Source organism: Rattus rattus, chromosome 1, assembly GCF_011064425.1.
Source record: "Rattus rattus isolate New Zealand chromosome 1, Rrattus_CSIRO_v1, whole genome shotgun sequence".
In the NCBI taxonomy this organism is placed as follows: Eukaryota; Metazoa; Chordata; class Mammalia; order Rodentia; family Muridae; genus Rattus; species Rattus rattus.
This window is the reverse complement of record NC_046154.1, coordinates 45,458,153-45,602,331: the sequence shown is the minus strand read 5'-3', so window position 1 is coordinate 45,602,331 and position 144,179 is coordinate 45,458,153. Positions and strand designations below refer to the sequence as shown.

General features: G+C 40.2%; 2 protein-coding genes and 1 pseudogene across 2 annotated transcripts in view; all 3 read left to right on the top strand.

Annotated features, from left to right (window-relative positions):
* LOC116899035 (calreticulin-like) overlaps nucleotides 1-5,313 on the top strand; it is a 15,325-nt gene extending 10,012 nt beyond the window's left edge. Inside the window, exons 6-7 of the mRNA XM_032900498.1 lie at nucleotides 1,904-1,996; nucleotides 4,717-5,313. Coding sequence (XP_032756389.1) covers nucleotides 1,904-1,996; nucleotides 4,717-4,968 — 345 coding nt within the window. The 3' untranslated portion in view covers nucleotides 4,969-5,313. The remainder of the gene's footprint in view (nucleotides 1-1,903; nucleotides 1,997-4,716) is intronic.
* A 24,224-nt stretch (nucleotides 5,314-29,537) lies between these two features.
* Eps15 (epidermal growth factor receptor pathway substrate 15) lies at nucleotides 29,538-129,374 on the top strand. The gene is made up of 25 exons (XM_032900408.1): nucleotides 29,538-29,722; nucleotides 47,218-47,259; nucleotides 53,758-53,847; nucleotides 54,714-54,761; nucleotides 58,298-58,393; nucleotides 61,219-61,284; nucleotides 61,788-61,913; nucleotides 64,794-64,853; nucleotides 69,552-69,641; nucleotides 70,498-70,643; nucleotides 72,382-72,538; nucleotides 78,166-78,251; nucleotides 92,308-92,380; nucleotides 102,946-103,107; nucleotides 103,440-103,637; nucleotides 105,550-105,750; nucleotides 108,348-108,464; nucleotides 108,645-108,735; nucleotides 112,041-112,076; nucleotides 112,546-112,682; nucleotides 115,008-115,074; nucleotides 119,685-119,761; nucleotides 121,088-121,250; nucleotides 124,088-124,272; nucleotides 126,870-129,374. Exons 1-25 carry the CDS (start codon nucleotides 29,690-29,692, stop codon nucleotides 127,014-127,016), a joined length of 2,694 nt encoding a protein of 897 aa, XP_032756299.1. The 5' UTR covers nucleotides 29,538-29,689; the 3' UTR covers nucleotides 127,017-129,374.
* Nucleotides 109,033-110,494, top strand: LOC116898969 (annotated as a pseudogene).
* Nucleotides 129,375-144,179: the final 14,805 nt, after the last annotated feature.

The following is a 144,179-nucleotide window of genomic DNA, read 5'->3' as shown; positions in this document are numbered from 1 at the left end:
AACTCAAAAGAAAAAAAATCCAAAAGATCAGAAAACATCTCACAGTTGGAAAGCGAATTTATAAACCAACTTAAAAATACATGACTTAGAGCAAGCTAGCATCCTGCTCTCCCTGTCCATTTGTCATTTGTTTTTCTGCTGGAGGCAGTGTTAATGGAATGTGAGCCAAATTTTTTTTTAAAAAGCCTTTCTTATTAAAAACAAAAATGCAAAATTTATCTAAGCTTTTTTGGTCACAAAAGCGTTAAGATGGAGCTTTATAAAGTATAGAGGAGAGACACACAAGCCCTCATACTGCAGAACTTTTTCTTGGTTCACACAGTTGTTTGAGTAAAATCAACAATGATTTATTTTTGATTTTTTGAAACAGTGTTTCACTATGTAGCTCTGGATGTCCTGGACTCAAACCCACAGAGATTAACCTGCCCCTACCACCCAAATTCTGGGATTAAAAACATACACCATCATGCCTAGCTGAACAACGATTTAGTCAACATATTGGTAAAATTAAAAAAAAAAAAATCAGATTGGCTACCTTTTGGTTCTTTGAAACACATTCCGATATGGAAAGCTTATAATCATCGTCTATTGAATGAATCTACTAGACACCATGCTTTAGATACAGTAGTTGTAATCTTCATGACACTATAGAGAGTTATTATTTTCCATGAGTCACATTATTAGCTATTAATTATTATTATTATTTATTACTATTTTGAGTGTCATCCTAGCTGGCCTGGAACTTACTATGTAGACCAAGCTGGCCTTGACCTCGCAGAGTTCAACTTGCCCCCTGCCTCTGCCTCCCTACTGTTGGTATCAAAGGAGTGTGTACCATACCCCTCATCTTCATCATCATTGTTGACAGGGTCTTAGGTAGCCTGGCTCATCTCAAGCACTCTGTGTAGTTGAGGAGGACCCTGAACTCCTTCTCATTCTGATTTAATCCACACTCCCCCAATCCTGGGATTACAGGTATGAACCACCATACCTGGCTTCCTTGATTTACTTATGAGAGTAACTCAAAGGGTTGAGTAACTTGCCTACCATCATAAAACTAGAATGTAGCTGAGGTGGTCTGTTCAAGTTTGTGTCTTGTGCTCCTTTCTTTCTATTGCATTTCTTTGTCATGAAATAAACACAAACTATTATAAAGCATAGATTTAGCCCTTTAGACCCAAATTCTAAATGCTTGTTTTGTTTTTGAGACAACATTTAATTACTATTACATAAAGAGTTTGAAGTTAGCCTCTGGTACATGCTATCCCCCATATGCTGGGATTATAAGCATACACCACTATACATGGCTTCTTATCATACTTAAAGAGAAAATAGAGAAAGGGGATGAAGAGGTGACTCAGCACTTGTCAACACTCACTGCTCTTGGTCCTGTTAATTATACCTATGTTGGTTCACGTTATTTTGTAATTCTAGTTCCAGGGGATTCAATACCCTCTCCCACCTCTAAGGACTCCCTCGCACATGTGGTGAACATAAACTGACACAGGCACCCAAATATCCAAATAAATAAGGCAAAGCCTTTTGATGAGTGTGTGTGTGTGTGTGTGTGTGTGTGTGTGATTTATGGGTGTATGTGCACATATACACTCATACCCATGGCCAGAGGAGAACAGAGGTGCCCTGTTCTATTACTTTCTGTCTCATTCTCTTGTGACAGGGCATCTCATTGAACCTGGAGCCAGGCTGGCAGCCAGGAAGCCCCAGAGATCCTCTTGTCTTTGCCGCAGACAACATTCAGGTTTATAAGCCATATACATTTTCTATCAGTGCTAGGAATCCCAAGTCAGGTCTTCATGCTTATGCAGTAATTACTCTCACTGGGCCATCTCTCTGGCCCCCTAGGAACGGAGCCATAAAAATCTCCCACTTTTCATTTCAACAGGTGAAATCAGGCAGCATCTTTGACAATTTCCTTCTAACGAATGATGAAGAATTTGCTGAAGAGGTTGGAAATATGACCTGGGGATTAAGAAAGGTGAGATGTTCTTCCACCCTGAATTCTAGATGTCTGATTCTGCCATTTGCAAAATCAAGACTCACAATGATTATCCAAATCCTGGTCACTTGGCCCCGAGAGACAGAGAACTCACATTCACTGGACATCTTCAACTCTGTATTTGTTACCTGAGCACTTTGCAAAATACGTCTCACTTGGTCCTTAACACAACCTTGCAATAGAGATACTATTCCATTTCTTGATGGAAACTGAGATTTAGAAGCTAAACTGCCCAAGGTCAAACATAGCCTTTGACTTGTAGAGTTGGAGACTGAACCCAGAACCCATGCTTCTCTTGTGTGTTACACTGCCTTCTCAGTGTGCCATTAGAGGGAGCCACTCAGCCCACCTCAGCCAATTTGGACATCAGAAGAAGCAGCAGTGTGTGTGATATTTGGGACAATGACTTCATGGGGAAGACATCCTGCATCCAGATGTCCTATCCCTGCAGGAAGGTCAATTCAAGTAGGTTTATAGCCAGTGTTTAATAGTTCAGCAGGAAACTTAGGTACCAGCAAAGAATAGACACAGAGAGTAAAAACAATATGTACAACCTTGTCCTTGCCTGCCCTGAGCTGCAGAAATGGCTCCATTGCTAAATCATTTGCTGTACAGGCTTGAGGATCAGAGTTCGAATTATCAGGGCCCACATAGAAGCCATATGTGTTTCTAGGGACAAGTATGCTAGGCAAGTCCTTCTACCATTGAACTGTATCCTAGAAATCTTTTTAACTTTTTATTTTAAGACAGTCTCACAAAGTTACCCAGACTGACCTTCAACTCACTCTGTAGCCAAGGCTGGCCTTGAACATGTGTTCTTTGTCTTCAGCCTACTAAGTAGTTGAGCTTGCAGGTCTGTGGCACCAGGCCTGATTCCCAGCAGATCTAACTGAAGCTATTCGGCTTGTAGCATTTGCCTTTGTCCTCTGGGCTATTTTGCTGACCCTGTGTCCAGCTTTGAAAATACGTTTTGGCTCGTTTTACTTTTCGTGTTATCCTTTTTGTGACACTAGAGAACTAATGTAGAGCTTATGTTTATCTTAGAGACTCACTCCATTACTGAGCCACTCCCCTGCCCTCTAATACTGTTATGTCATTGTTATTTATTAGTTAGAACATGAATGTTTTTATGTCAATGGCTTAGGTTCAAATCCGGGCTCCATTCTTGACTAGCTATATGCACTTGGTCTATTTATTTAACCTTTCAATTGGGAATAATCTTTCAATAGTAGCACTATCTTTTGAGTTTCTAACATCTTGCATGTGTTCAATACATGATAGCTATTAGACGATATATTTACTTGAGAGATACTTGTTAAGAACCCGTTTGCCATGACAGTTGTTGGAGATATAACAAGTTAAAATCAAAACACTTCTATCTTAATATGACTTGTGTTCAGTTCAGGGAAAGCAAAATGTAGGAAATCCATCTGAGTCGGGTGTGATGACACATCTACTACTGCAGTCCCAACAGGGAGGAGGAGGAAGAGGCAGAAGGATTAAGAAAGAGTTTAAGATTTGGGCACAGTGATGTGCATCTCAGATCCAAGCACTCCAAAGGCAGAGACAGATAGATCTCTGTGAGTTTGAGCTCAGCCTGGTCTACATAGTGAGTTCCAAAATAGCTGGGGCTCCATAAAGAGACCTTGCCTCAAAAAAAATTAAAAGAAAAAAAAAGAAAGCATTCAAAGCCATTCTGGACTATATAGCAAGACCAGTCTCAAGAACAAAATAAACAAATGAGTAAATTAGAATTCCAGACATCAGGCTGGAGAGATGGCTCAGCGGTTAAGAGCACAGACTGCTCTTCCAGAGGTCCTGAGTTCAAATCCCAGCAACCACATGGTGGCTCACAACCATCTGTAATGGGATCTGATGCCCTCTTCTGGTGTGTCTGAAGACAGCTACAGTGTACTCACATACATGAAAAATAAATAAATAAATATTTAAAAAAAAAAAAAAAAGAATTCCAGACATCAGCTACCTCATACAGAAGGTGGGATGTGTGAACTTATACATCATTGTGAAGAATGCACATAGCACACAAATGTTGTTTAGCCTATAGCGGGCAATGACATGGGTATCTAATAATAGATGGTGAATTAATTTATTTTAGTATTTTATTTAATTTTAAAATAAATTGATTCTTAACATCTTTATTACATTTATGATATTATAATTGATATGATATAATGTAACATTATAATAATGTTATATATTATTATGTTTGAGTGCATGCACATGCCACAATATTGGAGGTCAGAGGACAACTTGTACAGTTGGTTCTCTCTTCTGCTGTATGCGTCCCAGGGATCAAATCAGGTCTTGCCAGTCCACTTTATATTTTTAAAATTATTTCACTTTAGTTTTTATTTCATTTTGAGACAAGGTCTTAGGTAGCCCTTCAATTCTTTGTCTAGCAGGGGATAACCTTGAACTCCTGATGCTGCCTCCACCTCCCAGGTGGCTAGGATTACGGGTATACAACAGCATGCCTAGCTTTGAATCTATTTTATTTACAAATGAAATACATCAACACTCAGATACAGATTTCCCTCCACCCCAGAGATATTGAAATATATATGTAAATAAACACCATCCTAGAAATCTTGAAGCCAATGGGAAGACAACAGATGTTTCTAAAATGGGCTATCTGTTTATATCATCTGTGAAACTTTGAAATTCCACATTTTAAACAGGATGTGGAGCAGCAGTGGAGAGAGCTGTATGAGGAAATGGAGAAACAGAAGGAGGCGGAAGAGGCCAAGAAAAAAAGGGAAAAGCAGCGAGCCAAGCAAGAAGACATCTGGGGACTAGATGAGGAGGATGAGGAGGAAAATGAAGAGGACGCTGAGGAGGAAGCAGAGGAAAGGCCCAAGCAGGAAGGCAGCGCCGAGAGGGCATCACTGGATCAAAAGGAAGCCCATTTTGAGCAGAAGGATGAACTGTAACTGCAGAGACAATGGGTATGGGAGAAGCAAGAGACGGTGCTTAGAAAGGGAAATGGTCACAAGCTTAGCAAATTATGGGGAGTAAAACAACTCAGTCTTTATAGATAAACTTTGGATTTATATTTCTACTCCCCTTCCCTGCTCTATTTTGCTTATTGGTAGAAAGGGAATGATAATTTTATCTCAGGAGGTGGCTGTAGGGACTGAATGAGGTAATGTGTGTAAAGTGCCCAAAGTAAATACATTATAAAAATGTAGTAGTTAAAACTACTGCCATTATCATGGTGTTCAATAAATTATTTGTCGGTAATAAGCTTCTATATAAACTTGGTTCTTTCATTTGAACCCTATGCTCCTAGGGTTTTTCTTTTGTTTAAATATACACATTTTTTTAGTATTTACTAGGTAGCGGGAACAGTTGTACCCAATGTTTCTTCTTTTGAATGTATTGAGCACCTAAAGCCAAAATCACAACATCCTTTGAATGTTTGGAAAAACCCTTCGTGAAAGTCACTTTGTTTGCCTGTTGCTCTTGCCCTAATGTTTAAACAACTGTTACTTGTTTGCAAGTTTGCTTGTCTCACTTCTATCTCTTTTGTTTCACCGGCTCAGGGCATCATTATCTCTTGCGTCCTTGTAGTTCTTTACAGATTAGAAAGCATTTTTTCCCACAAATTTGCAGTGTGCCTACAATGCATCTATTCAGTCTTACAGAGGTCACTGTAGAGACCATTGCTATCTTCCTGTTACAGACACAGAAACTTGTTCAGGGCCAGTCAGTAAGGGGCTGCTTCATCTGGTTGAAAAGCTTAACCTTCTACTGCACCAGGCTATTTGAATGAGTATCTATTAGAATGGAATACAGATAGTAGGTAACCTGTTACATGGAAGAAATGTCCTTATGTCCTTTTGGTTTTGTTTTTTTGTTTTGTTTCAAATCCAACATTTAAGGAACCAGAAAACTATAAGGTTACAAACACAAATCAAGGTGCTTACTAAATATCCTCTGAAAGAGTGAACTCCTATCCTCAACTACATAGTGACCTTAAGGCCAACCTGGAATAAGACCCTGTCCAAAAAACAACCAAACAACAAAACAAAACAACCAACTCACTCTGCCTATGCCTGCCGGTTTCAGAGACAACTTCAAAAGAGAGTAACTTTTGAGCCAGGTACTGAGGAATGCAGGAATGTAGAACAGATTTGCTGTTAAAGAACCAGGAGCCTGGATAACAGGAAGTGGAATCACAAGATCAGTGAAAGTGGCAGGAAGTTCTCCCTTCCTCCCTGGAGGCTGGGCTGTAGTCAGCATGGTTTTTTTGTTTTGTTTTGTTTGTTTTTGTTTTTTGTTTTTAGAAAAATTAAATGTTTAAATTTAAGAGACTATCTTTCAATACATACATGGCACCTTAATCCCCATGTGAGGCAGGTTCCCAGACTCTCACCCTGACTGGCAGAGAATTTACTATGAAACATAAGCTGGCTTTGAACTGCCTCATACATGCAAAAACTGCTCTGCTCCTAATGGTGGGTTTTGGATTTTTAGAATGTTCTAGGTTAGGAGACAGTAAGATGGGTTAAGGAGCTGACCATCAAAATGTGGGTTTCATCTCTGAGTTTCAGGTGGTAGAAAGAACCAACTCTTGTAAATTGTCTTCTGATTTCCACACACGTGCAGGGTGTATACATATGAATTAATAAATATTTTAAAAAATAATTTTGAGTGGCAGTTGGGTGTGGAAAGAAACTTGGAAAGATTAGCACACGGCCAGCCCACAGGCTGTAGAGAATTTTCATAGCCGGGGGTGGGGTGGAGGGGGTGGCCAAGGCACACCAACCCACAAGAGGCAGTTTCAAAATAATATCAAGTTTTAAAATATCATACATGAGCTGTTCTAAATCTCTCTGGCACCGCCTGATACCAAGCACATCGAGGCGTCACTTTCGAGACAGCAGCCCAGAACCAGACAAGGGTGATGAGATGAGTTTTATGCAGCTGATTCTGTGGCACAAATTGTTTTTCTGCCAAAGAAAGAGTCAGGAGAGCACACCATGGTTCCCTTGGCATTAAAGAGCACTCGATACTTTCTTTGAGCAGTGAGAAAGGGGAGAGACAAGAAACAAACTTGCTCTCAGGGCTGTGGATGAGTGACAGAGTGTGTACCTAAGGTACACGGGACCCCAGTACTCGGAGAACTAAGGGGTGGGTCATAGGTCTCATTATCTTTATTTGGTTACTTCTAATGAATACAGTAAAAAGTAAGGTTGTCCAAAGATACCTAAAGCTAGGAACCTTAACAGTGCAGTTTTGTTCAGGGCTAACTCTTCCTAGAATTCCCTTTTCTGTTCGACCTGGTCTCATACAGAGTAGCGAGGTTTCCCAAGATGGAGTTCCTGCCTGGGCTCTCTTTGGTTGTCAGTAAAGCAGGCCTATACCCGTCTGCCTCCTCTGTGGAGAAGAGAGTATGCGATAGGCTGAAAAGACATCTTCTAAAAAGAAGGAAGAAATTAGATTGCTGCTTTAAGCTGCAAAATAAAATAAAACAGTGACGACAACAAAGTCATTACAAAATGTGTATGCCACAGAATGCTCTTTAAATGAGATGAGAACGTTTTATGTATATAGGTGTTTTACCTGCACAGATGTTTGTCCACCCCTTGTGTGCCTGGTGCAGGTAAAGCCCAGCAGAGGATATCAGATCCCTTGGAACTGGAGGTACAGATTGTTGTGAGCTGCTATGTGAGTGCTGGGAGTTGGACTGGGGTCCTCAGTGCTCATAGCTGCTGAACCATTTCTCTAGCCCCGTACCATGCTTTTAAAAGGCATTTTGTATCATGTTTGCATTCTCTAAATGTTCCCTCAAAGTACTCAGCCTCTAGCCCAGCTGGCTTCTCTGGGAAGAAGCAGAAGCAAGCGGGTGAGAAAGCCACAGAGGAAGTGGCAAGGGAGGAGTGGCAGGCAGGCAATAGCAGCTCTGTATCCCCTCCATGCCTAGTGGAGGCTGGCCCAGCATCCTTTGTGTATGCAAGTGTCCCCTTCTGTGCACTTCAGCTTACCTTCCAAGTCACCGACTGTCTCTTCAGTTTATTTAACAACCTCTCAGCAAACTCAGCAGATATCTGCTTCTCTTGGAGTCTATCAGCAAGAATCTTGATCTCTTACTCATCTTTACCTTCAAAGCCCTCTGGTTCCAGCCAGGCAGTGTGATCTGCTTATCTATTTCTCTGCAGAGGACTTACCTGCTTAGCTGGTTCCTCTGTGAGTCTACCTCAGTCATCACCTTAGAGGCTTCCTCTTCACACTTCCTATCTGCCATTTGTTTGTTTGTTTGTTTGTTTGTTTGTTTATTAACAGTTTCTCTTTACAGCCCTGGCTGGCCTGGAATTCAAACTGTAGACCAAGCTTGCCTGGAACTCACAGAGGTCCACCTGCAGCTGCTGGGGACTAACAGTGCGTGTCGCCACACCCCCATCCTTGCTCCTACGTCTAGCTCCTTTGAGTCAGATTTGTCTCTCAGTTCTCAATAACCTTTGGACTTCCCTCACTGTCATCAGCACATTCTTTGCTTCCTCAGACTGGATCCACCTCAGCCTCAGCCCATTTCACAGCAGGCTATACTTCTCTGTCTACTTCCCTCTTGGAGGCACTCCTCCCTCCCTCCCTCCCTCCCTCCCTCCCTCCCTCCCTCCATCATCTGCTGAGCTTGGATCTTGCATTTTGCCTTGGTGATCTGAGTGGAGCACCCTCCCCTCCCCACCCCCACCCCAGCTTCTTCACTCAGATTCTTTCATGAGCTTGGTGTCACAGCTGTTTCCGATAGGGCTTTTTCTTCTTCTGAACACCAACATCGCTCTCTCTCTCTCTCTCTCTCTCTCTCTCTCTCTCTCTCTCTCTCTCTCTCTCTCTCTCTCTGTGTGTGTGTGTGTGTGTGTGTGTGTGTGCGCGCAATAATTTTTTTTTTTTTTTTTTTGGTTCTTTTTTTCCCGGAGTTGGGGACCGAACCCAGGGCCTTGCGCTTCCCAGGCAAGCGCTCTACCACTGAGCTAAATCCCCAACCCCAAAATAATTATTTTTAAAAACTTTGTGGAGTTATGTATGAGTTAAGGAAGGAAGCCCGATGCTCTCATTTCCCCGAATCTAGAAAAGGATGTATTTGTTGTATTGCCTCTAGGTTTTGGGCTCATTTGTTGATTGATTGGTTTGACTTTGTACACGATACTTTATCATCTTTGGTCTCTGACAATGACACTGAAATTTAGTCTTTGACTTTTTCCTCCTTTCCTACATAGAGAACTATTTTCTGTTTAATATGTTTTTGTTTGTATATATTCTTTAAAAATGTGATTTTTGTTTTATATGAACATATTTTTATTTATGTGACATTTATTTATTATGTGAAATTTATTTATAAATTTCATTTTGTAATTTTAGATGTTTTCTCTGAACACTTTTGTTTTTAAATTTTCAATTTATTATTATTATTTATTATTATTATTATTATTATTATTATTATTATTATTATTATTATTATGTGTGTGCATGATGTGTTTGGGGGGCATATCACAGCAATGTATGTGGTCCCCAGCTCCCATAGCAGCACACAACTGTCTGTCATTCCAGTTCTAGGGGATCCAATGCCTTCTTCTGACTTCTAAAGGCACTGCACTTATACAAATACATTTTTACAAAGTCTTTACAGGTGTGGTGGCCCATGACTTTAATCTTAGCACTCTGGAGGCAGAGGTAGGTAGATTTCTGTGAGTTAGAGGTCAGCCTGGTCTACACAGTGAGTTCCAGGCAGCCAGAGCTATGAAGAGAGACCCTGTATCAAAAAGACAAAACCAAACCAAAACACCCAAATAAATAAATAAATAAATAATACATAGACAAATAAATCTTTTTTTTTTTTTTTTTTTTTGTTTTTTTTTTTTAAAGTGGGGGACGAAACCGGGGGCTTGCGCTTTTTAAGTAAATGGTTTTCACTTCAAATAAAATCCCCAACCCCAGACAAATAAATCTTTTTTTTTTTTTTTTAAATTTATTTATTTAATGTATATGAGTACACTGTCGCTGTCTTCAGACATACCAGAGGAGGGCATCGGATCTCATTACAGATGGTTGTGAGCCACCATGTGGTTGCTGGGAATTGAACTCAGGACCTCTGGAAGAGCAGTCGGTGCTCTTAACCACTGAGCCACCTCTCCAGCCCCAGACAAATAAATCTTATAAAGAACATTTAGCTCTACTGCTGTAAGAGTGGCAGACATCCCTGTAACAAAACATAGATTCAAAAGAGAAAAAAAAAACATTATTTTTTAATTGAAGATTTATATTATTTTAAAGATTGAGGCAGAGGGATTAGGAATTCAAAGCCAGTCTGGATTCTATCCCAAACACTAATAAAGCAACAGGCAGACAGACAGATGGATTGTTTCAGGCTCTGAAATGGAGAGGAAACCCCTTTTGCTCTTTAGCTTGGTGAACAGCAGGCAATCACGTAGCACTGTTGACTGAATGTAGTAGGGTCATAGATCAGGAGGGACAGTTCGACCTGCCAGTCTGTTCAGTCTCCTTGGCCTCTCAGGTCTGAGTGGGAGGTGCCTAATGTTTCATTATTAGACAAATTATCCTGTATAGAAAGGGAGGGGAAAGTTAGGCTAATATTTCTAATTTCCGACGTTGGGAAATTGGAATTCTTGTTTCAGTGACAAGGGACAAAGAGAGAGGAAGGTAGGAGAAGGTCAAAGAAAAATTTGCTTTTGGGGTTCTTACCATGTCCTTCAGTTCAAATTACTTGGCACAACAAAACTCTGTACTTGGTGGTACTGCCTTCCAAGCCCCCACACCCACTTACTATATAGCTCCTCAGCCTCCTTTTTAGTATTTGTTTGTTTTTTGAGGCAGGGCCTTCCTCTGTAGCCGGCTTCTATCCAGATTTTTTAAAGTCAGAGTGCGGGTAACTTGTTAGTAACTTTCCCAAGTTGCTTGGAACTGGAAGTTTGATACAGTTTGATACAGTTTGATGCAGTCTACAACTGAGCTTTAATTACTTCCCTACCATCAGTTAGATAGCCAGGAAGTTAATTTTTCTGGGTTATAGTGCCTTTGCCTAAAAAATGGAGATTATAGGAACTCCATTTTAGCCTTTCCTTTTTTAATTAAAAATTTACCATAAAATTTTATAAATAAAATAATTATAAAATATTCTTATATTTATTAGCACTTTGCCTGCATATATGCTTTTATACCACGTGCGTACCTAGTACCTTTAGAGAGCAGAAGAGGGCCATGTTTCTCCTGGAACTGGAGTTATAGACAGCTGTGAGCCACCCTGTTGGTGCTGGGAATCAAACGTAGGTTCTCTAGGAGAGCAGCCCATGACATAAACCTCTGAGCATCTCTCCAGCCCCAGTTCAGATTGCTTTATTGAACATATGCTAGTTAGCTGTGGTGGCACATACCTGTAATTCTAGTACTGGGAGGCAGAGGGTTGGAAGTTCAGGGCCAGCCTTGAGTGTATGAAGCCCTATCTGAAAATACCAACACTGGACAGTAAAACAGTAATATGTACAACTTTCCTTTTTGCTATCTTATAACTAAGATGAATGTTCTTAGTCAACCTTAAAGTACATTAAGTTTCGTTGGAGAATAACAATTGTCAGCCTTAATGCCCTGTGTCTTCAGAGTTTGGACCAGAAACATTTGCCAGCAGGGTCTCACAAGAGGGATCATGTTTCTTCTTGGCAACTAGAGTTGGTCATTGTGCTGCTTCTCACATAGGAAGGTTTAAATTCAGACTAAACTGAAGACAGTGTACCCCTGCTGGGCTTCCTGGACAGGGATAAGACCTAAATAAGCTTCTAAGGATCCCAGGGATTTTGTAGAGATAACCTCATTTTACAGCTAGGGAAGTGGAGAGTAAGGGAGGAATTGACTTGATTTAGATAACAAAGCTCACCAAGAGAGTGCAGATGGATCAGGAGCAGGGTTCTGGCCTGGTAAAACCCTCAGCAGTGAGGAGAGAGAAGGGAAGCTGTCTAATGGAAGAATGTAAAAATGAACTTTGGGGTAAGATGGACATGAGTTAGGATCCCAGCATGGCCGTTTACAAGACCTTGAACTTTGTCCTCATGACTTAATTTTAAAATTTCAATGTCCACTATGTGCTGAGTGGGTGATTATAATGTAATCTGCTGCACACAGATGCTGTGAGGTAGAGTTCAGAGAGCATGTGAAACTGCGTAAATGGCACATGATCTACATTCCAGGGATGGTCAGCTACTTAAGACCTATTTGCTAAGAGTCCAGATGCCATCTTTAGTGCTGCCTCCAGGAAGCTTCCATCACCCCTGAGTTCCTCTAAAGCAGCTCACTGCACATCCAACTGCTTATTCTTATAATCCCTTTGGGACAACTCAGAATGATAGTTCAGGAAGAGAAGGAAGCAGCAAGATGTTATATGGGAGCCGGCTGAGAGACTTGTATATGTGTGTTTGTTTCTCTCTCTCTCTCTCTCTCTCTCTCTCTCTCTCTCTCTCTCTCTCTGTGTGTGTGTGTGAGAGAGAGAGAGAGAGAGAGAGAGAGAGAGAGAGAGAGAGAGAGAGAGAGAGACAGAGACAGAGACAGAGACAGACAGAGAGAGACAGATACAGAGAGACAGACTCGGAGGGAGACAGAGAAAGAGAGACAGAGATAGGTAGGTAGTAAGGGGGAAGGGAGGACGGGAGGGGGAGAGAGAGAGAGAGAGAGAGAGAGAGAGAGAGAGAGAGAGAGAGAGAGAGAGACCTTGAGCTCAGTCTCAGTACTGGGATTACAGGGGTGTACTATTATTCTTTTATTCTGGTTAATGTTCTCACATCTTTTTAATGGAAGTAATGCTCTTACCCCCCCCAGGCTGTTGGGGGTGGGGATAGATGCAGGTGTTAGTATCCATCCTGTACTTTAGAGATAAATGTGCAGGCTGTACTTTGTGTTTACTATTCTTCCAGGGACTGAAATGGACTCAGAGACGGACTGAGTTCGGCTTCAGAGTTCAGCTCTTGGAGAACATGGGTCTTAGGTGCAGCCTGGTTACTAAGTTGCTGCTGCTGTATCCAATGGTCAAATATCAGTCCCTGTGCCTACAAACTCCTCATTCCTGTGAAAAGCAGGGCTCTGCAGATGATCCCAGAACATAGCTGCTTGGACTGGAGTTCGATCTGCAGGCAAGCACCCCCATGGGTTTGCCAACGACCTACAAATGCATCCTGGCTTCTTGAAAATGAGTTGGACAAATCAATATTTCTCTCTCAGTAATCTGAATCGGAAACATGAAATGACCGAGGCCATTAGCAGCAATAAAAACCTTGGCTAATAGTATGGAGAGGGACTGAGAGGTTGAGTAAGGATATGCATGGGAGGAGACAGAATCTAGGCTACGACAGACTAAAGTGGCCCGAGTTCAGAAACTGTGAGTAAACAGAAGCTACAGAGTAGAAAAGACAGTGTGCGTTTATCCAACAAATGCCAGAGTTCCTTCTGTAGCAGCAAATGGTGTTGGCCTCTGAGTACACAAGAGTGACTCAGACACGGCGTTTGTCTCCTGGCACTTAATTTTGGTGGGGGAAGAGAAACAAAACAAATATACAAACAAATAATTGTAAATTGCTAAGGGCTAAGAAGAAAATAAACACAGGACGACAACCGACTTGGAGGGAACTAATTGAGAAACAGCAAGGGAAGATCGTAAGGTACGGTGCTTGCCACCCAGCTGCACCACCAGAACCTGCAAGGTGGAAGGAGAGAACCAATTCCTGGAAGTTGTCCTCTACCTCCAGGCTCACAACTGTGGCACTTCAGTGCCCTCTGCCAAATAAATAAATAAATAAATAAATAAATAAATAAATAAATAAATATTAAAAACATTTTTAAAAAATTAGCAAAGGAGGGAAGGCCTCTCTGAATAGAAACTGAAGAGAGGTCTGCAGGACAAGATGGAACCAGCGGCATGATGAGCAGGGAGAGAGGTCTGCAGGACAAGATGGAACCAGCGGCATGATGAGAGAGAGAGAGAGAGAGAGAGAAAACATGTAGCAGCAGCTGATGGCATAAAAGCAGCTGAGAGGGACAGACAGACAGACTATAGCAGGGTCCACTCTGCATCATGTACACATGTATAAATAATAATAAATATAATAATAATAATAATGATAATAATAATTTTTCAAGTATTCAAAGGCCACAAACTGAGTCTGGATAAAAACCCAAGTTCTAAGTTCCACCGTTTACCAAATGCATGACCTTGAATAAATTTCTTAATCTTTCTGGGCTCGACAATTGAGGTACATTTGAATTTTACTACATGGAGTTGTGGGAAATTTTAAAAAAGAAAAAAAAGGGTTCTCTCTCTCTCTCTCTCTCTCTCTCTCTCTCTCTCTCTCTCCCACACACACACCTCACCCTGTGTGTGTGTGTGTGTGTGTGTGTGTGTGTGTGTGTGTGTGTGTGTGTGTAGTGGCTGAAACAGTTTTTGGCACATATCAGATATCTAATGACTATAAGCTTCTTTCTTTCCTTTTTTCTTTCTTCCTTTCTTTCTTTCTCTCTTTCTCTCTCTTTCTTTCTTTCTTTCTTTCTTTCTTTCTTTCTTTGTTTTTTTCTTTCTCTCCCAAGACAGAATCTCTCTGTGTAGCCCTGGCTGTCCTGGAACTGCTCTGTAGACCAGGTTGGCCTCAAGCTCAGAGGTTCACCTGCATTATTATTGTTACAGAGTCTTGTTTTCTGACTAAGGCCGGCCTCACACTCAATCCTGCCTCAGCCTCCTGAGTGCTAGGAATACAGGCCTATGCCTCTGAGCTGGTTAAGTGCGTTTGAAAGGGAGAGGAGGAGGAGTTCCTGAGGGGAGGCCAGGTATACAGAGAAGAGTATTCTGAATTTATGTGGAGTGAAGTGGGAATGGTCAGAAATGTGTGATTCAGCATGATTTGGTGATGTTTGCAGGTAACCTGGGTATTGTAGTTGAGGAAAATGGAGGGATAAAGAACAGCTTACAGGGTTCTGGCTAAGCAAGGAGGTGAATGACTGGCATTTACTTCAAGGAGGGATCCTGAGCAGGTCTGGCAGAGAAATAGACATGTGAACTTGAGAGTCCATGAGAAGTACATGTGAGTGACAGCACTCATGGGTTCTAAGTTTTGAAACCAGCGAAGTCTGGGATAAAGGAATTTTGAAGTCACTAGCAAATCAGCATTAAAAACAGAAGTATGGTAGACCATCTAGGAAGAGAGGACCCAGAGGGAAGTGAAGGAAGCCTGAGGAGGCCAGAGGAATTGCAAATTTTAGAGTAGGTGAATAGAAAAGGGACTAAGAAGAAGCTGTGAAAGCAGGGAAACTGAGAGGCCGCTGTTACCAGAGACAAGGGTGGAGATAGTCAGCTGATGCACAAGGCTTATTCAGGCCAGCTAGGGCTACATAGTGAGACCTTATCAAAAAAGAATGCATGTTTTGAAACTGAATACCAACAGAAACGAATGAACTTAACTACATTTAAATATGTGAGTCAACAGCTTTGAAAGGAAGGAAAGCCAACCCATATATATCGTTTTAATGAAGTATTTTCAGTATATCCACATTCTAAAAACAAAGCAGAACTGCAAACAAATCCCGAGCCCTATTTAGTGGGCTGTTTTGGTAATGGAATCAATGCAGCAATTCTGAAACTTTGTGTGCTACAATGCTGAGTAGATGAAGAAAGACAGTGATGCTGGGAGCCAGAGTTGTTACTGTGGGGATGGAGAAAGGCAAATAAAGAAGGAACCCTAAGGGCCTTAGAAGTAGAAGTGCCAGTAATGAATCCGTGATTAAACACGGTTAACTAAATTAAATCGCTATTTCAACCCCCTTAGCTTTGTTTATTAACAGGGCCTAGAAGCAATTATACCCCAATAGCAGTGAGCCTATCTGGTACCCAGATCTTGGTTTCTAAACATCCTTTCCCTACCATACAGGAAGTTCTTGGGAGAAATGGCTTAGGCCAACTTCCAGAAATAGGCAGCGAAAGTACAAGATGAACCTGGGAGAACTTATATAAGAAAGCAAGGAGGGAGAGAAAAAGAGATCAAAAGGATACAGAAGGCAGCTTAAAGAATTTCTCACTGCTCAACATTGGGACAAGAAATGAAAAAAAATGCAGTAAGATTATAACCTACTAAATAAAAAGAAGGACCCACATATTTATATGATGACAACATGGAGGTGATAGAGAAGCATGGTGCCACACATCTGTAACCCCAGCAGAGGCGGAGGGCCAAGAGTTGAAGGTCATCCTTGGCTATGTAGTATATTTGAAGTCATCATGGGCTACATGAAACCTAAGGGTGACGAAGAGTATCTTACTTATAGTAAAATGCCATCTAACAATGGTAAATGAAATGACAAAGCTTCATTTTGTCAAATGACAAACAGAAATAAGATTTCTTTACCTAGTTGTGGTTGTGTAATTGTAGCACTTCAAAAACAACCACACTCAGGTAGTTTGACTGCTCCCCTCTCAAAACAAAATATCATCTAATCACGCAAAATCATGAGACAAACAGCAATGGGGTGTTCTGATAGTGGGCAAGTATTGGGGTATCGTGGTACTACTGCCTATAATCATGAACTTGGGAGAGAGAGGCAGGAGAATTAAAAGCTCAAGGTAACATTGTTTCAAAGATACAAGAGTTAATAAAATGTGAAGATGTGGATATCATGAATAATAATGAAAGACTGAAGACCTATTCTAACTTAAAGAAGACTGAGTAGGGGTCATATTATTTAAAGGCAAAGCACTAAATCAGACTCTAGATGAGGACTTAGTAAGCTTTCTAGTTTGTTTCTCTGTTACTGTAACAAAATACCACTCACAAACAACTTGGGTGAGAAAAAGGCTTACTTCCGCTCAAGGGTCACAGTCCATTACTGAGGGAAATCAGACCAGAAGTACAAGGCACAAACCTGAAGCAGAGAACATGAAGGAAATGTGTTTTTTGGCTCACTTTTCTCTTGTTTACTTAGCAAACTTTCAATAAAGTAAAAAGTTCAATGTTTTCTTATTCAAGAGAGAGAACCCAGGGCACAATCAGATCAAAACAAACCCCAAATCCAACAGTTAGTGTCTAACATCTGGGACTCAACTGGAGATTTTCGGCTTCAAAGGTCTTGGGCAGCATCACTTCTTCAGCTAATGCCCGCAGCACACACAGCTGGTAGTGTAAGAGTTGATATACTCCATGCCTGTTGCTATCCTTTGGGGTCATCCCACCCACTTTGACAACTGCCTTCCCTGGGTCTCTTCAGGGACTCTGACACTTCAACATGGTGTCAAGCTCCACCTTCTCTCCATGACCCCTCCAATCCAGGCGTTTCTACTGCAGCTGAGGATGCACCTTTACCAGTGGCCTTTCCTGGCTTCTTTCATTGAGATTTGGATCCTGTCACACAGTACCAAGCCTCAGCTGCTCTCCTTCACCGCCTCAAGCTTTCAAAGTGAGTTCCACGTGGGAAACCCGTACACATTATTTGAGTTCTACTTCAAGCTTAGTTCCTGCCTAGACTAGAGCTACTGTGTTACCCCGAGGAACTACTTTCTAGATTTTACATCAGCGATGCTTATCTCTTGTTAGCCACAGATTTTCCAGCCCCAGCTAACTAGCATCTATTGTCTCATTAAGGCAAAGGTTTCATTTCCACCTTTCTTCTTCTGAGACACAGTGTAAGTCTATATAGCCCTAGCTAGCCTAGAACTCACGGACCCATCTGCCTGTGCCTGCAGAGTGCTGGGAGTCTAGGCTTGCACCACCATGCCCAGCTGTTTTCACAGATTCTCAACTGAAATGCATCACGTGAACATCTCCATCAAAGATAAAGTCTTTGAAGGAGACTCAAACTTCCCTCTGAAATTTCACAAAGCAGGTCCTCATCATGTGCTTTTCTCTCAACATTCTTATCTTTCAAGCTCCCATAGAACATTCAACTAAGTTCTGAGCACGTAATGGATTTTCCGGCCCCAAACTGAAAAAAAAAATCCATCCACAATCTTCCTCCAAAACATCATGGTTGGGTCTGGCACAGCTACGTCCTAGTCTCTAAAACCAATTTTTGTCTTTATTTGGTTTATGCTACTGTGATAAACACTATGATGACCAAAAAGCAGCTTGAGGAGGAAAGGGTTTACTTCAGATCATGGTCTAGGACTGAAGAAGATCAGGGCAGGAATGCAAGGCGGAACCGGAAGCATAAACAAGCAGAGACCACCAAGGCGCTTACAGGCATGCTGTGTAGTAGGCATCCCAACATTCTGGAGATGGAGGCAGGAGGGTCAGCAGTTTAAAGCTTTCCTCACGGCTGGAGAGATGGCTCAGCAGTTAAGAGCACTGACTGCTCTTCCAGAGGTCCTGAGTTCAATTCCCAGCAACCACATGGTGGCTCACAACCATCTGTAATGGGATCTGATGCCCTCTTCTGGTGTGTCTGAAGACAGAAATAGTGTACTACATACATGAAACAAATAAATAAGTATTTAAAAATAGTAAAGCCATCCTCAGCTACATAGCAAGTTCAAGGTCAGTCTGGACTACAGTAGACCCTACCTGGAATAACAAAAACAACAAAAAGGAAAATACACATTGAGGGCTGGAGTACAACTCATAGTAGACAATTGCTTGTCTTTATGTAGACACCATTAACTCTTTTGAAGGTATATTTTATGTTTATGAGACCAGAAGACATTTGGGCCACCACCACTTGAGGGCAGTAAGAAATGATGCTACACCTTTCTGGTGGTTCTATTGTTTCATTTGCTGGAACAGAACAATCGAGACAATCCGAGGGCAGGGATGAGCTTCCCTAGGGTGTTTCCATTGGTAGGGTGCTTGTTTGAGTGGATGCTAATTCTCTGTGTAACTTATTTCAGGAACTGAAAGACTGCTCTCTAAAATGTACTATTTTACATCTTTACCAGCACCGTGTGAGGGTTCTAGTCTCTTTTTAAAACTGTTTTGGGGATTGGGGATTTAGCTCAGTGGTAGAGCGCTTACCTAGGAAGCGCAAGGCCCTGGGTTGGGTCCCCACCTCCGGAAAAAAAAAAAAAAAAAAAAAAAAAAAAAAACTGTTTTATTCAGGTATTACCGGTGTGTATATGGATGTGTGTGTGGTGGCGAGAGGGCAAGGAAGGTGTGTGTGTTTGGGTCTGTGTTTGTGTCTGTATCTGTAGAGTCAGAAGATAGCTTCCAGGGGTTGATTCTTTTCTTCCACAGTGAGTGGCTTCAGAGGATTTAAGTCAGCTCTTTATAGCGAACGCTCCTCAATGAGTCAGGTCAGGTCAGTCTTACTGCCCTGAGGGTTCTAGTTTTTTCATGACTCTGCTAAAATTGAATTAATAAAGTAATGTTGACCGTTCTTTTTATAGGAAGATAATGAGTTGCTGTCCATATATATATATATATATATATATATATATATATATACATATGTGTGTGTGTGTGTGTGTGTGTGTGTGTGTGTGTGTGTATGTGTGTGTATGGCTAGTTTAATGGGTATGAAGCAATATCTCATTGTAGTTTTGATTTGTACATCCCTAATGACTAATGACTGATTTGAACGTCTGGTTTTTATTCTTTTGCCATTTGGATATCTATTTAAATTTTTAAATCATTTTCTTTTAGTTTAGTTCTGTTTTGCTTTTTAAAGAGGCAGGCTCTCCTTAGGCTCCTCAGTCTGACCTGAGTTCTAGGGCTCTACAGGTGTGTGCACTCATCATTTCTGTTTCATTGAAAAGTTACTTTCAAATGAAATCTTGTTTGAGTTAGACCGGTCTGAAACTCCTGGGCTCAGATGATCTAGGTTTCCCAAATGATGAGACTACCAATGTGTGACATCATGCCAGCTACTTTTTTTTCTTGTTTCTTTCTCTCTCTCTCTTTCTTTCTTTCTTTCTTTCTTTCTTTCTTTCTTTCTTTCTTTCTTTCTTTCTTTCTTTCCTTCCTTCCTTCCTTCCTTCTCTCTCTCTCTCTCTCTCTCTCTCTCTCTCTCTCTCTCTCTCTCTTTCTTTCTTTCTTTTGACACAGGATTCTATGTATCCACTGCTGGCCTCCAACGGAGGATGACCTTAAAGTTCTGATTCTCCTGCCTCCATCTTCTGAGTGCTGGAATTAGCACACAGTCTCTGTAGTACTGGGGATTGAATCCAGCCAGGGCTCTGTGTATGATGGGCAAGCTCTCTACCAACTGAGCTACACTCTAGCCCTGTTAGTTAAAAGATATTATATTTCAAAACGTGTGTGTGAAGGGGTTCAGGGGACAAACTATGAAAGTAGGTTCGTTCCTTCCAACATGTGGGGTCCAGGGATTTACCTCAGATTGTCAGACTTGGTAACAGGCACCTTACCAGATGAACCATTTTACTAGCTCAAGCCATGGACTTTTGTATGCTAATTTTTCATCCTGCTACTTTGCCAAAGTGTCTATTAAATCTAATTGCAAAAGTGACCCCTCTGGGTCTTTTAGGTATAAGACCGTGTAGTCTATACATAGGATATTTTGACTTTTGCCTCCCTCGCTTGCGTCCCATTTCTTTCTTTAACTAACACAGGGTGCTATGTGGAGTAAGAGTGAAGAGTGTGAGTGCCTCTGTCTCATTCTTGGTTTCAGATGGCATGCTTTCAGTCCCTCCCACCCTCATTTTGTAAAATCTTGTCTGCTACAGCTATATTATGCTGGACTTCTATTCTGATTTTCTTCAGGGATTTTTATTGAACATTGTCAAAGATCACTTTTGCATCTACTGTGAACATGTGACTTTTATTATCAATGTCAATTTATATGCTTAATTATATTTATTTCCTCATTTATTTTATTTGAGGCAGAGCCCTGTGTGGCTCATGCTTGCCTCTTATAACTGCATAGCTAAAGACAACCTTGAACTCCTCTCTTGCTTCTAACTCCCATTACTAGAATTACAGGTGTGTGTGTGTGTGTGTGTGTGTGTGTGTGTGTGTGTGAGAGAGAGAGAGAGAGAGAGAGAGAGAGAGAGAGAGAGAGACGCCATGCCAGGTTTTATTTTGATTTTTTTGCGGGGGTGGTGGTGGGGGACAGGGTCTCACGTGATCTCACCTGGCCTAAAACTCACTCTATAGCTGAGGATGGCCTTGAATTCCTTGGCTTCCTACCTCTTCCTCCCAGGTGTTGAGAGTACATGTGTGCCACTATGTTCAGTTGAACTGGCTTATTCTAATAGTGTGCGTGTATGTGGGGTGGTGTGAGCATGTGCACGTGCACGCACCAGCCCCTGCATGTGGACTAGAGGGTGACTTCAGGTGTCTTCCTCCATTGTGCTCTACTTATTTTCTTAAGCTAGAATGATCGTGTCTGTCCATCCTACCCTAGAGAGTATGAGCCCCAGGCTGAGGAGAGACCTTGCCGCAAAGGGCGAGGTGGGACACGATCGAGGAGGACACCCTTCTAACGTAGGTACACAGCACATACATGTGTGCATACACTCTCAGAGACAGACAGATAAATCAATCTTTTTAAAAGACACTAGATTTGACAAAGCAGTAGGTATCCTTTGTGTTTCCAGTGGTGATTTTGCTTATCTGAGACTCTCTAGAGACTCAATTTCTCTAAGCCTGTCTCAGCTTATTCCCGATCTGTCTGTGCTATGTTCCAGGTCCTCTTTTATCCTCCGCTAGTTCCCCTCTCTCTCCCAGATATGCTATGCTTCATTCTATCAAAAATCTCAGCAGCCGGGCAGTAGTGGCATACACCTTTAATACTAGCACTCGGGAGGCAGAAGCAGGTGAATCCCCGTGAGTTTGAAGCCAGCTATGTCTACACAGTGAGTTCCAGGACAGCCAGGGTTACACAGAAAAACCCCATCTCGGGAAAAAAAAAAAATCTCAGCATAGCCAGAACACACTTGATCTTCTGTACTTTGTAGACATGTCTCTTACCTCCAAAGACCTGGCCCCCCACTGGAAAGTCATGGATTAGGAAGTTGATGTCCCTGGTTTTTGTTTTTTTAAACTATTAAAAAGTGGTAATTGTTTTTTTGTGAATGGGTCTTTTTTGCCTGCATGTATGTCTGTGCATCATGTACATGTAGTGTCCTTGGAAGTCAGAAGAGGGTGTCAGATCTTTTGGAAATGGAGTTACAGGTGATTAGGAGCTACCTGGTGTGGGTGCTAGGAACAAAACCAGGTTGTCTGGAAGAGCAGAAACTGTTCTTAACGGCTGAGCCAACTCTCAAGTCTCTTCCCTCTACCCTGTAGGTTTTGAATGGGGAAAGTATAAGATCACACTTATGTTTTTAGCATATTACAGTGTAGAGAAAGATGAGCACAGAAGTAGGGGTGGGATCATTAGTTAAGGAGCTTTAGCTGTGGTCCAGGAGACAAAAGGTAGCTGAGAGAGAGGGAGGAGTTACCAGATACAGATGGACGGTGAAAATAAAGTTAGAACTTTGGATACATATTGGAGAGTTAGCCAACAGAATGGCTGATAGACTGGGTTTAGGCTGTGAGAGAAAGCATAGAATTCTAGGGAGAAATGAATCTGGCTCCTGGACAAAGCACCCTCTATCTGTGTTATAGTGTGAGGTACTCAATATCCAGTCTTGGTCTTAAGCTAAGACACACTGTGATTATGGCTCTAAAAAAGCTTGGGCTGAAAGCGCCGTCTATTTTCATTATGTGTATTTAAGAAGGATGCCTTCATTTGTCCCAACCTCATGAACCGGCATTATCATCATTTGCAAAGCACCTGACACTGAGCTCACAGAAATCCAATCACTGAGTTTTCCCTTCAAACCCGGAGAAGGGTATCCCCATTTGTGATTTGATTATAGATTACAGTAAGGGACTGAGCTGACTGAATCAGAATGCCTCAACCTCTCAAACCTTTTCCCTCCCTCCCTCCCCCTCCCTCCCTCCCTCCCTCCCTCCCTCCCTATTTCCTTCCTTCCTTCCCTTCTCTCTCTCTCTCTCTCTCTCTCTCTCTCTCTCTCTCTCTCTCTCTCTCTCTCTTTCTAAGACAGGGCCACATGTATCCTAGGCTGACTTTGAACTCTATCTCAGTGAGGATGAGCACTTGAACTTCTGATCCTCCTAGCTCCACCTCCCCATTGTTCGATTATAGGTATATACCCTACGCCCAGTTTCACGGAGGTCTTGTGACCCGACCCAGAGCTTCATGCAAGCTAAGCGAACTCTCTACCAACTGAGCTCCAGCTCCAGGCCTCTTCAGACTTTTGGCCTCAACACTTTACGCTTGTGTTGATTCTCGTGTGTCCTACTTTAGAGCACAAAGATGGAAGACCAGACAGCTTTGTTCTGCTCGTAGCCTGTCCTCTGACTTGCCTTGTGATTGAAGCCAAGCTTCTTCATTTGATGGTGTCTCAGCATTCACACATGTTAAGCAGGGATAGTAATTACTTATGGAGGAAAAGCTTTGAAATCTGCAGATGAAAGGATCTGCAGCCATGAGTACAAATATTTTCTTTCCCAGGGTATTCTTTTTGATTTCTTGTGGTTTCTAGGACCTTACATAAGAGAGGGAAATGAAAGGCAGGAAATAGGGCAAGCATAAAACTGCAGTTGCTTTCTCACTAAGAGCCAATGTCACTTTGGGAACAACAACTGAATAATTCCCCTTACTCTAGAGTATTCAATAAACATTACAAATGGATGAAAAATTTATGAAAAAAGTCATTAAGTAGGCCTTGGAGAACCACTGGAACCCTTAAAAATAATTTTGTTTTTTAGTTCAGGTTACCCAAACCTTGGATATTCCCCAATAGACAAGGAAACTAACAAATACAGAGTCTGCTGCATGCCAGCTAGGCACTAGGCTTTTACATATAATCTAATCATCATAGTAGCATAATTGAGTAGGTATATGACCAGTTTGCAGAGGAGGCAACCATGGCCTGTTATCACTCACTGACTTGTCCAAAGTTATGAAAATAAGAAGTTATAGAGCCAGTAATGGACCTAGTTGGGTTTTCCAGGGCCTTGCATTCAGCTGTTCCCAGGACATCCTATTTGTGATACAGTGATGATAACAGATTTAAGTGGATTTATGGCACCCTGGAGGTCTATGCCATTTAACAGTCTTTTACTGTTTGTCTTTTTCATGGCTTAGTCCCTGGTACAGGGACAGTTGTTTGAGTAACACAATTGTTATTGTTGTATAGTCTCACACATTCTTTTTGCCCTGGGTAAGTCTGAACAATGATGATCTATACTTATGAAGCCAGCAGTTTGGAAGCATGAGCTCTACATTACCATTACGATTGTAGGACACCTTTGTTTTAAAGCATAGCACCATTTGTGTGGAAGGCTGTTCACAAAGAACCGTGCACATGAACTGGCTCTTTGTATATTCAGAGAGCTCCTCACAGCCTCCCCTCATAGTTTCAATCATTCTGTATTTCTCAGCTTTATAGATGCTGACATCACATGAACAATTGCAATGTTCATAAAAAGCCTCTATGACAACTGCTTTCAAAACTTGGGGACCAAAGAAACAGAAGTAGTAAAGACTTCCTTTAAGGCTAGGTTCAGGAATAGGAAAGTTAGAATAGCATAGAACGATGACCGATAACAACGTCGTCAGTGATTTATGATCTCCTCTTCAGGCTCACCCCAAGTTTAGGTTTGTCACAAATCCACACCTCGCTTCCAACTTTCCATGCTCAGAGTTTCAGTTCATGGAATCATCCTGGGGGCTGTTTCTCCAGGGTGCTAACATCACACTGTATTTAAAAGACTGGGTTTGCATCAGAAGACCTTTGAATTATGAAATTGAAGAAATCACTCTTCTGTAAAGTAAGGTTAAAAACAGTCCTTATCAGGATGTTGTAAAAACAAGTTTGGCTCTTAGTACTCAGATTATAGTCATCAGATATAACTTTATATCTTAGGCAACACCTACCTTTTAATGACAGGGATACATGTGTCAGGTGTTCAAAACCGCCCCTCCCCCTTCTTGTAACTAATATAACTACAAACTCACTTAGTAATTAGAAGGTTGACTGAAAAGCAGGGAGCTAAGTGGTGTCCTTCCACAATGGTATTGCATAAATATGAATTACTGAACATACACTGAGTCCAGGCCAGTCTCTTTCAAAGGCCATTTATGCATGATATCTAATTTTTATATCACCTGTATCAAGTGGTTATTATTATATCAGAAGTATATGCCAGGGACTTGAAGATTAGGGCTTAAGAGACATTAAGCTGCCCTAAAAAATAAGTAGTCTTATTTTCTGTCTCTGTCTGACCTACGTAGTTCATTCCTTTTACAATGGATTAGATCATAATATCTCTTCCATTAGCTATATTTTATCTTCCTAAAATAGATTTGGGATGTGACCCAGTGCTTTGATGAGATCTGGGACGAACATTTGCAAATTGTTTTTGGTATGTCATTTAAAAAAAACAAACAAAAAACAAAAACCCAGTCTCAGAAGTTGTAGATCAGGGTTGGGGATTTAGCTCAGAGGTAGAGCGCTTGCCTAGGAAGCGCAAGGCCCTGGGTTAGGTCCCCAGCTCCGAAAAAAAGAACCAAAAAAAAAAAAAGAAGTTGTAGATCTTGGGAGTTTGGCCCATCAGTGCTATGCCTACAGATCTGCTCTCATCTCCAGCTACATGCTATTAACTGAAACCAGAACTCACGAGTGGAGAAGCCACTATAAATTATGGTGCTCCTGAAGGGACCAGGAACAATTCCTGCATAGTGAATTTAAAGCTCTTCTTTTTTCTTAGGTGCTTCTTCTTTCCTATTTCTTTCCCCTAACCTCCACTCCTTCCTTTGTTCCTTTTTTTCTTTTGGATTGAAGCATACTAGGCTAGTACGATAGTTTAGCTATCTCTTCAGACCTTTTTTTTTTTCCTTTTCTTAAATGAAGACCCAAACCGCTTATGAGTGAGTATGCTTGTGCTTTAGGGGACAGAGGTCAATGTCCTTTAATTGCTCTATTTCATGTTTCTCACTGAGTTGGAATGCACAAATTTCTCTGGACTGGATGGCCATCAACCGAGCCCTAGGGATCTTTCTGTACCTGCTTCTCCAGTGATAGGATTATAGGTCATGTCTCTTCTCTCGGCTTCCTCCCAATTCCCCCAAAGGGTGATGAGGAGCATGCTCTCCTGCTTGCAGTTTACCAACTGAGCCATCTCCCTAGCCAACCTTAACCACTGAGCCATCTCTCTAGCCCTTCCCTAGCCTCTTAGTGTTCTTATCTGTGAAGTGGGGATAAACTGAAGATACAGATTAAGTATAGCTGAGATTTTATCTTTAGTTTTATAAGGTACCTGTTAGATATTAGGAGTTAGTTGTATTAGATTTTGCAAGCAAAAACATAAACTTCTAAAAGAGTCGTATATAAATACGAGGTTTCTTTCTTTCTTTCTTTTTTTTTTTTCTCGGAGCTGGGGACCGAACCCAGGGCCTTGCGCTTCCTAGGCAAGGGCTCTACCACTGAGCTAAATCCCCAATCCCTCTTTTTTTTTTTTACTTAAAGCAAACCCATAATAGTTCCTTCTATTTTCTTAACATGCTATGGTATGTTTGTGAGGGTCAGAGGAGAACTTCCAAGAGTCCTTTCCTTCCAGCTATTTTCAAACACAAAGTGTCCGACTTTCAGATTTCCTAACTTCTACATTTCTATCTACAACTTCAAACACTTTTCATACATTCCTTCACAGCTACCCTAAAGTCCTATAATTAGTGATTCCTTGGTTATACTCTGATGATTCTGGTCCCTAAGTTTTGTTCATTTCAATATAGCAGCTGCTTTGACTATTAGCCATGTAACCTTGGGCAGATTATTTGACCTCCATGGTGCTGAGTACCTCCCTTGGGAAGTGAGTGTGATAATTGTTTCCTTTTAGAGTGTTTTTGTGAAAACTTCAGTGTGAAGTAAAAGATGCCAATAGAAACATCAGTTGGGTTATAGTTGATGTTTCAAACTGGGATCGTTTTTTCTTCTTCTACCTTGAGTCAAAAGGAATAATGGCAAAAAGAGGTCAAAGGAGACACTCCTGACTAAGTGGTTACTCATCAGACCTGTATAACTTGCTTTTTGAGGCTGGACCAAGTCAGAGAAGTCTAGGTAGAGTTGGAAGCTTTTGAGGCCTCTCTGGTTTTTGTCTGTGATGGAAAAAGTCTAAAAGCAGAAGTGGAGCTAACTAGATCTAGGGTCTTTCCAGCTGCCTGAGTGTACTGAGGAATCCTATTATAATGATAACAGCTGTGTCCATGGTAGACATGTGGTTCCCACTGTTGGGTTTGTCGTGGAAACCACCATGAGTGAGAAAGGAAGAACAATCAGGGCAAATACATATTGAGGCTGGGTACTTCTGTGTCTGAGGGAACTGCAGGAGTGAAACAGTCTTCTTTAAGGATTTTACAGGCCAGTAAGATGTACAGGCCCTCAACTAACTCTTAAAACAAGGCAGAGGATGCAGCCTTTGAAGCAGCTGAGTAGATAAGAGTAATGCTGCAGAGACTGCCAACCTGAGTGCCATCCCCAAGACCCCATGGTTAAAGGAGAGACTCTACCTCCTCCTCAAGTACTTACACACACACACACACACACACACACACACACACACTTAAAATTCAATTAAAAAGGTAGAGTATAAAAGTCACACTAAAGTAACTAAAAGCTGGTGTGCAAACTTCCTAGACTTCCTGAAGTAGGCCACATACAAACTGAGTGTGCTGGCTAGTTACATCAACCTGACAAAAGTTAGATTTATTAGAGATGAGGAAACCTCAGTTGAGAAAATGCTTCCATAAGACCTCACTGTAGGGCATTTTCTTTTTTTCTTTTTTTCTTTTTTCTTTTTTTCGGAGCTGGGGACCGAACCCAGGGCTTTGTGCTTGCTAGGCAAGCGCTCTACCACTGAGCTAAATCCCCAATCCTGTGTAGGGCATTTTCTTAACTACTGGTTGGTAGGAGAAGGCCCAAGCCTGGGCTGGTGGTCTTGGGTTCTATAAGGAAGCAAACGGAACAAGTCAGTAAGCAATACCCCACCATGGCCTCTGCATCAGACCTGACTCCAGGTTCCTGCCCTGTTTGAGTTCCTTTCCTCACTGCTTTTGTTGATGAACTGTTATAGGGACTGTGAGGGGAATAAACCCTTTACTCCCCAGGTTGTCTTTGGTCATGGTGTTTCATCACAGCAATAGTAACCCTAAATAAGACACTGAGCCTTTGTAGGTGAAAATTTCAGGTAAGTGGTTAGTTATTCCAACTAAGTGTGTCAACATGAGAAAGAGTAAAGTGTATTATGTTGAATATACATAGGCAGGACAAAGAAAGGCCTTTATTAAGCTTATACTATAATGTTATGATGTTAAAATATATATAAATATAAAAAAATTCCCCTGTCATTGGGGAATTTCTCTTAGGGGGGAGGGTTAGACTTATGTAAACAAGTCATTAGGAGGTTGTTGACTTCTAGTAAAGAAAGCCAACAAAGAAGTATGTACACTGGATTGGAGAGACAATACGTTGACAAGAGGTGGCATTTATGAGGAGAAAGAATGTGAGACAGGACCCGGGGCTTTATGCACACACTGTACCAGTGAACTGAACCACTACACTATGGCCCTAGACCTACTGTTGTAATTGCACAATCTAGGCGGGCCGAGGAGCAGGCAAGGAAAGCACTTTGTTCTTGCTCCCGAGATTTTTACTTTACAAGGACTTGCATGCCTTCCTAACCAATGTGATAGCAGGCAGAAAGAGCTGTACTCCAGCTTTCTATTCAGCTTTTAAACTTCAGGTAAGAGAGTTGGGGTTTTTGTTTGTTTTTTGTTTTTGTTTTTCCTTTTCTTTTAGTGGGAGGTCCTTTTCTTTTTATTTCAGACAGGGCCTTACTATGTGTCCTTGAACTCACTATGCAGAGCAAGCTGGCCTGGAACTCACAGAGATGAAAGGTATGTGCCTGGCTGGGTTTCACCTTCCTCATTTGTATAACTTTTCTGTTTTAAATCCCCCATTCATGCAATTTTTTCTTTTAAAGTATTTAGGCCTGGAGTGGTGGTACATCCTCTTAATCTAGCACTCTGGAGGCAGAGAGGCAGGTGGATCTCTGAGTTTGAGGCCAGCCTGGTCTATATAGCTCCAGGACAGTCAAGGCTACACAGAGAGAGACCCTGTCTTAAAAACAAACAAATAAACAAGCAAACAAACAAACAAACAAAAGGGATTTAGTACAGAGCGAATCACATACAATCAGCATTATTTAATATTATTACTACTAAACCTTTACTATCATTACTTAGTACCATTACTTTTAGTTCCCACAACTCACCTGGCCATAGGTATATCCCCCCGCACTTTGAAAACAGCAGCCCAGAAAGGTCAGTGGGTGTCCTGCCTAAACTTCTCAGGTCTCTGTGGCACCGCCTCCGCCGCCCGTCCGCCCCAGAGCTCTATCCGCACCGGGTTTTCCAGGGAGGCCGGGGTCAGGGCCTGGTTCCGCGGCTCAGACTCCTGCGCCGGGCTTTGCGCGCCGCCAAGGCCTGTGGGGCCAGCGGGGCGGGGCGGGGCGGCGTGAGGAGGGAAGTTGTCGAAGTTCGGGGAGACGCCCGGCCGCCGGCCTCGCCTACGGCCTGTCCCTCCGCCTCCTTCCCGCCCCGGGCCCCCGTCAGTCCGTCCTTCCTTCCCCTCCCGTGCATGATGGAAACACCATGGCTGCGGCAGCCCAGCTCTCCCTGACACAGGTAACGCCGCCCGCCGGTCGGCCCGGCTCGACCTGCTGGGGTTCCCCGGCCCTCCCCCCACCGCTCTGGGGCGCTGGCGCGGCGGCCGCCCTCGGGCCGCAGGGTGGGAGAGTGTATGAGGAGTGAGGGCGCCATCCCGAGTCGGAGCCGCGGCCGCCGCGCCCCCGCCCCGGGTCGCCGGGCTCTCGGCTCCGCCCCGCGCGGCTCCCACCCGGCCGCCGCCCCGCCGCGGGTCCCGCGCCGCTCTCCTCCGGGTCCCGTCAGTGCTCACCCTCTCGGCAAGTTTCTCTTACGGGCCTGACGGCCCCCAGGTCAACTCCGGTGAGGCTCTTGCGAGGTAGCGCCCGCGGGTCGTGCGAGGCTCGATTTCGGCGGGGCAGGGTTCCCTCAGACTTGCTCAGCTCTGGCCCACGGGAGCGACGACTGCAGAGTTCCCCTCAGCTCCCTCAAGTCAGCCTCGCTTCCAGAAGTCGCATCCTGCTCAGGCACTTGCCCTACTCGCGCCTTTGCCTCTTGGTCAGGTTAACTTCTGCTCAGATCCCCTTGCAGACTTTCCCATCCGCGACGGGGCTGTCTCTGATCACCGTCCTAGGGGTCACAGCGCCGGCCTTCTGCAGGTGGGGCGCCTCTTTCTGCCTCCGTGCCGGGAACCACCAGGGAGATAACTTTGTCCTGGGACGATCTCTACCAAAAACTGCTCATGAGATCTCTCCTCTCGCTCTTTTTAATTTATTACACCTTCTCTTCCTTCAGAGCCTCTCTCTCTCTCTCTCTCTCTCTCTCTCTCTCTCTCTCTCTCTCTCTCTCTCTTTCTCTCTCTCTCTCTCTCATTAAATTTTCTCTTCTCACAGAGCCCCGTCCTCCAGTTTCATAGGAAACATTTAAACATCACACATTTAGGAGAGTCTGAGTTCTCCATTTCTGTAAAACCAAGCGTAGTCATCTCAAGACATCCAGGAGGGATGAGGTACCAACCACCTGCCAGTCCCTTCCATCTTAGCTGTCCAGAAATTTGCCCTCTCCAGAGCTGGTGGCTGTGTACTTACTCCCTGGCCTGAGCCCACCTCAGCCTACCAGCCTGCCCTGTGGTAGCTTCCTGCCATCTTGTCTCCTTGGCCTAGATTTGCCTGTACTTATAAGGTGGGGCATGTGTTTGGGTAGTAGATTATTTCTGTGTTATGATAAAGAGGTCTTGAGGTGTTTCTTTCCTAGAACTTTAAGATATAAAATTATTTTCTCCAGGAACCAGGATGGGGATTTTATTTATTTTGAGACAGGGTCTCAAGTAGACCAGGCTGTCCTTGAACTCACTATGTAGTCAAGAATATCAAGAATGACCTTGATTTTGGATCTTTGTGCCTATATCTCCCAAGTGGACTGTACGACTAAGCTTAAGTTTGTTTACTGCCGGGGATCAAACTCAGGGCTTCATGCTGGCTAGGGAGACCCTGTACCAACTGAGCCATATCCCCAGCAAAAGTGATTTTATGTATACTATATGTGTGTCTTACACTGTGTACACACACACACACACACCCTCAGGTAAAAGAGCCACAGCTTTCAGGCATAACCTCATAAACTTCACTTTACATTTCCATATTTATTTCCTGTGGGTCATTGTGTTTTGACTGGCATTGAACAGGGAAGAACTTTTAAGATGGTCCAGTCTTGGTCATGAATCTGTTTGGAAGGGTCCTTCTGAAACTCGAATTTGAGGACTGGAAACATTGACTTTTGGGTGTTGGCTTTCTGAGTGTAGATAGTGACCTGCCTTAAACATGATCTCTGTTGGCAGGCACTTGTATTCTGACTCTGTTGGCTAATTCTGGCAGTTTTCCCCTCTTAAAGGTTTTGCTCCCTTGAAGACTTCTGTAGAATTGCTTCTTGGTTGTGTGCCTACTTTCTTTTCTCCCTGGATCGCACTGTGTTTTTAGTTTCTGTTCACTATCATTTATCTCTGGAAATTTGCTTCAGGCTCTCAGTTTTATAGTCATTTTCATAATTTGCGTATGTTCTTGTGGTTGTATATTTAGGTGTTAAAATGCATCCAGAGTGAATACTGAATCGTTAAGAGGGATTATTCTTTAGGATCTCATGTTTGAACTTAAATTGATAATTCAAATAAGTCAATTTGGAATATTTTGATATTAAAATACTAAGATGCAGTGAAATTATATTGTAAAGACACGGAGGTGGGGACCTCAGGTTTTTTTTAGTATTTACTAATGTATCTTTTTCCTTCAAACTTAGTAAATTTGTAGTTCTTAGGGGTTGGGGATTTAGCTCAGCGGTAGAGCGCTTGCCTAGCAAACGCAAGGCCCTGGGTTCGGTCCCCAGCTCCAAAAAAAAAGTAAATTTGTAGTTCTTAGATAAAATTAATTAATTAATTATGTATGAATGTTTGCTTGCATGTGTATATGTATACCACATGCATGTCTGGTGCCCACATAAGTCAGAAGAGAGTGTCAAATCCCCTGAAACTAGAGTTATAGATGGTTATAAACTACCATATGGCTACTGGGAACCGAACCTGGGTCCTCTGCAAGAGTCACAGGTGCGATTTACTTGAGCTGAACCATCTCTCCAGTCCTTGGTTTTATTAACGTGTGTGTGTGTGTGTGTGTGCGTGTGTGGTGTGCAGTGCATGCACATGATTGTGCAGGTTCCTGTGCCTGTTGGTGTGCAGGAAGAGACTAGGGGAGGATGTCAGGTGTCTTCCTGCATCGCTTTCTGCCTTGCAGCCTTGAGACTGGCCTCTCAGTGAATGAGAGCTTGTTGTTTCTGTTAGGCTGGCCAGCTTGTTCCTGTTCTTCAATGCTGGGGTTAGAGGCACGCTCTGCTGTGCTGGGTTTTTATGTGGGTACTGGGGATTTGAATTCCACTCCTCATGTTACATAGTGTTTTTACCTACTGAGCCATCTCCTCAGTTCCTCACACTTTTTGTTTAAAAATTTTTTTAGCTGCTTGAACTAAGTCAGATAATGGTGTAGGCTGGTTTCACATTCATTATTGATCTATTTATGTTACCTTGTGTTTCTTTTTTCTACTCTTCTAACAGTTAGAGATGGTATACTCAATTGGGAGATTCTTCAGGGCAGAGACATGAGGAGAGCTCGAAGTGTATGGCTATGTTGCCTTTCTGGTCCAGGTTCTTAGACTTAAGTGATCCTTCTGCCCCAGTGTCCCAAGAAGCTGGGATTATGGATGTGTGCCACTGGGCCCACAGAGGACATGTTAGACTTCATCTCTTTCCCTCTGTTTATTTGGGAATGAGTGATTGATAACTCTGTGTCTATGCCAGAACTGTTAAAGAGCTCTTTGATGCTAGCTTCTGGCTCTAGTAATGAATGATGTTTGGAACAGGTTAGTTCATTCAATTGTTCGTTCGTCCGTTCATTCATTCAGCCAGCGTGTCTCTGCGTATGAGTTTTGTTTGTTTTTGAGACAGAGTCTCTAGCTCTGCTTGTCCTGGACTCCTCTATGTAGACCATGCTTGTCAGGACTCAACAGCCTCCCAGGTGCAGGGATTAAACACATGCGTTGCTATGCCTGGCTTTTGTAAATATTTTTTAAAGTAGTAGATGTAACACATTGCATTAGGGTTGGAGTTTTAGGTTTTTGGCCTTTATCATTTTAACTAAAACAACAAATTAGAGAAAAATGTGAAAAATGTTGTAGTTTATGTTTCTCTTGCCTTTTGAATGCCTGCCAAATAGTCCTCTCTTAACTGAAGATTGAGATTACGTTTTGTCTTTTAGAGATGATAGAATGTTAGATTATGAGTGCCATTTCCAGCATTGCCAATAAAATATGGTATGAGTAATAGCTCATAATATATCATAATATAGATATGAGATAGATCCACAGCGGTTCAATTCCCAGCACCTGTGTGGTGCTAACAGCCATCTGTAACCCCAGTTCCAGGGGACCCAGCCTCATCCAAGCCTCTGGAGGCACAGCACTTAGGAGGTGCAGATACACTTGCAGGCAAAACACCCATATTCATAAAATGAAAATAAGTGAATTTAAAAATATTCTCCAACACATATTGTTAGCATTTACTATTTGCCAAGAATTAGTGTAGCTACTTAGAATATGCTAGCAAACAAAATAATAATTTTCGAAGCTTCAAGACAAAAAACATGGAGCTTAAATTTTAATAGAGGACTTTGAACGTTATTAAATTCTCTAACGTTCTGTTTTGTAAACCATACCTAATGAAGTGTTGGTTTTCTCACCGTATTTAGTGCTCTCCAACTTTTTTTTTCTCATTTCAGTTGTTTTCACTTTTCTTTTTCTTTTTTTTTTTTTTTGTTTTCACTTTTCTTGTTGATAAGTAAAATTCAAATCCTATGTGATAGCTCAGGCTATCCCAGCAAGTGGGACTCTGAGACAGGATTACTGTGAATGTGAGGCCAGAAGGGCAACAAAGTTAAGTTTCGGCTATAGAGAGCTTCTGTATGAAGAAACAGAAAACAGTCCCGGCTCCTAGATGAAGAGCTGTGGGCAGCTACTGAATGCAAAGAGAGGGGGAATCAGGCTTTCCCAGGGATGAACCCCTAACTGGTTATCTAATACCAGGTCATCAGCCCAAAAAAACATGTACGAGCCATACCAAATGAACCGAGCAGTTGTATTTACATATTCACTGGTGTGTGTGAGTGTGTGTGTGTGTGTGTGTGTGTGTGTGTGTGTGTGTGTGTGTGCGCGCGCACGCGCGCATGTGAATAATAATAAAAGAGGCCATGAATGGAGGGGAGAAACTGGATATGGGAAGGGTTGGAGGGAAGAAAAAGAAAAATAAAGGGAAAATTTTGAATAAGAAAGATTCAATTTTTGCTTTTTTTTTTTTGTAGATTATAGAAAGGACAAGTAAAGGTTTCTTTCTTTTTGTTTTTGAGTACTTTCTTTGCTTTTCTTTTTGTTTCTGAGCACTTTGTATAAAACCCAGAGCCTTCCGAATGCTAGGCAACCACTCTACCACTGGCTGTTTCCTCATTAACTCTAACTGTGCAGCCTGGGCTGGCCTGGTCTCAATAGAGATCAGTCTGCTCAGGGCTCCGGAAGGCTGGGAGTAGAGGTGTGCACCATGCCTGGCCTAGGACTTTCTTTCTTAGTTAGGGATGACTGTTGCTGTGAGGAAACAACACGACCTAAAGCAAGTTGGGGAGGAAGATGTTTATTTGGCTGACCCTTCCACATCAATGAAGGAAATGTCCATCAATGAAGGAAATCAGGACAGGAACTCAAACAGGGCAGGAACCTGGAGGCCAGAGATACAGAGATCATGGAGGGGGTGCTGCTTACTCTCTTGCTCAGCCTACTTTCTGATAGAACCAGGACCACCAGCTTAAGGGTGACCCCGCCCACAATGGACTAGCCCTCTCCTCCATTAATCACTAAGAAAATACCGTACAGGCTTGCCTGCCGCCAGGTTTTGTGGAGGGATTTTCTCTATTGAGGTTCCTGCCTCTCAGATGACTATAGCTTGTGTCAAGTTGACATTAAACTAGCCATCACAACTTCTTTTTAAACTCTTGCCTGCCTTTAATTCCAGTACCCAGAGGTGCTCTTGAGTTTTGAGCTGAAACACCTGTGAAGCACTCGCAGAGATCTTGGGTGTTGAGAGTAAAGATGCTCAGCCTGGTCGTAAGTCTCTCGGGGAGAGAAGCTTTGGTCCCAAAGAAACACCCCAGACATCCTTCTCTGACCTCTGCATGTGCATGCACAAGGGTACATGTACATGAATATCACACACGAGCGTGCACACATACTCATGCGCACGCACATACACCCCCCCACGCCCGTGGGCAAATTTAAAAAGCTCCAAAAGAAACTTAGCTTTTTGAAACATAGAAATTACCAATTTTATTAACAAATTTTGCTAAGACATTAATTCATTTGTTGGTACCTTGATAAGTTGTGGGTATATTAATACACTTCATTATGAGCTTTTTATTTTTCAAAATACAGTGTTATGAATATCTTAAATACTTATTAGGCAGTTCAGCTGAATTAAAGTTTTTCTTTTATCTTAGTACATAAAGATTTTTTTTTTGAGGGTGTGCAGGGCTCTGTGTGTGCATGTTGGGTCTAGTGTTCTACCACTGATCTAAACCCATGGTCTAGTGTTTTTGTTTGTGTTTCTTTGACAAACACACCTGTTTGACAGGGTCTCACTGTGAAGCTCTGATCGCTGTGATCAGCTTACTGGCTGTGTAGAACAGGACGGCTTCCAGCTGAGATAACTGCCTCTTGTCTGTCTTCTGGGTACAGGGATTAATAAAGGTATGTGTCTCCATGCTTAGCCATGATTTATCTTTTATAATAACTTTTTAAAAACTTTTCTTATTTTCTATGTGTTCAAGCTTAATGCCTGTGTATCTCAGTTTTGGGGAATTGGTTCTCTCTTACTATGTGGTTCTAGGGATCAAATTCAGGTCCTTACACTGACAACAAGCACTTAACCTAGAAGTACTTGTAAATTGTGACTTTAGAAACAGACAAAACAAACCAAAAACTTTCTGTATGACCCAAAAACAATAAGTACTTTAGCAGGCTAGGGCTGGAGAATCGTATATTTGAGGCTGCCCGTGGCCTAGTGAGTTCTAGGCCAGGCTTTGAAGCATAGTAAGATCCTATCTTTAAAAACAAAAAAAAAACCAAAAACCAAACTGAAGACAGAGTGTTAGTGTACATCTGTAATTCTAAGTGCCGAGTACAATGGCCGGAGGACGATCAGGATTGCTTACAGAGCAAGTTCAGAGTTAGTCTGGGCTGTATGAAGAACCCTGTCTTAAACCAAAACTCAAACAACGAACAACAGCAAAAGACCCAAATCAGACTCAGAGGCCCCAAGCAGTAAATGGTGGAGCAGTGCTTTGTTTATTTGAGACAGTGTTTCCTCGTGTTGTGACCTGGAGTCCCAGTCTTCTTCTTCAGCTTCTAAGATCCTGGTGTATGTAGTTTTGATGTTGATGCTTTTTAATTTTAAAAATGATATAATTTTGTTACAGAAATTTTGAAAGCTGGAGAGGAAAGTATCCCACAACTTCAGTTTCTGGTGTTTATTTATTCATTTGTTTTGAGAGTTGGTCTCTCTTTTCATTGTAATATGGTCAGTCTCCTATGAGCTGGTATTACAGGTGCGTATCATTTTGATGTTTATTTTTTATTTCATTTAAAAAACAAGCCAGAACGTGGGGTTGGCTGGGTGGGATCTGAATCATTACATGTACTAGTTAGTAAACATACCAATTTATTGCTTCAATGTAACAATTATGACAATAAACAGAGGTTAGTGTTTGAAAATTACAACCTCACAGTCAGAAAGTGAATATTTTAGTCAATGTGACAGATTTGAGTTTCTATTATGATGTTTTCCTTTTTGTCTTTTGTACTATTTATATTTTGTCTCTTGTACTTTTTATATTGAGTATACCCGGCATGCTAAGGAGATTTCTGCTTACTTAATGGAAGCTAGTTTTTTTTTTTTTTTTTTTTTTTTTTTTGCATTTTATTTTTCATTTTATATATTTTTTCTTCCCTCCATCTTTATTAACGGGTATTTCTTATTTACATTTCAATTGTTATTACCTTTCCCAGTTTCCAGGCCATCATCCCCCTAACCCCTCCCCATCCCCTTCGATATGGGTGTTCCCCTCCCCATCCTCCCTCCATTACCTCTCCCCCCAACAATCACGTTCACTGGGGTTCAGTCTTAGCAGGACCAAGGGCTTCCCCTTCCACTGGTGCTCTTACTAGGATATTCATTGCACCTATGAGGTCAGAGCCCAGGGTCAGTCCATGTATAGTCTTTAGGTAGTGGCTTAGTCCCTAGAAGCTCTGGTTGCTTGGCATTGTTGTTCATATGGGGTCTTGAGCCCCTTCAAGCTCTTCCAATCCTTTCTCTGATTCCTTCAACGGGGGTCCCGTTCTCAGTTCAGTGGTTTGCTGCTGACATTCGCCTCTGTATTTGCTGTATTCTTGCTCTGTCTCTCAGGAGAGATCTACATCTGGTTCCTGTCAGCCTGCACTTCTTTGCTTCATCCATCTTATTTACAGCTAGTCATTCTTAAAATGGTTTGGGATGTTCAGCACTTGGGAAGGATTGCTTTAGTTAAAATTAATTAGGACCAGTGGGTTTGTTCAGCAGTCTCCTGATTGAGTGCATTTCTTTATTTTCATTTGTTTACAAGCTAGTGTTGGTAACAGGCCTGTATACTGTCTCCAGTTGCCTCCCCTTAAATGCTCATTAGGGCATTTCACTTGCGTTCCAAAGAAATAGAAAAACTTCTTTGTGAGTTTTTCATTTAATAAAATTGTGACTCTGGAAACAAAAGCAGGAAAATAGCCTCACAGAGATTCTTTTTTTTGAGATTGAATTCAGAAAAATGATCTCAGTTAAACATATATAGGAAGAAGTCTGGAAGAAAAAATACTTAAGATTTTATAATATCATTAATTATAGCTTTTAATTAACTCACTTTTAATAGTACATATTCCTTCTGTTAGCAACTGATTGAGCACTTTTATATGACACTTTTGCAAATTTACTTAAGCTGACATCGATGACAAAATAAAACTATATATATATATTTTTTTTTTGGTTCTTTTTTTTCGGAGCTGGGGACCGAACCCAGGGCCTTGTGCTTCCTAGGCAAGCGCTATAAAACTATATTTTAAGGTTACACCACACTTAGATTTTTTTTTCTCTCTGTCTTCCTGCAGAGTCTTATTTATTCCATGTTGGCCTAGAACTTGTTATATAGCTGAGGATAACCTTGAACTTCTGATCCTACTGCCTCCCTTTCTCAGTTCTGGGATCTTGTGCTACTGCAGCTGTTTTTATACCATATTGGATCCTCCAACTGAGTCACATCCCAGTACCCTTAGTATAGAATTAAACTTCTCTTAAATGCTGGTGATTAAACCCAGGGCCTATGCATGTTAGACAAGTGCTCTAACACTGAACCACACCCCCTTCCCTTTAGATTTCTTTAAATTTTTTTTAAGTTAAATTAATTTAGTTTACTCCGTTGAGTTTGTGTGCTAAGAACCTAGTATGTGCTTTACACATACTAGGCATACATTGTTACATCTGGTAGATTTAATTTTAAATAGTCTAATCTTTGTGTTTAGAGAAATTGATCTGAGAAATGATGATAATTTTTATTATTATAATTGGCTTAGAGAATTCAGCTTGAAAAGTAATTTATAATTTTGTTTTCTGCTTTATAATTTAAAAAGTATTTTATGCTCTTTCATTTGACCTTTATAATAACCAAATAACTAGGCTATTATTATCATTACTTCAAACTAGAGGATATTGAGGGTCATATTATCATCAGAAATTAAAGGGAACATGAATGCGATATGAAAAAAGTACAATTAACACTAGTTTACTACCTGCTTCAGGCCTTTAGTCCATTTCCATTTCCCAGAAGGAGATATTCTTGTTAGTTTTGTGTGTGTGTGTGTGTGTGTGTGTGTGTGTGCGTGTATTTTCTATAATGATCTTTCTCTTTCTCTCAATGTATCTTTTAAAAGTTATTTTGATGAGCTGCTGCTTTACAACTTTATTAATTTTAGTTTATTTTATATAGGAGGTTCTGTATTAGTGCAAATAGATACCCTCATTATTTTAAACATTTTCAGGGTAGTCTTGTGTGTGAATAACCTTAGTTTAAATAACTTAGTCAACTTAATGATGAACATTTCTGTTGTTTACAGTCTCTCATTGTTACTAGCACTGTAGTAAATATTTTACATGTTCTTGTGCCTGGTAGCTACATGGCTTAGTTTTTGGTGGATGTAATTATTAGTTCAAATGGTTTAAAAGGTTTTTTTTAGATTTATGAGTGTTTTGCTTGCTTGTGTGATATTCAGATGTGTACCATGTGCATGCCTAGTGCCTGTGGAGGTCATAAGAAGGCATCAGATCCCCTGAAACTGGAGTTTTGAACAGTTGTGAGCTGCCATGGGAGTGCTGGGAATTGAACTTAGGTCTAATGCAATAAGTGTTCTTAACACTGAACCATCTCTCCAGCCCCTCAAATGGTATATTTATGCTATGTAGTGCTGCCACTGTTTGATAATGCCATTTTTTCTTAGCCTTTTTTGATTTATTTGATATAGTATATTTATTATGACATATTATTATGTCAGTTTGATATAATAATTAGATTTCACCATTTCAGTTTGTCATTTCTTTAATTATGGGTAAGGTTAAAATGATTATTTTCTTTTATTTTTGTAAACTGCTTATTTTTTTTTATGTTTAAAATTTATAGCCTTTCTCTTAGAGCTTTTGCCAGATTTAGATCTTTTTCTCCTTCATTGCTGGATATTGATGCCAAGGTCTTACTTATGTGGCTAGGCAAGTGCAGTGCCATTGAACTTTATCTCCAGCCCCAAATTCCTATTTTGTTAAATTGTTTTATGTGTCTGAGAGTTTTTGCTGCCTACACGCACGCTGTGTGTGTGTGCCCTGTGTTTATGGAGGTTAGATGAGGGTGTCGGCTCTCCTAGAACTGAAGTTACCGATGGCTGTGACCCATCGTGTGAGTGTTGGGAACTGTTCTCTGTAAGAGCCTTCTGAGGGCTGAGCGTACAGGCCTATCATGCTTGGTCTGATTAGAAGGATTTAAGCTAAGCAGATTGATTTGGTTACAAAGGCCACTTATAGTTGATTAAACTTTATTTATTGTAAATTGGCACTAAACGTGAGTGAGTAAGATTGAAATGTTTTAGTTTGCATCTATAGTCCATGTTGCTTTTGTCCTAAGTCTGTTCTCTACATTCTGTTCTTTCCCTCCTTCCTTGGCATACTTCTATGCATGGCCTTGTGGGTGGATTCTGGACCATCTGGTACTTCAGAACAATTTAAAACTGATTCTGTTGACTCTGCTCTGAGCCACACTTGGTGTAAATGTCCTGATTTGTGTTTGTGCTTGATAAGTCTTCTCTCGTATATTTCCACTGCTTTTCATGACTGATTTTCCTTAGCACATGAATTTTGGCAGTGTCAGTATGCATGGATTAAGGTGTCAAAACTTCTTTTCTTGTAAACCCCCACCCCCGTCCTATTATAAAAATTTAATAAACTTTGTGATTATGAGATGATCTTTAAAAAAGGGGGGGGATTGTTTGAAATTGGGAATAAAAATATCAAAATCGTGATCTTCCTGCCTCAGCATCCCTAGTGTGGACATAGTCACTTTATTTTTATTTTTTTACAGATAAGGCCTCACATAGCTTAGGCCAATCTTGAACTTGCTTTATAACTGAGGGTAACCTTCATCTCCTGATCTTCTATCCTCCTGCCTTTAGCTGCTAAGGTCTAGCTAGCATTACAGATGTGCACCACCATTCCTTTTCTGCTTATACTTTTGAAGTCTAAGAATCCTCTGCCAGATCCAAGATTATAAAGATTTGTCTTCAACACACACTTTTTTCTAAAAACAGGTTTTACTGTGTACTGTGTGGCTGGCCTGGAATTTAAGATTTCTCTGGTTCTGACTACTGAGTATTGGGATTAAAGGGTTGAGTCAAAACACCAGGCCAAGAAAGTGTTTTGTTTTTTTTTTTGTTTTTTGTTTTTTTTTTAAGTTTTAGGCTTTATATTGTTCCTTGATTGATACATTTTTAGCTAATTAAAAAAAGATTTTTAAACACTTATTTGTGTGTATGTATATGTGTGTGTGTACGTGTATGTATGTGTGTGTGTGTGTATGTATGTATGTATGTATGTATGTATGTATGTATGTATGTATGTATTAGGTCAAAAGACAGCTTGTGGGAGTTAGCTGTCACTCTCTACCATAAGGATTCTTGCTGTTGAACTCAGGTTGCTAGGCTTAGAGACATGCACACTTACCCACTCACTGCTCTATCTCTGGTCGTTTGAGTTAATTTTTGTATAGGATGGGACGGATCCAATTCATATTTTTGCTTGTTGGTATGTTTTAGTTGTGGTGCAGCATCCCATAAATGATGAATTTATTCTGAATTCATAATTCTGTTCTATTCATCTGTTTGTCTAAACATGTACAGTGCAGTGTTCTTTTTCTTCCGAGACAGGGTTTCTCTATGTAGTCCTGGCTGTCCTGAAACTTGATCTGTAGACCAGGCTGATCTCAAACTCACAGAGATCCTCCGCCTCTACCTCCAGAGTGCCGGGATTTAAGGCAGGCACCACCATTGCTCAGCTTTATTATATATTTTAAAACTTTTACTCAACAATGCCTTAATAGTTTTTCGGAAACTCTTTTACAGTTTTTAGATGTGCTCCTAAATATGCTGTTCTTTTTTATGCTGCTGTCAATGGAATTTAAGTTTATCTTCAAACTTACTGTGAGTGCATAAAATACAATCACTTTTATATATTGATTTTTATTTCTTATAACCTTGGTAACTTTGTTCATTTTAATGGATTCTTTATAAAGGATCTTATTCTCTGTTAATAGGGATCTACCTCTTCTAGTCTGGATGCTACTTATTTCTTGTTTTTGTCTATATTTCCCCTCCAACTAGCCCCTCCATTATAATAATGAAAAGATGTGGCAAGCATAGACATGACGTGCCAGTCTTTGGGAAAAACCATGTTTGTATATAGCATAGCCTCATCACTCATACACCTACAGAAAGAAACTGAAAAAATATATTTATAAATGCATATATACAGACTGTGTAGTAGTATGTAGCAATTTTTTTTTTTTTTTTTTTTTTTTTTTTGGAGACAGGGTTTTTCTATGTAGTTCCGACTATTTTGGAACACTCTTGGTAGACAAAACTGGCCTTGAACTCACAGAGCTCTGTCTACCTCTATGCCTGGCTTGCAACTTACTTTTTAAAAGAAATTTCTCTTATATTTATGGATATATGTCAAAATTGATAAAGAATAATGCTTTTAATTTATAACAGAACTTAAATTTTTTATGTAGACAACTGTGATTTAAAAGTTTCCCTTTAGAAATTTCACTTCATTGCTAAAAAGGCTCATGTGCAATTTTTGTACAATTATTTTTAGGTTTTTATTTTTTCCAAATCAAAACTTCATCTCACTATATAACTATTCTTGTTATAAAGGATCTTCGGAGAATGCATAGTGCTTACTGAGAATGTAAAACCGTATATAATCCTATTTCCCAGAGACAACCTCTGTGAACACTTTAGTCATTCCTTTTGGATATTTGTGTTCATCATGTGTGCTTTTTTAACATCTAAAAAGTGATCATGTTTCTAGTTAAGCAACAGTGACAAGAGCTGGTTTTACTGAGGCACATAAAAACATTCTGAGTTCATCTTGCTTGATATGAGTGACTTGGCAATTTGGATGACTTTTTCTGCTCTTACCTGTAATTACATTCGTGTAGTAATAGACTTTGCTCACCTTAATAAACTCCTGCCTTCTTACATGTTTTCGCAGTAGCTAGTGAATCTATATAGTACTGATGGATAAAGTACAGTTTGGAGCTCACAGGTTTCTTTTGGGGCGGGGGCGGAGGTTGGTGGTTGGAGACAGAGTTTCTCTGTGCAGCCCTGGCTATCCTTGAACTCAGAGATCTCTACCTGTCTCTGCCTCCCAAGTGCTGGGGTCAAAGGTGTTGCCACCACTGCCTGTCTTTTTTTTTTTCTTTTCTTTTTTTTTTTTTTTCTTTTTTTTTTTTTTTTTTTTCGAGTTGGAGACTGAACCCAGGGCCTTGCGCTTGCTAGGCAAGCTTTTTACCACTGGAGCTCAGAATTTATTATTTATGATTTTAAAATTTTCCTTTGTATGCCAATTTAGTAAAATCAACTCTTTATTATCTTTGATTTTTTTTTTTTCAAAACAAACATTTTCCTTTAGGTCGGTAATCATATACTTTTTTATTTTAACTCAAACTGGGACATTTTTAAGAATGAAAAGAGATGTTACAAATATTTAACATTCTACACATTTGGAGGATAGTTCCATTTAGTTCTCTTTTCTCTTTTGAGCTAGGCTTTTACCTCTGTAGCTTAGGCTGGTCTTGACATTATGTAGCCCAGGCAGCCTTGAAGGCGTGTACCACCATTGCCTCAATTTCCATTACTGGGATTATAAGCGGGAGATTATAAGTGCTCTGTTTATGTGTATTTCACATGTTCTATTGAGTTTAGATCCCGAATTTTGTACACCTTTTATATTTTATCCCTTTCTAATATAGAATAGAAATTTATCCAGTTAAAAATGAAAGACTCTTGATACAGTTAACTTCCAGAGCAAAATACAGAATTCCAAAATGAAGTCTTCTGTTCTGTTTTACTTCTTATCATTTTGTTCATGTCTCCTGTGCTTTTGAAATCTGCAATTACTGTCATAGCAAAAGTTGTTAATAAAATTGGTAATTGCTGTGCCTCAAAAGCTAAGTTTCTTTTGGAGCTTTTTCCATTTGTGTGTGTTGTGTGTGTGTGATATGTTCATGTGCATGGGCCTCTGTCATGCAGAGGACAAAGATGGATGTCTGATGTCTTTCTGTTGTTGTCCACCTTGCTCCCTTCATATGGGGTCTCGGAACCAGAAGCGCTCCATTTCTACTAGGCTGGTTGGCCAGCAAGCTCCTGGGATCCACCTGTTGATTTCCTTAGTGCTGGGCTTGTGGGTACACATGTCCTGCCTGGTTTTTATGTGGGTTTTGGGGATTTGAACCGAGGTCCTCATGTGCGCACATGAAACTTCCTCACTGAGCCATTTCCCCAGCCCACATTTTTTTTTAAAGACAGAATTTCATGTTGTTTTCATTGAATTTTAATCCTTGATTAAACCAGTTGATTTCCAACTAGTTTTGTACAGTATGTCACCAAGTTTTGGAGGACTTAGTTTTAAAAATATTTACCACTAAGGCACTTAGGCAAGATTTATAAGGCAACTTGTGACATTTATAAAGACTCCAGCTGTTAAAGTCTGATGAACCTGTTACGTTGCCATGTTGAAGTACTTGTTTGCATTCCACGCTGGCTTCATCCATAACATCTAACTATTTATATATGAAAGCATCCGTGAATGTCGACATTCAGCATTAACCGTGACCCTGAAACTTCCATAATCAGTAGCCTTGAAGGTTTCCTGCAAGTTCTTTTCTGCCCACCCATTTTCTGGAAAAATGAAAATAAAGTGCTTAGTTTTGTGTTAAACAGCTTTTTTTTTTTTTTTTTTTTAGCTCATTGCTCCTAAAAGGGCTCATATTAGATAATAAAACAGTGATTACCGAACAGCAGAACAAGTAATTATAAGACTACTATACAAAGAATAGGAAAATAACTGCTAAATTGTCAGGCTATTGATTCCTTGTAGAGTGTTGATTTGTTCCTAACCTGTCTCCTCACTGCAATAGCTAGCTGGGAGCCAGGTGACCTTCTGTGTCACTGCACGTGCCACTTTTCTAGCCACACTACCAACAGCACCACTAGCAAATACTTTTATTTTACAAGACATTAAAGAAGAAGTTATTCATATTTCTTGTGTCTGGGGATATATTTTTCAATGGGTCTGCTTGGTTTCTTTAAAAAATTAAAAAATAAGTTAATTTATATATTGACGGTGGTGTGTGCTGGCTCATGTGTGGAGGTTGGAGGACAACTGTGGAAGTCAGTTCTCTTCCTCTGCCATGTGAATCCTGGGATGAGCTCAGGGGTCAGGCTGCTCAGCAAGCCGCTTTGCCAAATTTATGTCTCTGCTCATTTTCTTTGAAAGAAAGATGTTCTGATGACTCTGGAACTATCAGTTGTCTTTCAAATGCTGTCAGTTGTTTAATTTGTTACAATACTTAGCCCCTATTAACATATACTGTGGTTAGGAGTTCGTATACAGTGAAAGTATACTAAGTCCGACCAGGTTTACATTAATTATTTCAGTGTAATGAATAATAATAGTTCATTTTTAAAGTGAGAAATCCGAGACAACTAGTGACGACCTGAATGAGCTGACAGGACAACAAACTGAATCAAGGCTGTCCTAGGCGATCCATGGGCATCTTAGGAAGCATAGTGGAGTGGGAAAACCGGAATTTATATTCTGATTTTTCTCTCTCTCTCTGAAAAGTGAACTCTGAAACTGGTGGTGCACACCTTTAATCCCAGCACTTGGGAGGCAGAAGCAGGTGGATATCTGTGAGTTCCAAGACTGCCAGAGCTACACAGAGACTCTGTCCCCAAAAACTAAAAATCAAAGAATTTTTTTTTCAGGAAAAGCAGAAAGTAAGAGATATATGTATATGTCTGGTATATACATAATATATCTGGAATATATATTGATTTATACACAGTATATATTCCACTATGCATGTGTATTTCTACCTATGCTCTTCTTCTCCCTCCCGTCAGGTCTTTCTCAAATAATACCCCTTTTTTGGACATTCAGATTGTTAACTGACATTTAAAATTATATCTTAAGTTACTTCCTATGTTCTTCCTATCTTTACACGTGCCTCCCCCCACCACACAGTCACTCTTGACTTTGTTTTCCTTTGTGTATCCTCATTTCTTTAACTTCTACTCATGAAATAATGGTGCTCTTTATAAATTGTCTTCTACAAAATCTTATACTGTTCTCTCCTGTTCATAAGTTCTTTTTTCTTTGTATATGTGTGTGTGTTTGAGACATGGTCTTGCTGTATAGGTCGGACTGGCTTCCATTCTACCAGCCACCATGTCCATGCACTACCTGTTTTGTACAGATGCAGCTGAGCTTTGTTAAATGCATGCATACATGCATGTTATTTCTAAGTAGATAGATCCACCCTCTTTTCTTCCTTCCACAATTTTAAGTTTCTGCTTTCCTGTCACCTTGGAACCTTCTTAGATGACCTTCTTTGCCCTGAGCATTCTTCCGTCTTCCTGCACAGACAAACCTGAGCTTTTGAGCATTGGTACTTCAGGCTGCCTTGCAGATGAGCTATTGTGTTCATCTGCTGAACAAGGAACCCTTTGAACGGGGGTGGGAAACGAGTGGCACTGCCTGCAAATGAGCAATTCAAGTCTGGTGACATCAGATCATCATCAGTACAACAGTTTGTGTACCACAAATTGTTTGTTGTTGCTGTGGTCACAGTTTTACGCCAATTTATATGCTAGGCTAATGCTTTCCTTCTGTACTGCATCTCTTGACTTCTATTGATTACTTTATTGAAGTAGACTTTGAATTGGTTTTTAAGTACTATGGATACTTGGGTAGAGGATGGACATTTTGTAGAGAACTTTAAACTGACTTCTGTTATATATTGGGTTTCTGGGTAGAATTACGATTGAATAAAACTCTTAGATTTTGTTTTCCTGGTTCTTTGTAACCTGTGACTGTTCACTCATTTTCCTCTTTGTCCCCAAAGAAGAACAGATCCCTTCCCCCCCAAAAAACCAATCTTTCTGAAATGATCTTAACTTTTTGTCTTTGTTTCTCAAATATATTTTGAATGAATGCAAACTATATCACAAGAAGTTATTGGATAAAATATAATTGCTATTTATTTCTATTTTAGTTGTCAAGTGGGAATCCTGTATATGAAAAATACTATAGACAGGTAAGATTTTACTAATTGTATTCTGAATTGAACATAAAATATGCTATCAATTGTAGATTATATGCACGCAGATAAGCAGTCACTAAATATGTTTGATATGTTATACTTTCAACTTTTTGGGCTTTAGCCTCTAGTTTTGAGTACTTGATACTGTGATACTGTTTTTGTTTTGAGAGGGTCCTGCTAGGTGGTCTCTGCTGGCCTTTTAGTATATAATCCTGAAGCGGGAACCTAAGGGCTCTTTGGAAAGTCAGTTGTGTTAGATGGTGTTTTGCTGGGACAAACACAAGAAGGAGTGATTTCCTGAAGTGAACACAGGTGAAAGACTAAGACAGACTCGTGAAGGAATGTTTCACTGAACAGACACAGGAGAGAGGATGTTCTGCTAAAGCAAGCATGTGAAAGGACACGTGATGAAAGATTTCTTTGCTATTGGCACGCATGTATCGGTCCACCTTACATTGTGTAGCTGGGCTGCATTTGTTGGGACTTCTCAGACTTGGGCTGATTGGATGTCTGTGCTGAGGCAAGACACGTGGAGGACACCTGATGTTTGGAGGACTCCATGGAGTGACTGAGAGAGAGAGAGAGAGAGAGCTTGGCTTGCTGGTATAGATAGCTCAAAACTTGTGGGTTTCAAGCTGATCCCTCCTGTTGTCTTGAGCCAAGACTGGGGCCTGGCTGTCTCTGCTAGGTCAAGTCACCACTGTTGCTAACCCAAATCTATAGAACTGAACTATAGAACTGATGTATCCTTGAAGTGTTTGTGAGTGGATCAAGCTGCTGCTGTCTGTTAGCCTGTGAACTGAAATGCTGATATCCAGACAACAGAGATGGGAGTAGCTCCAAAGAACCTTTCTAAACAGGTCCACTTCCTTTTTCTTTCCCATTACGTCTGGTGAGTGGTGGGCAATAAAAGAGGTTAAAACATTTAATAACTGTCACTAAAAATAGGATTTGAAAAAAATTAAACTTACATAATTCTATTTCAATCTCTTGAGTGCTGAGATTACAAGCATACACCAAACACTGGCAATTAGCTCTCAGAAAAATGAAAGATAATTTAGTTTCCTTAAATATTAGTGTTTAAAAAAATCTATAGAACATTAGATACATTTATTCAGATAAAAATATCCAAATTAATGTGTAAGCCAAATAGGAATAACTATTACATGTTTGTTTGTTTGATGGTTTGGTGGTGGGTTCTTGCTCCATAACCTGGATGGCTTGGCACATAGTCTGATTTGTCATAACCCTCCTGCATCAGCCTCTAGTGCTGAGATTATAGGTGTGTGCCATTATACCTGTTTTATTTAAGTAAGTTTTACAGACTGGAAGCATGGCTGTCACACACAGTAATTGAGCATGGGCTGAGGTGTAGCTCTTTGGTAGATTAAATGTTCAGCATACATAAAACCCTAGGTAGGTTTAATTCCCACCAACCAACCAACCAAAACTTGTATCAAGGCTTTGGTTAATTAATTACTCAAGGAAATGTTCAGATATAAAATTAAGAATGTGATAATATTTGTTAATCCTAGCACTTAATGGAGGAAACAAAAGGATCAAGAGTTCAAGATAATTCTAGGTTATATAATGAGTTTGAGGCCAGTGTAAGCTATGTGATATTCAACCTTGAAAAGCACTAAAAGTGAAAATGAGAATATGTGTTGTAGTGATTCATACTCAACCAGAAAATTCATTTGCATCTGAATGGACAAGAGTCATTTGCATTTTAAGAGTTCTATTATTTCTCATTTCACAGTTTAAAGCATTATTAAAAAGCTAACCAGGAGCACATACATATTTTAGATCAGATAATATCCTGATGTTCTAGATCTCTCCCCACCGCCTCAATATTTTTGAGATAGTTTTATGTACCCTAGGCTGGCCTTGAAGTAGCAGAGTATGATTTGAACTTTCTGTCTCTGCCTTCCATTTGCTGTGATTACAAGTGTATGCCCCTGTGCCCAGTTTCATTTGCTCATTTCTATGTACTCATTTCACAGAAAACTTGTGCAATTATAGAAAAGACTGGTCTCATTTGGCTTGACTGTCTTCCTCACTTTAGAAGATACTAATTAGCCAGCTTAGAGAACCCTTCAGTTTTGACTTCTAAGTCTACTTGTAAGTAGTACTTGTGTACTACTTAGCAGCCTCTAAGTCTAATTCTTAAAAATATGTAGAGTCTGATGTATTGATAATTTTAAGCACATACACACATACTTCTTAAGAGTGGGATTCTTGTTGCTCAAGAGGGTCTTGGACATGAAGGCTCAAGTCATTCTGTCTCATCCTCATGAGTAGCTGAGATTACAGGTATTATTATGCTCAATTTGACTTTATGCTTTTTTTTTTTTTTTTAAATCTTTTGAGGTGAGATTTAGCCTGGACTCAAACCCATGATGGGTTGAGGATAACTTTGTACTTCTGATACTTCTGCCTTTACTTTCAAGTGCTGAGGTTACTGTTTTGCCCACCACACGCCAGTGTTGGTTATAATTTTTACAGTGTCTTGCTGTGTAGCCAGACTCTCTTAAACCTTAGAGCCACCGTCATGGCCTTCCCAGTGCTGGGATTGGGTTGGCGTATTGTAGCTCAAGCTGACCTCAAACTTGCTGTTATAGCAGAGGCTGTCCTAAATGGCTGATCCTCCTACCTTTGCCTCTGAAATGCTAGCGTTATAGGTGTTTGCCACCATTTCTGGCTTCATTACTGGTTTTTTATTGAACTTTAAACTTTGCTTATTTGTTCTTCAGGCTTTTGGTTAGGATCGAAACCTTAGAAATTCTTTTTACCATATTTCCACTTGTACTTATAAATAAGAATTGAGTTTTCCCCAGATATGCTCAAGTTCTTAGTTAAAACCCTTACTACTTGTGATGGTGAAACTTTATAAAACTGATATTTCTCATTCTGTGTGTGTGTGTGTGTGTGTGTGTGTGTGTGTGTACGCGCACATGTATACTCCCTCATGTATATGAAGGCTAAAGAAGTGTCTTTACTCAGGTGCCCTTCACCTTTTGTTTGAAACAAGATCTCTCTTGTTGTGTCTTTGGTCAAATATGCTAAGCCAGCTGACCATTGAGCTGGGATCCTGGGATCCACCTGTTTCTGGATCTCATTTTCTCATTGCAGGAATTGTAGGTCACCACCATCCCCAGCCTTTTACTTGAGCTCTGTCATCCAAACTCATGATTTACAGCTTTCTAAGCATGAGTTCTAAGGCTGACAGAGCTGTCTCTTTCCCCCGACCCATGCCCAATCTTTCTAGGAGAGACTTCTAGATAGTGACTCCACATCAAGTCACTTTCTTTACAGATAGCTTGTCTGTCAGAGTAAAAGAGAATTGTTCTTAAATAGGCCTTATATTGTATACTTGATTCATTTAATTATGTCCTTTTAAAAAGAAATTTAATTTAGAAATTGTTGAGTCTTTGTGATAATAATATCACAAAAAGTTGTTCAGTAACAACTATTGATTTGATACTCTGATGCATCAAAGAAATCAGGTCCTATCAGGTCCAGGAAAGTGTTTCTATTCAGTTTACTAAAATGGATCCTACTAATTATGTAATGAGATAGCGGAAGAAGAAAAAAAGTACTTTTTTCACACATTTTGATATGAGGGTGTACTTCACTGATAGACTGCTTGTTTACTATGCATAAAGTCGTGGGTTCTGTCCCAAGCACTGGAGGTGAGGTGGGGTTAGGGTTGGGGTGGGGAATGACATCCTTAAGGCTTCCTAGGCAGGTATAGTGTAGATAGTACACAGTGATCCCAGAACTTGGGAAGTGGAGAGGGGGTGGGAGGGCGCCAGCAGTTTAAGCTCAGCCTGGGCTACATGAGGCCTTGGCTTTTGAAGCAAAAAATGAAAAGCAAAACTAAGATGAATAAAGAATAGGGGAAAGGACTTGTGGTGACTGCCCAGGGAAAGGCACTTGCTGTATGAGTCTGATAGCCTGAGCTTGATCCCCAGGACCATGGTGGAAGAAAAGAACAGACTCTCAAAAGTTGTCCTCTGACCTTGACACATATACCATGACCCTACCCACATCACATACACAGAGAAATAATTTTTAAAAATTATTTTAAAAGATTCCCTTGAAACTCTCTAAACAATAGAAAAAGAAGAGAAGAGAAAAAGGGAGACGATGTGAGGCAGGAGGATCACTTGAGCTGGCTAGTTCAGAGTTAGCTCAGAGAACATAGCGGAAATTTTTAAAAAATAAAATCAAGTAATCCTAATAGAGGGCTGTGTGTGTGCATCATGGGAGAGTGTCTACATATGGGAGACAGTAAACACCATTAAATTGTAAACAATTTGTTCAGTCCTGTATGATTATTTTTTGGCTTGTGTCAGGAGTTTGCTTTGGTGTAGTAGATCAACTTCCAGGCTAAAAAGAGGCAAAAGGCCTAATTCAGTTTGCTAGTATAGTCTAAAAGTTATTCAGGTGTCTTTTTTCTCCTTTTTGAGATAAGTTTTTTTTTTAATTTTTAAAAAATTTATTTTTTCTTTTATGTTATAAATACACTGTTGCTATCTTCAGACACACCAGAAGGGGGCATCAGATCCCATTACAGATGGTTGTGAGCCACCATGTGGTTGCTGGGAATTGAACTCAGGACCTCTGGAAGAGCAGTCAGTGCTCTTAACCACTGAGCCATTTCTCCAGGCACCCCCTCCCCCTTTTTAAGACAGGATTTTTCTGTGTAACCCTGGCTGGATGTCCTTGAAATCAATCTGTAGACCAGGCTGGCCTCAAATTCAGAGATCTGTCTGCCTCTGCTCTGCCTCTGTAGTACAGGGATTAAAGGGATGCACAGTCACCACACGGCTATTGAGATGATTTTATGCAGCCCAGACTGGCCTTGAAATTAACTGTGTAATGGAGTTGTGTCTTGAATTTCCAATTCTCTTGCCTCTTCCCGAGTGTTGGGGTTAACGGCATGCGCTGGGGTTGGAGAGATAGCTCAGGAGGTAGGTACGCTGGCTACCCTTTCCCAGAGGATCTGGGATCAATTCTAGCACCACATGTTAGCTCAGAAGCATCTGTATCTCCAGCTCCAGGGAGTCCAGTACTCTCTTCGGCCTCTGTGGGTATTGAGCATGTACGTGGTATGCAGACGTATATGCAGGCAAAACACAGCACACAGAAAACAATTTTTAAAAAGACATGTGCCTTCGTGTCTGCTTTTTATTATTATTCTTCCTTTACTATACTGAGATCAAACATAATTCTTTATACATGCTAGGTCAGTGCTCTACCACTAAGCTGTATTCTGAGCTCAGAAGTCACTTCTTTTTAAGTGTTGAAATTTAAATCCTTGGTGAGACTGTGAAACTTTGCTGAGGACATGGATTCTAGCTTGTAGTTTATAGCAGAGAACCTTTTGCAGGAACCAGGACTGTAGAAACAGCCTGTAGGTGAATGTAAATGGGTATGGCTGCAAGAATGGAAGATTGTAAGATTACATATTAGGATACAGTATATAAATACTTAATGGATTCCATCTATGTTTTCTCTGAGTGTACTGATAAGCTGGGTGTGAATTTTCCTTTTAGACCATGGTAGACTGTGGTCAGGAAGTGGTCAAAGAAAAGTAGTTCTGGAGAGTTCTAGAGGCACGTTTCCTGATACTTTCTGTACTCCCCCCCCCCAAATTGAAGGATTAGATTGTTTGTTTGTTTGTTTGTTTGTTTTTCTTGAGTGCCTGATCTGGCCTGTTCTTTCCTTTGGAAGTTTTTTTTTTTCTTTTGCTTCTTTGTTGGTGCTTTGTAGAATACTTTGTGTGTTTACAGAGAATTTAGTCTTTAAACTAGAAACACAACTAGTTCATGAATATCCTAGTATAATATTTCCTTTCCCATGAATTTTTAAGATTTACTTTTCATAGTTACAAATAGAAATTTAGAAAAATCTTTACAAAAATGGGTTTTGGGGTTTTTGTTGTTGTTTTCTTGTTTGTTGTGACTGCATTCTGTCTTAAAGTCCCCATCAATGGAAATGATGTTTTTCTTTGTGTAGTAGATAAACTAAAATGACTTACTGCTTGGTTTAGAGCTTTGATTTTTTTTTTTAATATTACAGTTTCTAAGAGTAGATATAAAAGCAGTTGATCTAAAATTATTTGAAGAGGCAGATAATATAAATAACTATTTCAGTTAGTCAGAAGACCTCAGGAATTCCTTTTTTTCTTTTATTGGCACTTAAATGACAACCATAAAAATGGGGAGCTAGAAGATGTAGTTGATGTTCTGACTACTCACTTGTTTTTCCTAAGCTTGTTCTTTCACTTGGATAACAGACACGACACATATTTTGCAAATTGATTCCTGTCTAGATGGTACCATTCTTTTAGGCTCTGCAGAGTCCTTGCCCTTGTTAGCAGAAGGATTCTGGTTCCAGTTCTTAAGTTAGGGAGAGGAGATAGAGAAGTAGTGGTAATTTTGATCTTGTGTTTTATTGTCTGCTTCCTGTTTTCTGTCTTTTCAGGTTGAAGCAGGCAATACTGGAAGGGTGTTGGCTTTAGATGCTGCTGCATTCCTGAAAAAGTCAGGGCTTCCAGACCTGGTTCTTGGAAAGGTAGTGTGTATTTATTATAACTAGATTATGCATGAGTGTGTAGAAGCATAGTGAAACTGCCAGCAAACTCAGAAGGATACAGTCAGGAGACACAGGTTAGAGCTGAGTCATGGAAGCAGTGAAAGGAACAGGATGGGGTGTTAGGATGTAATGATTATCCTTCTGAGAATTAAAGTGGTGCTGAACACTTTAGAAACATCACTTTGAAGAGGATGAAATGAGAAAGTAATGGTGCCTTTGAGTATTGGTAAGAAGCGGGGCAGAGTAGGAATCTTGCTATCCACTCAAACAACTGGCCCTATCCTTGCCTCTTTTGTAAAACTGCCCATGTTTAATGTACAAAGTAGAGTGAGGGAATGAAAAGAACAGAGGTAGAAGGCCCCTCTATGCCAAATTGTTATGTATGATATTGATATATAATAAGTAAAATCTTGAAAAATATTCAATATTAATAATTTCATGATTCACAGATAACCATTAACTCTCCATAAGGGAAAAAATTTATCTTATTAAGAATTAAAATCAGGGTAGTGTGTTTCAGTAGACAGCATTTGATTCAAAGTTAAGCCCTGGGCTGGTGAAAGGGCATTTGACTAAAAGTTGGAACTTGGGTTTAATTTTTCCCTTATTCCTTTAATGTTCTTAAGACAGATCATCTAACCTAGGCCTTCATGTCTTTGAAAGAGTTGCACTGAATAATTTTTAATGATTCTTGGATCTGTTTATATAGGCCATAAAGTTATAAATGACAGGAACTTGATTTATCTTTTAAATGATTTTTGTTAATATATATATATATATATATATATATACATACACACACATACATATATAAAGATTGATTCTGTTTTTCTCTTAAATTTCAGATTTGGGATTTAGCTGACACAGATGGCAAAGGTGTCCTGAACAAACAAGTAAGATTGAAAGATTCATGTGAAATTTTTTTTTTTTTTTTTTTTTTTTTGGCTAATTTGAAAGAAAAAGTAGCCGTTTTTTTTTCTTTTAAGCCCAAAATTTGCTTTTCAAGATCATGTGTCCCATCATTGAAAGTATATCTAATGACTGATTTCTAAAACTTGGTGACATTGTTTTTTTTTTTTTTTTTTTTTTTTCGGAGCTGAGGCCCGAACAGAGCCTTGTGCTTGCTAGGCAAGCGCTCTACCACTGAGCTAAATCCCCAACCCCGACATTGGTTTTTGAAGCATATATCTATGTATATTATATATGTTACATATTATATAAAATGTTATATATTTGTATATCAATATATAGATATCTATTAATAGGTATATGTTATATATCATATATAAATATGTATATATTAATATGTATCATCTATCCTACAGGGAGACTTTGTTTTTTGTATTTTATTAATTAAATTTCTTGAATATATGAGATCATAAGTAAACATTGGTTTTATAAGTAGGTGTTCAGCCCAGACCTTTGAAAGGAGTCTTTGGAGGTAATCAAACCTGAATTCTTGTTTTACTTTTTATGTGTAAACCAAAAGGTAGTTTACAAGATGGAACTACCCTCTAGTCTATGAATATATGAAAGGTTATAGCCACAGATACTGAATACCATGTAGATGTACTTTATGTTCGGCTTGTTGAAAATTTACTATGTCCTGATACTCTTGCTTAGCACCAACTGTGTAAAGCTCATTTTCCCTATGAAAATAGCTAAAGCAGGGTCAAACCAGAAAAAGAATGAGAATAATAATTAGATGATAGAGTCAAAATACCCAGCCTCATTTATAGGAAAAGTATACTATGTGTATGGTTGTTTTACTTGCACATATGTGCATGTCCTTGTATCACATGTGTGCCTGGTGCCTGCAGGGGATAGGGCATTGGATTCCGTGGAACTGGAATTATAGACAATTGCAAACTGCCATGTGGGTGCCAGGAATTGAGCCCATGTCCTCTCTCTAGCCTCAAGAACACCCAGGATTTCAGGACTATATTATAGTTGTGCTTATTGAAGGTTCTGGGAAGAAGGGCCAGTTTAAGGCACTGAGGACAGTGCCACTCAGGTATCACCAACTCAGACAGCAAGTATTTGTTAAGAGCCACGCTTTATAAATGCAGAGGTGACAGTGACAGATATAGCTCCTTTTAGGAGTTTGTAATATAAAAACTGCTTGTAGTCCTGGACATTGGACGAGTTTGAGTGTCTTTGTGATATCCAGGTTGCTAGATGTATGAGTCTGCCCTTGAAGTTTGAGTTTACATTGAAGGCATAGTGTTTTATTTTGGCATTTTGAAGAACTATTTGTGTTGAGCCACAGTTAATTAAAGTTCCAGTCCACAATTATTTGGCTGCATTGTTTTTGCGTTTGTGACAAAGCAAAACATCAAAGCAGAAAGGCATGGTGAATAAAAGCTTGCTCACCCCATTGCTGGTGACCTACATAGGTCCTCCCTCTAAAAGTTTTTTCACCTGTTGGTAACACCACCCAAGAGCATGCCTTTAGCATATGAGCTTGGCATATCAGGAGACATTTAAGATCCAAACTATAGCAAAGGTATAAGTTTTTAAAAAGGTGTGTATTTAGTGTGTATATGTGTGTGTATATATATATATGTGTGTGTGTGTGTGTCTGAGTACAGATCTACTTACGCCCTGGTGCACATGGAGATCAGAGGACAACCTCTCTGGTGTTAGTCTTCACTCTCAACTTTGATTGAGGAGGATTTCTTTGTAGTTTTCAGCTGCACATGCCAGGCTAGCTAGCCCGTAAGGTTCTGCAGATTCCCTTCTCCACCTCCGATCTAGCCATAGCATGCTGGGATTACAAATGTGTACTGATACATGCAGCTTTATGTGTGGTCTAGAGATCTGAACTTCAGTCCTCACTCTTGCATGGCAAGCACTTTATCCACTGAGCCATATCCCCAGCCCAAAGGTAATACTGTTTGAATTATCCTATGAAAGAAAGAAAAGAAACCAACATTGAGAATTTGTATAACAAAATGACACTTAGTGCTTTCCTCCTACAGAACTGTTTTTATTTCATTGCTCCTAATACATTGCAAAGTGATATCATTAGATAGTCCTCCTTTCAGATTTGAGTTTTATTTAATTTGCTCAAGGCATTGCAGCTATAAATAGCAGAGCTAGAATTTAATGGAGAATTACTTCACTTCAGGGCTCATGCATACTGTAGAAATGGATCTGATTCTTTAAGCATAGCTGAAGAATCCCAGCATTGGAAGCTTAGTGGTACAAACAAAACGTCAGCAGAAGAGACATGGGAGTCAAAGGAGAGAGAAGTGGGGGTGCTTCATGATGCTTCATAGATGAGACGAGCTTTGAAGCATCATTTTTGCCTGAGTTACTAAGACTATAAGGAGGATGAAGGAGCTAGGAGGTTATTTGTGACTTAGGCAGTAGTTTTCAGCTGTGAGAATTGAAGTCTGATTACACAGAAACTTTTTAGGTAAAAGAGAAAAAAAAGGAGAGAGAATAAGAGAGAAAGTAAGAAAGGAAGAGAGCAAGACAGACAGACAGACAGACAGACAGAGACACACACACACACACAGAGTGAGTTCTACTGGAGATAAAACCGAGGGTCTGTCATGTATGTGAGACAAATAGTCTACCATCGAGTTACATTCCCAGTCCCAAGGAGAATCTCTTGAAAAATTTCAAGAGGCAAGTATTGAGTAGAAGAGAGAGCTTGCAAGGTCAAGGTCAGGAGAAGGTAGGAAGGGAATAGGTGAGAATGGGATGTGGCTACCAATAGTGAAATATTGGATCAGCAACAGGCCTAGGATGTTGAAAAACTGGAAAAAAATCTTACTGGAATAGAACACTCAGAATGACTGCAAACAGACTCAGCTTCTCTACATTTCTCTACTTACTTCACATGCTTGAGTGGAGACTTAAAGTAGCAGGATATGGGCAAAGATTTGGGCGAAGATTTGTGAATATTTTTAAGTCAAGCAGTTAAAATTATTTTAGATACTGTCCAGTTGTTTTCATGTAGTTCTTTTGAACTACCAGTGATTGCCTCCTGGACTCCTGATCCAATTTCAAAATTATAGCTCCCACTCCAGAGGTGACAGTTAGTTTATTATTTCACTTTAGGCTCCCCCACCCAAATGTCTCTCAGTTAATAGACAGCACTTTTTAGTGAGATTGCATATTCTTTAAAGCATGAATATTCTGTGCAGTTTCCACTTCTCATGTACCGTAGTATATTTAAATATTTTTATGTTACTTTTTTAAACTAATGATAATAGATGATAGAAAAATCATTGTACATGTCTTTTTTCCTCAATTTTAAAGCAAATGTTTTTGAAACAAATATACTGTTTTATTTGTTGCTATATAATACTGTGGAATAATTGTGACTTGTTTGTATTTCATATTTTCAAACAATAAAGTGGCTTATAACAAGGTAGATTGGGAAAAAGCTTCTAACATTTATGCTTTTCTTTGTCAGGAATTCTTTGTTGCTTTACGGCTTGTGGCATGCGCCCAGAATGGACTGGAAGTGTCACTGAGTAGTCTAAATCTGGCTGTTCCTCCACCAAGATTTGTAAGAAATGATTTTATATATAAAATTTATTAATTAAAAGATCAGGGCTGGGGAGATGGTTCACTGCATAGAGTGCTTGCGTCTGTAAGCATGGGCTGCTGTCAGATCGATAGAATCCACATAAAAAGCTGGCTTTGTGACCTGCCTGTAATCCCAGAAGTCAAATGAGATGGGATTCCCCAAAGCATTCTGGTTAGTAAATAGTGGGATCAGTGAGCTGAGTCACACGAGAGACCCTGCCCAAGAAACAAAGTGCAGAGTTAATCAAGACAACACCTAAAGTCAGTCTCCGGCCTTTGTAGAAACATACATGATCACACTACATTCAGAAAACAATTATACCACATGATTTGAAATAAAAAGTAAAATTCTAATTTTTTCTACTTTAATCCCTATCACTTAGCTACCTGGTTTTATTTCTTAGTAATTACCACTGTTACTAGTTTTCTGTATGTCTTTCAGAGTTATATGTGCATACAAAAACATAAATACCCATTTCTCAACTTTTTAGTGGTAGCATTTTATGTATTTGATTCCATACCCTTTAAAACAAACATTTTTAAGAGACACTTACATGTTAACATAAACTTTACTTAGTATTTGAATAACATTTTTTGTTTATATTTACTATGATTTATATAAACTCCAGCTAATAGGCATAAAGATAGATTTTTAAGGAGAGTGCTGCAATGAATAGTAATTTTGTTTATATCATTTTCATATGCAGAAATGTAAAAATGAACTCTCAAGAGTGATTGTCTTAGGTTTTTGCATGTAACTCCTGGCAGTGGCCGAGAGACCCTGTTTGTGGGTGCTCTTCTCTCAGGCAGGCAGAGCAGTGGCAGTCCTTTGCTCATCCTAGCCTGATGCCTGGCTTGGTGGTCAAAGCTGTTTCATGCCTGGGGCACATAAGAAACAGACGTTCTGCATGTAGGACCTCACTTTTACCAGCAATGGTCGGCATGTCAGCTCCCTGGTGCTTTTGCTTGCACACTGTTAGCAAACTTAGAGATCCTCGCCAGCTTGCTGGCAAATGGGATGTAAAGTATAAAAAGATTTGTCTTTTTTGCTTATGGGTGAGAGTGATTAATTTTTCTTTTTTTCTGAGACAGGGTTTCTCTGTGCCTTGGTGGTCTTGGAACTCTCAGTAGACCAGGCTGGCCTTGAACTCAGAGATCCACCTGTCTGCCTTCCCAGTGCTGGGATTAAAGGCAGCACCACTACGACTGATTAGTTTTTCTTAAAATACTGAATGGTTTATATTCCACTTATGGGAATGTCTAATTTTAGACTATGACTTTTTCTGAAGTGATTTTTTTCTTCTTGAATTCTAGAGGTTTTTTAACTCTCCATCCATATAATTTGCAAATATACTCTTCAATTTGCCATTTGTATTTTATTGGGTTATGTTATTTGCCCCCACAACAAAATTATGTTATGTAAACAAATTGTCAAGCTAAAACTGATTCTTTTTCTATATTTGTTACTCCTAATGGAGGTATGAGTGGATTCGAATTCATTCTTTTATGATGACTACTGAATATAACTACTGAATAGAATTAATACAATGTATTGAATAATCAATCTTTTTCATACCAGTTTCAAATGCCACATCAGCAATGACCTAAATTTCCATATGCATATTGATGTTTCCTGTTCTTAATTATTGATCTGTTTATCTGTGTGCTGATTTTTGCAATGTTTTGATTATCATTGTTTCAGAAATTATATATGATACAGCTATTATCGGCATTCTAAAGTTTTTCAGAAATTTAATGGCTGTTGTTTTAATTTTAAATTTAATTTTGGTGCTGCTAGAGTTAAACCCAGGGCCTTACACCTACTGGGCAAGTGTTTTATCAACCCCTCTGTTTTTAAACTTGGTATTTTAGAGAGATGGGCTTAACAGTTAAGAGCACTAGCTTCTCTTCCAGAGGACTCAGGTTTGATTCTTAGTACCCACATGGTGGCTTACAACTGTCTGTAACTTCAGTTACTGGGGATTCAACATACTTTTCTGGTCTACATGGGCACCGGCCATACATGTGGTACACAAACATACATGCAGACAAAATAACCGTATACATAAAATAAACTAATAAGGTAGAAATCTAACCAGTTTTGAGAATGTATATTTCTCTGTTTAGACATGACTTACAAGGGTTGTCATAGGTATTTGTTGCCTAGGTATAATTATAGGGATTTTTCAAATGTATTCACCTTTCTTCGGCCATGTAAAGGTATAACTTGAGTGTGCTGCCAATAGGTATCATGACAAGGAACTTACAAATGCTAAACGAGCTTGTTTTTTTTTAGTCTGCTCTTCTTTTTTTTTTTTTTTTTTTTTAAGATTTATTTATTATATACGAGTACCCTGTAGCTGTCTTCAGACACACCAGAAGAGGGCATCAGATCTCATTACAGATGGTTGTGAGCCACCATGTGGTTGCTGGGATTTGAACTGAGGGCCTCTGGAAGAATAGTCAGCACTCTTAACCATTGAGCCATCTCTCCAGCCCCTTAGTCTGCTATTCTTAAACAATACTGGGGAAATGGTTTTTAGTATTTGGTTTAGTTGTTTTTAGTACAACTCTTAGTTGTAGAAGAAATTCTACAGTTATATATGTGTTTTAGGTGTTGTTCCACTGTGAAGTAATTTGGCAAAATGAAAACATTTTTATTTCAGTGGACAATAGATGAAGGCCTAATTAAAATAGTGTTGATATCCAGCATTTTACACAAATATATTTAGACACAAAACCCACATTTTCTTCATTGGTTATGGCATGAGGACTTCACCAGTTCCTTTTCTCTTTATTTCTTAGCATGACTCCAGTAGTCCTCTGCTAACCAGTGGGACCTCAGTTGCTGAGCTCCCATGGGCTGTAAAGGTAAGGACGTTCCTTGCATCTCCTTTGCTTCCTACTTAGAAATACCTTTCTCCCTACCCTCAAAATACACTGTTCTGCGTTGAACTTTCATGTGCATGTTCAGATAGTGTAGGGAAGATACTGGAATTGAAAATCTTGAGGAGTGCTTTAGCTGTTAGATATTTTGTGACATGTAAAAAAACCTTTTCTTTCAGGAACTGAAAGTGTCACTGCTGATGTGTTACTTTGTTGCTGTAGGTCTGTTTGAGGGGACTAGGTGCTCTTCCCAGCATTCCATCTCTGAGATGCTCTGATTCTAATTGGACAGTAGAAAATGGAAACATAGTGGTTCAACTAGTCTTTAGTAGAGACACTTTGAAATTATTTAATATATTTTGATGAGAATGTTTTAAAAAAAATGTTACCTTAAATCTTATCTGCTGTTTGAGGATTTGATTCTTATATGTGTAGTTAAATTCTTTTCATGATTTTTTACCTTGTCATCTGTTTTTTTTATATTGTAGTCTGAAGATAAAGCCAAATATGATGCAATTTTTGACAGTTTAAGCCCAGTGGATGGATTTTTGTCTGGTGATAAAGTGAAACCAGTGTTGCTCAACTCTAAGTTACCTGTGGAAATCCTTGGAAGAGTAAGATAGCAAACTTCAAATGTAGTTTGTTTGTTTGGGAAAATTCATAATGTATAACTCAGGCTGGCTTAGAACTCATGAACCTCTTACATGAGCCTCATGAGTGCTAGGATTACAGTATGTACTAGATGCAATTATATATTCTAATTTTATACTTACCAGGATCACTAATAATATATACAGATCTTATTAAAGTACCAGTATGGAAGTTTTTGTATTTTAACATGTAATTTATTGTCATGGTATTTCTAGTTTTAATTGTTCCCTATAAAATATGAGTGGTTGTATTTAGTTATATATGTAAATCCATTAAGTATTATTTGTATCTTTCTATGTATATGTGAATGATCTTGTTATTTTGACAAGTTCTAAGGACCATTTATATTTTTTAAAAGATTTATTTTTATTTTTAATTGTGTGTGTGTGTGTGTGTGTGTGTGTGTGTGTGTGTGTGTGTGTGTGTGTGTGAATACAGATGCCCATAGAATATAGACCAGGTATGGGATCCCTGGATTTGAAGTTACAGAAAGCTGTGAACCAACATGTGGGTGCAGAGAATTAATTCAAGTCCTCTGGAAGAGCAGGAATGCTCTTAATTGCCATCTCTCCAGCCCAGACCATATGTATTTTGTGTTTTCTATCTTATGCTGTGTAGTATAGGATCTTGTGTTAAGGAATACAACATCACAAGTGTTGTTCTCTGACTAAGCTTTGCGGTTTTTTCCCTAGATGTATGTGAACCTTTAATTCTTTGATCTCACTAATACCTTTACATCTTGGGCTCCTTTATTTCTCCTCATCCTTTTTAAAATTGCATTTTAATTAATTTTGTGTGTGTGTGTGTGTGTGTGTGTGTGTATGTATGTATGTGTGAGTGTGTGTGTATGTATGTGTGTGTATATCTGTGTGTGTGAGCGTGTGTGTATTGAGTATGTGCTGCAGTATGCCATACCCATTAGGGGGCAGTTTGAGGGACTCGGTTCATTCCTTCTACCATATGAGTCCTGGGGATAGGCTCAATTTGTTCGGTTTGACACCAAGTTCCTTTATCTGCTAAACTGTCAAGTTTCTGTCTTTTTGGGGGTTGTTTTGGTTTTTCTTCTCTGTGTGTATTTTGGATGGAAGCCTCGCTTATGTTTTTAAAATTTTCTTACCTTATCTTTGTCTTGTTTAGTTTTTGAGACATGTTCTTTACTTATCCTGGAGCTCTGCCACTCTGGTACTAGGGTTACAGGCCTGCACTACCAACACCTAAGACACCTACATTTTTTTTTAATGATTTATTTTGTGTATATGAATGTATGTTTTGCCTGAATCGATGTATGTATGTATGTATGTATGTATGTATGTATGTATGTATGTACACTTTGTGCATGTCTGGTGCTCATAAAGGTCAGAAGAGGCCATTGGACCCTTGAAAATGTCATTATGGATGGTTGTAAGTCACCATGTGGGTGCTGGGAATAGAACCTGGGTGCTTTGCAAGAGCAGCAAGCACATTGATCTGCTGAGCCATCTCCTGACACCTGCCTTTTTATGTGTGTCTGGGAACTGAACTCAGGCCTTCATGCTTGCATGGCAACCTCTCCTCCCACCCCCGCCCGTGTGTCAGGTGTTCAGTCAGCTGTGTTAGGCACAATGACATGTTGCTGTACAGCCGCCATCACAATCATGACTTTTTTCAGCTTATAAGATTAAAGCTCTATTTTGGTGTCTTCAGAAACTCTTTTTTCTTTATTCAACTTGTGTGTGTTCGTCTATAATTCCATACCTTTATTCTTAGCTGTTTCCCACATTGTTCTTCAGTTTCTTTCTGATGAAATCATAAACTTTAACTTGAATGTCCTACTTTCCTATCTAGATCTTTTTCCTAAATACTTTTAAGACTTTAATTCTTTTACTTGGTTAAGAAAATTTTGATTTTTACCAAAAACTTAAGTTTGCATATGGTAATTATTTGTCTTCTCTTTTGTTGTATTCAGACTTTTGAGAAATGCTAAAATAAATCCCTGATCACTAATTTTATCTGGGTTTCTTTCTCCCTACTGCTTGTCACTTTTGTTCTGTTTCTAATATAATTTCTCTCCTTTCTTCCTTCATGTTTTAAACCATAACCAATTTCTTTACATCCCCAGCTCTTATGTAATACCTTGCTTAAACTATGTAATACCTTGCTTAAACGGCCACAGAGGGTCAAATGCCAGCTGCAGTCCACGTAGTTACTTGACTTTGGGAAAGTCCTTAGAAGAATTGTGTTGGTTTTCAAGTCTTTGACATGGGTGCACATTTCAGTTGATAGGGTTCCAATGACTGAATGTGATAATGTGTGGAATATACTTAATACAGGGCTTGTTACAAACTCAGAATGTTAGATGCTATGGTAGGACGGTGCCTTCACATTGCCAGAGAAGCTTGTGGTACTGTAACTCCTGGGCCATAGGTGCTTCATAAATACAGACTGTGGCCTGTTGTTTTGAGACTGTTTCTCTCTGTAGCCCAGGCTGCCCTTGAACATTTTTTGTAGACCAGACTGGCCTTGAACTCAGATCTGCCTTCGTCTGCCTACGGAATACTGGGATTAAAGGAATGCAGCACCACGTCTGTCAAAACTGATTTTTAAAAGCTCTTTTCTAGTATTGTTTCCAACCTTTTCTATACTGTGTGGTCAGTGTGAGATTCCTAAACTTCGAATATTCCAATTTTCTTTCTTTAAAGTAACCTTCTAGCAACTTCCCATTGCACTTGAGACAAAAAGTGCAGATTCCTTTTAAGATACTTCACCTCAGACACTCTTACTCTGTTAATATACTTTCTCTTCCTGTCCCTAAATAGCACGGAAAGTAGAAAAGCATTAATCTTCTCCACTTTGCTTTTTTTAAGGTTTGGGAGTTGAGTGATATTGACCACGATGGAAAGCTGGACAGAGATGAGTTTGCAGTTGTAAGTAACTAGATGTTCTTAAAATGTAAACTAGTATCGTCTGACAACTTCCCACACCCATACCTCCTGACAGCCTTTTAAAACAGGGCTTGACTTTACGAGCTTCCTACGTGCTTAAATTACAGTGTATATCATCTGTCTTGGGACATTTTCCCATCTTAATTTATGATTAGAATATGCCCGTCAGATTGTAGTTACTAATGTCTTTAGAATGTATAGCTGAATGCATATATTTAATGAGTAAGAGAATGTGTATGTTTTGCCATCATTTTTTTTCTCTCTTTAGGTACATAGGAAAGATACTGTTAATGTGCAATAAAAATGATAAAAGCCCTTGTGTTGATCTGATGTCCACTGAAAGTTAATATTTCTTAAACACAAAGAGAAAAAACACTTGAAGTCAGTGGTTGGTAATAATCCCGAACTCAGTCCTTTCCTTTTCTGGCACCCCGTGGAAGTTTAACTTGGTTTGTGATGACTGACTGACTGACTGACTGACTTGACTTTCTTTCTTTCTTCTCTCTCTCTCTTTCTTTCTTCTTTTCTTCCTTCCTTCCTTCCTTCCTTCTTTCCTTCCTTCCTTTTTTTACCTTTTTTTTTTTTTTTGAGAGAGAGAGAGAGAGAAAGTTTCTCTGTGTATCTCTAGCTGTCCTGTATCTTGTTCTGTACACCAGGCTGGCCTTGAACTCATAGCGATTTACTTAACCTCTGCCTCCCAAGTGCTGGGATTAAAATCTGCCACCATCACTGCCCATCCTAATTTTATTTTTAGATAAAGATATCCTAAAGCTTTGTAGTTTATTGTCTTTATGTGTTTCCATACTCACAGAGTATATACCAGCTTGAAAACTATTGTTTCTGTCCACACACGGCCCACATGGGGCACGTGGGGTTAGGGGGCATCATGTAATCTGGTTGCTGTTTTGTTTTAGTTGCGGTCTTTTTATAGAATAGAGTACAGTATAGTAAGAGAAGACTATATTCTTCAGTACTAAAATTAATTTGTTCATCTTTAATATTTTGGTGAACAAAATTTTGGCTTTAGTTTTGTCAGGGAAACTATTTTCAAGAAACATGAAAGTAGTAACTTTTTTAACTTTCAGAAAAAAAAAACATGTTGTCTGTTGGCAGCGGACGGCAAGCGTTGCTTCTTTGTTTTGTTTATTGTCCACTTCCAGGCAGTGACTTCCATCTGCAGCAGGAATGCTGACCTTGATATGCATGCTAGTCACTCTGTTAGCAGAGTGAAGTCCAGTACTACATACATTGTCAAATTGGCTGGAAAGGGTGTGCCCAACAGATTGTTTCTTTCTGGAGCTTCAAGTGTTTGGAGACATAGAGTTCATGTGTTTCCAAACTGACATTGAATTCTTAATTGTTTGGCCAGTTTGTGGTGAAGACTTGGTTTGGCTATCCCTGGATACACAGCCCCAGAGAACTTGTTAGAAATGCAGGTTCTTTAGCCCAGTGTCAGCTTTATTGATTCTAAAATTCCAGGAAATTCTGATGTGCACTAAAATCTGGGTCCACAGGTCAGATGTAGCTTTTCCAGTTATAAAGGAAAATGTAGTAGTCAAAATTATTATACAGGTGCTGTTGTTAATGCTGTAACTAGGGAGATCTTGGTTTATTCCATATATGTTTATATATAATATTATTATATGTTATATATAATATATTAACATTTTAATGTATATCTGTGTGTGTGTGTGTGTGTGTGTATTAAATTTTTTTATTTTTGAGAAAGACTATAACCTAGGCTGGCCTTAAACTCAGTCCTCTGCTGCCCTGTCCTGAGTACTGGGGTTATAGGCATGTGACACCAATGGTTTAGTGTATACACTATCTTGTGGCATCTTTAAAATATTGTATTAGGCAAGTTAGCATCCCTGAGCTGCAGTTTCTTCATTTATAAAATATTAGCCATAACATAAATTGTAGGTCACAGTTGTATTCAAGTCAGTACTGATTTGAAACTCTATAAAACTCAAACTTAGGAGTTAAGATAGGAGCTCAAGCTGGCCTTTGGTGGTGCATGCCTTTGATCCCAGCACTTGGGAAGCAGAGGCAGATAGATCTCTGTGAGTTAAAGCCTAGGCCTCACAGTGAAACCCTAGCTTGAAAAACAACAACAACATTAACAACAACAGCAGTAGCAAAAAGATAGGAGCCCAAAGCAAACTTCCTTTTGAGAGAATCAAGAAATAATACCCACTCTCAGTTGCAATGGAAATCCTTCTAGAGGTTCCATATAACTTTGAGTGATTTCACGTGATTAAAGATATTGTCTGTTTTTCTTTTATTATATAGTTTTCGTAAGCCATAAAAACCTCATACTTTTCTGAGAGTTGAAAGGTATCTCAGGTTTTACACTGAGATATTCCATAGATAGTATGCTTTTTTAATATATATGCTTTAGATATTTAAAATATTTTAAGATAGGTAATACATTCTAATTATTCAAAATTAGCACAAGAAAATAATGGGGAAGATCCATCTCAGTCCTCAACTGATGGAGTCTTCTCTGACCAGCTACTTTTCTTAGTTTCTGGTTTATCCTTGAATTTTACTGGTCCAAATATACAAAAATTGTGAATAATTATTTGCTCTTTACAACAGAAGATAACAACACACACATACTCTGGAATCTCTCTCTCTCTCTCTCTCTCTCTCTCTCACACACACACACACACACACACACACACACACACACACACACACACACACACACACACACACACACACACACACACACACACTGGAGGTACGTGTTCAGCACTGTATTTTTATGCCATCATTGTGCTTTAGATTCTTGGACTTATTTTCTCATCGAATACTTCGTGATTTTATTTTCTGGTGTATTTTGGAGACTGCATACAATGGATTGCTTCCAATTTAAGTATGTAATTTGGTAAATTTTAAAAATTATATATTCGTGAGGACAATATCACAATGCTTTTCCATGATTTATTTTTTGTTTTGTTTTTTTTTGAGACAGGGTTTCTCTGTGTAGCCCTGGCTGTCTTGAAATTCAGGCTGGCCTGAATTCAGCCATCTACCTGCCTCTGCCTCCTGAGTGCTGGGATTAAAAGGCGTACACTTATAGCTTTATTAACTTTTTAAAATTATTGTTTCATAGTTTTTTATTATATAGGTATGCCATAGTTTTTAAATTAGTCTTTTATTGATGGACAGGAGCTGTGCAGCCAGTTGCTGTGGTTAATATTTCTTTTCAGGCAGCATTTCATATGTAGGAAAATAAATGTAAGTATTGATTTCCAGATGTGAGATGGTTGAGCCAAAGGGAAGAATATATTTGCAATTTGGTGGTCAGTTTGCCCTTCAAAAGGATATACTGATTTGAGTTCTGTGAGGAGGAAAACAAGTTTTCCCTCTAGTCTTTCCAAATTCTTGGCTGGGATTCGTGTAACAAAAGACATGTTCTCAAAAGAAAATTAAGTTTATTCATATGTATAATTCATGTTTACTTGGGAGACAATTTAAGGAAAGACTCTCCAAGAAGTGGCATAAAACTTAGGCTATTACAGTGTCTTCACCATATGCAGAGGTTTAAGTAAATGAGAAGCAAAGGAAAAGGCCTCAGTCACTAGATTGGGAAAAGGTGCCAATGGTAGATAGCAGTGACAGTAGATAGACAGTGTCGGTAACAGTACAGCAGGTAGCAGCTGGAGTAACACCTCGCAGGAAGGTGCCTTGATACACCATGTCCATGCTGTGCAAAGTTAGGTGGGGCTGTGGCTTGTGCGTGCAGCCCCAGCACTTGAGAACTGAGGCCAGAGGGAGGTTTGTTCCCCCACCCCCACCCCCACCCCCACCCCCAGAGGGAGGTTTAAGGCAAAGTTTTCTTATGTCTTGCCCAGTATGCCCTCTGCTCCAAATAATCCTGCTAAAATGGCATTTATTACCCTTCAGTGCCCACTAGCAATGTCTGACAATGCCTCTTTCCCTACAGTTAGTTTACCTCCCAAGTACATTATGAAACTTGGGATTCTTTCCACGGCAGAATGTTAACACACTATAATTTTAATCTGTAGTTTTTAATCTGTAATTTAAAGGTAAAATTAAGCATGGCTTTTATATGTTAAAGGGTGGGCTATTTGTCCCTTGGGGGTGGGGTAGGGTGTATGTTAGTTGTTCATATTTTTTGTCCATCTTTCTATTGGACTTAAGTTTATGGTTATTAATTTCTAGGAGCATTTTATATACTAGGAGATTTCTTTACAGACAGCATCTTCTACTGAAATTCTCATATACTTTGCTATTACAAGAACTTCAACTGGAGTGAGCCTCTAAATTTTTGCTATTGCGTTTTTCTTCCTAAGAATTATTTAGTTTTATTTATTTTTCTTCCTCTTTCCTTTTGTTTCTTCCTCTTTTTCTTCTATTTTCTCTCAACTTTTCTTCATCTCAAAACAGATTTGAGATGAGGCCATGGTGGCTCACAACTTTAATCTCCACACTGGCAGAAGCAGGCAGATCTCTGAGTTTGAGGCCAGCCTGGTCTACAGAGCAAGTTCCAGGACAGCTGGGGCTACACAAAGAAACCCGTCTCTTAAAAACAAACAAACAAGATGTGTGTGTGTTGAAAATGATTTGTGGTTGAGCAGGGCTTAATCCAGTGAATGAATTTTGTACCAATTTAAAAATAATATTTGACACCGTTTTGCTATCTTTAAGGCCATGTTTTTGGTATACTGTGCACTGGAGAAAGAACCTGTGCCAATGTCCTTGCCTCCAGCCTTGGTGCCACCTTCTAAGAGAAAAACGGTCAGTATATCAGGCTCCATGTGGGCGATCCCCTCTTCAGCAGCCAAGGAATCTTACCACTCCTTACCACCTGTAGGCATTTCACCTACCAAAGCACCGTTAAGACAGGTAGAAATCTATCGGTGTTCAAGGATTTTGCTCTAACAAAAGTGCATGGGTGTGATTGATAACGATAGAAGGTGCAGTCAAAGATGTTGCACTCCCCTAGTTAAGCCTGTATATCATGATGCCCCGGAGGAGGCAGGTGCTCCTGAGGTCCTGTGGATGTTTAACTGGCTTTGCCTTCATCCATCAGAGATTAAAGATGGAGATGGAAGATACTCTGCTAACATGCATGCTTGCCCTGTCCTCATAATTGTTTTTAATCTGTAGTTAACTCTTGATTCTTCAAATCAGGTTATTAATTCTGATTGATTCTTACTTCCTCTGACCTGTCTCTCGTCAGGTTGTGTAAAGACAGCCAATGACAGCATGTGCACGATCAGCTCTGGGCAGGAATGCTGCATGAACTGTAGAAAATGGAACTTGGGGATTATCTGGATGTTGTTTATACAGGTTTCCCAGTCACTGGTGTTAGTATGCAAATTCAAAGGTCAGGCTTAATTGTGCTTGACTTCATTGGTTACTTAAAGAAAAGTGTTAACCTGGCATCTGTAAATGCCTATCTGACTTTTAATTTGTTGGCTTCCCTTTCTACTGTTTGGTTATGATGTGTGTGAGGCAGTGTCCTGCCATCAAGGCTATTTGGGTGGATTTGTTCAGGTGGTAGATACTGCTATGTGTGAAAAGAGTAGCAAATGTGTACTCTTTTCAAAGTTGGATTCATTTTGACAGAATCTTTCTCTCCCCACTCTAGTGGGTTGTGTCCCCTGCAGAAAAAGCTAAATATGATGAAATCTTTCTGAAAACTGATAAGGATATGGATGGATATGTGTCTGGACTGGAGGTCCGTGAAACCTTCCTGAAAACAGGTTTACCTTCTACCTTGCTAGCCCACATTTGGTAAGGCTTTATTTTAATAATTTTTTTAAAAAAATGTATATGTGTGGTTGTGTGTCAACTCTAGTTTTATACATTTGTATTTTTTACTACTTTTGTGAATAGTTATTATTTGTTACATTTTTAATAGAGGAAATTCAAATTTAAGAATGATGCTTAATAAACTAAAATTTTAAAGTGGAATTAAAAAACAAACACAAACAACTCTCCAAAACTCAAGAATCTTCTTTGCCTAAAACCTTAGGTGTCTGAAGTGTCAGTTCCTTGTTAGGTCGTTAGAGTGGAGCCTCAGTTCACACTAGCTCCAGCTCTACGAGGTCTTCAGAGAAGCTGATGGCTGTAATTTTAACACTCTAATAAGTGGTATCTTCAGGGCACACCTGCAATCCCAGGACCCAAGGAACTGGAAGATCTGAAGGTCAAGTCCTATCTGGCTATACAGTGACTTTCAGACCAACCTGGAATAAATGAGTCTGTCTGTCTGTCCTCCCCTCCCTCCCTCCTTCTACACACACACACACACACACACCACACACCACACACACACACACACACACAGAGAGACAGAGAGAGAGAGAGACAGAGAGAGATTGATTTAATTTTTCTTTAAAGTTGAATAGAATTTATATATACAGATTTTTGCCATCCTTTTATCCGTTGATGGAGGTCTGTTGGTTCATTTCATTCTATGGAGAATAGAGCAGCAATAAACAAGGGTGCAAATATTTTTGTAGGAAAATAGATGTACAATATTGATGTTATTTAATCTCAGAAAAATTCTTTGTGGGTCATTGCCTGTACCGTATACATGTACATGTGTAAATAGATACACATGTCAGAATTGTAAGTATCCCATGTAGCAAGGAGCAGGAAAGGGTGATGAGGAAAGACAGTGCAAGTAAAGAACACTAAGTGATGAAAGAGGGTATAAAACTTGTGTTTCTAGTTTTAACTCTGTCATAGGTTTTTAATTTTTGTATTGGATAAGTGTAGGAGCGTGTAAGCAAAAATTGCATAGCTTCAGAATGACTGTATGTGTTCATAGAATTGAATAATGTGATACTTACTAACATCTGTTTTCTGGTGCTCTTTAAATTTTTTAAAATTTCATTATTTGACAATTTTATACATGTAGATATTTTGATCATTCACACACACTCTCTCCATTACCTCTCTCATCACCTTTCCATTCTCTGGAGCTTTATCTTACAAGCTATCTTCTTTTAATTTTAATGTTTTTGTTTGTTTTCTTTTTTCCTGAGCTTAATTAGAGTTACTTACATGTACATGGGTATAGGATTACTTACTGGATCATGTGCAATTTACCAGAGACTACTTCACTGAAGAAGTGTGACTTCCTTCCCACTGCAGCCATTAACTGCCTCAGTTAAGGGTGGAGCCTGGTGTGCCCCTCTCTTGTTACTGTAGCAGTGTTAATGGGCTTGGTCTTGTACAGGAAACCACAACAGCCGTTCACATCCAGAAGACAACATTTCACAGCAGCCGTCTCCAGCTTCCTGTTCATATATTTTTCCCTACTCTCTCTTCCTTGATGTTTCCTGAGCCTTGGTGATCTTTTCATTGTCTTAATTGGTCCACCTCTATAATATTTGTGTAAATTTTGAATAAGCCTTTTGCAATTCTTCTGATTGCTTTTTAAAAAGTTACAATCATATTTTTCCTCTGGAGTTTTGGGGTTGATAACTGTAGCAGCATTGTACTGTTTTGTTTATTTGTATAGGGCACTATGTGACACAAAGAATTGTGGGAAGCTTTCAAAAGACCAGTTTGCCTTGGCTTTTCACTTAATCAATCAGAAGTTAATAAAAGGCATTGACCCTCCTCATAGTCTCACTCCTGAGATGATTCCACCATCAGACAGGTCCAGTTTACAAAAGGTAAGAGAACTTCAAAGAAGACCTGCATGCCCTAGAGAAGGACAGGTACTGTGTCGAGTCACACAGTTGGAGGAACAGAGCACTCAGAGCTGGGAGTGTGCGTGCGTGTTTGTGAACATGCTCATAACCTTCTGTTACATCCTTGAGCTGGAGCTCGTCAGCCTCACTCTTCATTAGTCATATGACAGCTGTACTGGACGATAGTAAATTGAAGATATTTTTAAAAACATTTTTGAAACAGGGTCTTATGTAGCCCAGGCTTGCATTGAACACTATGTAGCTGAAAATTACCTTGAACTTGTAATTCTTCCTGCTTTATAGGCATGCACCTTTGCCTAATCAAATTTTATGAATAGAGTTGAAATGCTAGCTGTAGGAATTAAATTGTTACTTGTACTCAATGATTTATTCTTACAGAAAACAATACAAATATGGAAACAAAATCTAAGAGTAGTATTTGGATAGTATCAATTTTACATCAAAATAGCCTTCAAGAAAAACTGTACATTGAGGATACATCTGTATGTGGCTTTTGCCATAGAATGACTCTTCATTTCTTTAGTACACAGCTGAATTTCATATCTAAACAGCCAGAAGCTAGTTGGGTTTGTGATTAGCAGTGGGAATTTTCAGAACATCTTCATTTTATTCACAATTCCCTTTGAATTTTTCTTTCTTATCTAGAACTCTTTTAATATAGCACATTTACAATATCCTGGTCTATAATAGACCTTCCAAAGGACTTACATATGATGTATTAAATAACCAAATGTAGTTTGAACCTATAGTCTCAGCTCCTGGGAAGGCTGACATTAAAGAATTCTTGAATCCAGAAGTTCAAAGCTATCCTGGGCAGCACAAGGAAACCTCATTTCAAAAAAACCCAAGCAAAATAAAATACCCCACTCAAAACTTTGTATCTTTAATCCTCTTTTCACCTGTAATATAAGTATTTCTATAATGATTTTTTCAGGGTTGTATATAAGTATTCTCTTTCAAATATTAATAAAATGTTTTGATTTTTCATTAATTTTATAAGTTAAAATTTTCATTTTAATCTAGCAAAAGTCAAAATGGAATTTACTCCCAAGTAAATTAAATAGAATTCACCACTTCCAGGTCCAGAGAATTGGTTATATGAAAAAAAATTGCACTTTGTGAGTTTTGGGATGGGGCACTTTGTGAATTTTTGCAGACTCTTTGATGTCTGACATGGGTTCTCTGGGTTCTGGAGAGGCTGAAAGTGATGCTGCACAGAAAGATGAAGGGTTCTGGTTTTTACCTATGCTCTCTGCTCTGTTCCTGATACTCAGCTGTGCAATATTGTAGACTTCACTTATGTAGAGTTTGTCTTCTGCATTCCTAATTTATAATGACTGAAATGCTCATCACGTCTACTCTCCAAGAGAACAGGATTGAGTCACTGATTTTGTCTGCTCATTGAAATCTGTTTGCTAGTAGACACTTGAGATTGTATCTGTTACCCAGTTTATAATTTACTAACTTCTCAGAGATCTATTCATTAGAGCATACCTTGTCTCTTGGTTCCAGATTCATGGGAATACTTTATAACTGTTAGTCTTGGTATTATCTAACTGTTGTCTTATCTATTAACCAAAAAATAAAATAAAATAAAACTTGTACTTACTTTCAAATAATCTCTTTTCTCCTTACAATCTGATTTATTAAAAAGAAGAGGTACTGCACTTCTGCACTTCAGCTAACCCTTCTTGAATGTCGCTTCCTTCTCCTATGTTTCTCCATTCTGCAGCACTCTGCTTCCGCCTTTCTTGTGCTGTCAGTGTCTTAACTCTCCTCTCTCTCAAGGTTAGAGCTTTATCTTATGCTGTCTTTGTTGTTTTAGCATTACAGTTTTTATTTACATGATGCATTTTGAAATTAGAGTGTTTTTTTTAATGCAGCAAAGTTGACAATGAAAACAGTTGATCAGCATGCTTTTATCACATGTCACTTGATCCTTGCATGCACTGTGGCTTGCTTTCCCTAGACTCCTTAAATTCACTCAAAATCACTAAAGTGATACTTACGAAATGCACAAAATATGAGAGAAAGTATTTGTTAGGAAGGGTGCATGTGGGACCATAGAGATGGCTCAGCAGTTAAGAGCAAGGACTGCTCTTCCTAAGAATCCAGGGTTTGGTTCTCAGCCTCACATGGTGGCTTTACATTTGATGTCTGTAACATCAAATCCAGGGGCCAGACTCCCTCTTCTGGCCTTCACAGCACTACATGCACACTTATATACATACAGCCAGAACACTCTTGCACTTAAACACTAAACAGAAAGGGGTGTGTGGACAGATGCCTGCCTTAGCAGTTAGAGCACTGGCTGCTCTACCAGAAGGTCTGGATTGGATTCCTAGCTCATATGCATGGCAGCTCACAACCGCCTGTAAATGCAGTTCTGGGGATCCAGCGCTCTCTTCTGGTCCCCACAGGCACCAAGTACACACTTGGTGCACAGACTTGTAGGCAAGCAAGCACTCATACACATAAAAAATAATTCAAATAAAATAAATGAACAAAATAATTTTTAAAGAAGGGCAAGCTACATTTTCCTATGTGTGCCCTTCATAAGCTATATGATTTTAGCTGTTTAGGATGTTTCCATATTTGCTTGCATGCCATTTAGTCATGTAAAGCTACCACCTTCTAATTTGTTTAACTTTATGTTTTTATCTGTTGGTATTTTAATAGGAAAGACTCAAATCTGAGCCACTTTTTAAAGTTGGAGTGACAGAAGAGGTGTGGAAGCCATGTGTTTTCTGGTATACTTGCACCTCTGATAGAACACTTCTTGGTAGCAATTTAAGTGATAGAAGTTACTCCTGATGATGAAAGTGAGATCAAGTGCTATTTTTTTTTTCATTTTTTTCACTTGCCTGGCTAGCTGACTCATCCTAATCCACAGGTCAAGTTTTAAATAAAGCTAAAACTTAGTGAATAACTGTCTCATGCAGAAATATGCCTTAAAGATTTTAATTTAATATAGTATCAGTAATAGTCTGTATTTCAGTGGGGTTTAGTAAAACAGTTAAGTTTTTTGAGAATCATTATAACAGTGTATACTAATAACCTCAGCATTCCAAAGGCTAAGGCAGGCTTACAGTAAGTTTAAGCCTAGGCTATATAGTGAACTCAAGAATAGCCTGGGCTACAACCACTCCTTCAAAAGACATATATCTGATGTAAAGTTGTAATCCATATACAATTAGAATTTTAATTAATTGAGACCATACAGATGAGTTTTAATGCTGATAGTCAAAACAATTTAATATTAACAGGTAGTGTGATATTTAAAAACATAGAAGAAATTATTCGTCAAATTTAATCGACCCATTTACCAATTACTTTTGGCACAGTGTTTTCTAAATTATTTTTTGCATACAAATGCCAAAGGTCATGTTAGAAATGACCCTTTTGATATAATCAGAAGACTTTTGATACAATTAATAGCCAGGTTCAACTTTGAGCAGTCACTTTGTCTGTTTCCTCAACTCTAAATTGAGTTAATACTGACCTCCCTAATAATCTACTTTTCAGATTACTTTTGAGAAATAATTGATGGGCTTAGTAAACTTTAAACTATTTTATAAGGGCAAGGAAATGGAATATTGTGGGATATTATGGAACCTTCAGATTTCTTCTTCTGCCGTATAAGTTGGTGACATACATTAAGTTCACGTTAGTACTAATACTCAGTTTTATATTCTGTTAATGAGGTCACTAATATTTCCTAGGTTCCACACAGTTAGATTTCAGTTTAGTTTCCAGAAGTTGAGGACTCTGATATTTGTCAATCAGATTGTAATAGTGTGTATAAATCAGGTATTTAGAGGAGCAGTTACCCTTTTGTTTTGACTTTAAAAAGCTAAACAGGATGTCAGTGGGAGTTCAAAGTAGAAAACTGTTTATCTGACCTAAGTAGGCAGGACAGAGATTAAATTCTCCATTTTTCTGGTGAAGAACATATAGTTAACAAAGCGACAGAATCTAGATTAAGCCTAAATTTTGTGTCTATAAGTAACATTTGGTAACCAATTCTGATAGTTAATAATACTTATTAAATGAAAACTAAGTGTTGGGTACACTAGCACCCCATGTAATCCCAGCACTTGTGGATAGAGGCAGGAGGATAAGGAATTCAAGGTCATCATTGTCTTCACAGCAAGTTTAAGGCCAGGCTGGGTAAATGAGACCCTGCCTCAAAAAACCAAAAGGGATGGAGAGATGGCTTAACAGTTAAGTGTGTTTGTACTGCTGGAGAGGCTCTGGAGTTTGACTCCCAGCACCTGTGTCACACTGTTCACAAACACCTGGAACTCTCTGTGGTGTGCACACGTACACACACACACACACACACACACACACTGGGGAGGGGGTGTGGGGGTGGAGAATATTAAAAGTTTCTTGGACTGAAGAAATGGCTCAGTGATTAAGATCACTGACTGCTCTTGCAGAGATCCTGAGTTTGATTTCCAGCAACCACATGGTGGCTCACAACCATCTGTAATGAGATCTGATGCCCTCTTCTGGTGTCTGAAAACAGCTACAGTGTACTTATATAAATAAAATAAACAAATCTAAAAAAAAATAAATAAAGGTTTCTTAAAACAAAACAGCATTAATATGAAAGAAAGATAGCGTATATAGTTATGTATGTTGTGATAGTAGTATTACAGAACATGTTTGAGCAGTTGGTTAGTAGGTTTTAGGTTAAACAGAGTAGATACTAAAAGCATTTAACAAAAGATAGTATCTGTTGAATTAAAAATTAAACTAAATCATCCACTATTATAATTCTGAGATTCAATAAAATTTGTATACTTATTCTGTGATATAAATGGAAGTCATTATTCCTCTTGCTGATAAATAACACATCTCAGTAGAAGAATTCATTTCTAATCCAGCATGTGTTTTACCTACCATAGAATTCTAGCTAGACTAGGATCACATTACAAAGGCAATGGGGTCTGAGGTGTTGGTTCTTCTGGAGGTTATAAGGGAACTGTCTTAATTTACAAGTACATATATAATATATATATATATATATACATATATATATATATACACACACACACACATATATATATAGTGTTGTGCTAAGTATCTTATTAAATGAGTTAAAAGTGCTAATAAGGGGTCCCCATTGGAGGAGTTAGAGAAAGGATTGAAGGAGCTGAAGAGGTTGCAACCCCATAAGAACAACAAATTAACCAACCAGAGCTCCAACCACCATCTAAAGAGTACACATGGACAGACCCATGCCTCAGGGGCATATGTAGCAGAGGATGGCCCAATGGGAAGAGAAGCCCTTGGTCCTGCCAAGACTCAATCCCCCAGTGAAGGGGAATGTCAGGGTAGGGAGGTGGGAAGGGGTGGGGGGACACTCTCATAGAAGAAGGGACAGGGGGGATGGGATAGGGGGTTTATGGACAGGAAACCGGGAAAGGGATAACATTTGAAATGTAAAAAAAAAAAAAATCCAATGAAAGTGCTAATAATGTAGTAAAATGAAATTCCTTGTTTCCTTATATAGCTTTTAGCATTTTCAGTGCTTAGCATTTACAGTAATAATGTATAACTGTGAAATTTTTGTTTTTTAGAACACCATAGGATCAAGTCCTGTTGCAGATTTCTCTGCTATTAAGGAACTAGATACCCTTAACAATGAAATAATTGACCTGCAGAGGTATGTAAAGTAAAATTATAGCTGATTTTTTAAGTACACATACTGATATATATATATATATCCTCATTTCTAATGCTTATTTTGAGAAATACAACTTTATTTAATTACTGTATTTCTGCATAAATGAAATTAGAATGCTTTCTTAAAAATTAAATATTAGGGAAGTAATTGAGGAAGATGCCCACTGTTGACCTCTTGCTTTCACACCCATGCATATGTGCATGTACATACACACACACCCCCACCCCAACCCCCCTCTCTCTATACACACACACATAGATGCATGCACACACTAACAAACACACACTTTTATTACTTTGGTTCAGAACAAGTAAACATTGGGTCACCGTGTCTATAATAATGTTTGGATTTGATTTTCACAAGGCTCATAAGTGTTCCATGTAACACTCTTGCTTGTTTGTGTGTCTGTTGAAATTTAAACAGCAAGGTAGGAAAATACTTGTCTCTTTGTCTTGAGCTGTAGAAAGACACATTCTCCATTGTTCTACAACTTGCTTTCTTGATTTACACAGTTGTTTAATGTGTAAAATGCCTTTGTGGTTATTTTAATAGGAATTAGGACACCATAAATAAAATATTCCTTGCTTTTGTCATTTCTAGTATGTTCTGTTTGGGCAGGTAAGCTAGTAACTATGGCATTGTGGCTGCCCTAGTAAAATGATGGGTAGCTAACAGTAACTAATAATAATGCTCCCTGAGGAGCACACCTAACATTTTGTAGCTATCTTATGAAAAGTAAGGAGTTAACAAAACCTTGTTTTAGATTGTAGTCACATTTTTCAATGTATGATTCATTTGTGTATAAAATGACATTTGTCAAAATATTTTCTGTTTTAAGTGAGACCTATAACACAGGCAGACTTTCATTATGTCACCTTACCATGTCATGGTAAGACTCATCTATGTATGCTAAAGCTACATTAATTAAGGTTAAAATATTAAAGTTTGTGTTAGATCACTAAATCATTAAGATATTTTGTTATATACCTAGTCTCTCATTATTGTGAATATATGCTTTGTTCTGTACAAACGTTTTACTCTTGAGAATCTGTCCCTTTGAATTTTTATAATACATTAGAATGAATGTATATGACTGTGAAACAAAGAATTTAAACAGTATATGTGACTTTATTAAATTACTCTTTGATGGAAGATTTATTCTCCTTGGGTTTTTTTTTTGTTTTTGTTTTTTTGTTTTTTTTTTTTTTTTTTTTCTTTTCTTCTTTTTTTTCGAGCTGGGGACCTAACCCAGGGCCTTATGCTTTTACTAGCAAGCGCTCTACCACTGAGCTAAATCCCCAACCCCTGGTTTTTTTTTTTTTTACCATTTATTTTATTTATGTATTTATGTGTGCACATGTATGAGAATGTGCTGTAGTGCATATGTAAAGGCCATAGCACAACTTTCTGGAGTCAGTTCTCCACCCACCAGGTGGGTCCTGAAGATCAAACTTAGATTGTCAGACTTAGTGGCAAATACCTTACCCATTGTGCCATCTCATTGGCCCTTTCATTGGTTTAGTGATGAAGATCTTTAATTCCCAGGACTTGTAGTTGATGTAGGATGTGCTGCTCAGACCCCCTAGTAACTCCCTGGCCTTTTTTTTTTTTTTTTTTGGATCCCATTTTCTTCCTTGTTTGAAGTATGGAGGGTTCTTCCTTCCTGGTGTTCCCCCTGCAGAACACAGAGGTATACACCTTTAATCTGAGCACTCGGGATGCAGAGGCAGGTAGATCTCTGAATTTAAAGCCTGCTGGTCTAGAGAGAAAGTTCCGGGATAGCCAGGGCTACACAAAGAGACCCTGTCTCAAAAACAGCAGCAACAACAACAACAACAAAAATCACAGTTTCCCCTGCCATCCTGGCCATTCCTCTTAGACACTTCCCACACTGTACTGTCTCCTGTGACACTATAAACTGTCCTGAGTAAACACTGTGTTTGCTCTCTGTACCTCCATCACTAGGCAGAGTGCTGTAACTCTCATGCTGCCTTGTTGTTATAATAGTCACTTTCTTCTCCCTGTGAGCACACATGTGACAGAAGTAACTGAAGGGAGGAAGGATTTGCATGGCTCACCGTTTCAGAGGGTTCAGTCTATCATGGCAAAACAAGCTGCATGATGGGAGTGGCTCCCTCCACTGAAGCAGGAATATATTGTAGAGCTTATCATACAGACCCAGACCAGAAAGCAGAGGCTACACGGGCAGTGGGGCTGGGCTATAGCCTTCAAAAGCTCACTCCTGGTGACTACTCCAGCCACACCATACTTCCCACAGCCGCACAGATAACAATAGCATCCAGAGACCATGTATTCAATCAGAAGAGCCTGTGAGGACATTCAGATTCAAACCATATCAGTTCCTTTCTTCTAACCTCAGTATACAGGTGGTCTTATCACCTCTCATCTCACCTCAGCCTGCCACCTCTTTTATTATTAATTGTCTCTGATTTCACTGTTTTCATTTGCCTGGACATACCTCTTGCACTCTAAGCATTCGTGCTTTATGGCCCAAGTTTAATAGCTCTTACTAAGTTATTTTTGAAATCTTTAAGTTGTTAGTTGTTCTTTTTTCACCTTCAGAAATTTTATCTGTTTATTTATTTTTATTATTTTATCTCACCATGTAGCCCTAATTAGCCTAGAGCTTGCTATGTAGACCAGCCTGGCTTTAAACTCACAGATATTCACCTGCCTCTGCTTCCTGAGTGCTGGGACTAAAAGTATGTATTACTATGTCCAGCCAATTTTTAAAAGCTATTGATGGATTCCATACGAATCTTTACTCTGAAAGTAAATGCCTCAGAGAAGTTCTGGGGGCTTTGTTTTGCTTTAGATTTATTTTTAATTATGTGTGTGTGGGGGGGTGGTATGTACATGTGAATCAGGTGCCTATGTTAGCCAATAGCATAGGATCCTGGGGAGGCTGGAGTTATAGGCAATTGTGGGGACTGTGAAGGGAACTCGGGTCCTCAGCAAGAGCGGCTTGTGCTCTTCGCCATCTTTGTAACCTCCTAAGAGAAGTTCTTGAAGTTGGAAAGGTGCAAGAAACAGCCTATTTTGGTCACTTGTATAGTGTAGTCATGCTAATTTATGCTGAGGCAGGAGGTAATATTTTGATGTCTGCTAGATTCTACTTCCTTCTTGTCTGTCCTTTTAGCAGAAACATAGGAAGCAAAAGTCACATCCTGCCATGCCTATTTATTTTCCTGGTTTTAGGCCAATAAAACAAGATAGGTAATTATAATAGTTACTGGGTGTTGTTCTACATCCACTTTATATAAATTCTTTTGTTGAATTCTTGCAACATCCCTGAAGAGGAAGAGGTTTTATCTTGATTTAATAATTTTTAAATTATTTTTCCATGGAGGCATGAAGGTGTGTGTACATGTGTACAAGCATGCATGCCAAACAGTATAGGTGGAGTCAGAAGGCAGCTTGAAGGCTAGAACTCTGGTTGTGAGGCTTGACAGCAAGTACCTTGACCCACTGGGCCACCTTTCCAGCTCCTGTCTCTTATTCCAGACAAGAACATGAAGCACAGGATTTCCGTGGTAGAACTTTCAACCAGATTTTCAGATTATCTGGCGTCATTTTGTCAATTTTATTTTATTTTTTTCATACTTATTTAGTGTGTGGGGTGGTGTGTACACATGGAGGTCATAGGACAGCTTGTGGGAGGAGTGTTTCTCTTCTTTCACCATGTTTGTCCTGGAGATCAGACTCATGTCACGGAGGCTGCAAGTCCTTCACCCACTCAGCCATCTCACTAGCTGATTTGGTCTGATTTATTTAACTATCAGTATCTTAGTTTCCTTGTCTGTAAAATAGAGATGCAAACACTATTACATAGATGCTGAGAATACGGTAAGTCAGTACAGGCAATTAGTTACCATCTTCAAGACTCAGCTCATACCTCAGAGCCCAAGAGTTTCTGAATAGTTGCTCAATAAATACTATTTACAATAGCTGAATGACTTATTTTCCCTAGATGAAGACAAACAGGATCATTGTAGCCAGATGGTCAGTGCCATGTCTGTACAGTCTCAGAGATTGACTTGCTTGGGACTGTGAGGAAGTGAAGAACAGACACACACATAGAGGGACCTTCAGAGACTAAAAAACTGAGATTGGGTGGGCTGGGCTCTTGGATGGGGAAGCCACAGTACCCAGTGAGCTCAGTGTATGTGTCATGAACAGTTAAACAGAAGGTAGGGTCATTACATTCAACCAAATAAGGGGATAGGTCCGTTATGTACAGTTTAACAAAGAGGCAGGTTATTTTATACAGATGAACAAGAAGTCAGGTTTAGCTAATCTTGGTAGGAGCAGTCTGATGGTGGTAAATAAATGATCCAATCTGATCTGTTTCTAGCACTTCCATGATACCAACACTAGGAGGTATCATCAATGACTGCCTCACAGTGAGAGCACTGGACTAGGCTGGTCCAGGTTAAGATGTACTGTTAGGGTTGGGGATTTAGCTCAGTGGTAGAGCGCTTTCCTAGCAAGCGCAAGGCCCTGGGTTCGGTCCCCAGCTCCGGAAAAAAAAAAAAAAAAAGATGTACTGTTAGTATAAAATGTATTGGTTTCAAAGTATCAGAAAGGAATGGAAAACATCGCAGTAACATTTTTTAGATTTATCACATGCTGAAATATTTGAATATAGTAAATAAATTATATTAAAATTTACTTTAAATATATACTTTTAGATAATCTTTAATTACATATATTTTGTGGTTGTAGCTTACTAGGAGACAGTTATATCTTACAACTAATCAGTAAGCTTTAAGATGTATTATAGTCTGAGTTTGGAAAACAAAACATCCTTCAAAAATGTTTAAGCTCTCGGTCAGACTTGGAGGCTTTACTGTTAGCACTTGGGAAGCAGAGGCAGGTAGAGCTTGAAGCCAGCCTGGTTTCAGGACAGCAAGAGCTATGTAGAGAGACCTTGTTTCAAGAACAAACAAACAAAAAACAACAAAACTAAAAAACAAACAAAAAGAAATTTGAGGATCTGGGGATTCCCAATCTCTCCCAACAGAAGGGCCAAGTGTCATCAGTTTGTATGTTTCCTTGCCACTTTTGGAAACTTAGCAAATAACTCAGCATGATGGCATACACCCAGTACTAGGAAAGTTGAAGTAGGTCAGTTTCCATGAATTCAAAGCCAGCTTGGTCCATATATTGAGTTCCAGGACCCTGTTTCAAGAACGGGGGAAAAGGCAGTAAATGTGATTTCGTATTAATAAACAAAAGAATGATCCTAAATAATAGCTTCTGAAGTCTATTTAGTATGCCAGGCATCAAGCTGGATTGTTTTGTAGGAGTACTGTAAATTAATCTGGTTAACAACTTTACTATCCCTATAAAATAGTTAGGAACACCAAATTTGGGGTTTATGTTTCCTTCCGTACTTTTTTCTTTCTGGATGAAAATAACAAATTTGGTACTTTTTATTTGAAAAGTAGCATTCCTTTTTCTTCAAAAAAAAAAAAATGGATCTAATTTGGATCCTGCTACTAAATGTACTTTGGTTTTATAGAAGCCAAGCTCCCAACTTTGTTTTTTCAGATCGCAGTTAAGTTCTTTTTTCAATAATTTATGCCCATGGATATATTCTCTTATTTTTCAAGGGAAAAAAATACCATTAAAATGCCAGCCTCCATTTGGAGTGATGACACAGTAGCTGAGAACACTTGGTCTTGCAGAGAGCCTGCTGAGGTCACAGCAGCTCAGGTGGTTCCCCACTGACTTTTAGCCCAGTTGCAGGATATTGGGAGCCCTCTTCTACCTCTGCACACATGTGGTGCGCATGTACAATCACCACCCCAAACACCACGTAAAAGGAAAAATAAATAACTTAAAAACAGAAAAACAACCAGCTTCCCAGAACTAAGAGAATTAGTTCTTTATATATATATATATCGTACATTTAAAATGTTTACAGCATTTATCTTACTATTTTATAATTAATATTTATTTTTCTAACAAGTTATAAATAGGGGCCCAACTTTAATTTTAGAGAAATTAAAAATCTAAGTAAAACTCAGTGTCTGTCCTAAACTTTCAAGTTTTTAGTCGACTCAGAGTAGAAAGCTACCTTCTTTTAGAGTTGTTTGGATGAAAAGCTAAAACTTATCTCAGCTTTGTACTGTTATTAGTTAATCTAGCTCTAAACTTCTAACAGTTCCCAAATATGCAGGTGGGGTTGCGTATTGCCTTTCCAGCAATTGTCATCAGCTGTTGAGTAATATCCCTCTCTTCCCCACAAGCCGAAGAGGCAAGCAGAGTCATGTTGTTAAATACTGTCACTCACAGCTCAGTCTAGTGCAGAAACCTCTGGCTCAGCATTTCCTGTGTGCTGCAGCTCTGTGTGCTGACTGTTCCGTTTCAGCTTTCCTCGCCACATGGGCCTTCCATCCCGGATATGCTTAGTCTGTCTAGAAATTCTCACCTCTGCTTTCTTTTTCTTTTATGTTATTTTTTAATTATTAATGTATATAATGTAAAGTTTATGATTTTAGCCATTTTACGTGTTGTCTTTTGTTTTAGTACTGGAGATTGTTCCTGAGTCTTTTCTGAGTGCTCATCCACCGAGTTATATATCTCCAAATTTTTGTAGTTTGCTGAATTTCTTTAAGGGATTTATTCATTTCCTCTTTAAACGCCCTGCCATCTTTATTAGATCATATTTAGTGCTTCAGCTGTGTGAGGATGTCCAGGGCTTGCTGTGGTTGGACAGTTGGGTTCTGGTGGTGCCATACTGCCCCAACTCTTGTGGATTGTGATTTTGCTCCGGCCATCAGCCATCTACTTGTCCCTGGTGCTGGCTGGATGCTCCTGATGCTGGCAGGACTCCTTGGAGAGAGACAGGCAGAGTCATGGGCCTGACAGTGGAGCTCAGGAACAGCATGTTGATCATCTCTGCTGGCTCTACCCCAGGGGACCTGAGTGTTCCTGGGGTGTCCCGAGCCTCCTTGGGAAGGCAAGCAGAGCCGTGGACCTGAGAGTGGAGCTAAGGGACAGAGCCATATCTCCAGCTTTTTAAAAACATTTTTTCCTGAATCAGAATATTGCTAAGTTGCCCAGGCTGATCTAAAACTCCCTATGTATGTAGTCCATGAAAGCCTTGAACTTAGAATCTTCCTGCCCTGGCCTTCTAAGTAGCTGGTACTAGAACTTAAATGTACATTTTAAGTGGCATTAAGTACATTTCTTAACTGCTGTCATTAGTAATCTCCATAATTTTTAATCTTCCCAAACTGGGCAGTTTAATGTATATGTGTATATTTTTGTGTTAAGGGAAAGAGTAGAAAGAACACATCCCCTGTAGAGTAGGCCCTGTTCAGGGTAAGCTTCTTGTTCTTATGGCTGAGAAAGACTTGGGAGAAATAAGTGTTGTTTGTTTAAAAAAAAAAAAAAAGCAGGGGTAGTTGCTTTGTGTGCTGTGATGGACAGGAGATGTGTTACCTAGAACTCTGGGGTAGAGAAAGGATCAGAACTTCCAAACCTCTGCCTTTTCCTCCTGAGTGCTGGGATTACAGGTGTGAGTGCCAGGGTGTCCAGTTGTATGTTGTACTGGGCTAACCAAAGACAGGGCTTCATGCGTACTGTAAAGCCTACTAACTTAATTACAACCCTAACTCCTAATCTGAGCTTAGCTGAAATTCATGTATAATCCATTTTAGTCAAATGTAAGAACTCTGGTCCTTTTAGTTTATTGTTGCTACAAATGATAGTTTTATGAATTGTGTTTCTACCAACAGAGAACTTTTTAATGCATTTGTCATTTAAATATTACAGAAAGTATAAGATGAACTTGTGAATCAAAACTATAGTGTCATTTCTAGTATTTGCTCATATATTTACTTTTTTTTTCAGTTTCTTCTTTTTCCTCTTTTATTGGATATTTTTTATTTACATTTCTAATGTTATTCCCTTTCTCAGTTTCCCGGACATAAGCCCCGTATCCCATCCCCCCTTCTTCTATAAGGGTGTTCCCCTCCCCACCCACCCTCCCTTCCCACGCCTCTCTACATTCCCCTACACTGGGTGGTGGGGGGTTCAACCTTGGCAGGACCAAGGGCTTCTCCTTCCATTGGTGTCCAACAAAGCCATCCTCTGTTACATATGCAGCTGGAGCCACGGGTCAGTCCATGTATAGTCTTTAGGTAGTGTTTTAGTCCCTGGGATCTCTGGGTGGTTGGCATTGTTGTTCTTATGGGGTTGCAAGCCCCTTCAGCTCTTTCAGTCCTTTCTCTAATTCCTCCAATGGGAATCCTGTTCTCAGTTCAAAGGTTTGCTGCAAGCATTCACCTCTGTATTTGACATGCTCTGGCTGTGCCTCTCAGGAGACATCTATATCTGGCTCCTGTCAGCATGCACTTCTTAGCTTCATCAATCTATCAATCTTACCTAGTTTTGGTTTGTGTGTGTGTGTGTGTGTGTGTGTGTGTGTGTGTGTGTGTGTGTGCGCGTGCATGCATGCCACATGTGGGACAGCTTAAGTCCAAGTAGATCAAGGACATTCAAACTAGTAGAATAAGTGGGGAAGAGTCTCAATCACAGTGGGAAAATTTCCTGAACAAAACACCAATGGTGGGGTTGGGGATTTGGCTCAGTGGTAGAGCGCTTGCCCTAGGTTCGGTCCTCAGCTCCGGAAAAAAACAAACAAACAAACAAAAAAACCCAATGGCTTATGCTCTAAGATCAAGAATCGACAAATGGGACCTCATAAAACTGCAAAGCTTCTGTAAGGCAAAGGACACTGTCATTAGGACAAAACGGCAAACAACAGATTGGGAAAAGATCTTTACCAATCCTACATCTGATAGAGGCCTAATATCCAATATATACAAAGAACTCAAGAAGTTAGACTCCAGAGAGCCAAATAACCCTATTAAAAGATGGGGTACAGCGCTAAACAAAACATTCTCAGCTGAGGATTATCAAATGGCCCAAGAGCACCTAAAGAAATGTCCAACATCCTTAGTCATAAGGGAAATGCAAATCAAAACATCCCTGAGATTCCACCTCACACCAGTCAGAATGGCTAAGATAAAAAACTCAGGTGACAACAGATGCTGGCGAGGATGTGGTGAAAGAGGAACACTCCTCCATTGTTGGTGGGATTGCAAACTGGTACAACCACTCTGGAAATCAGTCTGGAGGTTCCTCAGAAAATTGGACATTGCACTACCTGAGGACCCAGCTATACTTCTCCTGAGCACATACCCAAAAGATGCTCCAACATACAACAAACACACATGCTCCACTATGTTCATAGCAGCCTTATTTATAATAGCCAGAAGCTGGAAACAACCTAGATGCCCTTCAATAGAGGAATGGATACAGAAAATGTGGCACATCTACACAATGAAGTACTACTCAGCTATCAAAAACAATGACTTCATGAAATTCATAGGCAAATGGATGGAACTGGAAAATATCCTGAGTGAGGTAACCCAGTCACAGAAAAACACACATGGTATGCACTCACTGAAAAGCGGACATTAGCCCAAAAGCTCGAATTACCCAAGATACAATCCACAGACCACATGAAGTTCAAGAAGAAGGACGACCAAAGTGTGGATGCTTCACTCCTTCTTAAAAGGGGGAACAAAAATATCCATAGGAGGGGATATGGAGGCAAAGTTTGGAGCAGAGACTGAAGGATTGGCCATTCAGAGCCTGCTCCACATGTGGCCCATAAATTTACTTTTACTAGAAACCTTTATCATATGCCTTTGAGCTTGCTGTCTATCATGCTTTCATTTGAAGGACTCTTGGTAGCATTTCTTTTTTTTTTCCCTGGAGCTGGGGACCGAACCCAGGGCCTTGTACTTGTTAGGCAAGCGCTCTACCACTGAGCTAAATCCCCAGCTCCGTTGGTAGCATTTCTTATAGGACAGCCCTACTAGTTTTTGTTTACGGGGGGGATAGTTTAAGGCCAGTTTTGTCAGGCACAGGATTTTTTGTGGTTGTTGTTTGTTTTAAAGACAGATCTAACTTAGCTCTTGCTGGGCTGGAACTTTCTTGGAACACACAGAACTCTGCCTGCTTCTGCCTCTGGAGTGCTGTGTTTACAAGTATGTGTCTGCCATGCCTGGCAGGTTCAGAATTCTTCCTTGACATTTTGTCTTTTTAGTAGTTTAAATGTGTCTTCCTTCTTGCCTCCTTCACTGGGGACTGCATTTGCCTCATGCATGTGTCCTAAGCTCTGTATTAGTGAGCTCCAGTGCCAGCCCAGATGGCTTTGTAACTTGCTTTGTAACTCGGTGTCCTTTTTTCAGGTTCAAAAAGTATTCCAGATCATCATTAAGGATGACTGGTACTTAGACTCAAAGCCTGTATCTTCCATCATGTATATTTTGCTATCCTAACTCAAGATAGTAAGGTTACATTAGCATTCACATATGAAGAATAAGATATGGCCTCTGTCAAAAAGACACTTTTGTAGCAAGCTGGATTAGAGTCTTGTTCTTTTCTGAAAACCCAGGCATCTCACTGAAGATTATTTTATGAGAATAGAATGTTTCCCTTTATTTGTAATAGAAATTAGTAGTTAAGTTTCTTACTACTAACATTTTAAGTTTAGATTGCACCTAAAGGAGGTTTACAAGAAGTACCAAGACTAAAAAAATACAACTTTATGAGTTTTTACAGGCTTTCTTGTTTCTAGTGGTTTTAGTTTTAGAAAGTGACAGATACTACATTGGTAAAAATGACAACTATGTATCAGGAGGGATATGGAAAGTGATTTAATCCTGTCTGTGATGCTGTTGGCTTTGTATCAAAGTCAGGACAGATGGTTCCCTCTATTCTCCCAATAAACCTTGTCTGAAAAAATAGAAGTAAATTGTGGACTCAGTTTTTCCTGACCTGACTGCCCTTGCATTTGATATCTCATGTTTCGTTTCTGCAGTTGTCCACCACATGCCTCTGAAGGCCTAGCCTGAAGCTTGCTTTCCTTGATGGATCATTGGACCCATAAGGCACACAGAATCAAAACAGTCAGCCTTTCAAATGCCAGGGCATTCTGTCCCTTCCTCCCTCTGTAGCATTGGTATTGTGGATTTCTCAGGATGTGTGAGCATGTGCATGTGAATAGGGCAGAGAGGTAATCTAAATAAGATGAAGACAATTTCTTTCCCTTTTTCAGAAATTCTTTATTATCCATATAATATATTGGAGGCTGCTTGAGAAACGGAATATATCACTTTTAATTGTGGTACAGAGCCTTGAGTAGTTTTTAAAGTATGTTAAACAGAATGTTTTGGGGACTGAGAAGATGGCTGATCAGGTAATACGCTTGTCAGGTGTGAATATGGGTGAAGCCTTGATAGACAGCACCATTGTAAAGTCTGAGGAAGTATGGTGGTCTACCTGTAATCTCAGTAGGGATGCAGAGACAGAGTGTCTCCTAAGCAAATTGCTAAGTAGACTGCAAATCTGCAAGCTCCAGGTGCAAGTAAGAGACCCAGCCTCAATATATATATATATATATATATATATATATATAATTTATGATGGAGAGTGATCAAGGAAGACCCCAGGCATCTTCCTTGGGCCCTCACACACAAAATGCACACATGTCCTCCTGCTCATATACATAGGAACACATATGTACATACACATAAAAATTTATGTAGAAATATATATATACATTTTTAATGTTTTATATTGATTATTTATACATTACCTTTAGAAAAATATTTTTCAAAGAAAGGAAGAATGCAAGAAATATAGGCAATTATTTTTCATGTATCCAAATATATGTTTAAATGTCTTTAATTACCTGAAAACAATTTCCTTAGGTTAACAAAACATAAATTAGAAGTTAAGTTTTATTGATTTCTGAGCTGAGAAATGATTTCCAAAGGTTCTAATATTTTATTTAGTGGAGAATGGTCTTCCACATATGTTTAGAGATATGTCCATTGTTTTTCCTCCAATTATAAACATAAATTATAAACAGTAGCTTCTACTCCTCAAGCATCCTCTTATTTTACTCAAGCAGAGACGCTTGCTACTGAGAGCCCTGAATCTCAGCGATCTCTCTCTTCCACCAAGTGAGCTTCCTTTGCTCTGCCATTCTCCTGTCTGCATTACTTTAAGTCAGTTCACTGCCTTCTTACAGCTCTGTTCTCCTGTATGCACATTCTGTCTTCTGAACAGCACTGTGAGTAACAAGAGCTAACAGCAGAGCACAGAGGCTTGCAGAGACTGAGGAATAAGAGTTAAAAGAGCAACAGAATTTAAACGATGCACATTCATGTCTGCAGCGATGCTTTCTGATACATTATAATGTTTTCTCCTTTTGTTATCTCCTGTCTAAAATGGAGTTGAAGTGGTATTGACCTTGTCTGGAATGTCTCTGAGGATTTGGAGGCATGTAGCTGGGGAGGGGATTTGGAGGGCGCTAGATTTTCATGTGACTTATCTCTGACATACTGCAGCAGAACTGAAAACACTCATCTGCTCACATAAGGATGAAAAAATAAAAAACATTTTCAAGATTGAGCTAACAGAATTTGTGTTGTAATTTCAGATGTGTTTTCCCCTTGTGATTTTGTTTTTCCACTTGTGATTTTGTTTTTTTGTTTTTACGTAATTTGGTAAGGGTTGGGGGTTGGGAGTGAAAGGAGGGCTGGATTTGAATGGTAAAGAGACTGTTTAAAATCTCCACCGTCATCGTGACCCACATTGCAACCCATCTAACAAACGACTAGTGAGTTCCTTGGCCATTTCAGGTATTTAAAAGTAACAGTGTACAAATAGCTTATTCCTTTGCCTTTTTCCTCTATACAAATCTTCAGATCATTGTACCTGCAGACCCATAACAGTTGATTTGGTGCTGCACTTCAAAGTCTCACTTTAACAAGATGAGATATACAAATAAGGCATACAGTTTCTTCCTTACATATTTAATATAATTTTCTCACGTTATAATAGAGCTAAATGGAATCAGAGCTTACATTTAGGTTCTGTTAGATACTGAGTTATGTTAGTTATTTGAAATATAGTAAGGACCCTGTAAAAGGAAACTGTCATCCTAGACTAGAAGGCTTCTAAAATGCTTTCTTTCCCTCTCCATATTGCCTTCTTCATCCCACTTCTATATATTGCTGAAGAATTCTGTGGATTTTTTTTTACCTCTCATTTTGTAGAAAATAAAAGAGCAGTACATGTTAGTGGTTTTAGTAAACATGGGAAGTTAAATTTGTTCTAGGAAAAGAAATAGCTTTATTTTGTAACTTAAATCTTAAAGGTTTTTTTTTTTAGATTCATTCGTATTGCTCCAGCTTTGTTAAAGAACATAGGAAATTGGGATGCTATTTTAAAGGAAAACCTTGTGTGTTTGACTTGAGGGAAAGACATAACAATTCCGGACTGTCCTTAAACTAATGTACACAATTTTGTATACTGACCTATTGGGTTTCATAGGTAGCAGTCCCAAAGGACCCTTTTGGAGTAAATGTGGTTTTCACAGAGTGTGCTACCTGTATATTAACAATCTTGTACATTGTTCTATGTTGTTGCACGCTAAAATTGATGTGCACTGATATTTAAGGAAAACTAACACACAAATGGCTCTGTTTCTTAATATTGTTCACTGTTTCTATCAGCCATTCTTATTTAATAGGACAGTGATAGTTAAGGGTTAAATTTACAGAGCTGATGCAACTCCTCCTTTTCTTCACCCGCAGTTTTCATTGGATGGCATCACCATAGCAACAGTGAGATCAGTGAAACCTGAGTGTTCCATTGATTAGTTTTTGCTTCTTCCTTTTTTAATCTATCCCCCTTTCACCACATTTTAGTGAGGAAGCAATTTTTTCTTTACAAACAGAGCTTATATTGATTTCTATTCCATAAATAATTTAAAGAGGGTAGAAAATTCTGCCCTTCATTTAAAAATTGGATGTTTCATCATGTATTTAAAAAGCGATTCAGGATTAGGAGGATGGATAGCCATACCAGCTGTAGCTGATGTTCTCAGATACTCTTGCATTGTTTGCTGGTCTTCTAGGGAAAAGAACAATGTGGAACAGGACCTTAAAGAGAAGGAGGACACAGTGAAGCAGAGGACCATCGAGGCTCAGGTGAGTGCGCTGTAAAATGCTCTGCTCTGGTTCTCCTGTAGGGATCTTCCCAGTAACTGTGCTTGCTATCTGATGGGCACAGTAGGAGGTCTAAGGATGCCTAATATTTGTTTAACATAAATCTTTTTTTAAAATTGATGGTTGTTGCTCTGAACTCTGGCCTTTAAATGTAATACTGCAATGAGAAAGCAGTGTTTTTAAGCATATATTTCTAAATTTGAAAATATTTTAGTGATATTTATCTGCATATTATTTATTAAAGATAACTTTGAATGACTTGATTTAAATAGTATTACACCAATAAAATTAAATTGGATCATCAAAAACCAAATTGCTTTTTCAAGCATGTAAAATTTTTTGTCAGCTGGGAGACCTACTGTTTTCAAAGACTGTTTCTCCTGTCCCTGAGGGTGGGAATGCTAGAGATTTAAAATATCGTCTTATAAAATGCTTTGTAGCCAAAATACTGGAAACTTTGTCATAAAGAGATTTCATTCATTTTTGCTGTGTTGCATTAGTATTCTTTATTTTATAGAGATTTTTAAAAACCTGTTTTTATTTGGTAAACGTGGCAGTGTTTTAAACCTGGAAAACAGTATTCAGCAGTGTTTCATGTGGCCATGTTACTGGGTTGTGTTTCCTGAGTGCTGTATGGGGCTTGGATGTGCTGGTAGCAGGTGCCAGCAAGAGCTCATGTGATGGGCATTTCCTAATATGTCACGTACGTGTTAGGTCTTTCTGCTTGTACTAATGGAGTTAAATGGGTAGAGACTGGGATTTCTTAGACCCAGAGAACCATGCTAGGCTGGGGAAGATGATTCACTGAAGGATTGAGGAAGCCAGAGACTTGTGGTTGGGAGTTGAATCTGATTGGATGACTGCATTTATTATATTTATTGGAATTTTCCTAAAAGTGGTGTGAAAGTCAAGAGATTTGTTACCAGGCATTTCTCTTCCTGCTAATGAGACTGGGTATAGGCCTACCTGCTAATGAGACTGGGTGTAGGCCTACCTGCTAATGAGACTGGGTGTAGCTGCTTGAATTTCTTTGTTTTGTGTAATTTTAAGCTTTTTAAGAAATGCAAACACTAAAACTTAATTTTAGTAGTTTTTGCTGGACACAGCTTGGAAACAGAGGACAAAAATCTACAAAAGTTGTTTTTCCCCCCTAATATAATCACTGGTATAATAGTAGACAACTTCTAGATTTAACAACTGCTATTCTAAAATATACAGGTTCTTGTAATGACAATATTTTGTTATTTGAGTACATTTATAGGGAAAACCAAACAGGATGGAAATTTAAATAGTTTAGAAGAGAGCTAAAATTTATATTGTTCCTTGAATATCCTCAAATATTTGATTTCTTATAATTATATAAATTTTATTGCTAAAATTTCTCCATAATGTACTTGCACATCTTGATTAATGGTATTAGTAAAGTAACATAAACTTTGTGAGATCCAAAATGTATGTTTGGCACATGAGTTCTGAACTGGTTTTTGCATATGGTACTTCTAAGTATGAGGCATTTCAGAGCTTGCCTAGTGTAGAACAAGCACTCCTGGCTGAAAATAAATCCACTGAAGATTAACACTGAGGTTAATGTAAGTCCTGGGTTAGTCAAGTCATCTCTGTATTATCCACGGTAATGAGATGCTAGACCAGTAGTGATGATGTGCGTACATACGTACACACACTCATTCAGATGTGTATATATATATATGTATGTATGTATATATATGTATGTATGTATATATGTATATATTATACGCATACATATTATATGTATACATGTATGCATATATGTATATATATGTATATTATATACACATATATGTATATATGTATATTATATACACACACGCATATATATTAAGATATATATACCACCTATATATTATATATATTTATATATTTATATATTTTTATGTAACCAAAACACCTCATTTGGTGATCGTTTATGGTTTCCTGAAGCACAAAAAGACTTAGCAAAATTGGTAAGAAGTGGAGTTCATTACCTATGGAGGTAGCTCTGATTTACTATTTAGTAGCAATGTACAGAGTAGGAGTAATACTGATAGCTAAAAATCAGTAACTCCAATTTTCAGTCCTTTTTATTTCTTTTTTGAAACAGGATTTCTTGTAATTCAGACTGGCATTGAACTCACTGTAGTTGAGGGTGACCCAGGCCTCCTGATCCTCTTGCTTCCACCTTCCAAGTTTAGAGATTACCCATGTCCACCACCAGAGCCTGATCTCAATACTGCTTTTCTGGTGTTTCTGGTAAAAGACCATCTACTAGAGCTGTTACTGAATAGCAGCATCTGAGGAAGTGTACTTTGCTACGTCTTCCTGACTCCACTTTCTATTGGAGATGCTAATAAGAAATGAAATTTAGCCTATCATTAAATAGCCTACCTTGTTTCTTTTGAATGTTATTTCTTTAGCTAATAAAGTAAATAATTATACAAATTCATATTTCAAGCATAGGAAAAAGATTTTAAAGCCAAGAGCATTAAGATTCACTTATTTCTATTTTATGGGTGTTCTGGCTGCACATACGTATGTGCACCATGTGCACACCTGGTGTCTGCAGGGGTGGGATGGTAGTAGCGGTGTCTGGTCCCTGAAGCAAGTTTTGGGCAGTTATGAGCCTCCATGCGGGAATGAGCCTAGGTCCTCTGCAAGAATAGTAACTGCTCTTAGCTGCTGACGCATCTTTCTAACCCCTCCTGGAGTTTTTTGGTTGGTCTTATTTTTGTTTTAGTTTTGGTGCTGAAGATCAACTTCAACGTGTCATGCATATTAAGCAAATTTTTCCCTCACAGAGCTACAGTCCAGTGAAGTTTTTGCTTTTGTATTTATATGTGCTCTCTACTTTAAAGTAAAATACTGATTTTCTAAGTTTTTGTTTCTTGTGTGGTCTGTGAGCTCACATCTTGAAATGTTTTTTTTTCTTTTCTTCTCTCTGCTCACAGTCACCCTGAGACTGACAACTGCTTGCAGTAAGATCTCTGCTCCCTGAGTGCCAGTTGTACATTTCCATATAGCCATTTTAGTGTTTATCATTTGAAAATCAGTCAGTCTAAAACAGGTCTTGTTAGAAAATAAATGGCTTCAACTTTGGACTTCTTATTTCTGTTAGTACTTTTCTTTTGTATTACTGACTTATCTCAAATCTATATTTAAGATGTCTTAGGGGCTAACAGTGCTTGCTTTGCAAGCATGAAGACCCAAGCTAGAATCCCCAGCACCCACATGAAAATCCAGGCGTTGCTGCACATGCTTATAACCCCATTGTAAGTAGAAAGTAGAGAATAGGATCCCTGGAATTTGCTGACCACCAGTCTAGGAAGACCCTGTCTCAAAGGATTAAGGTGGAGAGTGATCTAGTTGGACATCTGAATCCTTCTCTAACGTTTACAGATCTGTATACACAAGAAAGCACACACATACATGTTTGTACATCTTCCATCTTATATGAGTTTCTCGAGCTTAGAAATTCTGCTTTGGGGCTGGAGAGATGGCTCAGTGGTTAAGAGCACTGACTGCTCTTCCAGAGGTCCTGAGTTCAATTCCCAGCAACCATATGGTGGCTCACAACCATCTGTAATGGGACCCGATGCCCTCTTCTGGTGTGTCTGAAGACAGCTACAGTCACATACATGAAAAATAAATAATTTTTTTTTTTAAAGGAAAGAAATTCTGCTTTGGATCATACATGTTTTCCATAGTATTTGGAAATACAGTATTAGGTATTTAAGGAAAGTGTTCAAATTAAAAGTAAACAGACTGAACTTATACAAGAAATTAAAAGTGGGACAGAATGCACCCAGCACCCACTGGCAGGAAGGATTACAAGCAGAGTAGGTATTTATAAAGTCCCACTTTTATGTGACTTTGTTCATAGTAACATGACACAGAAGGGAGCTCCTGGATATTTGTATCTCGTTAGTTAAGAGTCAGTAATCGCAATGGTGAGATGGCTCAGCAGGTAAAAGTACATACTGCCCAGCCTGAGTTCACTCTCCTAGACCCACACATACCTTAGTCGACTCCTGCAGGTTGTCCTCTGACCTCTATTACACATGCCGTGCATACCCACATCCACAGAATAAACTAATGTAATGAAAGAAAAAGTAACTCAGGCTAAGAGACGCCTCAGTAGTTAAGAGCACTTGCTCCTCTTAGAGAGGACCTAGACTTAATCCCCAGTACCCATATAGTGGCTCACAACCAGTTCCACGAGAGCCTATCCCTTCTTCTGGCCTCAGTTGGCCCCAGGTACTCATGTGGTGCACATAAATACAGAAAATCAAAAAAAAAAAAAAAAAAAAAAAAAAAAACTTGAAAACAAGAGTTGGTAACTCAGAGTAGTTACCTATTTTTTTTTTCATTTTAATTCATTTTTTTTCCTCCTTGAGGAAAAGGGATAACTATGGCTAGCAAAACAAGTCTTATTCATAAGTCAGTAAAGTTTTGTTTTCTTAGGGAGTTTTGTTGTTTGTTTGTTTGTTTAAGACCAGATCCAACTATGCAATGAAGAATAGCTGTAATTTAGTATTTAACCCACACTCGTCTCAAACCTGAGATTGCTCTGCCTACACCTCTCAGGAGCTGGAATCACAGGACTATGTCAGTGGTCTTTCCACTTTCACTCCCTGTCGTGTTTTTAATGAAGTAGACCTTTCCATGTTGCTAATATTTCATAGGGTTGTTAAGTTACTTCTGCAATACTGCATCCAAGTCGGGTTAGTAAGATTAGGCTCTTAGTAAGTAGACTCTCAATATGTCTTACGAGTTTTGTGTGTTTAATTTATTTCTACATAATTCCTCATGACGTGTAGAGGGGGTGAGTTTATCAGTTTCAGTATTTTGAGTACTTTCTAGAAACCAGGACATTTTTCTTAAAATTTCTTTCTTAGTGAAGCTAGCAGTGTCACGCCATTCTCGTTCATTCTGTTCCTGCTGCTCTCCACTGGAGAACAGTCCACAGCACAAGGCCAGAGAGCAGAAGCAGGGGACAGCAGCAGCAGTCTTCAGTAGCTCACTGCACTGTGCAAGTGCTAGAACTGCACTGCCCTGCCTAGAGTGAGCCGGAGGCAGAGAACGCTGGAGAAGGGGGAGGGAGACAGGCACTGGTGCCTTCATTGAGTTTCAGGAGAAGCAAATTTGTGCCACAGTGAAATAGTGGGTCTGGATACAGATAATAATATAGAAGTTGCATGACAGAGTAAGTGAGTGAGTTTGTGGTAAAAGTTCTCTCTTATTCATATTAGCGTATATGTTGCCACTTTTCATTTTGACCGAATTTTAAATCTGTTTACTGAAAGCAAAGATCCTGTGCTGTGGATTTGTATTGGAAATGTTTTATTTTTTTAATATTGTTTTACTTTTTAAGCTTTTCTTTGTAAAGAACTTTTTCAAATGTTATGAATGGTTACCTGAACATATTGCATACCCAGTGCTAAGGAAGAGTGTGTTGGGACTTTTCCAGTTCTGAACAGTAGTGAGCCACCACCATATGGGTGCTGGGAACCAAATTTATGTCTGAAAGAGCAGCAGCTGCTGTTGAGCTGTCTCTTGTTTTGTTCTTAGCTTTTGAGACAAGGTCACACTTTGGTGACATAGAGTGCACTATAGCTCAGGTTGATCTTGAACTCACAACACTCATTTTTCCTCACCCCTGAAAGTGCTAGGATTAAAGACATGAGCCCACCACACCTGCCTGGCATTGTGTAGGAATTTTTATACAGATGCTTCTTTGTGCTGAGATATAAACATAGAGGAACACAATTTTTATGTGGATATTGATTAAGATTTAAGTATTTTCTAGAGGTGTTTTGTCAGGAAACTTTTCCTCTATTTTTGTGTTACAAGGTATATTTTCATTGTAGCAAAGAAAAAAGAAAAAGCAATAGGATCAAGTTAACTGAGTGAAAGTCTTTGCTCCCGTGTAAGAGAAAGAGCAGGACTGTGTATATATTACATAGGTTTGTTCAGTCTCTTTCCTCTTATGGAAGCCTATTTTCTGGTGATATAATCAATTCTCACTAAAAATACTATTTTTGAAAATAGTTCAGTATATTATAGTATCCTGTTACTGATAGTTCTTAATAAGAAGATCAATAACATAGGAAAATTTTAAATTAATAAAATCAGTACAGATGTGATACTTGTATGTTTAAAAAGAGACCGAACTGGAGAAATGGCCTAGTTGTTAAGAGCACTGGCAGCTCTTCCAGAGGACCCAGGTTCAATTCCCAATTCCCAGCAACCACATGGTAGCTCACAGCTCTCTATAACTCCAGTTCCAGGGGACTTGAAGCTGTTTTCTAGCTTCCCTGGGCACCAGGGACACACATGATATGTATGCAGGCAAAACACACTGTAAACATAAAGTAACAAAATAGATTTTTTTAGAAAGTCAAAGTTGAGATTTTTTAATTGTAGAAAATAAAACGGGTCCAAGAAATTTGTAAAATACAGGGTCAGAAAATGGCTTATCAGGCAAAGCCTGAGGACCCAGATAGTTAGGGACAGACCTGACTTTGACTTTCAGAAATTACCCCCTTCCCTGCACACACACACACACACACACACACACACACACACACACACACGTGCACGCACGTACAAACACATGTATGTGCATGTACACTACACATGCCCAAACACACTTAATGAAATGCAACAAATCATTAAATATAAAATACAGTAAAGCATGAGAAATAACAAAGCTTTTCTACCAGTGAATATTTATTAGCATTTGCTATACTTTATATGCGTGAATGATGTTAAATGTATGATAATACTATGCACACCTTTCTCTTCAGCTTTAAAAAATAAGAACTATGTCCTAAACACTTTTATATATGACCTTCTTAGGTAAGTAATATTGTCCTTTTTTGGATTTATACTAAAAGACAACATCGGGCTGGAGAGATGGCTCAGCGGTTAAGAGCACTAACTGCTCTTCCAGAGGTCCTGAGTTCAATTCCCAGCAACCACGTGGTTCTGGGATCCGATGCCCTCTTCTGGTGTGTCTGAAGAGAGTGACAATGTACTCACATACATAAATAAATCTTTTTTTAAAAAGACAACATAGCTCTGATATAAAGACTAGATATGAATAGAGAATTGAAAATCTAGATTCTTGTTTGAGTTGTAGAAAAAAGAAATTAGATGGATGGGGAGCATAACAGTTTTGCTTGTTTTTATTATTCTTTAATCTTTTTTTTTTTTACAGTCCAATCATTATTTCTCCTCCCAGTCCACCCTCTGACAATTCCTCATGCCATTCCTCCTTTCCCCAGTTTTACTATTTTTAATCTCTGAGTTTTGTTTTGTTTTGGTAGGTGAGAGGGTATTGGTATGTGCATACGTAGAGGGTATAGAGAGGAGATATATTGGTCTTTGAGGATTTTGGATTACCTGCTCATGAGCACAGAAATGGGTGAAGCTCCTGTTCCATTTCCTAATATAGAAATTCATGTCACAGGGGCTGGAGGTATGGCCCAGTGGTTAAGAGCTTGCTCTTCCCAGAGACCTGAGTCAGTTCTCAGCAACCACATGAGAAGGTATACAACTGTCTGTAATACCAGCTCCAGGGCTTCCAGTGTCTCCATGCTCCATCCTCCATGGATACCCTCACCTACAGGCACATACCCACATGCATGCACATGCATGTAATTAAAAAAAGAATATGTCTTTTTAAATTCACTTAATATATTACACTTAGAGGATATATCAAATATTAAATTGGTAAAAGTAAACCAGTAATCTTAACCAAAAGTCTGAGAAGTGATCTGAATAGTTTCTTAACTGCCCATTTGGGCTGTAGTTTTGTTACCTATATATGTAGCCAGTAATAGCACCTACCTCTCGGATGTACATATGGGACACATGCATGCCACAGTACACCATAGAGGTCTTTCCTTCCACTGTGGAGGTCCTGAGAATCTTTATCCACTGAACCATTTTACCAACCTAATCTTTAATACACAATAAATGAAATTTCTGCTCTGCATAAACGGTGGAGGACTTGCCTACCATGCATGAAGACCTAGATTCAATCCTCAGTTCAGAAAGGACAGGTTTTAAGTATGTTGTATAAGCTATATGCCTCAGTGAAGCGGTTTAAAATAATTATATACCAATGTTGAAAGCATGCTAATTGAAAGAACCCAGTTGGGGAAAATATGATTATATTTATGTAAAATATCTAAATTAGACAGATTTGTAGAAATGAGAAATAGGTCGTTGGTCGCCTAGGACAGAGGAGAGTGGGAAGTAAAATAAAGGCAGTCAGGAGTACAGGGTGATTTGAAATGAGGAAGAGTGTCTTTGGGAGGTCCATGGAGATGTCTTTATGTGATAATTGTACAACTACCTGAGTAAAGTAAATGGATTAACTCTGTAGCTGTAAATTATCTCACAAAAGCTATTATGGAAAATAAACTGGAGCCTGGGGGAAGGGATGGTGCCTTCCTTTAATCCCAGTATTTGAGAGGCAGAGGCAGGTAGATACCTGAATTGGAGGACAGCCAGGGCCACCCAGAGAAACCATGTCTTATTTATATATTAGGAGTGAGATCAGGAGGTGTTGGTTATGTTGGTCAGAAACTGACACTGTAACAGTAGCAAAAAAAAAAAGCCTTGAAAGAGACCAACTGCTTGGATGCCTAAGACGAGTAGTAAAGCACTGGGGGAAGGAGAGAAGGAGATGGGCAGCATAACAGTCAGTGTGGTTGGAATAAACCGAGCAAAGGGAGGAGCGTTTGGTCATGAGTTGGCATACAGGATAATGTAGGTTCTTAAGGGCTTTGAGGGTTTTTCCCAGTGAGATGGAGACTGAAAGGTTTTGGTAAGTGATACGATTTGACACAAGGATTTGTTTTACTTTATGTTTTGTGCTTTTAAAGCATTGTTTTCCCGTTGTGATGGTATAATTTAATTCCACTGCTATAGAGTGCAGGCTATCTATCCTTTGCTGATATGAGCTCAAGCCAGCTTGGGCTACATGAGGCCCATTCTTAAAAAAAAAAAAAAAAAAGTGGATTTCTTAATTTTAACTGACACAGTAATTATATGTATATCTTGGGATGCAGTATGACATTTCATCCTGTTTATACAGTACACTGATTGGACAGGTAATTTGCAAAACTGTCACTAAGGCATGCATTATTTTTTGTGTGTGTGTGTGTGTGTGTGTGTGTGTGTGTGTGTGTGTGTGTGTGTGTGTGTGTGTTTGAAATTCCTAGGCACTTACTTTGAAATGTTTAATTGCTGTGAGCCAGAGTTATCCTTCTGTGCATTGGAACATCAAACTTTACTCCTCTGTAGCTATATACCTCTTTCTTCCCTACACCTACCCAAGGTCTGACAAATGCTATTCCCTACCATATGAGACCACTCCTTTCACTGTAAATACAAGTAAAAAAATATGGGATTTGACCTAACTGGGAATTGTTCTTTTTGTTTTTGATGCTGGGGTTTTAACCAGGATCTTGTGTAGGGGTGGGGGTGTTATTAGTAGTAGTGTGTTTTGTTTTTATTTTTGTGAGACAGGGTCTCCATGTAGCCCTGCTGTCCTGGTAGTCACTATGTGGACCAGGCGTCTTAGGGTTTCTATTGCTGTAATGAAACACCATGACCAAAGCAAACTGGGGAGGAAAGGGTTTATTTGGCTTATACTTCCACAGAACTGTTTATCAAAGGAAATCATGACAGGAACTCATACAGGGCAGGAACATGGAGGCAGGAGCTGGTGCAGAGGCCATGGAGGAACACTGCTTACTGGCTTGCTCCTCCTGGGTTGCTCAACCTTTCTTATAGAACCTAGGCCACCAATCCAGGAATGACACCACCCACAAAAGGCTGGGACCTCCACATCAATCAGTAATTAAGAAAATGCCATATAACTATATATTAAGGAGACATTTTCTTAATTAAGGTTCCTGCCTCTCAGATGACTTTATCATGTGTCAAGTTGACAATGAAACGAATCAGCACACTGGGCTAGCCTCAAACTCAGAGATCTGTCTGCTACAGCCTATGGAGCTTCTGGGATTAAAGGGGTGTGCCACCACACTGGGCTGACAAAAGGCTTTTTAAAAGTGGCTGAGGCGCTGAAAATACATGTAAGAGTAGCTAAGATGAAGCAGTATAACCCCTTGGAATGTAACAGAGAGATGAAGGTGACCTAAACCAGTACTGCAGGAATGATTAGCTGGCAGCCCTGATACAGAAAAGAAAGGGAAGCGGAAAGAAAAAGTGGAAGAAGACGCCATAGTTTTCACTAGAAGTTTGAGGTTTTAGCAGACTCAGGAAATCATATAAGCTATGTTTAGACACATAGTCAGTCAGACATCCAAGGACCGATCTGAGTAAGCAGATTAGAGAGCCAAGAGATCACTTGAAGACTACATGTAAAATTGAGTGCTTTAGTCCTCGAATACAAAATATTTAATAAACAAGACTTTGTTTTCCCTTAGAGTACACTTAAAAATTCACCTGTGCATGCCCTCAGAGAGATAAATGTGTGAGTTTTCTTGTTTCAGGATCTTCAAGATGAAGTTCAAAGGGAGAGTCTTAATCTACAAAAACTGCAGGCCCAGAAGCAGCAGGTGCAGGAACTCCTGGATGAACTGGATGAGCAGAAAGCCCAGCTGGAAGAGCAGCTCAAGGAAGTCAGAAAAAAATGTGCTGAGGAGGCCCAGCTGGTAAACCCTGGCTGCTTACTGACAGCCTCTCTGCCTCCTCCACCTTGTCCTGGGTTAAAAAGAAAACATTCCCTACTTGTTAGTGGCAGTCTAGCCAGCAGTTGGTTTATGAAGGAGTTGGAGGGATGTTTATGGAAAGTTATAGTTCTCTAAAATAGAAATTAGACGGGTAATTTTTTTCCAACTCTCGATCACACAGATGTTACCTATTTTACACAGATGATACCTCTAAGTATCTCTTACTCCTTCCCCATTATCTCGAAAGTTCCAATTCACTAAACTAAACATTTCTTCATTTAATTTCCTCTCCTCCCGTTCATCTCCATTTATAGATTTCTTCCCTGAAAGCAGAAATAACCAGTCAAGAATCTCAGATCTCCACTTATGAGGAAGAATTGTCGAAAGCTAGAGAAGAACTAAGTCGCCTACAACAAGAAACGGCACAACTGGAAGAAAGTGTGGAGTCAGGAAAGGCTCAGCTAGAGCCTCTTCAGCAGCACCTCCAAGATTCGCAGCAGGAAGTCAGTTCAGTAAGTGGAAGGCGGGAGGGGAGCAGGATGCCCAGAGGGCCTCGCTTGTCCTTTCTGTAACTCTAACACCTGCTCCTCCTTCATCTGCCCAGTTAGTATCTCTAGTTGTATAAGACATACAGTTGCAAGTCTAATGACTGTTTACATAATGGATTAGAGTAGGGGCTTTGTAGTTAAAGCTGTTCAGATGTAAATGCTGGCTCTGTCATTTAGTAGGTGAATCACCTTGGAGTATCAGAATTTTCATGTTTAAAGTTGAAGATAGACAGGCAAACTTATTAGGGCTGTTCTAAGGATTAAGTAAGGCAGAACATGAGGTAATTTAGCATAGTGTCTGCACATGAATTCTCAGTAGATGTTTTCTGTTTTTATCAATAATAGCCTGTGCTGGCTCATTTATGTCAGCTTAACTAACACAAGCTTGGAGTCATGGGGAGGGAAGCCTCAAGTGAGAAAATGCTTCTGTGAAATGGGACAAGCCTGTAGGCCATTTTTTCTTTTTTTTTTTTTTTTTTTTTTTCTTTTTGTCTTGTTTTTTGAGACAGGGTCTTGTCTCTCTGTATAACAGTCCTAGCTATTCTGGAACTCACTTTGTAGACCAAACTGGCCTTGAACTCACAGAAATCTACCCTCCCCTGCCTCTGAAGTGCTGGGATTAAAGACATACCACTTTGTCCAGCTCGGGCATTTTCTTAGTTAGTGATTGATGGGGAGGACTCAGCTCATTGTGGGTGGTGTACCCCTGGGAAGGGCATCCTGAATGCTGTAAAAAACCAGGCTGAGGGGTTGGGGATTTAGCTCAGCGGTAGAGCGCTTGCCTAGCAAGTGCAAGGCCCTGGGTTCAGTCCCCAGCTCCGAATAAAAGAAAAAGAAAAAAAAACAAAAAACAAAAAACAAAAAGACAGGCTGAGCAAGCCACAAGGAGCAAGGGAGTAGCAGCGCTCCTCCATGGCCTCTGCATCAGCTTCTGCCTCCAGCTCCCTGCCCTGTTTGCATTCCTATTCTGAATTCCATCAATGATGAACAATGCTGTAGAAGTGTAAGCCAGATAATCCTTCTCCCCAAGTCGCGTTGGTCGTGACATTTATCACAGCAGTGAAAACCTTAACTAAGACACAATACAACTCATGTCTTTTCTTGGGATTCTAATTTTTAGGTCAGTTTTGTTCATTGAAATCATTTAGTTTTCTTGTTTCTGTTTTTTTATTATTTAATATACATTGATTTGTCTTTTGTGAATTACTGTTGTTCATTTGAATAGTTGAGGTCAAAACAGCTTTATCATTTGTTTATTGAACTTTGTGTGACTTATTGTTTTAGAAGATACTTTCAAGGGCTCTTCTCTCCCATTTACAGATAGTGCCAGAACAGAGCACTATCTTGTCTTACGCTGTCTTCACTCCCCTTTCCAGTAGGAACATGGCTGATTCTCAAACTATATAGTATACTATATATACAGATGTGTGTGTGTGTGTGTGTGTGTGTGTGTGTGTGTGTGTTGCATACTATGTAGTATACTGTAAAGTATACTAAAGTATAATTTAATTTCCTATAATTTCCCTATAAATTCGTTGCTGAATCTCCTTTTCAGTTACTTGACTATCTTTTCCTCTAGTATCTTGGGCCTTTCTTTTTCTAATTATATCCTGAAAGACTGCCAGTTCTCTGAGACCTGAGACAGAATTCTTGGGAGATTTCACAAGACTTACAAAAACAAATGCATGCATGCTGAATTTTCAGGAGAACTCACTGGAAGAGATTATTGAAACCTTTAAGTCATGCTGCATTCCTAGAGGAATCTGCTAATAGGAAGCAAACTCATCCTTGAGTAAGTCTAGGGGCATAGGTATTTGTATGTTATATATATATATTCTAATTTAAATGGTTTTATATTTCTACTTTGTATTGGCAGATGCAAATGAGATTGGCAATGAAAGATCTGGAAACGCACAATAACCAATCAAATTGGTGCAGTAGCCCACAAAGCATTCTGGTCAATGGTGCTGCAGATTATTGTAGCCTCAGCACCAGCAGCAGTGAAACAGCCAACCTCAACGAACATGCTGAAGGCCAGAATAACCTAGAGTCTGAGCCCATCCATCAGGAGTCATCAGTGAGTTTTTACTCCGTAGTGTTTATTATTAACTCCCCTCCCCCCACAGACTGATGAAGATCAAGGTTGGTGTGTACATACTTCCGTGTAGAGGCTGGGGTCACCCCAGAGCGCCATCCCTGATGCTGGTCACTCTTCTTTAAATAGGGTCTCTGACTGAGACCTAGGGCCTATCAGTTAGCCTAGTGTGGCTGGCCAGAAGCCCCAGGTATCTGTCTGCCTACACCTCCCCTGCTCTGGGATCGCAAGCACACACCACACGCTTGGCTTTTTGCATGGAGGCTGGGGATCTGAACTCAGGTCCGCATGCTTGAGCAGCAGGCACTTTACCAAATAGACTTTCTCTCCAGCCCCAGAATAATGTTCTGTTAGCATTGTATATAATGTAAAGAAATACAATTTTAAAGATAAATTTTTATTTTTATTTATGTATGTGGGTGCAGGTACCCATAGAAGCCAGAAGAGGGTGTCAGAACCTTTGGAGCTGGAGTTGACAGGCGGTTTAAACTGCCTTGTGTGGGTGCTGGGAATTGAACTTGGGTTCCTTAGAAGAACAGCTAGTGTTCTTAACTGCTAGCTATTCCTTCAGCCCCAACAATTGAAATTCTTTCTTTTCAGTTTTAACTAATGTTGAGGTGGAGTCTAATTAATAAAAGTATTTTTTAAAATAATAGGGTTTATGTACCTCAGGCTAGCCTCAAACTTTATAGCTAAGGATGACTTTAAGCTCTCTTTTTAGCTTAATGTGTCTGCCTGTGGGGAGAGGGTTCACTAGTGTGCTTACCTTTGGTTGCACTCATCCGTGTGTGCAGGTATAGATAGAGGCCAGAGTTCAACTTTGTTGTCTTTTAATACCACTCTCCATCTTCCTTTTTGGGACAGGGTCTCCTTGCTGAAAATAAAGGCTGCCATTTTAGCTAGACCTAGGATGTCTGCCTGTTTCTGCCATCCCAGCACTGGGGTTGCAGTTACATTATACCATGTCTGGCTTTTACTTGGGTGTTTCAAACTTGAACTTAGTTAATTCTTCATGTTTGTGCACCAAGCACTTTACCAAGGGAGCTACCTTCTCAGCCCTGACTTTCTGCACTAGGCTTCCTGCCTCTATTTCCCATTTAATGGGATTAAGAGAGTTTGGTACCACACCTGGTTTTTGATTTACTTTTCATAGAGCATAGGTGAGGATCAGCATTTCTAGTAGGCACAGTTGCAGGCACATTTAAATTTTTATCTGTTTATTTTGTATGTGCACACATACCAGAGTGGCCACATGGGAGCCAGAAGGAAACATGTGAAACTCAGTTCTCTCCTTCTACCTTGTGACCAGGGATTGAACTCAGATTATCCGTGTCTTTTCCTGCTTAGCTCTCTCTGCAGCCCTAGCACAGGCTCTTAATCCAAGCACTCAGGAGGCTAAGGAGGACAGTTGTGAGTTCTAAGCCATCTTGGGCTATATAGTGAGACCATGTCTCAAAACAGCAAAAGCACTTCTGTAGATGATAACAGGGTCTCACTGTGTTGTCCAAGTTAATCTCAAATACCTCTGTGTAATTACTTCTGCCTCCAGAATTGCAGAGATAGAATGAAAACCTGGCTTAGGTAATAACACTATTTATAGTTTACTTTATTTTTAAGTATTTAGGTATTTAATAGTTTAAATATCATTTTAATACTTTTTTAAAATTAAAGTATAAGTACATCCTTTTTCCCTTCCCTTTCCTCTAACCCTTCCACCAGGAAAATTCATGGCCTCTTTTTTTAAATTGTTTTACACATACACATACACACACACACACACACACACACACACACACACACACACACACACACACACACAGGGCAGGGGGAGCAAGGGAGAGAGAAAATAAATACAACCTGTTCAGTCCATATAATGTTACCTGTATGTGTACTGGTTCAAAGATGACCACTTAGTATTGGATACGAAAAGGGTTTAAGGGTCTAGAGATACAGCATAGTGACAAATAGTTTGCACGTCATTCAAGGGGCCCTGGGTTTGATCCACAATACCAAAACAAGTTTTAAGACATGCCCGCGGGGTTGGGGATTTAGCTCAGTGGTAAAGCGCTTGCCTAGCAAGCACAAGGCCCTGGGTTCGGTCCCCAGCTCCGAAAAAAAGAAAAAAGAAAAAAAAAAAAAAAAGACATGCCCACACATGCACGAGTTAAAAATTGTTTTTAGCCATTCATTGTAATTCCTTTAAATCCCAGTACTCAGAGGCAAAGCTAGGTGAACCTCTTGAGTTTGAGGCCAGCCTGGTTTATATAGTGTGTTCCATCCAGGCCAGCCAGGATTACACAATAAGACCCTGTCTCTCAAATAAAAAAGAAAAGGTTGTTAAAAATAATCTTTTCCAAAAGTCTTTATTATATTTATGGGTAGGTTTTGGCATACCACAGTGTTCTTGTGGAAGTCAGAAGAAAGCCTCTAGGAGTTTGTTTTCACTTCCTCTAGTGAGTCCTGGAGATGAAGCTGGGGTTGTCAGGCTCAGGAGCAAATGCCTTTACCCACTGAGCCATCTCACCAGCCTGAGGCTACATGTCTTTAATCTGTCATGCTCATGTGTGTATCTCTGGTAGGTGAGAAGTAGTCCTGAAATAGCGCCTTCTGATGTGACTGATGAAAGCGAAGTTGTGACTGCAGCTGATATTGAAAAAGTTAGTCCCAGATTTGATGATGACAAGCACTCAAAAGAGGTGAACATAATTGTACATTCGGTTGTTCTTGTCACTCATGCCTTAAATGATCTTTGTAGCTAAAAAATATTTACTAATTGTTTTCAAAGTATGTATATGATTGGAATGTGGGTCATTTGAAGTACTTTCTTTAAATGTTTGGTTACTAAAATATCTGTTTTAATTAAAAATTATTTCTAGGAAGATCCATTTAATGTAGAATCCAGTTCACTGACAGATGCAGTTGCAGATACAAACTTGGATTTTTTCCAGTCTGACCCTTTTGTTGGCAGTAAGTATTTTTTATGTTGTAAGTGTATCCAAAACAATACTTTCTGATTATATAAGCATTAAGGCTTATATCAGTTTTCAGAGCGAATTTTTTACAATGTAAATAAAGCTGAGAATAAGGGTTTTGGTCTTATATTTGCTGCTATTTAATTTTAACATTCTACCATAGGATTATCTGATTAAGAGAATGTTTCTTCAGAGTAAGGGCTAAAGGAAAGACATAAGCCAAGGGTAGAGGTTGCACACTCATGAATCAGCATTGTTTGGCTAATAATTACTGAAATACTAACACCAGGGCAAGCATAGAATCACACTTCTGGAATCCCAACATTGTGAAATTTGAGTTTAGCCTGAGCTATGGAACAAAACTGCCTTAGGAAACCTTTTAAAAATGAAGAAGAAAGGAAGAAAAGAGAAAGAAAAAAGCCAACACTCTAATTTTGAATCATTAGAAGCTGTTGGGCATGGTGACATAAATTTTTAATTTTAGTACCCAAAAGGCACTTCTTTCAGATGCAAGTTACTAGCATCTCAGCCTTGCCAGGAAACTAGTAATTTCCTCTGGGATCAAATAGAATTTTATAGGAACGTAATGGATGGAGAGAAAAAACCTATGGTGACTCTGAAGGCCCTGATGCCATGTGTGTGAAATCAATATCTTCTGATGGTCATGAATCTATTGTAAAAAGAGAACATGCATTAACATCAGGAACAATAAGGCCGTGTTGAGTGGTCCAGGTCAGTTTGTGGAGAATGAAGCCAATGTGGTCAGTTTTAGAAAGATCCCTTCACATATGCTATCGAAAGTGTGCATGTATTTTACCTACAAGGTCCACTGTAGTAACAGCTCCACTGAAATTCCTGAATTCCCAATTGCACCTGAAATTGCACTTGAAATGTGGATGGCCGTGAACTTTCTAGATTGTTAAATAAAATAAATTATAATAAATTTATTTTTTTCAATATTAAAAAAAATTTGCAGTTTTATAGTCATCACCACAATCTAATTTTGGAACAGTTAACACTTTTCCCCACCTCAGCCCCAACCAAATTTTAAAATGGACATAATTAACTATTTCTCCAAAATATATATATAAACAATCAATAAGCTTATAGAAAGATTTACAACATTAATCAAGCCCCAAATGAGCTACCACTTACTTCCACATGGACTAGAATGGCTGTAATCAAAGGTGGTAACAAGTGGCAGTGAGGTTATAGAGAAATTACAACTACTATACACTACTGGTGGGAATGTGCGATGGTCTTTGGAAAACAGTTTCTAAACCAATAATTAGAGTTATGTATAACCTGATACGTACCTAAGAGGAATTGACACACGCAGAAAACTTATGTCTTTTTGCTTAGTTTTTGAAACAAAGTTTCTCTGTAGCCTTGGCTATCCTGGAACTCAGTCTATATACCAGGCAGCAAGAACATATTTGTCTGTGTTGAGCAGCACATCACTTTGTTCCTCCTTTGCAACTAGACTATCTTTTTTTTTTCTAAGTATGTGTGTGGGTGTGAAATGAGTGCAGAGGCCAGTGGAATTGGATCCCTCTGGAGCTGGAGTTGCAGGCAGTTGTGAGCTGCCTCATTTGCGTGCTAGGGACTGCTCCTTGGTAAGAGCAGTGTACACTTTCAAATGCTGAGCCATCTTTCCAGCCCAGTTCGTCATTTTACTGTTGACTTGTAAAAGCCTATGACATATTCCAAGAAAACTTACACATATGATTTGAAAATACCTTATTAACTCTGTGTGTGTGTGTGTGTGTGTGTGTGTGTGTGTGTGTGTGTGTGTGTGTGTGTGTGTGTGTGTGTGTGTGTAGCTTTTTTTTTAGGCAGGTTCTTATTATTCTGCCTCAAGCTAATGGCAGTCCTCTTTTCCTCACCCTCCTGAGTGTTGTTATGAGCATTTATTCTCCTGTTTTTCTTCCAAGAACTTTATAATCTGGCGCTGTGGGGCTGGAGAAACAGCTCAGTGGTTGAGAAGTACCAGAGGACCTGGATTTGGTGCCTAGCACCTATATCAGGCAGTTCAAACTGCCTGTAACTCCACTCCAGTGATCTCATCTGATGTACACACACGCGCGTACACCCAGGGGCGGGGGGCATCTTAATAACTACAGAGATTTAGTTTAGTTAATTATATATCTAGTATGAGGTAAAAAAAAATCTTTCTTGTTGTCTAAATATCTTTTTTTTTTTGGCGACAGGATGTTCTATAGCCCAGGCTGGCCTCAGACTCACTGTATAGCCAAGGCTAACCTTGAACTTCTGATCCTTCTGCCTCTACATCTGAGTGCTGAGATTATGACGCACACCATCACACAGACTGTGGGGTTCTGGGTTTGGAGCTCAGAGCTCTGTGCCACCCAGGAAAGCACTCAGCTAATGTAAACTACATCCCCAGCCCCAAATGCCATTTGTTGAAAAGACTGTCCTTTCACCCTTTCTTTGTCATGTGCTCCTGACACTCTTGTCAAAATTAAAATGGCCATAGAAGTGAGAGTTTACCTCTGACTTCTTAAATTTATGAGGGTTTTGTTTTGTTTTGTTTTGTTTTGTTGTTGCCTTAGTGGGGCCTTCTTTATTGATTACATGATTACTAATGGTGATATCTACTCAGTAGCCTTGTGAGGAGTAGATACCTTATTGGTAAAATTTCACTATTGTGTCTCTCTTACCCTGTAACCTTGGTCAATCAAAAGTAACTATCTGGTTCTTATACTAGTTACTCTCTTGTTGCTATGATAAAACACCATGACCAGGGAGGCAACTTGTGGAAGTCAGAGTTTATTTGGGCTTATTGTTCAGAGGCTTAGGGGCTGTAATAGCAGGGACAGCATGGCAGCAGGCAGCAGGCAGCAGGCAGCAGGCAGCAGGCAGCAGGCAGCAGGAAGGAGAGAGCAAACATTAAAAGCCACAGTCTGAGCTCTCAAAGCCTGCCTCCCTTGACACACTTCACTAACAAAGCCAACCTAAACCTCCCCAAAACTGACACCAACTGTGAACCATGTTCAAAGGCCAGAGGCTACAGAGGACAGTTCCCATGCAGACCTCCATGGTTTGTGATGTGGACTAAGTTAAGCATTTACTTCTTATTATTTTAAATCTTGCATAAGGTGAATAGCTTGGTTTTATTGATGTAGAATCATTACATTAAAATACTTCAATATCGAGGTAGAATTGTTGAAATCATTGTTATTGTTTAACTTTCCTTTTTTAAAAAAACCATATATTTTCCACAACAATAAATAATAGTTTGGTTTTTTTTTTCTTTACTTTTTTTTTTTTTTGTCACAGGTGATCCTTTCAAGGATGATCCTTTTGGAAAAATTGGTCAGTATATTTTTGAGTTTCTTCTTAACTAATTCTACTCTGTTGTAGACTTATATTGTATTTAGTGAGAACACAGAACTTGGGTGGTTCTAGGAGTTGAACTGCTTTTTAGTTTTAAAAGGAATGGAGAAGAGAAGGGAGGCACAGGGCTGTAAGTAAGCCGACATGAAGGTCGGCCATGGTGGACAAGCAGCCACACCAGGGATGGGCGTTTGAGAAAGAGTAAGAGAACACCAAGTACCAGAAAATGCATACTTAAAGATCTGGCCAGCATCGGAAAGGGACAAAAAGAAGTAAAGAAATGATTAGGGCTTTTTGAGTCTGAGTTGTGGACAGACCTAGCCCAGCCTCACAGTGGCTCATAAGGACTGACTCAGAGTGTCTTTTAAGTGAGGCAGTGATACTGCCTATAGGCAACAGAGAATTTAACATTAGGTTTTCAGCTTTTTGTTCTGTTTTTTCTTTTTAGATCCATTTGGTGGTGATCCTTTCAAAGGTTCAGACCCATTTGCATCTGATTGCTTCTTTAAACAGACTTCTACTGATCCTTTTGCCACTTCAAGTACTGACCCTTTCAGTGCATCCAGCAATAGCAGTAATACATCGGTGAGTGGCAGGATTAAAGACCGCTCAGCCACATGAACAAGTATCTAAGGAAATGTGTTGAGAATATACCATGGAAGCTTCCTTCTGGTTATTTTTAATGGTCCATCTGAAGTATGTGTGGATCCTACTCATCCAAGTATTTGTTTAATGTAATATTTCATACTTTGATCACCCCTGGAGAGGAGTAAGATGACCTACAGTGTCTAAGTTGTCCTTATCCCATGGGTGATATACTAAATATGTGACTGGAAGTCCAAAAGCCAGTCTTAAGTTACAAAAACACACACACACACACACACACACACACACACACACACACGCACGCAGAGTATTACTGAAGAAATAGAAATTGCTTAAAGGGAGACATTAATATTTTAGGAAAATAAAATCATTTGTGTTTTGTATAGTTATACCCGGAATGTTAATCTTGATAAGTATAAGTTTGCACTGAATGTCAGGCTCTTTTGAGTATGTGTCCATAGCCTCTGCATAATAACCACAGACTGTGATCCAAAGGCCTCAGTGCTGTAGTGTCATTGCTCTAATCTTCACTTTCAACTTTAACCCCTGCTTTAAAAATAAAGACATTTAAGATTCAAAACATTTACCCTTTTGAATGCAGTGGTAAAAAGGTATAATCCCAGCACTGGAGAAGTGGAGACAAGAGGATTCAGGGCCAATTTTGGCTGCATAATAAGTTTGAGAATATCTTAAGCTACATGACATTCTAGCTGGAGAGATGACTCCAGTAGTTAAACATAGGTATTTTTCTTCCAGAAAGACCCCAGTTCAGTTTCATACATCCATGTCAGGCAACACCCATACTCACAACTGCCTGTAACTCCAATGCCAGAGGATGTACATGGGTGCACATGATTAAAATAAATCTCTTTTAAAAATCATGTTACTTTAATGTCCAAGATGTGTGTCTGAAGACTATTTAAATATGCAGAGATGGCTCAACAGGTAACAGACTTGGGTTTAGTTCCCAGCACCCACCAGCAGAGCATAACTGTCTATAACTCCAATCCCAGGGGATCTGACACCTCCTACCCTCCTCAGGCACCAGGCATGAGGGTGTGGCATGTGAAACAGACAGACAGACACATACACAAAGAGCACACAGAATACACAGAGAGAGAGAGAGAGAGAGAGAGAGAGAGAGAGAGAGAGAGAGAGAGAGAGAGAGAGAGAGAGGGAGAGAGAGGGAGATGCAGTAAAACACTCAACACACATAAAATAAATTAAATTTATACTTTGGATATTTTAAAAATACTCAGAATACTATAATGAAATATTTTGCTTGTTTTTATTTGGAGATTGGCAGCAATATTTCTGTAAGTAAACAAGACCAAGAGAGGTACAATTAATCAACAGGCATCTCACATAGCTATTTTGTCATCTATTAATCTTAAGTGAAGATTACTTCCTAGAAGAGTAATTGTTTTGGTTTGGGTTTTTTGGTATTCTTGAAATATTTCCTTACTGTATTCAGTGATAAGAGTCACTTGCCCAGCAGTTGGTATTTTCCACTGATGTAAGTTTTGAAGAACACCTTTATAACAGAATATATGTGGTCTTCACAAGACTATTGGATACTCTATTTCCTACCGTACCTAGTTTATAATGAAGACCATATGCCAAATTCCTCTAAAATGTATGGCAGTCTGAATTCTCCTCTTACTTCATGTTAGCTCTATTCTCCACTGCTCTCAAGCCAACTCTGCCCTTCCTGATTTAAAAACAACACATTTCTCCTGTTATCTCCCTGCCTGAGATGTTTTGCCCTTTTGTGCTTACTTTTTGTCTTGTGATTTTCAGAACAAATACCACCTTGCTTTCATCCTATAGTTTCTCTATTAAAATAAATGGTGGCTGATAAAATAGTCATCAGAGCTATCTGGTCTTTTCTGTGTCCTTGGATGGTGCTAAGCTCAGTGCAGAGTGCTTGGTTAGGATGTGTGAGCTCTAGGTTCACCTCTGGTTCTACCAAAAATGACTCTGCATAAGAGGGATTGGAACTGTGGTTGGAGAAAGACACATGAAGCCTGCTGAATGTTGGGACCTTCCTGTGAAGTGATTGATTGAGTGTTCACATAAACTTAACTTGTTAAATTATACATATGCCTCATACCTTTTAGATAAATATTTTGTAATCAGAGAGTAATTGTTTCCATTCCTTGAGACTATATAAGGAAAGGAAAACTCTGTTCCAATGTTTGTTTCCTGATTCAGAACTTTGTAAAGTATTTTTTTTTAGGTTTGACAGTGAAGTTCCACTATGAAATGTTGCCTCTCAGTCATAGACTGTGCTGTTCTCCTTAGGTAGAGACTTGGAAGCACAATGACCCATTTGCTCCTGGTGGGACAGTTGTTGCAGCTACTGACTCAGGTAAGACATCTGCCAGTTACATTACTGTTAATCATTGCCTTTTCATCAAGACGTTCTTCTCTAAGCATTTTTGCCCTATTATGACTTTTAAATTGACATATTATTCCTACTTAAAACATACTAATAATAGCAACAAATATTTGTGTATCACTTTTTACTCTTTACTCATTATCTCATTTATCATTCTCCTAAAAGGTTTTTCTAAACTATATACTGTGTTCAGTGTCAGTAAACCGATAAGAAGCTTTTGCTGAGTAATGTAGGTTTTGGTAGAAAGGTGGTTCAGTGGGTAAGAGCCCTGCTGCTGTGCAAGCATTAGGACCTGAGTTTGAATCCCCAGCACCCACATAAAAGCTAACAATGGCTGCACTTCCTCATAACCTCAGCATTAGGGAGCAGAGACAGGTTCAGAGAGAAACCTTGCCTTAAGGCAATAAGGAGGGGGCAAAAACGGAATACATCTAGTGCTCTCTCCTGACCTTGCCATGAGCATTCATGTGCGCACACTGCACACAACATAAACCATGCATGTGCACACACAGATATATACAAATACAAGAAAGAAAAAATGATTTAAAATTATCTGGGTGTGAGATAACACTTTAGTCCTAGTTCTTAGGAGGATGAAGTAGGAATGCTGTAAGTTCATAGTCAGCCTGGACTATGTAATAAGAACTACATAGTGAATTCCACACCAGCCTGGACTACAAAAGAAGAACCTGTTCAAAAGAAAGAAAGAAAAAGGGGTGGCTAGAGAGACGGCTCTTGCAGAGGGCCCACAATGCCCTCTGGCCTCCTAGAAAATGGGCACACACATGACACACAAACACACATGCAAGGATAACACTCATACATAAAATAGATCTTAAAAAGAGGCCCATATTAATATTCTCCAGTACATTTTACTGTCTTGTGAGTGCCTCTTTCTCATAACTTGGTGTTCAACCCTACAAAGGGTCATTTGGCATTTACTTTTAAAGATCTTGGCTGAAGTTTAAAGGGGTGTGGCTTTAGAAGAGTAATGAAAATTATTGTTTATATAAAGAGGTTCTGTTAAAATACAGAGTAAATCTAAGTACCAGGAAACTAAGTACCAGAATATTAAATAACGTGACCAGTGTTACACAGTTTATGCAATGGTGAGCCAGTTACTAGACAGTTACTAGATTTAGTCTTGGGTCCAGTGGAATCTTAACCATTTTCAGCTTAATAATTGTTTCATTGCCACTCTTCCTTAAGAGTGAGACAGATGAGTAGACCGGCTGATGCTTGGGAGCACAGGAGGCTAGAGGGAAGTAAATTCAAACATGAGTGCTTTGGTGGAACGTGGCTAGTAGGATGTGCTGCTTTCCTAGGTCGATGTGACAAGAGAAGGAAGTCGTGATAAGAGGAGGTTAATACGAGTGAATCTGGGGGACTAGATACTAACTTCCAGCATGAGTAGTAAAGCAGATTGGAGCAAACAAGTTACTCTAATGCTGGTACTGAGCACATTTAGAATTGCTCTCAAAGTCAGTTTTTAAAATGAGTAAATTTACATTTATACATACATAATTTAGTTAAACAAATCACTGTCCTCTTACCACTTAACTATAGTTGTTGTGGTAGTAATAAAGTACATGAAGGGCTTGAGTTCTTTTCAGCACTTGCTTCCTCCTGCGGGATAGACTCTTCAAACTCTGAAGGAAGACTAGCGAGGAGAAGCCAGCTCAGGATACTTGTCAGCATTGTTTTTCTACTTTAGACAAGATTCTTTGTGATGTGAGGGGTGTGTGTGTGTGTGTGTGTGTGTGTGTATAGTATTTTACTAATCCTAGACTCAAAGTCTTTCCAGGTGCTGATTAAAGCTCAATAAAATACAAATGTGTCTTTGCAGATGCATCTTAATCAGGGGTATCTCTTGGAGACTGTGAAGGTGAACTTAAATCTTAAATTTAGTGGGTATAGGGGTGAGGGAGATTTCTTCATCTTAGGATTCTTTGGTAAGCAGCTACTCTTTGGGAGAAGGTTTTCTTTAATTTTTTAAAGTTATGTATCTGTGTAGAGGTGGGTGTATGTGAGTGCACCACATGGAGGCCAGAGGACACCATCGGAGCTGGAGCTGGAGTTACAGGCAGTTGTGAGCCGCCCACTGTAGGTGCTGGGAACTCCAGAGAGCAGTCTCCTGCTAAGAACTGCTACCTCTATTCAGAGGGTCCTTAATAAACATGGCTTCTATTCTCTATTTTCATAATACTTTCAATAAATACCAGCACCTCCTACTCACCAGACCTTGTGCTCACCCTTGAGGAGAAAGTAATGAATACAACGAAGTTCCTGGTGCCGTAGAGCTTTTACTGACAGGCGGAAGCAGATATGGGTCAGGTGCTGATAAGAACTGTAGTTGGTTGAGCTGAGGAGGGGATAGAAAGTTATATTCCTGCAATATAGATTTATTGTCTCTTCCTTTACAGAAAATCATAATCGTGTAACGGGAGAAAAAAAGACTGTTGAAGTTAATACTAAAGTAGTCACAAGTGATTTTGGATAATAAGATTATAGATGGTTTTATATTATGCTTTTATAGTTTTCCCCAATATACTACCTTTATTTTGGGGGATAGAGGGGGTGGTGAGTTCATGTTTACATTGAAAGCCTGATCTGCTGCTCATGGCTTCTGTGCGCTGCCTGCCAACTTGCCTTCAGCATGTGTCTCTCATGGTCTGACAGAATCCTTTCAGATTCTGGGCAGGCCTGTGCTTCATTCATATCAACCAATATTCGAGACAGTTTTTGTCAAAGTCTTAACTCTCAAATTTGGAGAAAATACTCCGTCTAGGGTATATTTCCTCAGTATCTTGTAGAAGAAACTCTAGCAATTACGTATTTGTCATGTAGAAATACCTTTTTTTCAATTAATAATTTTCTAATTACACTTTACAGTATTTCAGTTCTGGCCTAACTCAGCTGTGTTACTACAAGTGTTGTAACCCCTTATAATGGGTTGGGGATTTAGCTCAGTGGTAGAGTGCTTGCTTAGCAAGCACAAAGCCCTGGGTTCGGTCCTCAGCTCCAAAAAAATAAATAAATAAATAAAAGACAAAATAACTCCTTATAAGTCTGTGAGGGTAAAGACAGAGAAAGGACATGGTGCAGCATAGTCAACCCTTCAAGAAAAGGAGCTGGGAGCTATTTTATTTTATTTTTTGCTACCCTTGTACACTACCAAGAGTGAATCAGAAATAACAGACGAGGAAAGGAAGGGAATGTCTGACACTGCACCTCTGGTGAAAGCATCCCCCAGTCGTGGGGCTCCCCAGATGCTGTATTAGTGTGAAGCATCTTCTGTAGTTAAATTTGCAGTGTCCTATGATTGAAGTTTCAATATCCTCTTCATAATCAGACTTGTGACCAACCTGCCCTCACTCTCACTGCCCTGCTTCCTTGGTAGCAAAGCAGACAAAAATAAGGGCCGGACAGATGGCTCAGCTATCAGGAACACTGACCGCTCTTCAGAAGACCCAGGTTCAGTTTCCAGAACCCACATGGCAGCTCACAACCATCTATAACTGCAGTTCCAGGGGAGTTGACACCTTCTGCTTTCACAGATACCAGTTACACACACAAGTATGAGAACATACATGCATGCCATGTACACATGTATATGAAAAATAATAAGCATCTTTTAAAGAAAAAAGATCCCTGGTCCTTTCAGCCTATGCCACGCACTCCATCCACAGGCGTTTCCCTCTTCTAATAAACTGCCTCCTTTTGTTCTTAATTTTGGTTTTTGTTGTTGCTTTGGTTTGGGTTGGGTTTTTGGGGGGAGGGTGTGGGGTCTTTGTGTAGCCCTGGCTATTCTGGAACTCACTCTGTAGACTAGGCTGGCCTCAAACTCACAGAGATCTGTCTACCTAGTGCTGGGATTAAAGGTCCCACACTTGGATGACCCTTTTATTTTTTTTTTTTTTTTAATTTTAAATATGTCCCAAGTACAAATCTGTCCTGGAAACTTTAGCAGGTGTGCCTTCCCTCCCTCCATATACACAAATTTAGATCTGTGCCTATGACCATTAGCTTTTACAGGGGGAGAATATATATGACAATTCAAACTACTTGTCCTACAAATTACTTACTAATTTCAGATAACTATGGAACAGAGTAGGATACAGTTAGTGCTGTAGAGAACGAAGAAAGAACTCAGTTCAGTTAGCGATGCTTGGATTAGTCTTCGGTTGGTGAAAAAAGACTTGGATGACTTGTAAAATGTGTGACTGATGGCCCTTTGACTCCTTCATATCATTATTAGAGATAATTTGGCCAAGGACATTGTCAAATGACTGTGATTCTGGCACTTGAGAGGCTGGCAGACAGCAAAGTCATATGCTGTGTTTCCCTTGAAACAAGAAGAAGAAAATGTAGTTTGTAGTGTTGTCTTGTTTCTCATGTGTTCAGTAGCACCTGGTTGTGATCTGAGCCATTTCCCAGCTGATTAATACTAAAGAGTATACCATGTGGGATTTTCAGTGTATACCCAATCTGTATAGACATCAGTCAAATTTAGGAATAATTTTTCTGAATGTTACCACATAAAAAATAATGTGAAATATTGTGCCTTTCTTTACTCCTAGCCACAGACCCTTTTGCTTCTGTTTTTGGAAATGAATCATTTGGAGATGGATTTGCTGACTTCAGCACATTATCAAAGGTAATCCTTAGTGATTAAGAGGAAGGAACAATACATGATGTTCCATCAAATGAGCAGACCTCCTTACCATTAGAATTCTCTCACAAATGTGATATTTAATTGCAGTCAAACTTGACTTCACATAGAAGTTACAGATCAGCCGATAGTAATCACATCTCTGTAATAAGCAGACAGTGGTATAAGTGGTTACATTTTGATACTTGGAGTTGTCACTCTGTTTAAATGTTCCTTTCCCATTTGAATTGCATTTCTCCCTGTGTACTCTCTGGGTCAGTAGCTGTAACATTCATTCCATTCTATGTATACTGACTATGTGATTTTATCCATTGACATTGTTAGGGTCTGCACCAACATAAAAGTGTATAAACTCTGGCTCTGAGTGTCCATTACCTATTGTCCAGTATAGCTGTAGTGTTGGTTTAGGCTAAGAGAAAAAGATTTGAGAGAATTTGGAGATAAGGCAAACTATCTACCTCTAAGGAACATTTGACAGTATCCAGAGACTTTTGTGGTTCCCGAAACCAGGTGGAGGATGCTGTTTGTTTTTAGTGAGTACCTCCTCCAGCACCCTACAGAGCCGCTGTCCTCACACGCTGGCTGGCTGTAGTTATTACATCCCAAAGAGTCAGTAATGCCACTGTTGAAAAGCACTGGTCTAGCTAGGTGGCGGTGGCTCACACTTCTAATCTCAGCACTTGGGAGGCAGAGGCAGGTGGATCTTTTTGAGTTTAAGGTCATCCTGATCTATAGTGACTTCCAAATAGCCAGGGCTGCCTTGAAAAATGGGGCGGGGGCTGGGGGGAGGACACTGGCCTAAATAAATCATACTCCGATTTGTTATAGAAAAGTCAGTCTTTCATTTCCCACATTAAGACTTAATATTCCACTAGATCAATTTGCTTTTTTAAAAAATGACTTTTGGGTTGTCTTCATAGTTTTTCAAGAAACCATTATCTATAAGATTGTCTTTCCTATATTTAAGGGCACTGACAAGCATAGCGTCAGACACTCTTTTTGTTCCATTATCATTGGGCCCAGACAGTCCCATTTGGACCTCAGGAAGTTTAATATTGCCTAAAGCTTACTTAGGAAGCCTTCCGTCCAGAGTTGGCTTGTTTTGGTATGTCCATTGCTCTTGATAAGTAATGATCTGAGACTGCCTACTTGTATAGGCCAATTTCTAATCCTGTTTGTTTCGGAGTGTAAAGGGTAAAATGTCACTTCTCTAAGGATTGAAATAAAACTGCATTATACTTAAATCATCCTTTTGAATACTTTATGACCACATGTGTATCATACTATATAAACATTTCTTTTTAAACAAAGGTCAGCAATGAAGATCCTTTTAATCCTACCATATCAAGTTCTGCCAGCAGTGTGGTCATTCCAAAACCTGTGTTAGAGGAAACCCCCAGCAAGAGTGAAGATGTGCCTCCAGCACTGCCACCCAAGACCGGCACTCCAACAAGGCCCTGCCCACCACCCCCTGGTATGCACTCAGACTTCCCTGATAATGTGTGACCGCTCTCTCTCCAGAAAGTGTTGTGTGTGCCTTACTCGCATCGTGATGTAGCGTGTGTTGTGTGTGCCTTACTCGCATCGTGATGTAGCGTGTGTTGTGTGTGCCTTACTCGCATCGTGATGTAGCGTGTGTTGTGTGTGCCTTACTCGCATCGTGATGTAGCGTGTTAAGACTGTAAGCAAGAGCCAGGCACTGAGCAAGAGCTGCTGTCCTCTTGGCTGCACATGTGCCCCTCCCATCCCCATTGCAGAAAAGAATGGGTGAAATCTCTTTGGTTTTTTTTGTCTTGTTTTTTTTTTTTTTTTTTTTTTTTTGGAAAACCATTAATTATCATTTGAATAGCAGTTTCCTGTACTCTGGTTTTTAAATTAATATTCCTGAGAGAAAACTAACTTGAAGTCTTCCTAAATCCTTAATTATTTATTAATTTTTATTTAGAAAAAAGACAAGGGGTGGGGGGGGCTGCTTGCTCTTTAAAATTCCTTTGTTTTGTTTGAGACAGGATCTAACGAACTAGCCTTAACTGGCCTGGAACTTGCTCTGTAGATCAGGCTGGCCTTGAACTCAAGACTCTTGAAGACCACCTGCCTCTGCCTCCTGAGTGCTGAGTTTAAAGGTATACACCATCATACAGGCTTTAAAAATCTGATTTTTAAAATTCTTTGTGGTCTAGGAACAAATTGTTGTATTTTTAACTTTGTTTTGTGTAGTCTGTGTTACGTTTAGCACTACACCAAGGAAAGGTTTGTTTTTTATGCAGAATAAAGTAACTGTGAAGGCAGTTTCCTGCGTGTGCGCAATGCTGCCAGGCTGCTCTGTGAGAAGACACAGTGTTGTTGGGGACACTGGGCTTTATCCCTAGACTATTCCTAGGTAACTTTTCAGCCCCCACGTTCACTGATCACTGCTTTATTATTGGTAATCATTCTTACCTTTTCTTCCCATGTGTTCGATTGTGGATTATGCATAGAGTTGCTAGTGTATAAGTATCTGCCCAAAACAAGTAAATGAGTTAAGGAATTTTTCTATCTTTTAAGGAAACTCACGTATATCATAGGTTAGGAGTAAGTTGTCAGAGTGTATATAATTTTTAAAACCAATATTTAGTTTATTTACATTTTCACACCCATGCGAGTGTCCTTTTAAAACCCAAATGCCCTAATTTAGTGTCCTAACTGAAACGAGGCTATGAGACGGTTTAGTAGGGAGCACAAGCTTGCTCATGCGCCTGGTGGCCTGCAGTCAAATCCAGAATCCTGCAAAGGCTCAGGAGCAGAACTGTCTCCATAAAGTTGCTCTGGCAATACATAATGCTGTGCACACATACACTGTGGCACATATGTTCTCACACACACACACACCATATATAACATACACAGTATTAATAAAGCTGAAGACATTCAAGTGTACATCATTATAGAAGGAGCAAAGGGAAAGAGTGGTTTGTTGAAAAGATGACTGATTAAGGATCTTTCACACATGCTCAGCAAGCAGTCTCACCACTGAGTGACATTTCTAGCCCTTTTGGTTTTTGACTAGTACCCTATGTATCTTGGCCTGGCCTCAGACTAAATTCCTCACCCTCCTATTCTACCCACATTTCCCAAATGCTAGTATTAACCCCAGGCTTGGTTTTGTTTTCCTTTGGGGTTTTGTTTGCTTGTATTTTTAATAGTGCTAGAGATCAAACCTACAACTGGAGCCATTACTCTGTGATCTTAAAAGTGTAGTTCCCCATGTGTAAGCCTCGGTGCCTTAGTAGTTATATGGTAGCTGCAGCTCAGGTTTCGCCTGTTTTGCAGGACCTCTTGAAGGCATGTTAGGTATGAGATACGAGTATCTTTTGTGAACATTAATAAAGAGAATCCACTATATGACTGCCAGCATAACTGCACTAGAGGAAAGGCAGATTTGAAGAAACTTAAACTTCACCTCTTTTTTTTCAAGAAGTATTACACTTTGAGTAAAACTTTAAATTTTAAGAACATAGCTGGGCATGGTGGCACACGCCGTTAGTCCCAGCACTCAGGAGGCAAAGGCAGGTAGATTTCTGAGTTCAAGGCCAGTGTGGTCTATAGAGCAAGTTCAGGACAGCCAGGGCTACACAGAGAAACCCTGTCTTAAAAAGCAAATAAACTAATGAATGAATAAGATGAATAAATAAAATACTTTACTTTAAAATGGTATCAAAACAATGGGTGATGAATTCGCGGGACAGCATACTGTTATTGGTCAAAGATGAGTTTTCAGCAGCTATGCATAAGCTATGGACTTGGAAGTGTTGATCATTCTCAGATCGAAGTTTTATAGATGGCAAAAATAAGTGAGGTTTTTATCAAATTAATCTTGGGTTTTATGCTACTAGGCATTGTGTAAATATACTAGAGAAGAGAGATTTGCCAAATTTCAGTCACTTGTTATTACTGGCCACTAGTGTCAGGCTGAAGCTGTAACCAGAGGCCATTGCTTTTTAATCTTGATCACTTTTCTCTTGATGGTTGTTATCTTCCTTAGCAGCATGCTTCTTTAAACAGAGAAAGACTTAATTTTGGACAAAATTATGATTCTTGGCCCGCTTCCTCTTTTTGTATTTGGTTTTTGTCCGTTTAGATACAGCTGAAATGTATTTGAGAGAAGTGAAAGCTTTGAGGACAGTTAGTGCGGCCGTTTAAGGCATTTTGAGAAAGTGCCTTGGGCTCTTGCTCTGTGCAGCACCTGCCGTTGTTTAAATGCTCCCTGTGAACATGTTCTTGTGTGCTTGTGTTTGCTGTGTCTACTGGTTAATTGTAATGATTTTGATCCAGGGAAAAGACCCATCAACAAATTGGATTCTTCTGATCCCTTTAAACTGAATGATCCATTTCAGCCTTTCCCAGGCAATGATAGTCCCAAAGAAAAGGATCCTGATATGTTTTGTGATCCATTCACTTCTTCTTCTACCACTGCCAATAAAGAGGCTGAGCCAAGCAGTTTTGCTAACTTCAGTGCTGTAAGTACTGTGAATGGGCTGTTTGGGGAAAATCTTTCCATTTCTAGTTTGAAGAGTTTTCAAAGATTTCTTAATAGTCTTCCAAATTTGCATCACTTTATCAACATACTAAAAATTATCTTTATTCTCCCCCTCCCCAAGCAAAACCTCTGTTTGGTTTTGTTTTGCTGGTTCTTAGATAATTTCCATTGCTAAGCTGATGTTAGTCATTGTGGTTCTTGTAAACAAGATGCTTTATATACCCTTTCTCTCAGTCTTGATGATAGGAGTAGAAGTAAAATCTTGACTGTTACTATTTGACAAAGGTTATGTATGATGGTGATTTAAAAGCTTGCTGTCTGCCTACTCTGTAATGCCAGGAAGAAGCCTGTATATTTGTAGCTGTGGATGTGTGTTTGTGTACAAAGCTTTGGCAGTTTCTAGAGGCCAGTTGGCAGTTTCTGTGAGGGGACAGTTCAGGGGTTCTTTGGATACAAAACAAAAGTCTTCACCCACTGTATTGCATAATAATTTGATGGTTTGGTGGTGGCGATTCTTTTTATCCATCTGTGAGCCCAGGTACTCATGCATGATAAGTTACTCATCCATGATAAGTTACTCATCCATGATAAGCTTGTGCTCTGCCAGGGTAACCTTTTCAGTTTAGTGAGACTTAAGAGCTAAGCATTATTTCAGAGACCCAAAGAAGGACTATGTGAATAGGCTGGGCAAGTCCCTTGTTCTATTAGAAATGCAGTAACCCACTGGGGAGGCGTCATATATATCATCACTTATTAAAAATGAAATTCTCAGGGTAGCTAACAAGGTTTTGTTTCTTCAGGCAAAGTGACATTCACTACCATTGCCCATTCTATAAGAGAAATTTTCCTATTTATAACCTTTTATTCTTGACTTTGGAGATGAACAATTGAGTGGTCAAATGCCCCTGGCCACAGCACGTACCATTTGGGTCCACTCACTCATTGTCTTACTTACTCTGGCTACTTGGAAAAGAGGAGGGCAGAAATCTGTGTGCAACTGGGGCAGTTGCAGCGCCCACCATCTGAGGTTCCAGGGGCATCGCCTGAGTGTGAAGGAACAAGATAGAGATCCCTCTTAAATGACGACTCCGAATTGTCTTCAGGGTCCATGTCAGGTAGAATTTGAGTTGTTTCAAACAGAGAACGATGGAGAATTGGCTTTCTTAGGAGATTGTAATTCTCATGTAAAATAAGTGTCTGGCAGTTTGTAACACTCAGTGTGTTAAATATGGGTCTGTGTAAAACCTGGTTGGAATTAGTCTTGAACAGTAGTGGAGACATTTTACTTATTTTATACTTCAGAATCTCAGTACAGTGCAGCATAAAAGTAGCTCACACTAAAGTCCTCCATTTTCACTCTGAGAGGTTTGATAAACACACCAAGAGGCACAGGGACACTGTTGAAGCCTTCCAGTTTGCTTCCCTTCTTTGATGGGTCTCCTCATGTGACAAGACTCAAACCACATAGAATTTTGTATCTAGTTTCTGCTGAAATTTGATTGTAGTTAGAAATACACAAATATTTTTCCAATCTAATCTTCATCATTATTAAGATTTTACTTAAGCTGGGTCATTTTAGTTATGCAAAACTGGGTTAGAAATTTCTAAGGACTATCAGAATCTTCAAAATGCTTGTTAAAAATAATTAGGTTTACATACTGTATCTAAAGTACTTAACTATAGCCAAATCCACCTGCTTTTGCTCTGTACTTCCTGAGAGGTCAGCTGAGGCGGCACTCCGTCACTAGTGTGGCAATGTTAATGACACGTCAGTCAGGCATGCTGCCACGTGGCTGTAATCCCACACCTCAGGACACAGGCAGGAGGATCATGAGTTTGAGGCCAACGTGAGCTACCTAGTAATAGTCCATCTTTAAAACAACAGCAACAACAACAACAAAAAACAAAAACCAGGAAGCAAGGAAAGAAGAAAAAAATGTGTGTAGTCACAAACTCGTATTTTATGTTGAATTGAAAGACTAGACCACTCCTTTCTATCCTAAACATTTAACCTGTTTTGAGACAAAATATCACTGTGTCTCAGATTGGCTTCTGTTTCGCAGTCCTCCTTCCTTAGTCTCCCATGTGCTAGGACTGCAAGCATGTGCCACCATGCCTGTAATTGCTACTTTTTTAGCAGTTTGCTTTATAGACTTTATTATATTTTTATAGACTTTTCTTCCCATAGATTGCATTAAATTTTTAAAGTAAATCAGAGCTCAGGAAATAGTTAAAATACATTTTCAGAAAAGCAAGGAATTGAGCTAGAGAGATGGCTCAATGGTTAAGAGCACTGACTGCTCTTCCAGAGGTCCTGAGTTCAATTCCCAGCAACCACATGGTGGCTCACAACCATCTGTAATGAGATCTGATGCCCTCTTCTGGTGGGTCTGAAGATAACTACAATGTACTTATATATAATAAATAAATAAATCTTTAACAACAAAAAAAGTAACCCAAGGAATTAACACTATTCCTTTAGGTAAAACAAGTAGTTAGCACTCTCTTATAAAAGGTCTTTTGTATGTCTTAGTTTATTTTTTAATTCCTTCATTCTCTTGATCCTTTAAATGCCAGTATCCCTCTGAAGAAGATATGATTGAGTGGGCCAAGAGGGAGAGTGAGCGAGAAGAAGAGCAGAGGCTTGCCAGACTAAATCAGCAGGAACAAGAAGACTTGGAACTGGCCATTGCACTTAGCAAATCAGAGATCTCAGAAGCATGAAGAGTCCTCTGTCCCCGTCAGCCGCACATGCTCTTCCTGAATACCGAAGCTGTTTACCATGTGCATCCAACTACCTATGAGCATGGGATACAAAGGTTTGCGATTCCTGTAAATGTGACAAGTCTAGTTTGTTCGTTTGGGGGGGGGGGACTTCAAATGTGTCTTTTATTTTTTTCTTCCAAAAGCAGTACCCTAATTAAACAGCTTTGCCTAGACCCCTGTCCTGGTGTGCATTTACAGTGAGCTCCTGCCTGCTTGTACTAGTCCCTATAAAGCTAGGGCACCAAGCCTCTGCCTTCTGGAACCTAGCAGATAGAGTTTCGCGCTGTGCTGCCCTTGTCCTGTAGTAACTTTGACAACGACTGGAGTTCTGAAAGTGTGCAAGTATTCTCCCTGAGCTGAGTGGTGGAGGGAGGGGAAGGGAAAGCGTATCCTGTTTCTTCTGATCGGTACAAATTAGCCAATTTAAAGTATATTATATGTACTTCTGGAGAAAATATAATTAAGTTATTCTTTAGAGACAGGAAAATAATCTGCATAGATCAACTGCAGTATTGGAAACCAGATGAATTAAGTTAAACCATTGTTGCTCCAGCTCAAGTAATTCCTAAATGAAAGTATTAAAGCCTTGTATATGAAACATGTTTTTAAAACAGTTCTCTCTGGAGAATTTTAATTTTAAGATTAACAAATACCTCACTACATGTTTCCTAGTTAAAAACAAGCAAACCAATTTCTTACAAGTAAATTTTGCAAGGAAATGTTCATTTTAAGTCCTAGTGAGGAAAATTGTAATTTAAAATACAACCTATCCACTTACGGTAAGCAGACCCTTAGCCCGTGCCCACTTTGCCTTTGTGGCTGCACTGACTGTAGTTCATAAGTGTCCTGAGGTCCAGGAAGCTAGAGTTGGAAGGTACTGTGGTATTCTTTATGTGTTTGGTTTCTTTAGTGAAGGCCCAGCCATTTGCAGTGATACAAATGGAAGAATAACATTTGTTATGTCCTCTTGTTTTCTTTTCTGTCGTCTTTGTAGTTTAAATTACTTTATTTACTTGCTCTATTTTTCTCACCTATAAAATTGACAAGCGACCCCATCCCACCCAAAATAATTTTCTAGTTTTCAAATTGAGAGAAAAATAAACTGAGTTGCCAAATTACCAGAGCCCTGCTTTTGTTAAAAGCCCTTCTTCTGCTAGACTGGCCTGACTGACAGCTGGATTTGAATGGATTTGAAGTAGACTATAATTTTTAAAATATGATACTAATTTAGTGTTTGTTATACCAAGATAAACAAAAATGCACCTACAAACTATTTAAAATTCTTTAGGATAACCAAGTTAAGATGGCATTGAACTGTTGTTAATCAGAGTAATTTACTGCCTGGCCTATAAATAAATTCCTGTGTCTGGGTAGACCATCTTGAAATGGTGCTTTCTTCCCCCCACACACTATTGGAAAGCTAGGATTTAAAGCAAACTTAATTAAACCACTTCCTTGCACTGTTAACTTTTTTCTACTTTTGTAAATAAATATTTCAGCATAAAAGTTAAACATATGAAGTAAGGGCTGAATTGTACTCACAAGGCTTTAATGGTGATAACTAGTCCAGTGGCCTAAGTGTTTGCTGCAAAGGGTGATGAGCAGGTCGTGTTGGGTTGTGGTAGGTGGTGTCTCTGTTTGCCCCCTTCCTCTCACTCCTCAGGAGAAAGGTAAGTTGACTTGAATAAACTTTGTTTGCACTGAGAAAAGTGAAAAATGTTTGAAATGCTTTAAATTTTTTTAATTAAAAAAACTCTGGAAATATTAAATGTCTATAACTTATAAACAGCAACTTTTGACATGTAGTAAGTGTGCCCTAATCTTCAGTGCGCTTAGCTGGGTCATAACGACTCTGACCCTTTGTTAAGATGTGTGTGCTCAGTGGGCCAATATCATACTGAAGTGTGTATATATGATATAAACATATCTGTGTCTCCATGCTTGACTGTATGGAATGAATGTCTTAAGGCCATCTGTGATGTTTATGGTGTTGACCCTGGCTCCAGAGCCTGCGCTGGAAACAAAGACATGAGTTTTAACCATCTTTTATGCACTAGTTCAGCTTCATTTGAGCTCTCTTCATAGAATTTTCCTCGTGTTTCAAACTTATAAATTACAGTTGTAATTATGAGAATAATAAACTTTAATAAATAGAAGTGTGTACTATCTCATTTTGCATCGGAGCTTTGCACTGTTGCTGATTGTGTGCATATGGTAGGAGGGCAAGTTACCGTCAGCATACATTATCCTGGACAAAGTGTTTCTGACAATACTATGTAGACTAAATAAATGTTGAATGTTTACTCTATAAACCAACATTTTGTTATTTTGTCCTGTTTTTTGAAAGGAAGTTTGGAAATGTATCTTCATAAAGATAGAGCCTAAAACACACGGCTGTGTATCTGCTGAGTATGGACTTGTACCTTGGATTCTTAGGATGCTCCTGACGTCCAACCCTTTTCTGCCATTTTTGAGAACATAACTTTGAGAAAATCCTTTAAGTCAGACATGGTTGTGCACACCTTTAATCCAGGAGGCAAAAGCAAACAGGTCCCAAGTTCTGACCAGCCTAGTCTCTATGGCAAGTTCCAAGTCAGCCTGAACTACACAGGGAGACCCTTTTTAAAAACAAGCAACAGCAACAACAAGAGAAAGTTCTTTAGCCTCTGATTCCCTCAACTTCATTTTCCTTGATAGTTTGGCGATCTTTTATAGATGGAGGCCTTGCTATCTTGGGCTAACCTCCAACTCAGTTCTTCTGCCTCTTCTGAACAGTTCTTCTGAACAGTTGGGATTATAGGCGTGTAGTACCCTGCCTAGCTGACACCTTTTTAATACTAGTTACTTTAAGGAAATAAAATTCATCACCACCACCACCCCCAGGGCCTCATGCGTGCTGGACCAACGTTTACCCCTGAGCTCTTCCCAGACTCACATTAGACTATGTGGTGTATGTGAAGCCCTATGCTAGCATTTTGTGTCTGTGCTTATGTTCCTTGTCTAGTTTTCACCATGGGACTACGTAGGGGCAGTTTTTACCCTGTTTTGGAAATGGAGGACCTGGTACTCAGGAAGTTCCAGCAGTGTGCTTTAGCTTACACACCCGATCTCTTGATTCCAGCATGAGAACACATGTAGCTTACATACTGTATTTCATTGGTGTGAAGAAATGCTTCCAGAAAATGATAGGAACAGGACATGATAAATAATAAGTGACATTTTTAATGTTGTTATGATCCTCAGTGTTTAGCAAGTATCAGTCCACCTGGTCCCCACAACCGTAACTCTGAAAAATACAGGTGTCCTCTTTTCAGAAATACCCAAGTGAGAACCCAGGAAACCAGCTCCAGAGGTTTACTGCCACTCATTATTCTGAAGAGAGAGAAACCAGAGTAGAGATACCATGTGTAGTCTATATAGTCACTCTCTATGGAACAAATCTACTAATTTGGCACCTAATATAAAACATTCTTCAGAGCCCAGTGTGCTAGTGCACACCCCTAATCCCAGCACTGAAAGGCAGACAGGTGGATCTCTTGAGTTGGAGGTCAGGCTGATCTACATAGAGTTACAGGCCAGCCAGAGCTCATAGCAAGACTCCATCAAGAAAGAAGAACAAGGAGGAAGAAGCATTGATTCTCTCTGGGCCTGGACAGATGCCCAGTGGTTATGGGCTTTTGCTGCTATTGCAGAAGATTATAGAGTTCAGTTTCCAGCACCCACACTGATTGCTCACAACTGCCCATAATCCCAGTGCCAGGGTTAGCGTGCCCTTTTCTGGATTCCTTGGGCATTCACACTCATCTATACAGATAGGACTGTAACACATAATTAAAAATAGATCTTAAATAAAAGCATTCTCCATTTAATAGTCTTGTCTAACTTACATGAATTGCTGACATGAGAACTAAATTGTAAATTATTAACGTTACCTCATGAACATAGGGGCAGAAAGAGCTAGCCTTACTTTTTATTAAAGAAGTACAAGTTTAAGCCAAGTGGTGGTTTATGCCTAATAAGACTAGCATTTCTGGATGCTCACCCAGAAAAGTACTGGGAATTAGTGATCAGCCTGGGTTATAAGTTTGAAGCAGTATGCCAAGCAGAAACAGAAGTAGTCAGTAATGCCGAGGCTCTGGAGGAGGACATGGAGGGAAGTGAGAAACTGAGGATTCCAGTGGCGGGAGTGCCTGGAATGGATGAAGCTCTGGGCTCAATCCCCAGCACCCTGTAAACTGACAGGATGCTGCATGCCTGTGAATCCAACACTAGGGAAATAAGGCAGGAGGGTCAGGAGTCAAAGGTCATCATTGGCTATATAAGGAGTTCAAGTCCAACTTGGATTCCATAAACCCCCAATTCTGAATAAAAAGGAGGTAGAACGTAAGTTTAAAACGTTTTTAAGCAGCTCAGTACAGCCATACATTACATTTGCAGATAAAAGAATAAGTTGTCTTTGTGTTTTTGCATAAGCTCTCCTTGGTAATTGAGATTGCTTTAAATTGAAGGAAAAAAAATGAAGTTATCCAATTGGCTAAACCCCTAAGAGGAGAGTGACTTCAGAACAAAATGAGATTAACAAATCATAGCATCTAAATAGATGTTATTGAGAGGAAAGAGTCGCTCTCCATTTAGCAAGCCTCCAGGTGGTCTGAAGGTGTATTAATGAAGGCGGAGGGACCCCGCTCCAGCCTATGATTTAGTAGTCAGGTGTAGGATCCATAGCCACACCGTGTTTGATGTGTACTTCGATTTCTTCTGCAAGAGGCTTCACGTAAGTGGCATTTATCACTTTAATGAATTTAGCCTGTTGTAAGATCAGACCTTTCTTTAGAAACCTGATTTCAACAGTAAAAGAGACAGTAACTATTAGTCGAGTTCACAGGTGTAAGGACCAGGATATCACTTTCCCATCATCACTGGGCTTTGCCCATAGTAGATTGAATCTGAGGTCTTTCTTCCTGGTGCTGCCTTTGCTCTCAGCTGCCTGGACTGCGGGCATGGTTTTCTAGATTAATATGTTTATTGAGCTAACACCTGGTTTGGCTGGTTGGGTGGTTGTTTGTCTCTTTGGGATAACACTGCATACCTTGGCTTTTGATTGATTGTATGTAAATCTTTTAGTGTGTTGAAGAGCATCATTTTAAATCTAGGAAATAGGGGCTGGGGATTTAGCTCAGTGGTAGAGCGCTTGCCTAGCAAGCGCAAGGCCCTGGGTTTGGTCCCCAGCTTCGAAAAAAAAAGAAAAAAGAAAGAAAATCTAGGAAATAGAATTTGTCATTGCATATGTGCTGGGTCACAAGACAAAATGGAAGCCACTGATTTTTAAAAATATTTCAAATTCAGGTCTTAATGTTACATATATTCTGCATGAATGATATGAATTATATAAAAAATTATCTTAAGCCAAGCACGGTAGTACATGCCTATGGTTGGCACTGTAGAAGCGGAGGCAGTCAGGAGCTTGTAGCCAGCCTAAGTAACTGTAACTATGTCAATTAACTAATTCTGGTCTGACTATTTTCCTAAGTCTTTTGACCCCTCTGAACACAGTGAGAATAACATTTTATTCTCAGAATTGTTGGACTAATGATTATCGATACAAGGCCTTAATTTATATTATATTGCAGATACTAAGAGCTGTCATGTCAATTTTTTAAGATAGAAAGGTGGCCCAGTGTGCAAAGGCACTTACTGCCAAGCCTGTCACTGACTACTGTAAGTTAGGTACACGTGCACATGTGGGGCTCACACGCAGATGCACACTAATGATTATTAAGAGAAGATGAGAAGGTAATGATACATTTTAAGAACTTGTTGATCTGATCTGAAGAAAGGGGATAAACCTGTTTCCTTTAAAGTCGTTGATACAGAACACCTCATTTTCCTACTCTGAATAAAATTATCACTGAAGGAAGTGCGCAGAATGATATTCCCACAACTGCTCTGTTGCTGCTTACTCATTTGTAACAGTCCTTGTAGTATGTATTGTCATTGTCCTCGGTTTAGTGATGAGGTTAAGTAGCTGGCCTGAAGCCAAGGATTCAGCGTAAGCATTGGCTGGGGATAAAACTATATTCTACCTCAGGTTTATTACAAGATGCAAATCAGATGAGCTTGGGAGGCTGTACGTCCTAAGGACTTGCATGCACAAACATGGTACACTTAGTTCCTGCAGGTAAAACAACCTTACACATAAAAATAAATCTTTGGGGCAAAACACCTGAGTTCTAAAAGAACACGGCCTATAGGGTTGGAGGATTGATTTGGTACTTGTGAAGAGTTTAAGATAATGCCAAATATAGTTCTAAGTAGACGCTGAAAAATGGCAAACACCCAAGCTCCTGACTCAATTTCTAAACTTCTGAGCTGGAGTGGGGTGTGGGAGAGAGGGCAGTGACTGTCACCCAGGCAGGCCTGGAGCTCTTCTGTCCTTTTGCACATTGGAGTTGGTGTGTAAACCCTCCCTGTCGTGGTGCTACCAATAACAACTTACTGGGTATTGGTTCCCTCCTTCACTCAACTGTGCGTAGCAGTGGTTCCAGTTCAGAAAAGACAGACACCAGCTGATTCTCTGTACTCTCAGATAGAAATCTGAAGACTGGAGCTGGGCGTGGTGGCTCTTGTATGTAATCCCAGTACTTGGGAGGCTGGGCTGGAAGATTGTTCAAGAGCAGCCTAAGTTACAGAGTGAGACCAGGCCTCAAGTAAAAGATCATACATACATACATACATACACACACATATATACACACATACATACATACACACATATATACATACACGTATACACATACACACACATACACACACAAGGAGGGGAGGGAGAGAGGGAAGACAGAATATGAAGAATGAGAATGGATCTGTGGACTACTGTTAAAAATATGTAGTGTTGGGTTAACGAGGTGGCTCAGTGGGTAAAAGCACCTGAATTCTGTCACCAGAACCCACAGGGATCGAAAGAGAGCTGACTCAAAAGTCCAAATGCAAATGCATGCACACAAGTTGAATGTTTAAAAAAACCTTTTTTAGTTAAAAAATGTAGTTTAAATACTCCAGGAGAATAAACAAAAATTGTGACCTCTGGACAGGGAGAGACTTGAAGGGAGGAGAACCTGGGAGGCTTCCTGGAGGAGGTGGTGTTGGCAGTTATCCCAGAGGCAGGGTGGAACTTTAATCCTTTGTCAATAGCCTGGACTCCCTGTAGGAGACTAGGCTTCTTATTCTGAGATTTCATGCCCAAGTCCAGGGAGCCCTGGCTTCCTTCAGTAACCAACACTGCCAAGCTGAACCAGGGGTTTCTAAAGCCTGTGGGTACACACAAGCTGGAATTTCAAGGTCTGGACACACTAGTTTTGTGGTTAGATAGGCACATTCTCAGGCTCTGGGGTGTGTGCTCAGAGAAAGGGGGAAATGTCACCTCTGCTGAGCCGAGTGACTACCCAGATGTAAATGAGGCCGCTTGGCACAACCAGGGCCAGAGACCACAGGCAGAGTGGAACTGTGGCCAGAAAGACAGCTCTTACAGTGTGGTCTCCAAAAATTAACCTCTGAACTTCAGTTCTGTCAACTGCAAGAATGGAGATACGTGGTATTTAGTAAGTTGAAGATAAGATTTTATGTAAAGCATGTGACTAAGAGGTTGGCATATTGAAAACATTTGATTTGTAAGAATCAGCCACAGTGTATTAGACAGGAGACTTGTATTACACAAGCACACAGGATGTAAACCCAGCCCAAAAGGAAATGGAAGCTCTCAGCCTCCACACTCTTGAAGAAAGCTTCCAGGAGGTCCTGGATCCAAGTTCTCTCAAGCTGCTAGCTTGTGTAAGCGCCCACAGGTGCCTGCTGGACTGCTCTGGTGAGGTCCAGAGCCCATCCTTCTTGTTAGGGGTAATATAAAATGCTGGAAACACACACGACTCGCATTATTCTGAGAGACTGGCATAATAGCTCCTGTCCCATCCCCCACCAAAACTCAAATCAGAAGTTTATGGTGGTGCTTGGTCTGCGTGCTTCGGGACAAACCTGACCCTCTCTGTGTCCAAAGATGGGTCTCGACCAGTTAGGTTCTGGATGGAATGGAGGTGCTCTTGTCCCCCAGGCCTGGCCTGCTACAGGGACGTCTGCAAGGGAGGAGGCCGGCCAAGGTTGGGAGGAGCTGGGCCCGCCCTGCATGTCTGATCAGGTGCTGCCTCCGGAGAGTCCCTGAGAGTCTCTGCAGCCAGCTGCAGCTGTCACCACCGAGGGGCCATCAGTGCCCTCCTTCCAGCCAGCCTGTGCCCATGGCCTTCCTGACCACCTGGAAGAGGGCAGCATCCAGGAAAAGAGACCGCAGGTACAGGATCGCGGTCGCGCGGTTGGGGCTTGGGGTGGGGCTGAGGGGGGATCTGAGAGTACCAAGGACAGTAAGGCAGCAAGCTTGTGGCTAACTGCCGCCTTTGGGCTACTCAGAGCTTCCTGCATCCGAATGTGCTCCCTGGTCACCTGTACTCTCCCTGAGCCAGTGAGGTCTGCGGATAAAGGAGTGCAGCCCCATTCCACCTAAGCCAAGTTGCTAGGTCACTGGTCTGGCCTTTGGGGCTGGCAGCACAGAGAAGGGGATCCTGGTTCTCAGCCCGGTGGGGGGTGGGGGGTTGGGGGGTGGAGTAGGGGAGCTGAACAGAGGGAGGAGTGGAGATATGCACCAAAGTTCCCCCCTGCACAACTCCGTAGGGATGTGCTCTCTTCTGGGTGTCACTCCCCAACTTCCCCCATGTGTTTGAGTTGGTGGCTTTAGGTGTGTTTGCTATCTGAAGGAACAGTCCTGACTGCCTCACAAGGCTTTCATACTGACATAGCTGTTGCCCACACTGCTGTCCCTGGGAGAGGGCAATGCTGTCCCGAGCACCCCTAGCTTGACAAGCCACAACCCTGATAATATATCTTCACCCCCAAACCTGTTCCTCATCCTGTGTCCCCATCTCAGTGAGTGGTATAGTCATCCACCCAGTTGCCCAAGCCTGAAACCTGGGAGTCATCTCTGACCCCTCCCTCCTCATCCCTTCCCCAGTCCTGCTGACTCTAACCTTTGTCTAGCAGAAGCCCCTAGCTTGCCCAGTTTTCTCACTAAAGCAAGTGTATAGGAAGACCAGGGTTCAAGGTTCAGTATCTAGTGAGCTTAAGATGGAAACTGGCCTGGGACACATAAAGCATTAGACCCTGTCTACAAACAAACAAGCAAACAAACCCAGAACAGCCTGTGGCTGCTTAGCCCCTGGAAGCTGAGTTACTGGCATCTGCATTGTAGTATTACATTGTAGTATTCTTACAGCTGTGCCGAGTTGCTCAGATCTGCCTGGGAGACAGTCTCCTCACTCCTTGACACTCAGTAGAGCTCTCCTCTTTAAAAATCCCCTTCACACCCCTCCCCCTTTGGATGGCTTCTCTAGGTAGCCCTGGCTGTCCTGGTTTGCTCTCTGAAGACCAGGCTGGCCCCAAAGTCAAAGCCCACTTGCCTCTGTTTCCTGAGAGCTGGGATTAAAGATGTGAGCCACCAACACCTAGTGTGTTGCCCCTCTCTCTCTCTCTCTCTCTCCCCCCCCCCCCATTTATTTATTGAGGAGGTTGGCAAGCATATTCCACAGTACACATGTGGACAACCTTCAGGGGTCAGTCCTCTCCTTCTACCATATGGTCCCAAGGGTAGAGCTTGGGTCATCAGCTTGACTGCAGCTGAAGTTACCTGCTGAGCCCTCTAGGCAGCCTGAGTTTTCAGATCCAGGGCACTAGCACATTTGCTTCTCCTTTTTTGGTTCTCAACCAGCACTTCAGGACACTCTGTGGATCACTTGCCTTGTGTTAAGCACTGTATGAGGGAGGCTTTGTGGCCACAGTTGGAATTTAGACACAGAGGCCTCTGCTCTTGGAGACCATATTCTAGCATAGACCAGCAGCACAGACAAACAGAGACAAAGGGGCATCAGAAATAGGTGCCGGGCAAACTTTACAGTAAGACCATGGGACGCACAGTAAAAGTGGAGCATGCTCAGAGCCTTCCAGAGTGAGAACAGTTCATGCCAAAGCCAAAGGTATGTCTGAGGGAGCAGAAGGGGGCCAGGAATTAAAGATCTAAGGAGCTCAGAGAAAGGCTGGCCAGAGAAATGAGAATTATTGGTAAGTACCCAAAGGCTCTAGGCAGGATTTTCACTTTTTCTAAAGGTGACCGTGCTACCCTAACAAGAAATGATTCTCTAGACAGATCTTCTCAACTATAGGTGATGGCCGTCCACTCCTTCACACAAGAGGGTGGGGTCCCCAGGGCCCAGTAAAAATTGGGGCTCAATATATTTTGGTTCTGATGATGTTACAAGGAGTAATTTCTGAGGAAGACAGAACTCCCTGACTGCCATAACGAAGCCGGCTGTGGTCCAGGCCTCTCCTCATCTAGGACCTGTCAATGAGAATTCAGTTGCTCTCTGTCCTGTGGGCAACAGGAAGCCTCCCAAGTAGTCTGCATGTGTATTTCTAGTGTCATTGTGTGGAGAGACCAGAGGCAGGGTAACCAGAAGGGAGGATGGGTTGATGACCTAGGAGAGGGATGCTGGGGTAGAGATTAGGAGAAAGGGGGAACTGGGAGAGAGAAGCTAAGCAGAAAGGAGACTTGGTAAAACAGGCCAGAGAATCACCAAGAGTGAGGCTCTGGTCAAGAACATGCCTCCACGTGAGTGGCCTGCACATCCATGCCTTCAAAGGTCAGCTGTGGCTTGTAGACAGCATCAGGCCATGACTAGTGTCTTAGTGGAAAAGTGAGGAAATCTTCCATCCTAGATCTGTTCTTTGAGTAGAAGAGATTTGGAAAGTTTCAGGGGTCAGAGGTGGCATTTCCTTCAGGAGAACTAGATAATTTCAGAACTATTGAGGAAATGAATGGGACTGTCCTGGAACCTGCTATCCCTTAATGTGAGCATCACCACCTACCTGGCCTCAAATTGATTTCTTAGCTCAGCCAAACCACAGCCCCAGGCATGGTTTGTGCTAGCGAAGTCCTGCTCTTGGTGTGAGCCCGAGTCAGAGGAGCACTCGAAGTCTAAGGTTGCCAGGGTCCTGGACAGCGTTGCAGGGGACTTGAGGCCACTTGAGGCTTAGATTTTACTCACGATTTCCGGATCCTTCAAGGTGAAGCACTGGTGATTCCTAGGCTTGTGATTTAAAGCTCCAAGTTTTTATACTGTCAGCTATTTAAATTCCAGGATTCGGACCTCCCACACTGCTAGGAATAGGAGTCTGAAAGGAGAGATTCTTCATTAGCACCTCAGTCCCCAGTGATGGGTCATGAAAAGTCTTCCAAGTAAGCTTTGTCTTGCCTTGTGAGTGTAGGAAGACAGAAACATGAGGCAGCTAGGGCACTTTTTAACATCCGGGAGAAATAGGCTATTGGGGTTGCAGCTTGAGATCGGTCACCATTCTGTTTCCTGAAGGATCCTCAAGTCTGTGTAAGAGTTGCCTTGCTTCCCTGGAAAGTCTGTCAGCTCACTTTCCATGGCCAGCCCCACTGTCTCCTGATTCTCCTTGCAGCTCCCTGGTTGCCAAACCTTTATATGGCACCAGAAAGCAGAGAGAAAAAGCACCTAGAGGCCACACAGGCTTCTGAAACTCCTGACTTTGAGATAGGAAGGATGCCTTTGGAAGAAAGACTGTTTGGATAGGTAGGAGGTTGTCTGGTGGGTGGGTCAGTGGGCAGGTTCATTGGTTGTTTGGTGGGTGGCTTGGTGGGTGGGTGGCTTGGTTGGTTGGTTGGTTTGTGGGTGCGTTGGTGGGTGGGGGTGTGGGTGGATTGGTTGGTTGGTTGGGTGGATTGGTTGGTTTGTGGGTGCGTTGGTTGGTGGGTGGGTTGGTTGGTTGGTAAGTGGATTGGTTGGTGGGTGGGTTGGTTGGTTGGTTGGTTGGTAAGTGGATTGGTTGGTGGGTGGGTAGGTGGGTTGGTTGGTAAGTGGATTGGTTGGTTGGTAGGTGGGTTGGTTGGTGGGTGGATTGGTTGGTTGGGTGGTAGGTGGATTGGTTGGTTGGGTGGTAGGTGGATTGGTTGGTGGGTGGATTGGTTGATGGGTGGGTGGGTGGTAGGTGGGTGGGTTGGTTGGTTGGGTGGGTGGTAGGTGGATTGGTTGGTTGGTTACTTTGAGTTTATTTTTGCTTTCAAGTCAGGGTCTTATGGTCTATTATATGGACTAAACAGGTTGTACTTAGAATTTAGGAATTTATATGAATATGTATGGATGGATTTGAAAAAGATCAAGGAGGGATTTATAGGAGGGTTTGGAGAAAAGAAAGGAAGGGGGAATTGATAAAAATTATAATCTCAAAAATCTAAAAGAAATACTTAAAAATGGGAGACTTAAAATGGGAGTGCTGTTAGGAGTCCCACTAAGAACTGTGAGGGTTGGGGAGTTTCTCTGTGTAAAGCGCTGAGCACAGCCACAGGGAGTGACTGCATTTGCAGGATTACCTTTCCAGGAGTGGCCCTCCCTCGGGGCTCTTGCTTCATCACCTGTGTCTGTCGGTTTCCAAAGGACAGAATGTTATTTCTCACAATTCTGGAAGTTGGGAAGCCCAGACAGGCAGAGTCCATGTGTGGTGAAAACCTCTCTCCATCTTGGAATGATCCCTGCCTGCACTCTGCCCTCCCTGGTGGCAGACATGAGGCTCTGTCTTTTGTAAAAACATTTTCTTTCTCTGTTTCTGTGATAGCATTCTCTGACAAAGCAACTCAAGGGGGAAGGTTTACTCTGGCTCAGGAGTTAAGTGTACAGCCCACCATAGCAGAGAAATCAAAGTAACAGTCATGGCAGAGAAGTCTAGGCAACAGAAGCTTCAAACTGCTGGTCACATGGCATCCACAGTCAGGAAACAGTGGAGACTGTGTGTGTGCACATACCTGTGCATATGTGTGTATATGCATGCACAGGTATGTGCACATGTGTTTGGGTGTGCATGCACCTGTGTGTGGAGGTCAGAAATCAGCTTCAGGTGCTGGTCCTCAGGGGGAACCCACCTGTCTTTTGAGGCAGGATCTCTCACTGGGGCTCCATAAGCAGAATAGGCTGGCTGGCCAGCAAGTCTAAGGAATCTTCTAGTCACTGCCTCCCAGTACATGCCACCAGGCCTGGCTTTAGTAGTAACAACAACAACAATAATGGTAATATATATAAATATAATGACATTAATATTATTACTACTACTACATTTAGTATGTGAGTGGTGAAGTCAGAGGACAAATTTCTGAACTTGGTTTTTCCCTTCTACCTTGCATCATAGTGATCCGTTGGTTTGGTGGCTTTTTTTTTAAGTGGGTTCTGGGGAGCTAGGGAGGTGGCTCTGCTGTTACAATACTGGCTGCTCATCCAGAGAGCCAAGTTAGATTCCCAGCACCCACATGGCAGCTTACAACCATCTGTAACTCCAGTTCCAGGGGATCGAACACCTTCTTCTGGTTCCTGTAGGCACAGGCTTGCAATGATTCAGAGACAGCCAGGCAAAACTCATGCACATAAGATGATGATGATGATGGTGGTGGTGGTGGTGATGATGATGATGGCAGTGGTGATGTTGGTTCTGGAAATCAAATTCAGCCCTGTGTTTGCATGGCAAGCACGTTGCCAGCTCTCAGCCCTAAGAGACCCATTTTTAAAAAGAGTTTAAAAGCTATTCCTGAGCACAAAGCAGACCAGTGGAAGAACACTGTCAGCCCTGCACATCATGTCTACCTTCCTCATTTACACTGTAGCCTGAATTCCAAATCCTCCACCCCTTCCGAACCAGGCCCCCACCTCCAGATGCTGCCTCCTCCTGCCTTTGCCACACAAGGAGACCCACCAAGTGAGTGCATGCCGTGGGCCATCCGTTCTCTACAGAACATTAAGCAGGGAGGCCCTGAGGTGCTGGCCATGGTCCCTGGGTGCACCTTCTCTGAACGGCCTCCCGTGGTGACAAGGCCTGTCTGGGCTCACTTTCCTACCTAGTGTTCACAAAATCCTCCTGGTCGCTCTATTGGTGAGGAAACCGAAGCTAAAGAAATAACAGTGAGGTTCTGTCCTGAGAGCTTCCCTGTTGTCTCATTGCACCCCTGAAACAACTCCATCCTGGGGTGTCAGAGCAGGGAAGCAGTCTGCTCTCGCAGCTACTCCCTATGCAGCTGCAAGCTAGCTGGGATGTGGCAGGCTCAGGCATCTACCCAGGTCACCCTTGCTCTATAGCCGAGGCCTTAGCTTCCAACAGGGATCCCCTCCTCTCCAGAGCTTGGATCCTTGGTGTCAGTCAGAACTGTCCTTGGCCTCTCTTGCCTGCCCCATTGCTCCTTCCTCTGGTCCACCCTTTGCAGCACCTGAAGACCAGACTGGAGCAGAGGGGTCCCAATCCCCAAACTTAAAATGTCAGAAGACTCTAGAGCCCCCTGCTCTGCCCTCTGTTGGAGGATGAGGGAAACAAAGGCTAAAAAGGGAAGTAATATCTCCAAGGTTTCAGTTTGTGAGGACAGAGTACACTGGGGGGAGTAGCCCCATCCTGAGGAGGAACAGGCAGCTCCGCAGTGGGTCGCTGCTGGGCAGTGTTGAAGAGCTGTGACTCGCGCCTGTGATCTTAGCATTTGGGAAGCGGAGGCAAGACAATCACTGAAAGTTCATGGTGAGCCTGGTCGGTGCATGAAGTCCAAGGCTAGCCAGGGCGGCCTTGAGAATTCCACAAAACAAAGCAGCTGTGACTGTCATTCCCTCCTTAAGGCCTATGCTGATGGGCCCATTCACTTCCAAATCATCAAGAAGCCCAAGCCTGTAAGCGGAGTTCCGTCTCCTACAGGACTCACATGGTGGGTGGGGAAAACCAAGTTCTGTAAGTTGTCCTCTGCCTTCACGGGGCACACAGCTCGTACTTGCCTCTTCTCTGCAGGTAGATTTAAAATGTTTAAAGAGAAATAGAGCTTGCTTTATAGTTACCAGTTTAGTCATGCTAGGAAAACATGGTAGGAGCCAGGGCCAGATCTGCAGTGACAGCGCCCGAAGGAGGGAGGAGGGGTACTTCATGCCAGGGCAGGGCCTGGGGAGGCAGCTGAGGGAGGTGGGAACCAAGGTGCTGCCCAAGTAATGCCAGGCCCTGTCCCACTGCCCCTAAGTGTTTGGGCTACTGTTCTAGGCTTATGGACAGAAGAGAGGTTTACTGGGGTGGAGGCATGGCTGGCTCTAGTTGTTTTTTTTTTTTTAAGTATCATTTGTCACACACTTGTGCACTCCATTCCTATGGCCCGAATTTCAAATACCCCCTTTCCTTTCTTCTCCCATTCTCTATACTGGGGCTCCACGTGCAGCAGCATGTGCACACAGTGACCTCAGTTATATAGGCCTACAAAATAGGTATATACAAATCAAACACCGACTCGTAATAAATCATAAGGAATTTTATTTTGAAACAGTTCTGACACATAATTTTACCATGTATTAAGAATGAAAGTAAATTTGCACACCAGTAAGGTGAATGTGCTTGCTTATTTTGTTTTCCATTTTTCTACTTGTTTATTTTATGTGTATGAATGTTTTGTGTGAATGCAGACACGTGTGCTGCATGTGTGCCTGGTTATCAGATCCTCTAAGACTGAACTTACAGAATTGTAAGTTGTCCTGTGGGAGCTGGGTCTGAATCCAAGTCCTCTGGGAGAGCAGTCCTCTTAACCACTGAGCCGTCTCTCCAGCCTGTCATTTAACGTTGTTTTTTGAGACAGTTTCTCTGTGTAAGAGCCCTGGCTCTCTTGGGACTAATGGAACTCACTCTGTAGACCAGACTGGGCTCAAGCTCACAGAGATCCACCTGCCTCTGCCTCCCAAAAGCTGGGATTAAAGGCATGCACCATCAATGACTGGATTTGTTGTTTGTTTGTTTGTTTGTTTTTTGACAAGGTCTAGCCTATTCTGGCCTAGAACTCATTTAGGTCAGAACTGCCTCAAACTCAGGCATTCCTCCTGTTTAGCCTTCCAAGCCCTGGGGTTACAGGCATGAGTGCCCCCCTCCAACACACCAGCATTAAGCAGCAGCTTTTGAAGTCATACATTCTAACAAAATCTAACCCAAATATGAATTAGCTTGAAACTGGGGAGTGATGGTAGGAAAATACTGACAGGCTTTGTTTGGGGATCTATGTAGATGGCACGTGGGTAAGTCAGGCTTCAGGGCCTGACTGTGAACCCCTAGCACTTGTGTAAAAGGCCAGGTGTGGCTGCCTATGCCTGTAACCCCAGTGTGGAAGCTGGGGAGGAGCCAGCCAGCCCCACTAAAGCTGCCCGGTTCAATGAGAGACTGTCAAAGCAGTAAGGTGGAAAGTAAAGGGTACCAGGCATCCTCCTCTGGTCTCCTCCTGTGTATACATCCATGTTCTGCATGATTAACTCATTATATTCTGTAATAGCAAAAAGCTTTTGTGCAGTGCAGGAACACTGAATGGGATGGTATAATAGCAAGGTGTGTGTTCAGAGCCAGAGATGCAGTGATCACGTGGTACAACTTGGCCAAGTACTGCCAGAAACATCTTAGATTCAAGACAGATTTGATTTTGAATTAATTTTTTTGGTTGTTATGCATTCAGAAACCTTTTATTGTTGCCAAAAATGTTGCAACCCTCATATTCAGTTATATAACTCCACATTGGAATGACAGCTTACAGGTCAAGAAGCTGTAGTTGTCCTCTGACCTCCACACAAGTGTGTGAGCCCACATGTACACACACACACACACTATATTATTTAAACATTTAAAAAGATTCTGTAGGATAAGGAATCAAGGCTTGGGTTTCAGCTATGACTAGACCAAAACCTCAGTTTTCTCATCTGTAGGATGGGAGGTAGTGCCACTACAGACTTTCCAGGGCTTTCTGAGGAAGTTTTGCTCACCTAGTATCTTCTGAGACCTCTCCAGCTGAGAAAGCACAGATGAGAGCAGTGCACAGAGGTTCTCCTAGTCACGCAGTGAAATCATGTGGTACATCAGACATGTATTATGTTCCTAAAGTATAGTATGAATAATGTATAGTGGTCCCAAAGTACAGTGTGAATAGCGTAGAGTGGTCCTGAAGTACAGTGTGAATAGTGTGTAGAGTGGTCCCAA

Bases quoted from the DNA above. Each gene is read 5' to 3' on its own strand.
- Eps15 (XM_032900408.1), top strand. From the start codon at position 29,690: ATGGCTGCGGCAGCCCAGCTCTCCCTGACACAG. The intron at 70,644-72,381 runs GTAAGGCTTTAT...TTATTTGTATAG, and splicing joins ACCTTGCTAGCCCACATTTG to GGCACTATGTGACACAAAGA. The intron at 121,251-124,087 runs GTATGCACTCAG...ATTTTGATCCAG, and splicing joins GCCCTGCCCACCACCCCCTG to GGAAAAGACCCATCAACAAA.